Raw genomic sequence first — 105,233 nt, forward strand, 5'->3', positions numbered from 1 at the left:
AATCCCTCTTAGGAATGGGTAGATTTGCCCACTTAGTAGACTCTGAGGAGGGTTTAGAGAGCTTCAAAACTCGATATAGGATTCCTTTAGGAGTATCCATTAGGTATTGCAAGGAAGGGCAGTGGTTTGAGGAAAGGCAAGAAGGAGAGGTAGTAATCCCAATGATTTCCTTCATAGAAGGAGAGATGAGAATCCTTATGGGCACAGTCACTAGGGACTATCTTAGGGCCCATAGGTTAGTTCTATCCAGTGTGTCCAAAATATGTTTAGAATCCTAGGTAGTGTAGATGCCCTCAATGAGAGGATGGGCTTAAACCTCACCCACTATGACATAAACTGGATTTACAACCTCCACCACCTAACCGGGCAGGGGTATCACCTAAAATCTAGGTACGCTGAGGTTAGGCTCATCCAATGCCATCCTGAATCCAACAAAGGCTTAAAAAAGGACTTTTTAATCCTATCAAGGGAGTGGCATGATGACCTCCCTTGTCCGACGAGAGAAGGGACACTAGGTGGGGTTCTATGTTTAGATCTATAATTTCAAAGTTACCCCATTTTTTTTTTTTTTTGTGTGTTTGTACATAAAACTTCCTTGGATTTGCATTATTTTTTGCTAACAATGTTTTTTTGTTTCTCCTAATGGTTTTGCAGATAAGAACGCCGTCATTCCCAACTTCAATCTCGTGAACCAGCTGAGCTTGGATAAAATCTTGAAAGCCGAGGTGTTTGTCCATACAGACAGTCAATTAAGGGCGGCCCACCTGATCTTGGACAACGTCCTAATTCCCAAGAGATTCTAGGCCCCAAAGTGTGTCATTAAAGCCAAGGATTCTCGGTTGCATTGGATCAGTGTTGTTGCTCCGGGCTTCCTCACCACCAGACCAAAACCAGAAGGCACTTTCGCCACCACACTTATCCCAAAGGGCATACCAAAGGCAGCCCTACCCTTCCAACGCGCTGTCGAGGAGGTAACCTCATCTTAACCAAACATTAAGGGAGGAGGAGGAAGAAGACAAAGAAGTGGTTGAGGTGACCGACTCCGAAGATGAATTCCCTATCTTCTACCAGCCACTATCTCTAGAGCTTCAGGTCGACAATTCTAGCCACACTCCTTCGATTCAAGCAAACAACTCCCAAGAAGACACCTCCATTCCTGAAGAGATGAGGATTCAACGGAAGCAGAGATCGACTCTCTAAGAGCTTCTGGAGTCCTAACTTGGGGGAAAGGCAGCCCAGATAAAGCTTCCCACCCCACCACCCCCTCAACCCACTTGAGCTGATCCTGCCAACTATAAAAGGAAAAGAGATCAGAAGGGTAAAAAGGTGATGGAGGCGGGAAGAGCTTATCCCTCTTAGGAGGACGAGCCCCAAAGGGGGGCTCAGCAACCCAGAGGCATGTAGACAAGGCCAGCCAATGAGGGATAGAGGGGGGGGGGGGGTGAGCATCGAGTGGCAGCCCCAGACTAGGCCCCATCCTTGGAGCTAGATGAAGCTCCTCTTTCTAGTGATACCTCCATCCGAGACTTCTAGGAGGGCACGACTGGGATGTAGCTAATGCTGTGAAGTAACCCTTGCTGCTACCCAAGGACATAGCTAACCTCAGATCCATGAGGAAGCATGAGGTCTTCCTTGGCTTGAAATGGGATCTGGCCATGGTAAGCTCTTCTTTTTTTTACCCTTCCTCTTTTCTTCTCTTCTTCTTCTTATTTATTTATTTATTTTTACTTTTTCACTATGCTTCTCCTCCTTTCCAGGTCATTCAAGCTGGTTTTAGGGCCGAGGAGATGGTGAATAGTTCCTATCGTATGATGAAGAAAGAGGAGGGAAGGTGAATTCCAACTATGGATGCCTTCCATGTGGCTGAGAAGAGCAATCAGAAGGTAAAGACTAGGCTGACTGAGGCAGAGAAGGTCAAAAGGAGTGCAGAAGTTGCCTTGGATAACATTGAGAGGCAGGTTAAAGGTTAGTGAGTGCTCCTTTACCAAGCTGAGGACCAACTGGCCGCCTCCAAAGAACAAGTGACAGCCTTAAAGAAAAAACTGGAGGAAGTGAAAAGGCAAAGGAGCAAGCAGAGAGGGCCAGGGATCAAGCCGAGTAGGACGGGTACGATGTAGGCGTGGCAGAGACCAAGGAAGCCCTCAGGGCTAAGGTCTCGAGGGTATGCAAAACCTACTACCTCCAAGTATAGAATGAAACACTCAACCAAGTTGGGGTTAAGGCTTCTTTCATACTTAGGAATGCAGAGAGTGTATACTACCCCCTGCCATCCGAGCATTTGCTCCGGCCAGCTCTAGGATTGAGACCACCCCCGAGGTGGCAGAAGAGGGCGAGGCCAGCCCAGCTAATATTTTACCTTCCTTTGACGACACTTCCAAGGGGGCCGAGGATCCTAGGGCTGCTGAAAAGGAAGTGAATGCAACTAAAGGAGTGGCCCTCGATGCCACGATGCCCCCAATTGCCACTCACGACCCTCCTATCGAGAAAGAAGCTCCTAAAAGAATGGATATAGTCCTGGCCGCCCTTCCTTTGCTTGCCAAGGGTGACCCTGGAAGCAAAGGCCCTGAGGCTCCAAAAGCTGCATCTACTCAGCCCATCAAGGCCTCTCCTAAAGAGAAAATTGTAATAAAAAAGAAATAGCTTTTAGCACAGCTCTCCTTTTCTTTTTCTTTTTCCTTTTCTTTTTTTTTTTGTTTTGTTTGCAACTTCTATTTTGGTTTTCAAAGTTTGTAACCAATTTGCCTTTTTGTACTCAATCTGTCTTGCTTTAAGGCTTTAATTAATGAAAGTTATGCATATTTTCTTTCTCCCTATGATTCTCATACTGATGTTGATATAATTTCTATCTTATCTAACACTTAATGGATGTAGTAATGAGGTAAAAATCTTCTCATTAATTTGCATAAGTAGCAGAATAGCTATCTTATCTCATATGGTCAGCAACAAAACAAGTTAAATCTACCAAGTCCATCATCTCGGCAAAGCATGATTTTAACATCAAGAACATACATAGTAATGTAGCATACATACAGATTTAAACTTACTCCGTCCCCTACTCATTAGTAAGTTTAAAGGACCATAAGGATAATTAATCCTCAAACAAATAAAGGTATGCCTGCAGATACTTTAAGTGATGCTCATGAGCATCCACTTGAGCTTGTTATCACAGCGAAAAGCTTTGCTGTTTAGAATGGCTGATTATACTCGTCATTTAAGTAATCAACAAAAAGTGCTAATTTACCTCAAGTATGTAGTTTGAGGAGTCTGAAACAACTAAGGCTTTGCCTTGATACTTAGCAAAATGATAGGAAGTATTAATTTACCTAAAGTATGCGGTTCGAGAAGTCATGCAAGACTAAGGTTCTGTTCAATACTTAGATAGATGTTAGGGAGAATTAATTTACCTAAAGCATGTGGTCCGAGGAGTCAGGCATGATTGAGGTTCTGTTTAATACTTAAATAGATGTCAAGGAGTATTAATTTACCCAAAGCATGTGGTTTGAGGAACCAGGCATGACTGAAATTCTGTTCAATACTTAAATAGATGTTAGGGAGTATTAATTTACCCAAAACATGTGGTCCGAGGAGCCAGTTATAGTTAAGGTTCTGTTTAATACTTAAATAGATGTTAGGGAGTATTAATACTTAAATAGGCCAATTGGACCATAGCATTTTCTCTTCGTTCTTCAATTAAGTCTAAGCTCTTCCCTAACAGCCCATCATTGTTGCTCAAAGTGAAAGAACTTGTTCTCAGCATTGGGAACCTAGTCTCCATAGGACTAACAATCTTGGCACCATACATCATTGAAAAGGGCATATCCCCTGTTGACCTATGAGGTGTAATCTGATATGTCTAAAGGACGTGTGATAACTCTTCCACCCATTTTCCCTTCGCATCATCCAACCTCTTCTTGAGTCCATTCACTATAACCTTATTCACAGCCTCGCCTTGTCCATTCCTTTGTGGGTAAGCCAGGGTGAAATATCTATTCGTAATTTCTAGGTCACAATAGTACATCCTGAAGGTCTTGCTATCAAACTGAAGGCCATTATTTGAGATGAGGGTATGAGGGATCCCGAATCGAGTGACAATATTCTTCCAAACAAACCTTTTGGCATTCATGTCTCTGATATTGGCCATTGGTTCAGTTTTAACCCACTTGGTGAAGTAATTTGTGCCAATTAGCAGATATCTTTTATTCCCTACTACCTTAGAGAAAGGACCCACAATGTCTAGGCCTCATTGAGCAAATGGTTAAGGGCTGGATAGAGGATTAAGGATTCTTCCCAGTTGATGAATGTTTGGTGCAAATTTTTGACATTGGTCGTACTTCTTCACATATTCTTGTGCTTCATTCTGCATGCCCGGCCACTAGTATCCCTGAGTGAGGGCTCTGTGAGACAAAGATTTGCCTCCTGTGTAGCTCCCACAAATCCCTTCATGTAACTCCTCAAGAAGTAGTTTGATGCTTCAGGGTGTATACACAGCAAGTATGGCCCAGAGAAAGAGCACTTGTACAACTTTTGGTCCTCGGATAGCCAAAACTAAGGAGCATTTTTTCGCACTTTTTTAGCTTCTGACTTCTCCTTAGGAAAGATATCATCCTTAAGGAATAGCACTATAGGATCCATCCAGCTAGGCCCTACCCTGATTTGATGGATTTGGACCATGTCCCTCTTCACCTCAGTAGGCTTGCACAAGCCTTTAACAAGTAAGACCCAAGGTAAACTATCATGACCCAAACCTGTACTTCAGAGTTTAGAGCATGACCGGCATGTTAATATCAAGTTTACCTCAATACTAACACAAACCAACCTAAACTGAAGGTACTTATCAAGAATTGTTTCTTGACTTTTTGCTTATTTTCTTGCATAAAAGCCATAATATACAAAAATGATGGAAACCTTGAAATTTGATTTCCTTTGAACTTGGAAAATTACCACCTGGCTGAAACTTAAGGTATACGTGTAAATATTACATAGCTAAATGTTTAGCAAAACTCTTATTACAAACTTAACCCCAAAGACATACAACTGCAGTTCAAAACAAACAAAGGTATCGAATTACATCTGTGCTTAAAGAATCAAGTACATCTTGATTCCTTCTATACAACAAAAGAGTTAACAAAACTCTACATTCTAACAAACGAGAAAACACAGAATCCTTGTCACTTCTAATACTCTTGCTGCTTCCAGAAAGAACCTGTGCACTGAAATATAATATGGTGAGCTGCGAAGCCTAGGAAGGTTTTAAAGCTCCATGGGCCTTTAATAAGAATGCATGTAAATCAAATATTTTATAGATATGCCTGTTTCGATAAAATAGCCTTCATACTGTTCATATGATCCTTAGGATAACTTACGAGCCTTTAGATGAAAATACTTCATTTTCCTTCCATATAATAATAAAAGGACATAATAAGGAACATAAACATAATTCAGTAACTTTATCTTAAAAAAAAAAAGATTATAAAGTGCTTCATCATACTTCTTCTTTTCATGAAAGCTTTTAACTTTTCATAATGCACTTAAACAAAATCATTCTCTCATGATCAATAACATAATATAGCTGTTCATAACATATTGATTAATCCATATCTGATAAGTCTGTGCAGAGAAGACCTCATCACATTTGGGTGACCTTGTGTGCATAATATTGTCCTCTTTGAAAGGCCTAAGGGCACATCTCCTCAAGCTTTCTGATAACTATGCTTTTACATAATTATTTCATAATAATAGCATATCCACTTCATTCTAAAATATTATGTTCGTGATATAGGTACTAGCATTAATATGCTAAAATTATCATATATATAAGATTGACTCACGAACATATATTTTACTTAAATCATGCTTACATGTAATATCTCTAATAAAATTTTTTTAATGCATAATAATTTTCGAAATAATCTTTATACTTATCAAAAGCTGAAAACAGAAGGCGCGAGAGATTGTACAAGAGGAGCTCAAGTGTTTGTGTTCTTGTTCTTGCCACCTAAATGAAAAACCAAAACTTATTATGGACAAACTTTTCCTAATATATAAACTTATACTTCAATCACAACCTAACTCTTAAACTCAAGAAAATCTTAATTCCTATCACATAAAATTCCCCAAAGCACATGATACAATCATCAGACACATTATGCACCCAAACCATATAGAAACCAATCCATAAAATTTATATATGCTCCAAACATACCAAAGGATGAGCGTATTAAATTATAGCTCAAAACAACAACCTAACTTGAGAATTAAATCCACAAAGTCAGGTGTAATATATGTTGTTCACTGCTCATTTCAGCAGCATATGCTCCATTTGTAAAATACAAATGAGCTTTCCACATATATCTAATTATCATGAAATTTTACATAACTACTCCTCTGTATGTCCAGTATATATCATAAAAATTTCGGAGTCAAACAATAAACCCATGATTTACTAAAAATCACGCAAGACAACATACTTAAATCTGTCCTGACAGAATTTCTTGCAAATTACAAATTAAACCATTATTTTTATGTTCATCCAAATGCTGTGAGAACACTTCCATAACAACCATGTATGTCTTAGAATTTATAAAAACTACTCCTAGCATCCTAATTCACAAAATATGATTTAATACATATTTTTCTTGTTGTAAACATCAAATCTGTCACAGAGACAGCTTCAGTACATATTCTTACAAAATCATCAACAAATAGCAATAGGCCTTAATTTCAATTGGGTATTTTTATACTCATACTATACATATTGAAATATGTTAATAAGCATTCAATTGATCACAATATCATCAAACTTTCAAATCACTAAAACAGAATCATAGTTCAACCTCTAAAATCAAGATAGAGGATAAAGAAATAGAAATAAATAAATGAAGTTTTGATTACTTACCCACAACTTTGAAGTTGAAATTTTAGTGTTAACCCTTTAATTTACCCACAACTTTGAAGCTGAAATTTTAGTGTTAACCTTTTAATTTCTTATTAAAAGGTTAACACTAAAATTTCAGCTTCAAAGTTGTAGGTGCTGCTGTGTAAGAGCAAAGAGAGAAGAAAAACAAAAACAAAGAAAAAGGAGTAGAGAAAGAGGGCTGGACTTTCTGTCTAGTGTAGCCAAGAAGATGAGATAAGGAAAAGACGTTTGGGGCACAAAAGAAGATAAGAGATGTGGACTATTGGGGTGGGATACGTGGAAGGCTAGAGAAGAAAAATCGCACCCCCTTTTTTCCAACTTTCTTGCATTTACACTCACACTTTTCTACCAAAAATAATATCACTTTACACACACACACACATATATCCTTACCCTTATAAAGTTATATCCATAACATTAAAAAAGCATATATGTTTTATAATATCAAAAAAATCAAAACTTCATGTACTTAAAAATAATTAAGATAATAACATGCATATAAACCCATAAATTAATTATGAAATTAGGTTGGGGTGTTACATAAACCCTATGCCGAGAAGGTTGCAAGAGTAGCAAGAGAATCTGCATGTGTGTTTCCACTCAAAGGGATATGTCTAAAGTTGAAAGAGTCAAACCCTGATTGTAAGCGCCGACCTGATTCAAATATTCCTGCATTCTGACATCCCTGGCTTCTAATTCCCCCTTCACCTGGCCCACGACCAATCTTGAATTTGAGAATATCTCTACTGCCTTTCCGCCCATTTTTTTAACCATGGTCATTCCCACTAATAGGGCCTCATACTCAACCTCATTGTTTGCGGCTGAAGAGTCTAGTCTTAATGATTTCTCAATAGTGATCTTCTTAGGAGATATTTGAACTAGCCCCACTCCAGATCTTCTCTGAATTGCTGCATCATCAACATATACTCTCCAGGATAAAGGTTCTTGTAGGGAGATCAAGCCAACTGATTATCCATCCATGCCCTGCTTCTCTACCTCTTCTTCCAACGGGGATTCAGCTAACTCCGCCACCAAATCTGTGAGGACTTGACCCTTGACAGAGATACGAGGCATATATTAGATGTCAGAAGCTCCAAGGATTGTACCCCATTTGGCAGTTCTCCCTGTGTAATTCGCACTCCGAAGTAGAGATCTTAGCGAAAGTTGGGTTAGGACAACAATTGTGTGTGATTGGAAGTAGTGGGGGAGTTTACGTGTAGCGTGTACCACTGCCAAAATGGCATTCTCCAGTGGTAGGTAACGGACCTTGGCCTCATGTAGTACTTGCTCGCATAATAAACTGGCATTTGTACACTACCATCAACCCGCACCAATATCAAGCTTACAGTGTGAGAGGCCACAACAATATAGGCAAAATAAGACCTCGTCTAACTCAGGCTGGGATATAATAGGTGGCCGAGAAAGGTATTCCTTTAGCTGTTGAAAGGTCAAGGCACAATCCTCGGTCCACTCGAATCCTTTCCATTTGTTCAACAACAGGAAGAAAGGTTTGCACCTGTCCTCTGATCGAGAGATAAACCGATTCAAAGTAACAGTCATTCCTGATAGCTTTTGGACCTCTTTGGGATTCTGAGGTGGTTGTAGACTGTTAATCGCCTTAATCTGATCAGGGTTGACCTCAATTCCACGATGACTGACCATATAGCCCAGAAACTTGCCTAATCCCATGCTAAAAGAGCACATAGAAGCATTAAGGCGTAGCTTGTGTTTCCTTAATACTTCGAAAATATCCCTTAGATCACCCACATGCTTGGACACCACTTTACTCTTCACCATCATATCATCTATGTAGAGCTCAATATTCTTACCCAACTGTGGCTTAAACATCCTAGTCATCATCCTTTGATAGGTAGATCCTGCATTTTTCAAACCAAAAGGCATAACCTTGTAGTGGTAATTCCTAGTAGGAGTGACAAAAACTGTTTTTTCTTGATCACCCAAGGCTAATAGTATTTGGTGATATCCTTTAAAGGCATCTAAAAAGCTCATCCGAGGATGGCCCACAGTTACATCTACTAGTTGGTCTATCTGAGGCATAGGAAAGGGATCTTTTGGACAAGCCTTATTTAGATCTGTGAAGTCCATACACACTCGTCACTTCCCATTCTTCTTCTTCACCACCACAATATTAGCCAGCCACTCAGTGTAGAACACCTTCTTAATAGCTCCAGCCTACTTAAGCTTCATTACCTTGTCTCTGATAGCATCAGAATGATCCTTAGATAAGCATTGAGGTGGTTGCTTTTTAGGGGTGATAAAGGGATTGACATTCAAATGAAGACATATGAAGCTCAGATCTACCCCCGAAGCTCCGTAAGCGTTTCATACGAATAGATCAACATTCGTCCTAAGAAACTCTATTAGCTCTTCCTTCTCCTAAGGAGGCAGCTGAGCTCTGATCTGAAAAAACTTTTCCTGATCATCACCAACAACAACCTTCTCTAAATCCTCACATTTCGCCTCCTTGGCTGGCCCATTGACAGGTAACATCGGAGTCTTTGATTACTACAAGCCTTTCTCAGTACAGGCTAAGGAGCCTTTCTCAGTCAGTGTAGAACACCTCCTTAATAGCCCTAGCCTTCTTAAGTTTCATCACCTCGTCTCTGACAATATTAGAATGATCCTTAGATGAGCGTCGAGGTGGTTACTTTTTGGGAGTGACAGAGGGATTGACATTCAAATGATGACAGATGAAGCTCAGATCCACCCCCGGAGCTTCGTAAGCATCCCATGTGAATACATCAACATTCCTCCTGAGAAACTCTATCAGCTCTTCCTTCTCCTAAGGAGGCAGCTAAGCTCTGACCTGAAAAAATTTCTCCTGATCATCACCAACAACAACCTTCTCTAAATCCTCACACTTTGCCTCTTCAGCTAGCCCATTGACAGGTAACACTGGAGTCTTTGATGGCTACAAGCCTTTCTAAACAGAGGCCGAGGACTCGGCTTTAGGTTGATGTAAAATTGTAGCCACTAGACACTACCTAGCCATGGGTTGACTCCTAACTAGCTCTTCAATCTAGTCCCCTGACGAATATTTCACCTTTTAATGCAGAATTGAAGAAATAGCCCCGAGGGCATGGAGCCAAGGTTTGGCCACAATGGCTGTGTAAGGGGGAATAAGCATCCACCACAATGAAATCTACTTCAACCATCTCTAAGCTTGCTTGCGCAGGCAGCCTAATCTGATCCCTCGGAATGACAATTTTCCCATCAAAACTCACCAACTGTGAATCATAGGTCGTTAAATTCTCGGGATTCAAGTTCAGCCCCTTGTACAAGTCAGGGTACATAATCTCTACACCATTGCCCTGGTCTACTAACATCCTCTTCACATCGTACCTTCCTATCTTAAGGGTGACCACTAAGACATCATCATGTGGCTGTATAGTTTCGATTTTGTCCTTGTCTGAAAAGCTCAATGTCAGTCGGATCTCTACTCTAGCTCTCTTCGACTCAGAATTAGAGTTCTCGGCTAGTAGTTGAGCTATAGACATCATCTTGGAGGGATGAGAATCGGTTCTCCCAAGAGCAGCAAAGATGTCATTAATTATGCCCAAAGGGGGTCTTGAAGAAGCATCTCTTTGGGAGTTTGACCCTCCCTGGCCATTGAGATGATATAAAAATTGCTTTAACCTTCCTTCTTGGACCAGCTGGTCCAGATGATCCCACAAAGTCTTACAATCCTTTGTGATGTGTCCCCGGTCTTATTGGTATTAGAAATGAAGGCTCTAATTACAACTCATGGGGTCTCCTCCCATCTTATTTGGCCATTTAAAGAATGACTCACTCTTAATCTTCTCCAGAACCTAGTGTACTAGTTTTCGGAACACCACGTTAACCGCTTGAGTATTGGTGGGTCTTGACTGCCCAGCATAATTTCTCTGAGGCCAATTATTGTTGTATCGGTCCGACCTGAAATCCCTCTTTTCCTGAGAGACAACTTTAGCCTTCCCTTTCCCCTTCCCCTGTTGCTGGTCTTCCTCGACCCTCTTATACTTATAAATTCAATCGATGAGTTAGCGTACACTGGTGGCAGGTTTTCTAGTCAAAGATTTCCTTAAACTGTGCTCAGTAGGTAGGCCAACCTTGAAAGTCCTAATGGCTACATTGTCAAACTCACCATTTATCTCATTGAACATCTCCCAGTATCTGTCCGAGTATGTTTTTAGGGTCTCCCCTTCTTGCATGGTTAAGGACAGTAAGGAATCCAAGGACCAAGGAACCCTACTACAAGTAATAAAACGAGAGTCAAATGCCAGAGTAAGCTCCTTAAAGAAATCTATGGAACTTGCCCCCAGGCCATCAAACCATCTCATCGCCACGGGCCCCAGGCTGGATAGGAAAACCTTACACATCAAGGTCTCGTTCTTAGAATGGACAACCATTCTCTGGTTGAAATGGCTCACATGCTCCACATGGTCCATTCGACTATTGTAAATGGTGAACGTTGGCTGATTGAATCGCCGAGGAAGTTTTACCCCTTCAATCTTGTGCATGAAAGACGACCTGGAAATTTGATTCAATGCCCTGCTTATAGCGTCGTTTCCCAGGCCTTTACGAGGCGGGCTCCTATACCTACGTTCATGATGGTGCTCCTTATCATAGGAGAAAGACTCACTAGGTGGGGTTTTTGACCTTGGTCTATAGCTAACATCCCCCTCATCATTAGAGGAAACATCAGAGTTGGAGGGAGTTCACTTTTGCCGTGCATGGCATAGCTTCCTCTTCAAGTGGTCAATCTCTTGCTACATGGCCCTAGCATTCTGCTCTTGGGAGACATGACTCCCACCCCGAGAGTGGCTTCCACTAATATGCGTGGTATACACACTAACCTCCTGGTCTCTTCTAAGCTAAAGATTAAGGAAATGTTCTTGATGTCAGGGCCCCGTGGATTCTTCCTGGTGTGGACCTGATCCTACCATGATCAACCATTACACTCACTATCACACAAGTTTTTTTCACAGACGACGCCAATTGTAAGGACATGATTTGGAGCCTAAGCCTAAAGTGTAAATGGATCTTAGACCAATAAGCCCAATACAATGAATTTGTAGAGAGTGGGTTGGAAAACTAGACTCTAATGAGTTGGATAACAGTTAGAATGAATTTAGAAGACAATCAAGCAAAAGCAGACTGGATTTATCTAAGTAAAATTGTCTTTGGCACAATCCAAGGAGGTCAATTCTTGTATATATCAATTGAAAATTGTTACAGATACAATTTTGATTGTTACAATGCTTTCTCCCTCAATTATCCAATCTTAGGGTATCTCTTCTATTTTATATTATCTTCCCCTTTCATTCCTACCTTTCATATGCAATCAAATTTTTGGTGTTGGTTCCTGTCCCATCAGCACCTTCCTGAAGTCCTTGGGTAGCAGTTGAAAGGCTGAAAATTACTGTTTAGGTATTACTTCCTTAATGGGGCCAGAGAGTTTGCTACAGAGCATTCAATGTGGTGGTAGCAGCTTTTCCTTAAATGTTTGTAGCTTTCCTCTATTTTGTTCCTTCTTAATTCTTATCCTTATCTATGGAACGGTCCGGAATGTTGGCTTTGATGGCAGACTACATCTTCCAACCTTGGATGTGCTTAGCCGAGGTGACTTTCCTCCTCGAACCCCTTCCTAGGCGAACATGACCAGATCTTACCTTTTACCTACTAACACGGATTCTTATGATAGTGCTTGCTCGTCCTCGGACTACTTAACGTCCTCGAATTGGGCCCCTGGCCCAATACATATGTAGACATGTACTCCTGGGCCTTTCACCCCCACATCCAATATCAAATGTTCTATTTTTTTTTATCACTTAATTTAAAATAATATAAACAACTCATTAAAATAATAAATGAAATAAGAGAACTTGAGTTTTTTAATTAAGAGATATAATCTTAATAAAATATTGTATTCTATTTTTTACAACTAACTACAGTCAAATGGTATTTATACTAGTTTACTGTAGTTGCAAAAAATTTAGTTTTAACTTCTCCAATAACACATGATTTTTTAGTTCTTTAGTGGTAAAATAGTTTTTTCTTTTTTTTTTTGGCCAAAATACAATCACCATCATAAATATTTTTATTGTTTTTATTAAGTTTTCAGGTTGGATAGTTGCTATTTGGGTGATGCTAGCTAGAATTATTGAGGAGAAAGGAGACCTAAAATTTTGGAAGAAGGGCCCAACTAAAAAATAAAATGTCTAATAACCAAAAAAATAATAATTTGGACCCAGGTGGCCTGGGCCCCCTTGGGCCCCACCTGGGTCCATCCTTGCTCAACAGTGATAGGTCGTCCCACCAATGCCGGTCAATATAGCCAACTCCATTAGCAACCCCTTCCACTCGTTTCAAAACCCCAAACCAAATCAACTTGCTGAGTTGCTTATGGTTTAATTTCACAACTTGCTAACTTATGTGGCTTATAACTTTTCTTCGATCATTCACAAGTCACATTCACACAAGTCGAGTAAGTTTTGCGTGCTCACACAGTGTATAAATCCATCTTTGTGCGCCATTTACTTTCTAAGCTCATTTCAATTTCTATCTCTTTCAGATCAGAGTTGTGCGGGGTGCATGGTATATAAATCCATCTTTGTACATCATTGACTTAATAGGCTCATTTCATTCTCAGATCAGATTGTAAAAATCACTCTGGTTACTAAAGCCAATTTAGATAACAACCATATGGAACTTATCTTTGATTTTTGACGCCACGTACGTATAACAACAACAACGCCTTCCACCACTCATAGCTCATCCCCAAACCAACAGATCAAAAGCAATATTATGTTAAATTTTGTATGCTCTATAATCCAGGCTAGATTAATGCAATGTTAAGTCATAAAATGATATAATGATTAAAAAAGTCTACAAAGTCTTTCAAAGTAAAGCAACAAATATTTCGTCACATCCTATCCTGATGTGATGAATATCAGAAGATATTTATATATTGTCTTCAAAGTTATGTTCAAATTTAGAGGAAAAAAAAAAAAGGCCTTAGAAATTCTACTTTTCTATCGTAACTTCATCAACTTGCGACAAGGTTATGACTAATAATTAGTGGCGGCTCTAGAATTTTTTTTTTTTTTAGAATGTTCCTTAAGAAGCATAAATTACGCAATATAATAAAAAGAAAATTTTATATATTGACAACAATAACAATAAAAAAATACACAAATACATAAGGTTTTACAACATAGACCTTGTGGAGTTCAATTGTGGTTGTTGTTAGTGTTGCTGAATAGGGATGGGCGGCGATGTCTGGAGAGAGTAAGTGAGTAAGTGAGTTTCTTATTTCCTTTTAGCCTTTAGGTTTTGTTGGTGCAAACACAATAATAATGGAAATAACACACAAAGAGAAACTGAATAATACTTTTGAATATTATTGATGTAAAGAAAGAAACTACACAACACTATTTGAACTGAGGCGCGACACTCGCTCTCTTTAAGGAGATTCAAGCCCTTGGTTGGCTAATTCTTGTAACCGGTGCAGACCTTCTTTGACTTGTCTCCCCTAGGATGCAACAGCCCAACAAGTGTCATATGGCTAGAATAACCTCTGCACAGAGTGTTCAAGCCCAAAACTCCACCAAAAAGAACACCATTCCTTGCCAATAATCTCTCTATTTTTTTTTTTTTTTAGTGTGTATTGTAAATTACAGTAACTTGGATTGGGTCTAAATGAGTCTATTTACAGGCTCAATGGGTCTTACGAAATTACTACCCAATTTATTCTGATTAATTAGATCCAATTATTCTGATATAGTGGGTGTTACAAGATTAATTGTTGGATATTAATCTGATGGGCTGGAGTTACACAATTAATGGTGAGATAAGGAGTTTCTGAAGAATGAATAGGCCCAAACGGATAGTCCATTAAGTGGGTTAATGGCTCTTCATTGTCCATAATAAAAATGGAGTATTAATTAGGGTCATTTACTCACCAACGGATATGGTAATTATTCTGAATGGGCTGTCAAGTGGGAGGATCCAAGAGGCTGATTCATTTCCATTTTTGATACCTCCACTCTTCATCTCCCCCCTTGCGCACGTATCTAGCTCAATATCTGAGACAATTAATGTTAGCCCATTAATCACCACAATTAAAAAGAATAAAATAGTCTCTCTCCTTTTCAATGTGGGATTAAACATTTTCACAACTCTTCATCTTCCATATTCACTCCTACATCTTTACATTTATGTTATAACATTTACTCATTTTAATCATTTAATATTAAAATGTTCCAACAATCCCCCACTCATTTTAATATTAAATTTTAGTTAAAGAGAGATTACCAGGCAAAGATGGGTCACTATGCATCATGAAGGTGTGCTCTGCATTGAACCTTCACTTAGTAAAACAGCGATCTCAACTCCAGAGTCGTAGTGGTCTCCGACTTGAACTAAGACTGCTTTAGGGAAATTAAGCATCACTGTTTACACATAACAACCCAGGTGTTGACATGAGCTTTTATAGCTAGCACTTTATGGCCATGTGCTAATCCCAGTTTCATGAGTGTATTTGAGATTAAGTCCAAATCTCATAGGGAGCGGCCCCACCCCCACACTCACATAGGTGAAATTTGTCAAGAGTGCTCTTGTAATTCTGACACCCCACTCATACGAGCTACAAATTTCATTAAGAGTGTTTTACTCAACCTCTCCACATTACAGGATAAATGCACTTACATCATAGGGATGAACAATTAAAAAATTATTTACAGAATAAATAATTTAAAAAATAAATAAATAGTGCATTTCTTACGACCATCATATGATTCGTTTTTTCCATTGAACCCAATTCTCAGGATCTCTAGTCCTTGGGTTGGGTATCCTCATACATGGCTCATAATTCTATGGACTTTAGTCCCATCCCCCTCGATGTATTTTAGACTCTATCTTTTGCCAAGGCCTTGGTAAATGGATCTGCAAGATTATCATTAGATTTAATATAATCCACAGTTATGATGCCACTACTAAAATAAGATCGCACGGTACTGTGCTTTCTTCTTATAGGTTTGGATTTACCGTTGTAGTAACGGTTTTTAACTCTACCAATTGCGGCAGTGCTATCACAATGAATTAATATAGGTGGAATTGGCTTTTCCCAAAGTGGAATTTCATATAACAAATCTCTAAGCCAATTTGCCTCTTCACTAGCTGAAGCTAATGCTATTAATTCAGCTTCCATTGTTGAATTAGTAATTATTGTTTGCTTTTTAGATTTCCAACAAATAGCACCACTACCTAAAGTAAAAATATAACCAGTGGTAGAGAGAGAATCACCTGACAAAGTATTCCAATCGGCATCACTTAAAGCTTCAATCACAGCAGGGTACTTTTTATAAAATAAGCCATAGTTTTTGGTACCAATTAAATATCTCATAACTCGCTCAATAGCTAGCCAATGATCTTTACTAGGCTTGCTAGTAAATCTCCTAAGCACTCCTACTGCATATGCAATGTCAGGTCTAGTACAATCAGTAGCATAACGCAAACTACCAATGATACTAGCATAATCCTTTTGATTAAAAATCTCATCATCATTATTCACAGGAAATAAATGAACACTAGAATCAAAAGGAGTAGCTACACTTTTGTGATCATGAAAATTATATTTTCTCAATATTTTCTCAACGTAATGTGATTGATCAAGATATATTCCATCACATGTTTTTGTAATTTTCATGCCCAAAATAAAATTAGCCTCACCAAGATCTTTCATATCAAAATGACTTTTAAGCATATTTTTTGTTTCATTTATAACATGCATATTTGAGCCAAAAATCAACATATCATCCACATAGAGGCTAATAATAACATGTAAATTATTCCATGATTTAGAATAAATACATTTATCACATTCATTTGATTTATAACCATTCTCAATCAGGCAGGAATCAAACTTTTCATGTCACTGCTTAGGTGCTTGTTTTAAGCCATATAGGGATTTAGTTAGCTTACATACCTTGCTTTCTTGTCCAGGCTCTACAAAGCCTTCGGGTTGGTCCATATAAATCTCTTCCTCTAGGTCCCCATTTAGAAAAGCAGTTTTTACATCCATTTGATGAATTTTCAAATAAAAAATTGCAGCAATGACAATTAACAATCTAATAGATGTAATTCTTGTTACCGGAGAAAATGTATCAAAGAAATCAAGATCAGCTTTTTGTTTAAAGCTTTTTGCAACAAGTCTAGCTTTAAACTTATCTATTGACCCATTTGGTTTCAACTTTTTTCTAAGGACCCATTTACAACCTATGGTCTTACAACCCGGTGGAAGATCTACTAATTTCCAAGTTCTATTAGAAATTAGAGATTCCATCTCATCATTTACAGTCTCTTTCCAAAATATAGCATCAGGTGATGTTAAAGCCTCTTTTAAATTTTGGGGATTTTCCTTAATGTTAAAAACATAATAATCAGGACCAAAATCCTTTTCAACTCTAGCTCTTTTACTCCTAGGTTCCATTTCAAAATTTTCTTGATTTTGTAAATGTGAAGTAGAAGAACTAGGTTGTGACAAAATATTTTCTTCACCCCCACTATTTTTCAATTTAAAAGGAAATTTTTCTTCATGAAAAATTGCATCACTAGATTCAAAAATTATTTTGTTTTCAAGATCAAAAAATCTATAGGCTGCACTATTAATAGCATAACCAAGAAAAGCACAGGTAGTAGCTCTTATACGTAATTTAGGCATTTTAGGGTCAGTAAGCCTTACATAAGTAAGACAACCCCATACTCTCAAATATCCCAAATTTGGCTTATGTCCTTTCCGCATCTCAAAAGGTGTGATGTGTGACTTTTTATGTGGCACCTTATTCAAAACATGACATACAGTTAAAATAGCTTCACCCTAAAAATGTAAAGGTGTATCAGATTCAATTAACATGGCATTTGTTAACTCAATTAAAGTTCTATTTTTTCTTTCAGCCACACCATTAGAAGCAAGTGAACATGGTGCAGTAGTTTTATGGATAATTCCCAAAGACTGAGCAAATGAGTTGAATGCACTTGATTCATACTCACGGCCTCTATCACTTCTTATTCTTTTTATTTTTCTACCGAATTGATTTTCAACTTCTTTTAAAAAATCTTGAAATTTTTCAAAAGCATCACTTTTATTTTTCAACAAATAAATAGTTGTATATTTTGAGAAATCATCAATAAAAGTGATAATATATCTATTTCCTCCACGAGTTAAAATTCCCTCAAATTCACATAAATCGGAATGAATTAACTCAAGCAATTCAGTATTTCTTACAACATTTTTATGAGGTCTTTTTGTAATCTTAGCTTGACTACAAGTTTCACATTTTTCAAAATCTTTTGACAGTCTTAGAATTAATCCTAAACTACTCATGATTCCCACATATCTATTATTTATATGACACAAACGAGCATGCCAAAAATTAATAGAAGAAAGTATATAAACTGAACTGGTAGATGCTTTATTATTCTCAACATTCAATTTAAACATTCCATCACAAGCATAACCCTTGCCCACAAATAATCCCTTTTTTGTGATTACATAATTATCAGATTCCATAGTTTGCTTGAAGCCAGCCTTGTTAAGCAAAAAACTTGACATCAAATTCTTCCTCATGGATGGAGTGTAAAGTACATCTTTCAATGTTAGCACACGTCCAGAAGTAAATTTCAATTCAACCTTACCACTCCCAAGAACCTTGGTTTTACTAGAGTCACCAAGCATAACAGTTTTTTCTTCTTCAAAAGGAGTGTACAATTTGAACCAATTCTTGTCATAGTAGACATGCCTATTAGCACCGAAATCTGCCCACCAACCTTCAACATATTGCACCATATTGATGTCTGTAATCATAGCCACTAAAGGCTCTTCGGTTACGTTAGCCTGCGGGACAGATTCACGTTTCCGAAATTTGCAAAATCGAGCAATATGCCCACTCTTGCCACAGACAAAACAGGATCTATTAAATTGATCTTGTGAAGGGGGTCCTTGGTTCTTATTGTAATTTTTATTTGGGTTTCCCCTTCCTTGAGGTCTATTATTATTTTTAAAGGCTCTTTTTTTAGGCTTCAATTGAACATTTCTAGGAAAATGATTTTTGGGCATATTATTATTGGATGAAATGAGGTTTACCTTTGTGGTGGAATTACCATTGCTCTCTTGTGTCATGAGTGCATCTTGTCCTCTAGCCTCCTCCTCCACACGGATGCATGTGATCGAAATCTCCAAGGATGTCTCCTTTTGTTTGTGCCGCAAAATCTTTTGGAACTCCCTCCAAGATTGTGGTAGTTTATCAATTATGCCAGCTACCACCAAATTGTCCCCAATCTTTATGCCTTCGGATCTCAATTTTGCCACAATCATTTGGCAGTCTTGTGCTTGATCCACCACCGATTTTCCATCCACCATTTGGTAACGGAAAAATCTGCTAGCAGCATACTTCTTTGCACCTGTCTCCTCAGTATCATACTTGCTTTGTAAAGCTTTCCAAATTTTCTTAGCAGAATTGTAAGTTGTATCATAATAATCATAGAAATGATCGGCAAGACAATTCAATAGATAAGAGCGACAATTATATTCATCTTTTGTATACTTATCTATTTTTTCTTGATGGAGAATATATTCTTCCTCACTCATCTCATCGGTAGGAACTTTTGACGGATTCTTGTCTGTGAGGATGTAGGAGACTTTGAGAAGACTCAAGTAGAAGAGGATCTTTCCTTTCCACCTCTTGAAATAGGCTCCCTTAAAGCGAAAGGGCTTGTTGAGATCTCCAACAGGCTCATTTGGTTTCTCTTGTGTAGGCTCCATGTGTATGAATCTCCTTAAAATTGTTGGTGCAAACACAATTATAATGGAAATAACACACAAAGAGAAACTGAATAATACTTTTGAATATTATTGATGTAAAGAAAGAAAATACACAACATTATTTGGACTGAGGCGCGGCACTCGCTCTCTTTAAGGAGATTCAAGCCCTTGGTTGGCTAATTCCTACCTCCACTCTTCACCTCCCCCTTGCGCACGTATCTAGCCTAATATTTGAGACAATTCATGTTAGCCCATTAATCACCACAATTAAAAAGAATAAAATAGTCTCTCTCCTTTTCAATGTGGGATTAAACATTTTCACAACTTTTCATTTTTCATATTCACTCCTACATCTTTACATTTATGTTATAACATTTACTGATTTTAATTATTTAATATTAAAATGTTCCAACAGGTTTGATTTAGTTTTAGTTTAAATTGTTTAATGACCGTGAGGCATTGAGGATTTTTTATTTATTTTAATATTTGTTGAATTAAAAACGTAATCGAGTTAATGTTGGAGTAGTGATAGTCTTAGTTTGAGGTGAGATTGATCTTGTACCGGGCTTTTCTATTGGCATTTGGTTTAGGCCTTGTTAGTGGTTTTATTATAATTTTTTTTTTCTAGATTTTCGTTCAAGGTTTTTTTTTTTGGATTTTTTCCATGGTTTTATAAACTAGTATGGTGAAAGAACTGAAAAAGGAACTGGTTACTGATTTTTTGATCGAACTGAGATCCTACCGATAGTCGAACCGGTGACGTCATAAATAATATAATTAATAAAATTTTAAATTATATAGATAAAAATATAATAAGTTTATCACTTATAATATGATAGCAACATGTAAAAATATAATATTTAGTGACACTTTTCATGTAAATTTAATCAAATTTTCTTAGAATGGACAATCACATGTTTAATTATTATCATAAAAATAAAAAAGTTTATTTTATATATATAATGAATTAATTGATGTTATATAAAAATTAAGTAACTTTTTAAGTTTATTCATTCAATTAACTAAAATTACTAATTTTTTCTAATCAAAAGTATCGGAAAAAGAAAAAAGAAAAGTAGTTGTACAATGAAAAAAGCTAAATTTATGTGATTTTGACTAATTAATTGTATAATATATATTATAATTTTTTTCAAGAGAAGTAGTCGTAGGTAAAGCAAAAACTAAAAGTAAAGTTGTAGTATAGAGTTAAAAGAATATAAAAGCGTGTGGTTTTTTTTTTTTTTGCTTGATAGACCGTAATATATTGTTAAGTTGCTTAAATTATGGACCAAAATTTAATTTTATTGACATAAAAAAAATTCGGGATGTTCTCAAATTTTTTTTTAAAGGTAGATAAATATAAAGTTTTAAATTATTATATATAATTTCTTTTTTTAATTTTTAGGTCAGGGTGGTCCTCGGCCATCTGGCTGTGCCACCACTGCTAATAATGTAGTTGTAGAAGAACCGCAAGGGATAATACTTTAAGATATTATATAGTTGGGTCATACCTAACTTTCAAAAATTAAGTGGTCCATCTGAGTAATTGTTTCTCCCCAAGATAATAACAACAACAACGCCTTCCATTCATATCTAAACCACATTCTCAAAAAAAAAACAAATCCGTCTTTGTACATCATTCATTTACTAGGCTCATTTCATTTTTCTATCATTTTTAGATCAGGTTATAAAAATCTCTCCGATTACTAAAGCCAATTCAGATAGCAACCACATGAAATTTCTCTTTGATTTTTGACGCCACACAAACACCATATAACAACAACAACGCCTTCCACCACTCATATCTTATACCCAATCCAATAGATCAAACTCTCTGTCTCTCTCTCTCTCTCACATGGAGCAAGAGGTCCCTAACACTAACACACCAGTAGCACTGGTTGTGGGAGTGACAGGCATGGCAGGGTTGAGCTTGGCTGAAGCTTTAAAGAGTCCAACAGCCCTTGGTGGTCCCTGGAAAGTCTACGGCTCAGCTCGCCGCGCCAAACCAACATGGTTCCCTTCCTCCACCCTTGACCATTACATAGCTTTTGACGCCTTAAACTTTGATGACACACTCAAACATCTCTCCCCAATAGCCCATGAAATCACCCATGTCTTTTGGATAGCAATCCAAGTACGTGAAAACGAAGAATCTAACATAGTTGCCAACTCTACCATGCTTGAAAATGTTATCAAAGCTCTCAAATCAGCCACACCTTCAAGGCTATGTCATATAACGTTGCAAACTGGCACCAAACATTACATGGGTCAGATTTTTGATCCAGTTCTTGGAGCCCAACTTGTGCATCATGAACCTCCATTTCATGAGGACATGCCTCGACTACCCTACCCTAACTTCTATTATGCTCTAGAAGACCTTTTGGCTTCATACTCACCATCACTCTCATATTCTGTGCACCGTTCTTCTATAATAGTTGGTGCATCCTCAAGGAGCTTCTACAATGCATTGCTGACTCTATGCTATTATCTGTAAATACCAAGGCTTGCCCTTTCGGTATCCAGGTATTTAATTATAATTCTAAATGTTATTAAATTCATTCCGTTCAGGCTTCTTCTTCTTCTTCTTCCCCATCTGTGCTTCGTCTCAGACTCTCTAGTCTCTGCCTCTTCTGTTGTTTTTGGTTTTTAACTTTAGGGTTCGTTTAGTTAAGTTGAAGGAGCGAAAATTTGAGACATAGAAAATTGGTGAAAGAATGAAAAAGTGGAAGGGTAAAAGTAATTTAGGTTTCTATCCTACGTGTTTGGTTGGAGGAGTAGAAAAATAGGATGGTGAAAAATTCTTTTTTTTTTTCTTTTTTTTTTTAAGAAAAGTGAAAGAATAGAAAATTTAGTTTATATAAATTTACTCTTTTACCATTATTACATAATACGTAAGAAATAATGTATCTACTAATCAAATAATATAAAAATTAACACAATAAATATAAATTCATATTATTTTTCTTTGTTATTATATATAATATAATATAATATATACTATATTAATATATATATATATATATATAAACAAAATTTAGTTACAAAATTGATTGTAACCTAAAACTACAAACTTACTCAATAAAATAAATATTACTATAAATTTTGAAAATATAACCGTTGAATTATATATTCTTTACACTCTTAATATACGTGTCAAATTTTATATCAATCAGATATTATTTACTATATGATCTATAAGCTTATATGTTATGCATAATTTTAAATTATAAAAACTTGCATTAAAACAGTTTATTGATGATATAATTATTAATCTTTAATTTTTTAGAAATTTTGTAAATATGGAAGATATAAGAATAAGATATAATTCAATGGTGAATTTATCAAAATTCATCTTCAATAAAAAGATATTGAACAAGCTGTAGTTTAAAACTAAAAAATAAATTATATATTTATATATTTTGCTGGGAGTAAAAAAAAAAAAAAAAAACGCTACAACAACGTTGATATCTATAATTTGAGAGGACATAAGACGTAGAGCCACAATGATGAAGAGGCACAGTGAAGATGGCTAGAAGAAGAAAAAAACAAAGATCAATAGAAAAGAGAGAGAGAGAGAGTTACGACAAGAATGGGGAATGGATTAAAAAAATTAAAAAAATATATTTAAAAAAGAAGAAGAAGGAAATTGTCAAAGACTACAAGACGTAGAGCTGTGAAGAGGCACAGTAAAGAGAATATAAAAACAAAGTGCAGGAGAAAGACAGGTATCAGATCAGCTGCGTGGGACTGGGAAGGGGCTAAATTTGGAGGTGGTATACCATACTTTATATACATGCTTCCTTCCTTTTGTATAGAGATGGACCCACACAGAGAATATAAAATGTAATTTACTATTTGACTCATAAATTCATTTTTATATCTTATTTTAAATTATAAAAATTTGAGTTTAAATAATTGATTAATAACATATTTATTGATCTTTAATCATTTTTAAATTTTGTAATTATGAAAAATATACAAAAATAATGTAATCTAATAGTGAATTTATCAAAATTCACATCTAATTAAAAAATATTGAGATGAAACTTACACTCAACCCATATATATATATATATATATAAAAGTACATATTTATATTTGGTTATTTTTTTTCTTTATCTAAGTGCATATTTATATTTTATAAAAAAAAGTTCATATTTATCCCTAAAAAAATTCATATTTATGTTTTTATATTCTAAAAAAGTGTTTATTGTTATTATTATAATTATTGGGTATATATTTAGGCTTAAGATTTATATGTTAATTGTAATATATAGACTTGTTATTTTAAGATTTTTAATAAATTATGAGTTTTGACCAATAGTATATAAGGAAATATATATATATATATATAAATAAAATAAAATAAAATACCAGTAACCCACAAAATATTGCACCGAAATGGGCCAGTACCGAAATATTTCGTTTCAATAGAAAATCCGAAATGGATTCCAAAATAATATTCATAACTTTCTATTACTCCCCTTAATAAATGGAGCCTAACACGTGATATTTTTAACAACTTAAATGAGATGTAGAGTATAAACAAAGATCAAAATCATGACTTTTTGCTTTAATACCGTGATAAATTTGTGGTATTAGGAGATGGTAAGTTTAATAAATTAATATAATTCTAATAGGTACAAAATACACGTGGGAGAATTTCTGTGACATGTCAGATGCACGCGTGTTAGCGGAGCAACAGATTTGGGCTGTGGTAATGGATAGAGCTAAGAACCAAGCCTTTAATTGCACCAATGGTGATGTTTTTACGTGGAAGTGCTTCTGGAAGGTGTGTTGTGAGATCTTTGATTTAGAGTTTGTGCCATTTGATGAGAATGAAAAGTTTGATTGGGTTGGGATGATGAAGAAGAAGGGAAGGGTGTGGGATGAGATCGTTGAAAAGTATGGGCTCTACAAGACCAACATGGAGGAAATTGTTTGTCTAGAGGCAGTCGATGCGGTTCTGCATTTTGATTTTCCACATGTTTGTAGCATGAACAAGAGTCGCGAGTTTGGTTTTTTTGGGTTTGCCAATACATTGAAGAGTATTGGCATGTGGGTAGGGCGATTAAGAGACATGAAAATAATACCCTAGTTACGAAATCATGATTCCTTTGATGTGTATTGCTTGAGGAATGTAGCAAAGAATGTAAATAAAATAATTTCTTAGATTGATGTTTCACTTAATTTGGTGTAAGATTCTACTATATATTGGTGTATGATCCAGAGGTGAAATGAAATAAATATAGTTATTAGCCTCTTTTATTTTTTTTTAAATTTTTTTTAATTTTTTTTTTCTTCATATAGTCACTACCAAATCAGGATATTTTGTTGCTTCTAGCGTGGTTGAAGAACTTTCTTCATTATTTATATTAGTGTGTAGCTCCGTGCATATATATGACTACAATTATATACAATTATAATTATACTTTTCAAATGATACATGGTATTAACTTACACTTTTTTTAAACCATACATTTCTAATATATGTAATGCATAGTTTCCCATATTATATATATATATATATATATATATATATGATTTAGAATTTAATTAGTTTTAAACTCTTAGGTTTTTACACTCAATAATTCATTTGTCACAAAAGTTAAAAATCTATATGGACACGTGGCAGAAAATTGGACTCTAATTGAAATTCAATTTAGAATCTAATTGGATTTGAACTCTTTGATTTTAACACTCAATAATTCACTTGGCTCAAAATTAAAAATTAAATGAGATATATGGCGCAAAATTGATAATCCAATTAAAATCTAATTGGATTTTCTCTAAGTTTTGACTATATATATATGTTATTATTTTTTTCTTTTTTTCTTTTTTTCTTTTGCTAAATGAACTTTCTTCATCATTAGTTCTTCATTATATTTGAAAAATATGTATGTTGTATAGATTTTTTTGCTTATATGAGCTGCACTTTTTATGATATTGGTTCAGTTGAAAATATATTTTTATGGACAAAGGGAACCTAAGGAATAGCACCTAAGTACTGTACCTAAATCTTGTTTTATTTTTATACTTGTTTACCTTTTCTATTTTACACAAATATTCACAATTAATGTGAAAATTTTCATATTTTAAAGGCGAAAATGCAAAAACTCACATTCTAAATTTCATCACTTTTCATTTCAGTCTTCTTTAGTCTTCTAAATTTCAAACTTCTTCAATTCAATCCTCTGTTAACTCACCACTTATATTTGCCATTAAACTGCTCAAAACGACATTATTTTGACCATAATTTAATAATTTAATTTTATTATTTATTTCTTAATTAAACAATTTTAATAAAATAAAAGAACCAGAAATTAAAATAACCCCCCTCATCCAATTGCAAATTCTATCTCACATGACATCACAGTCAAAAATAACAAAACCGTGAAGGGCATGAGTCCTAAAACGGACAATATCTACACAGTTGGAACGGAATCGTTACATACAATCTCACATGATATCACAGCCGAAGATTAAAGGAATACAATACTACACCATTTTTTCAGAAGCTTCCGGTTACTAGGATCTGCTGAATCCTCTCTCTCTCTATGACTGTCTATTAGTCTTTCCTTCCTTTTTCGTCTTCCTAATCTTTGTGCTTTTCTTTATTTCTCATATTGGACTGGTTCTTGATCTGACCTGCCCCTTTTACTTTTCTCAATCATATCTTTCTTTCAGTTTTACTTTTCTCAATCGTATCTTTCTTTCATTCTTTAATTAAATTCATCATGTTACGAACCTAATGGATAACGATGTTGATTTGAAATTTATAGACTACTCTGGTATGGCCTCAATTATTTTATTATTTGCATTCCATCATTCTTTAATTAAATTCATCATGTTACGAACCTAATGGATAACGATGTTGATTTGAAATTTATAGACTACTCTGATATGGCCTCAATTATTTTATTATTTGCATTCCATAGATAACCTTCACCTTTCATATCATTTATAGACTATTCTGATATAATGGTCTCCTACGTAACACTACCGTTACTTAGTACAACTTTTAGCCAAAGTGACAAAACTACGTTCAGGGTTGGAGGCAGACGTATAAATACTAGATCCCCAACACATTACCTGACCAAATTCAAACGTAAAAAATAAAATATAAATAGTAGTTATTACACTCTATTTTTGTCTAAAAAGTTTTTGCCAGTATTTGATTTTGAGTAACCCATTCATAAAGTCTTTATTATAAAATTTTAACTTATTTTTAATGTATGTTTGTATACTTAGTTATATTAAACTTGTGTGTGTTTGTTTCTATAATAAAATTTTTTTAAAAATGATAATTGTCTCACATTGCATAAAATAGTGCGTTGTGTGTAGTATAATTTGTCCATCCTCCCTTAAAAATTATCATAACTTTTAAATGGAGTTGTTGTGTGCCTTTATATTAAAACATCTTTCCCTCTTCCTTGTGTGTGTATTTGTTTCTTAAAAAAAAAAAAAAATATATATATATATATATATATATGTGGGGCCCAATAATCTATGGGCCCGGCCCGCTTGCTCATGGAGAGTCCACAGGCCCAAGCCGAAGAAGGCCATGGCCCAAGCTCAAAGTAAGAGGCACAAAATGGTCCGGAGATACAGCCGAGGACAGCTTAGTCCTCGGCAGACCCAAAGTCTCATTGATGAAAGTGGTATACGAGCAAACTTTAAAGATCATAAAATATCTCAGGGAAGTTGTCCTTAATACCCTTCACTGATAAGACTCTACACCTAACAGAACCTGATTCTCAGGCTTTATTAACCATCCCCAATAATTCCGGGATTAGATTGACGGGACAAATATCAGTCCTGGAAAAAGTTGACCCTACACGTGGACGAGGGACAGCAAACGTAAGCTAGTATAAAAGAAAAGGTAAACTAATCAGAAGGGGAGCCCCATCTCACTTCCTGGGAAAAACTCCAGGGATGAGAATGCCCGGACAATCTATGTACACCACCATGAAAATCCCACCGCCGGGTAACCGGGGAAAGGCATTAGTGCTCCTCGGACAGGATCCGAGGAGTCCAATCCTTCAGGTTATGAAGTTGTTGGGCTTGGATATCCAGACTGAAGCCCTCTCTCACCTGAGTTCCCCTAAGATCCGGCCTGGACCAACGCCCCGTGACCAAAACGATAGCCTTTTAAGCCCACTCTCTACAAATCGTATTGTGGGGGGATCTTTCATGTACGAGCCCAACACCATTATTGGCCCGTCTAAAAATCGTGTCCCTACAATTGGTGCCGTCTGTGGGAAGGCTTGCGCGTTGGCGCAGGTGGCGTTTGAGTCAACTCTCTAGCAAACAGAGATTCGCGGGGTTTCCTCCATCTCCGGCGACTTGCAGTTTGTTGCTCCGACATAAACTTCTGCTAGGGGCTACGTCCTGCAGTGCCAACGGCGCGGGCAGCTCTAAGGGCTTCCGGCCTCAAGCCAACTCTCCCCGCCAGGGTCTAGGGGCTGACCTTCGAAAAAAAAAAAAAAAAAAACAAATAAACTCAAAAGAAAAAATTATAAGTTTTGGACAGAACCAAGGTCTTGCATGGTCCTTGGACTCAAGCCTATGGGGAAACCAAGTACTCAAGAGAAAAAATTATAAGTTTTGGACAGAACCAAGGTCTTGCATGGTCCTCGGACTCAAGCCTATGGGGAAACCAAGTACTCAAGAGAAAAAATCACAAGTTTTGGACAGAACCAAGGTCTTGCATGGTCCTCGGACTCAAGCCTATGGGGAAACCAAGTACTCAAGAGAAAAAATCACAAGTTTTGGACAGAACCAAGGCCTTGCATGGTCCTCGGACTCAAGCCTATGGGGAAACCAAGTACTCAAAAGAAAAAATTACAAGTGTTGGACAGAACCAAGGCCTTGCATGGTCCTCGGACTCAAGCCTATGGGGAAACCAAGTACTCAAGAGAAAAAATTACAAGTGTTGGACAGAACCAAGGCCTTGCATGGTCCTCGGACTCAAGCCTATGGGGAAACCAAATACACAAAAGAAAAAACATAAGTTTTGGACAGAACCAAGGCCTTGCATGGTCCTCGGACTCAAGTCTATGGGGAAACCAAATACACAAAAGAAAAAACATAAGTTTTGGACAGAACCAAGGCCTTGCATAGTCCTCGGACTCAAGCCTATGGGGAAACCAAATACACAAAAGAAAAAACATAAGTTTTGGACAGAACCAAGGCCTTGCATGGTCCTCGGACTCAAGCCTATGGGGACACCAAGTACACAAGCACAATCAGAGTTCCCTACTTCCCAGTCGATTGCTCGGATGAATTATTTAAATATTATCAGTCTTGGACGGTATTCACGCGCTTATCACAGAATATTCAACTGTTACCCCGGTTAGTTTCCTAAGTTTGATTTACTATGAATTGTCGATATAATGCCTGGTAGTATTGGTAAATTAGTGTTAGATAGATTATGTTTCAAGGTATCTTGCTCTAAATCTTCTTGAAGAAACACACACATGGAGCACACCCATTCACAAAGTAGTGTTGCCAAAAGATCAGTACTCAAAACATGTAAATAAATTTCTATTTTTACTAAAACAAAGAAATAGTACAGCGTACAATGAAAAGCTGGAATCAGCTTATGCCAGAGCTCATTACATAATCGAGTAGGAAGATACAAAAAAAATATATATAAAATAAAGCCGAGGAGCAGTACAGACGAGAGGTTGGCTACTAAAACTAACCACATAATCAAAAGGAAAGATACAAGAAAATAAAACAAAGCCGAGGAGGTGGCACAGAAGAGAGGTTGGCTACTGCTTCAAAACCTCGTTCTTCCTCAGTGCTTTTACATGCCCATAACTCAGGCAGCAAAAGAACCCAGCCTGGGGCCTGTAACCTCGAAGAAAAAGTGCAGAGAGAACCCAACTTGAGCCTGACACCGCTGAAGGAAAGGTGCAGGGAGCTGGAAGTTGAGGGGCTTTCTCTAAATATCTGCCTGCCACAAGGCAGAGGCGCTGATGGCGGAGAATTTTTCTTCTGACACACCAAAATTCTGGCATGAACAGAACCTGCTTCGGATTTTGACTAAAAGAGGGAGAGACACCCTTTCCCCCCGATCGAAATGGAGTATTCTCTTGAACTTATACTTCCTGTGCCCATACCTCACTATTTTGAGTCTTAGAAGGGCACGGCGCTTCCGTGGCGGAGAGAGTTCCTTCTTCCCAACCCTCGCCTCAAACATGTTATGCTAAGGGAGGGCAGCACTGAGTATAGGAGCTGTGATTTGGGAGGGAGCTGAAGGAGTTGTGTGTAAGGAAAGCAACTATCTCTCCCATTTATTTAAGGGAATAAGGTGGTGGCAGTTGATTCACGCAGCATCCCAAGGGACGCTACAGACAAAATGGTTCTGGCTCAACTTCCAACGTCAACTGCAACCACAAGATTAAAGAAGCCTCGTAAAGGCGCACCTCGAACATTGGGTCGTCAGAGAGTACCGCGTGGCCAAAGGCTGTAGAGATACCTCTTAATTCGTGGGCTTAGTGACTTCGCGGCCCAGGCCCGCTCTGCATGAGGGTCCAGGGACTGTGGCCCACGCCAAGAAATAGCCGTTGCCGAGGACAACCCCTGCTCGGCGCCTCGTGAAATACCTGAAGAAAGGGAGAATCTGAACTCAAAAAGTTTTGGACAGAACCTAGGACTTGCATGGTCCTCGGACTCAAGCCTATGGGGAAACCAAGTACACAAAAAAAATAATAAATAATATTAATAAGTTTTGGACAGAACCTAGGACTTGCATGGTCCTCGGACTCAAGCCTATGGGGAAACCAAGTACACAAAAAAAATAATAAATAATAATAATAAGTTTTGGACAGAACCAAGGACTTGCATGGTCCTCGGACTCGAGCCTATGGGGAAACCAAATACTGAGAAAAACATAAATTTTGGACAGAACCTAGGACTTGCATGGTCCTCGGACTCAAGCCTATGGGGAAACCAAGTACACAAAAAAATAATAATAATAAGTTTTGGACAGAACCTAGAACTTGCCTGGTCCTCGGACTCAAGCCTATGGGGAAACCAACTACTCGGATGGGGAAGGTTCTCGGCTCAAATACTGTAAAATGTTAAGGCCAGTGTGTTAAGAAGATGGCGAAATGACCCAATATTCATTAGCTTAAGGAAACTGTTCATTTGGCGGGTGACATGTCCTCGGATAGTTACTTCCTATACCGTATCGAGCACTTAGTCCTCATCTCGGCTAATTTTAAGGTGAGTTTCGTCCCTCACTGGTCGGCATTGCTATGTCGAATAATTTTATTAAAGTTATGATGACATCTTTTTATTAGCAAATATTTTAGCCTTAGTTGTCATTGATTCCAATGCTATATTATTGTGCCGAACAGCGCTTGTAAACTTGTAAAAACATAGAAACAGAATATGCAAAGTAGAATAATAACAATTTTTATTAATATGAAAAATTATTACAACGTACAAAGAAGGGCTTAAACAAGCCTATACAAAAGGAGAACTGCCGAAGTAACAATAATATCCGCAATACAGATAAGTGAACAGTCAGGTGTTTTCTTTCTTTTAACTCGTCTTCAAAGTCTCTCCAATCTCTGCCTCAGTACTGCTCATATCAGGAGAAGAACCTTCTTTAGAAAAAGATGAAGGAGAAGGAAGAAGAATTGGAACACATGGAAGCACTTCAGCAAGCTCTTGTCATCGAAGAGCGCAAAGGAAGAAGAAGATGGAGGAGATGAATGAAGAAGATGGAGGACATGAGTAGGAAGGAGGAGAAGAAGAGAGAAGAGATGAAAAGAAAGAGAAAGGAGCAAAAGAGGGAGAAGGAAAAGCACCAGAATGGATCTGGTGGTGGATAGAAGAAGAAAGAGAGGCAAAGGGGGGCGCCAGTGAACGAAGAGAGGAAGAAGCAGGGGCACTTAGTCCCTGCCCCAGTCCTGACTCCTAACACGCTGGCGCCATGTTAGATATGCTCATGACAGAGCGGATGGTGGTGATGATGGATGTCTTTGACTCGGTCACGCCGAAAGTGAGATGTGACGAGTCCCTGCTTCGGATTTTGGCTAAAAGGAAGGGGAGACAAATCTTGAGTCTCCGCCATCCTTGCCCTGACCGAGCCATCTCGAGCTTTATTAGGACATGGTGTTTTTGGGAATGAAAGGGTTTATTCATGGCTGACTACTGTGGTGAACCTTTTATCGGATAAGGTACAACCAGAGGGAAGGAGTGGACTCTGGGAGGAATATGAAGGATTCAAGTATGATAAAATCAGTTTTTGTCTTCTCTCTTTATATAGGGGAAGAAGACAAGGGTACATAACACGTTCGGATCCCCAGGGAAATCTACAATTAAGAATACGCCGTTTCGTTCTCCCACACCATCAATAGCCGTTAGATCTGGGAGGTTTCGTAAAGGGAAGACATTAAAGATGCGCCTTGGATACCCAAACGGCATAAGGGCAACATGCGCAAATTCAGGGGAACGGCTCGTAGACCGGTACATTCTCTAGGTTGTTGAAGGGTCGCCAACGTCATTCAAGGGCTGAAATAAATGAACCATAAAAAAGGCTCGGTGTTACCAAAACCCACCTTTTCAACCAAGATGTTGGACAGCAGGGTTTTGAGGGGCTATTGTGGGGCCCAATAATCTGTGGGGCCCAATAATCTATGGACCCGACCCGCTTGCTCATGGAGAGTCCACAGGCCCAAGCCGAAGAAGGTCATAGCCCAAGCTCAAAGTAAGAGGCACAAAATGGTCCGGAGATACAGCCGAGGACAGCTTAGTCCTCGGCAGACCCAAAGTCTCATTGATGAAAGCGGTATACGAGCAAACTTTAAAGATCAGAAAATATCTCAGGGAAGTTGTCCTTAATACCTTTCACTGATAAGACTCTACACCTAACAGAACCTGATTCTCAGGCTTTATTAACCATCCCCAATAATTCCGGGATTAGATTGACTGGACAAATATCAGTCCTGGAAAAAGTTGACCCTACACGTGGACGAGGGACAGCAAACGTAAGTTAGTATAAAAGAAAAGGTAAACTAATCAGAAGGGGAGCCCCATCTCACTTCCTGGGAAAAACTCCAGGGATGAGAATGCCCGGACAATCTATGTACACCACCATGAAAATCCCACCGCCGGGTAACCGGGGAAAGGCATTAGTGCTCCTCGGACAGGATCCGAGGAGTCCAATCCTTCAGGTTATGAAGTTATTGAGCTTGGATATCCAGACTGAAGCCCTTTCTCAGCTGAGTTCCCCTAAGATCCGGCCTGGACCAACGCCCCGTGACCAAAACGATAGCCTTTTAAGCCCACTCTCTACAAATCGTATTGTGGGGGGATCTTTCATGTACGAGCCCAACACCATTATTGGCCCGTCCAGAAATCGTGTCCCTACAATATATATATTAAACTTTGTATATTATAGATTAAAATACTAATAGTATTTTATTAAAAAATATTAATGCATTACTCACCAACTTGACAACCAATTTTCAAATATAAATGTTTTCAATGTCAGATCTAATATTAAATAATTTTTTTTTGTAATTTCATTATAGATTTTCTTCATAATTAATTACTTTTTACTTTACCTAACCTGTTATATTTTATTTCTAAAGTTGTATCATGAGTTTGATTTAATTTTTCTCTTTTGACTTTTTAACTTATTTGCTTATGTATAGGTTTTTAGAAGCCTTAATTTTTTTTTTTTTTTTTATAAGTGCAAATATAATTTTGCCAACTTTCAATAAACAAAAAATTAATCCAAAAGCACAATAAGTTATAGGTGTTCAAGTTTATTTCATGTTTCATATATAACATGTATACACTTTTATGGAATTATTAAACTTATAAACTATTATAATTTATCAGACCGTAAAATTAATAATTTATATAAAATTCAGTTCTTTTTTCATTTTTTTTTCCTTTTATTTGTATTGAAAGAAATACAGAAAAAAGGGTTAATCAGTGTATTAAAGATTTTTTTGTGAAAACAATATGGCTCATTCTAGGCTAATTAACCTAATGTGTCAAAGACTGGGTAAGGTCCTATAGGAATAATAACACGTTATGGTCCAAGAAGTTTATGGCCCAAACTCAATATTAATCGAACGCAATTGGGTCAAACTGGAACCCGACTAATCCAAATTGAGGTCTAGATTTTTTTTTTTTTTTTTTTTTGGAGGTCTAGTTGGGGGGCAAGTAGTTCCCAAAAAGTTTGAATATTATATATATATAAATATATATATATATATATATATATATATATATATATAAAATAAAAAAACCTAATTTAAGAGAAAATCAAATCTCCTTTTAATTACAGCCCTGAAATATCAATTAATCAAAAACCGTTGATCTCCCCCACACAATTAAATGTTCAGAGCCTAAAATTGGGTACTTTTTTTTTTAGTACAACTAGTTTTGATTTTGAGCATTTTGGCACTTTTTTTTGTTCAACAAATCATATAAAAACATACGAATAAAAAAATGCTCTATAACGAGGGTTTTATATTAATTTTACATAGAATGAACGAATAAAAAAATACTCTATAACGAGGGTTTTATATTCATTTTACATAGAATGAGTGAATGACTTTCTATTTTAGATAAATTTATGTAAATTTCGATTACTTTTAGTCAGTTAATAGTGAATATTACAGCGCATCCTATTCTTACATGAATATTGGAATGTAATCATATATTATTTCCTAAAATTACACGTTCAAATTTAGAGATAAAACTAAAGTCTATGAAAATGATATAAGGGTCTACCTAACATTGCTCTTCCTTAGCAGTGAGAGAGGTCCCACCAATGCCGGTCAATATATAGCAACTCCTTCGTCCTTCCACTTGTTCAAATCTCCAAACCAAACCAACTTGCCGACTTACTATGCTCATTTCATTTTTCTATCATTTTTAGATCAGGTTATAAAAATCTCTCTGATTACTAAAGGCAATTCAGATAGCAACCATATGAAATTTCTCTTTGATTTTTGACGCCACCAAACACCATATAACAACAACAACGCCTTCCACCACTCATATCTTATACCCAATCCAATAGATCAAACTCTCTCTCTCCCTCTCTCTCTCTCTCTCATGGAGCAAGAGGTCCCTAACACTAACACACCAGTAGCACTGGTTGTGGGAGTGACAGGCATGGTAGGGTTGAGCTTGGCTGAAGCTCTAAAGAGTCCAACAGCCCTTGGTGGTCCATGGAAAGTCTACGGCTCAGCTCGCCGCCCCAAGCCGACATGGTTCCCTTCCTCCACCCTTGACCATTACATAACTTTTGACGCCTTAAACTTTGATGACACACTCAAACATCTCGCCCCAATAGCCCATGAAATTACCCATGTCTTTTGGGTAGCAATCCAAGTACGTGAAAATGAAGAATCTAACGTAGCTGCCAACTCTACCATGCTTGAAAATGTTATTAAAGTTCTCAAATCAGCCACAACTTCACGGCTATGTCATATAACATTGCAAACCGGAACCAAACATTACATGGGTCCGATCTTTGATCCAGTTCTTGGAACCCAACTTGTGCATCATGAACCTCCATTTCATGAGGACATGCCTCGACTACCCTACCCTAACTTCTATTATGCCTTAGAAGACCTTTTGGCTTCATACTCACCATCACTCTCATATTCTGTGCACCGTTCTTCTAGAATAGTTGGTGCATCCTCAAGGAGCTTCTACAATGTATTGCTGACTCTATGCGTGTATGCTACTATCTGTAAATACCAAGGCTTGCCCTTTCGGTATCCAGGTATTTAATTATAATTCTAATACTCTCCCTTAATAAATAGAGCACAGCACATGAGATTTTTAACAATTTAAATGAGATGCAAAATATAAATAGAGATCAAACTCATGACTTTTTGATTTAATATCATGATAAATTTGTGGTATTAGGAAATGATGAATTTAATCACTTAATAAAAATTCTAACAGGTACAAAATACACATGGGAGAATTTCTGCGACATGTCAGATGCACGTGTGTTAGCGGAGCAACAAATTTGGGCTGCGGTAACGGAAAGAGCCAAGAACCAAGCCTTTAATTGCACCAATGGTGATGTTTATACGTGGAAGAGCTTATGGAAGGTGTGTTGTGAGGTCTTTGATGTTGAGTTTGTGCCATTTGATGAGAATGAAAAGTTTGATTGGGTTGGGATGATGAAGAAGAAGGGAAGGGTGTGGGATGAGATCGTTGAAAAGTATGGGCTCTATAAGACCAACATGGAGGAAATTGTTTGTCCAGAGGCATGCAATTTAGCTTTGCATTTTGATTTTCAACATGTTTGTAGCATGAACAAGAGTCGTGAGTTTGGATTTTTTGGGTATGCCAATACATTGAAGAGTATTGGCATGTGGGTGGGACGATTAAGAGACATGAAAATAATACCCTAGTTACGAAATCATGATTGCAAAGAATGTAATAAAATAATTTCTTAGATTGAAGTTTCACTTGGTGTAAGATTCTACTATTGTTGTATTATTTAGAGGTGCAATGAAATACATAGTTATCTGTTTTTTATTTTTTGCTGAATAAAATAAAGCTAGCTTTTTTTTTCATATAGTTACAACGGGATCAGGATACTTTGTTGCACTTTGTTGCTTCCGGTGTCTGTGAAGAACTTTCTTCATTATATATACTAACATTTAACCCGCACAATGTGCGGGAACATTTAACATATTTAAAATACCATCAATTTAACATAACAATACAATAAAATTCATTGAAATTCATTTGGGTAATGCAGTGCGTCCATCATTTGTTCTACTTGTAAGTATACTTTTTACACTCTTGACCGTATATTGGGTGAAAATATTAAAGCCTATAAACATGTTCCCATCTTTTTCTGAAGTTCCAAAAGCTTCTAACAATATTTAAGGCACTCAGCATGATGTACAACAGTTAATATTTTTAATAAAGGCTTGCTAATGTCAATCACTTCAAAAAACAAAAATGACAATTGTGTAATATAGAGTCAGGTTCAATAGCAATGCCAAAAGTTCAAAATTCCCCAATAGCAGAAAATTAAGTCTAAGATCTCTTTAACCAAAAAACAATTTAGTTAGATTAGCCATATTCTGTCCATGATGCACTGAAGTGCCAGCTCTATTTCACTCGGATGAATTGAAACATCACCATTCACCTGCAAAAACTATAGCACATATGAACCCCCACAAATGTAGTCCATCTTGAACGTGCCAACTCCAAAGGTATACACAATAGGAACAAACTGGATTCTTTGGTGTGGTAAAAGGTCATTGTTGTCCTACTCGAGGAAATAGCATAATGAAGACCTAATACAACCTTTGAAAAGATAGAAACTAATACAACCTTTTGAGCCCCACGTTCCAAAAAATTCTTTCAATAGTAGAAGTGCACCTATATTCATAATCCATTCAAACTATTTCTATTGATCTATAACAATCACGAAAACTAAGGAGAGCATATTCAATAATATTAAAAGGTAAAATTCCAACATATAGATACAAAGAAACAATATTTTAATTTCTATTAGTAGAAACACTTTAAGAAGAAAAATTTAAATGTGGAAAAACCAAAATCAAACCTTTATGAAAAAAAATAAAAAACCACCTTAAATTCTCTAAATTTGATGGTTTGAATCTAAATGACTTTGATAGAGTAACTAATTGATAAGAGAAAGCATAGCTGATAGTTCAAAGGAATTCGGATGTACCTAAAAGTATTATAAGATCTTTTATAGCTAACACTTAGCACTAAGCAACAGAATCACTTACACCTCTGCTAGGGAAATCCAAATTGGAATGTAGATGCCTAAGATTGATGTTCTATTCTTAAATAGATAAAAATGCATCGAGCATAGTTAATAATTGCAACTTTTAATACACAAACAGCATCTAAATTAAATCCCTAAAAGCCATAAAAGAACAAAAGAACCTAAACAAAATTGGAAAAAATAAATAAATACATATTTTTTCCCTTCCAAGTTACACTTTGCATCTTTTGTAGTCCTAAATTCTAAGAATGCATCTTACAATCCCAGCCACCAAATTTCCACCATGGAAGTTTCAAGTGTGTAATGTTCATAAGCACCATAGTGTCAATCAAATTTTTATTAATAATTAAAAGCACATAATTCTTGTAATTCAAGCAGTTTTATTTTTTGATAAGTTGTAATTCAAATAGTTCTTTAGAAATTTTTACAAAATCTGTCCAAAGTTGAAGCACATACATGCTGGAGGAATTGCATCTAAAATCTCATTTTGAACAAATTTAAACACATCAATTAGTTAGACTTATACATTAGAGAACATGATTGGTGCTAAAATTCCTTCTTTTCACTAACTATAGACATTTCCTTCACTTCAGATAGACTATTATTTCTACATCAATTTCATAGTTTTTTTTTTTTTTTTTTTTTAAATAAAATTTTAGGCAGGAAGAAACTTCTTAGTGTATGAATGATTCAACATAGTTCTCCAAATTCACCTGAGACACTCTACACATACCATGTCCTCCCTATTCCTAAATTTTTCTTTCTTTCTTTTTGACCCTTTCCCACATAAGTATAAAATTTAAAATGCATAGTAGAAAGAAAAACACATACACATTATTGAACAAACAGTATAAAAAAAAAAATCGCAGGTGATACACGACAGCTTATTTTATAGCATGAAGAGATTATGTATCAGGCTTCAATCCGAGATTGGAGGGATCAATTTGTATTTATTAAAATCTGTAACTGGATTAACAAATTATCACCAAATTCTAGGCACATAATTTGTAAGATGGGTTAGTAGTATTGTTAAGTTTTTGTAAATACATTTGTTTTGGAGGCTTTTGTTGCTATTCTTTCTTGAAGGTGCAAGAGCTTATGTGTTTTTTTCAATAAAAGTTTCTTACGGAATTCTTAAAAAAAAAAAAAAAAAAAAATTAACTATAGCATTAAAAAACCCAAACAAAGGTTCTTTTTTACCTTGACAGGTTCACTGTTCGACTTGAGGTTAATCTTCTGCGTTAGTGCTATATTCCTGAAATCATTCACGACGTTGAAAGACAAATAGAGAATATAAACTAAAAAGACAAAGCTTTGATATAGAAACCCAAAAACCCAAAACACAAATCTATCCCAAAAACCTAAAACCGAACCAAAATACCCAAAACTAAGTCATAAATCTTAGTTATATTCAAATCGAAGGAAAGGAAAAAATTCTAGCTTTGATATAGAAACCCAAACCAAAATACAAATCTAACCCAAATAACTAAAACCCAACCAAAATACCCAAAACTAAGTCATGAAACCCAATTTAAGATTTTAGCATTTGGTTCATTTTCAAATATTCTAAAAAGATTAGACATACTAAAACAAAATATACTGACCATATTGGAACTCTTAACTCTTCCAATTAGAAAGTAACAATTTGTCAGTGCCACCATCCCTTGAAATCAACATAGGTAAATAAGCATATCCATAAAAGAAAGAATTTGTGCAAAAAGTATAGCAAGCTAATAAGAAAATTGTAACTAATCATAAAATTCAGCAAATTTAGACCACATTTGGTAACATAAAAATTCATGACAGCAATAATATGCAAGTCCATAAGACATTTATTAGTTCATAAGACGGGAATTGATTCTAAAACCATACTGCTAGTCGATCATTGTGGTTCTTTGTTGCTATGTTGTAGCACTATTCACAGATTGCTGTTCTACACCTAGTCTAGTGCTAGTGTTAGTGATTTGGCCATTTGGTCAACTGACTGGCTAATATACTTATTGTGGGTCCAAATGTGAACACCCAATACTAAGAGAATTTTTTTGAATAAATAGCTTTCTCTTTTTGTTTTCCTGAGCTCTGTGTTTTTTCAGATTTGATAAACTCAATAACTTATAAAGAATAAAATAAAATAAAAAATCTTCATTAACACATACCTAAACAATTATACAAATAAAACCAAACAGGCAATTAAGCTAAAGCTAAACCAAATCTACTAAAAAAACCTAGATAGCAAAAAAAGCAGAACTTGAAACTTACACATGAAAGCAAAGAGCATAAAAGCAAGAGCTGTAGGCTTGTTGACTCCAAGTTGCTTAAGATTTTGCTGATCTCTCAATGGTGTAGACCAAGAATGAAACTGTTTCTGTGGCTTCTACATTTGCTTCTCATCAAGAAGGAACCAATAAAATAAGACTAATAGCATTCTTTTACTCTGATTTTGTGCTAAAGTTTAAATTTCAATAATTCCATTCACTCAAATTCTTTTCTTTGTCATCCAAATTTTACATGGGTCATTATCAAAGTTAGGGCCCATGGATTCCAGGATATAGATGTGTATTTGGTAGTGGGGCTGTGGGGTAGTATTTAAGAGCCTCCCAATCAATTGCATAGCCATGAAAAAAAATATGTACATGCTATGTAATACTACCAATTGCCTCACATTTGTTTCATAATTCATTTTTTCCACCATGTTGATATCTTCTAGACTTCATCCTCGAAATTTTTAGTTCAAATTCATTGTTCATAAATGAATAAATCATTTAGATTTATCATGGTATGAGGGCGGGAAAAATTGAATCCAATCATCACTAATTAAGTCTAAAAGGGATTTCATTGAACATGTGGAATGCAATAAAAACAAATATATAGAATATCAAAATAACATATATAGAACAATGCAAATTTTCATCTGCATTCAAAGAAACCCAAAAATTCATATCAGGTCCCATTTAGTAACACCATAGACACAGCAGCAAGCAACGAAACATATATCGTAGGAATCCAAGATTATATTAGCTTACCAATAAAAGCTATTGTGGCCCATTTCATTGTTGAATAACCCCCATCATTGAAATTTTTTAGTCTTATGGTGCAGGAGGCTGGCCTGACAGTGGCAGTGTCCTTCAGATTTCTCTCTCTCTATATGCTGGACCAAAAAAACTCGCTGACCCTGAGATTTCTCTCTCTTTAGCGGCTATTCTAGAATGCATAATAACCTCTCTCTCTTTTTTTCTATTCTAAGCTAAGATGGGTTAGATTGTAAGAGATGCTATTGGTTGTTGATTAAAGAGAAGAGGTCTGTTCAATTTCTGAAGAGGCAAAATTGGTTTGCGCTTTTGGATTTTCTTTTTTCCTCTATCGTTGGTTAGGAACGGAACATGCATACAGTAATAAAGTGGGCCGAATTGAAGATGGCAGAAAATGGTAAATTACACAACAGAGAGAGAATCTGAAAGAGGAAAATTAACAACGCTATTCTGAAATCTACAAACCGTAACAGAAAATCCCAAAACATCAAAGCAAATATCTAAATCTATACCTACCCAACCAAAATACCCAAAACCTCAGTCATATTTCATACCCAGAAATAAGAAAGGGGAAAAAAATTACCGGTGGTAGTTTCGGCGATCTGATGATGGCAGGTAAATGAACTTTCTTCAATATTAGAAAAGTATGTGTACTATATAGAATTTTGCTTATATGAGCTTCTCTTTATACGATATTGGTTTAGTTGAAAATATCTTTTTATACTGTGCTTGTTTACATTTACTATTTTTACACTTGAACAAAAAATATGCCAAAATGCTCTAAATCAAAACTGGTTATAGTTATACTCTAAATTTTGTCAAATTATAGCCACGTTAAGGTGTTCTCGAAGAAAAAAAAGTCCATATTTATGAGATTTATTATATTAAATTTGTACTTTTGATTATCTGAGCACGTTTTCATACCAAATAGAAGGCTATTATAGGTACCCAATTTTAGGTTCTGAACATTTAATTGCTTGGGGAGATCATAGGTTTTTGATTAATAGTAATTTTAGGATTGTAATTAAAAGGAGATTTGATTTTCTTTTAAATTAGGGTTTTTCGTATATTAAAAAGATATATTCAAACTTTTGGAGGACTACTTGCCCCGCAACTAGACCTCAAGTTGGGTTAATTGAGTTCAAGTTAGACCTAATTTGATTCAAGTGAGATTGGGTATGGGCCATAAACTTATGGATTGTTATTTCTATATGAAACCTTACCTAGTCTTTGACAAAATAGGTTAACCTAGAATCTGCCATGTTGTTTTCACATAAATTTTTTTTTAATATTTTGAATAACTACTTTTTTCGTATTTCTTTCAATACAAAAAAAAAAAAAAAAAAAGAACTGAAAAAAAGAATTGAATAGTATATAAATTATTAAGGGCATAGTCAGAAAATTAATACTAGTTCATAAGTATAATAATTTCATAAAAATTTATACATGTTATATATGAAATATGAAATAAACTTAAACACTTATAACCAGTGGCGGAGCCAGGAATTTAGGTCAGGAGGGGCAAAATTAAAAGACAAGATTGAAAGTAAAAAATTAATCTAAAAAAATTAATCAATATTAATAACAAAATAAATGAACTACTATATGATAATGTAATTGTCATACAAAATTTAACATAAAATGTAAACTTTAATTTATTTTTTTACACCTAGCTTATTTTACTCAATCGCCTTCGACGATTTTTCATATTCTGAAACCGCTACATGATTTCTTCACACTCAATAGTCTTGAATATATCTTTCTCAATATATGTGACTAAATAATCATTCATCCACTGATCTCCTATTCAATTGCGTAATCGATTTTTAATTATGTTCATTGCCGAAAAAGCTCTTTCAACAATAGCTATTGTAACTAGTAAGATCATTGTCAAAGTCACTAATGGATATGAAACATCTTATTTTTTTTTTTAATCACTACCAAGTAAGACCCATGGTTTTATATTATAGTTGTATGTTTTTTTTTTTTTTGAAGTCTATCAAGCTACTGTGTAATGTGTTTAAACTCCTATCCTATTCAATGTTGAGATATTTTTTTTTTAATCATTACTAAGTGGGACCCATTGGTTTTATTATATATTAGAATGGTAGTAGGAGGAGAAGTCCCCTGAGCAAAGGTACGGTGAATTGATAATTTTTTTTTTTTTTTTTTGTCTTTTGTGTCAAGGGGACAAATAAGGCATTTTAGGTCCTTATAATATTATTAGTAAAAAAAATTCAAAGTTCAGAGGGGGCACCTGCCCCCCCTCGCCCCCCCTTCCCTCCGCCCCTGCTTATAACTTATTGCGCTTTTGGATTTTTTTTTTTTTTTTTTGAAAGTTGGCAAAATTATATTTGTACTTAATAAAAATATTAAGGCTTTTAAAACCCTATACATAAGCAAACACGTTAAAAAGTCAAAGGAAAAAAAAATCAAACCAAATTCATGCAATATATACAACTTTAGGAATAGAATATAACATGTTAGATAAAGTAAAAAGTAATTAATTATGAAGAAAATCAATAATGAAATTACAACAACAACAAAAATTTAATGTTAGATTTGACATTAAAAACAGTTATATTTGAAAATTGTTTGTCAAAGTTGATGAATAATGCATCCAACAGAAAAATATTGGAAGGTAAAAATACTTAAAATAAAATACTATTAGCATTTTAATCTATAATATACAAAGTTTAATATAACTTAAGCATACATACATACATTAAAAATAAGTTAAAATTTTTATAATAAAGACTTATGAATGGGTTGGGTTAGATCAACTTGGACGGATTGACTCAATAAGTCAGATACTGGAAAAAACTCTTTAGTCTAAAATAGAGTGCTATAACTATTGACACGTCTACCTCCAGCCCTGAACATAGTTTTGTCACTTTGGCTAAAAGTCATACTAAGTAACAGAGTAGTTAGTGGCTGCTCCATGAATTTTGTTTAAGGGATTATTAAGAAACTTAAATTAAATTTTTTTTTAATAAAAAGAGAACTTGAATATATCAAGTTATCGACAAAAACAAAATAAATAAAGTTTTACAATTTCCTTCTACAAATTTTCAAATTTTGAATTGTTACATGATAGTTTATTATGAGTATTTATTTCCAATGTGGGTAGTTATGACCATTTTATTTTGTTAAGTTTGGCAAACATTTTTATTTTTATGCAGTTTTTATTATCTATTAATTTGTCATTATTTTTATAAAAATATTTTAAACTAAATGAATAAACTTAACTTATTGGCTCTGTATTAATTACTAACGCATATAACCATATTCATTTATACATAAAATAGGAGTAATACACTACGCGTCTACTTTAATTTACCAATTAAATGCTTAAGCAATCACTAACTTTACCATTTTTCTTCTTGAATATTTCTGACTTTATAACAAAAAGTTATTATAACATGATAACAATACACACACAAGTAATAAACCCTTTCTATTTCCTAATTATTAAATTATATAAAATTATATTAGATTTATACTATAGACACACAATTATCCACACACATCATTATTCACACAAATAATATTATAATAAAAAGTAATGTACACAATTAATATTAGACACACTTGCACACATATAATATAAATTTATAATAAAGAGTGACACTTACAGTTTACAAGCACTTACTCATACTCTTAGAGATGAAAATACTTATAGTAAGGGTGTGTAAAAATACTTTTAAGAATAAATTAAAGTATTAAACTAACAAAAAAATATTATAAATATATACAATATATATATTTTTTTAAGTCAGGGGGTTCATTTGAACCCCTTGAACAAAGGGTAGAGCCATCCCTGACAGTAGTGTTACGTAGGTAGGAGGCTATATCAAAATAGTCTATATTACATATTCAAGAAGTTTAGGGATGAAAACCACATAGGGTATGGCTTGATGGTAGGAGTCTTTGTCCTAGCACTCAGAGAAGAGTGGTTCAAACGATAGTCCTAGCAAACCCCGCATGATACATTTCAAATCCCCAAACTAAACCAACTTATTGGCTTGCTTACGGTCTAATTTCACAACTGGCTAACTTGTGTGCCTTATTACTTTTCGTCAATTACTAACAAGTCACAATCAAATAGGTCGAATAAGTTGTGCGTGCTCACTTGGTGTATAAATCCGTCTTTGTACGGCATTTACTTACTATCATTTTCTATCATTTTCAGATCAGAATGTAAAGCCAATTCAGATAACAACCATATGAAATTTCTCTTTGACATTTCCGTAGCCTTTATTGACTTTTGAAAATTTACTAGCAGCCCTGTGAAATTTGACTCACTAGGAATATCGAGCACCACTGTTCGTAAACTTTATAATTAAGCTGAGCTTCAAGTTTAGATTGACTATTAAAGAAGGAAAATGTTAGTGCTACTGCTGATTTTATTAACCAAAAAAAAAACTTTATAAATGATGCAATAAGTAATGTAATTAGTGTATCATTTCAAAGATATGATAATTTTTTTTTAATGGTCATTGGTGACATATCAGCTTATAAAGGTTTATGTAGCAAAATTAAAAATTCATAGTATCCCTCATTTTACTCATTAAAAAAATATCATAGTTTTTAAATCCAACCATTCAATGAATTGAAAAAAGGAAATGTTTAAGATTTTTGAAGTCAAACCGAGGTTTGACCAAGGTCAAATTGTTATAATGTTATTGTGAGGGCCAGTTAATCAGGAAGTACTGTTAAAGCAGTACTAACTGGGCCTATGGCCCAATCCGAGGACGTTAGACCATCCGAGGAGGTCCAGATAAGATTATAAGGAGAATGGAGTGAAGAGAGGAGTAGAGATAATATGAGATAAGTCCAATGAGCGTCCGAGGATAAAAGCCATCTCAGCAACATGCGTCCGAGGTCAGTATGAGTGCCATATCATCATGGACTTACTTTGAAGTTACATCATCACTAAGAGTTAGACGTCGAACAAGGGATAAGAAAGGAGAAGGGCAACAAATATCTTCAAAAAGCTGCTACTTCCACATTAAATGACTCCCAACCAACTCTCTGGCCACATTAATATGGAAGTGACGCCTGAACAGTGATTAAGCAGCCTTACAGCTACTAGTTGATGGTTCTAAGAAGTGCTGGATGGGACAAGAAGGAGTTCCCCGAAATATTTCGTTTCAATAGAAAATCCGAAATGGATTCCGAAATAATATTCATAATTTTCTATTACTCCCCTTAATAAATGGAGCCTAACACATGATATTTTTAACAACTTAAATGAGATGTAGAGTATAAACAAAGATCAAAATCATTGCCTTAATACCATGATAAATTTGTGGTATTAGGAGATGGTGAGTTTAATAACTTAACTATAATTCTAATAGGTACAAAATACACGTGGGAGAATTTCTGCAACATGTCAGATGCACGCGTGTTAACGAAGCAACAGATTTGGGCTGTGATAACGGATAGAGCTAATAACCAAGCCTTTAATTGCACCAATGGTGATATTTTTACGTGGAAGTGCTTCTGGAAGGTGTGTTGTGAGATCTTTGATGTAGAGTTTGTGCCATTTGATGAGAATGAAAAGTTTGATTGGGTTGGGATGATGAAGAAGAAGGGAAGGGTGTGGGATGAGATCGTTGAAAAGTATGGGCTTTACAAGACCAACATGGAGGAAATTGTTTGTCTAGAGGCAGTCGATGCGGTTCTGCATTTTGATTTTCCACATGTTTGTAGCATGAACAAGAGTCGCGAGTTTGGTTTTTTTGGGTTTGCCAATACATTGAAGAGTATTGGCATGTGGGTAGGGCGATTAAGAGACATGAAAATAATACCCTAGTTACGAAATCATGATTCCTTTGATGTGTATTGCTTGAGGAATGTAGCAAAGAATGTAAATAAAATAATTTCTTAGATTGATGTTTCACTTTGGTGTAAGATTCTACTATTGGTGTATGATCCAAAGGTGAAATGAAATAAATATAGTTATTAGCCTTTTTTTTTTTTTTTTTTTCACTACCAAATCAGGATATTTTGTTGCTTCTAGCTTCGTTGAAGAACTTTCTTCATTATTTATATTAGTGTGTAGCTCCGTGCATGTGTATGAGTACAATTAAATACAATTATAATTATACTTTTCAAATGATACATGATATTAACTTAAACTTTTTTTAAACCATACATTTCTAATATATGTAATGCATAGTTTCTCATATATATATATATATATATATATATGATTTAGAATTTAATTAGTTTTAAACTCTTAGGTTTTTACACCCAATAATTCATTTGTCACAAAAATTAAAAACCTATATGGACATGTGGCAGAAAATTGGACTCTAATTGAAATTCAATTTAGAATCTAATTGGATTTAGACTCTTTTGATTTTAACACTCAATAATTCACTTGGCTCAAAATTAAAAATTAAATAAGACATATGGCACAAAATTGAGAATCCAATTAAAATCTAATTGGATTTTCTCTAAGTTTTGACTATATATATATATATATATATATATTATTTTCTTTTCTTTTCTTCTTTTGGTAAATGAACTTTCTTCATCATTAGTTCTTCATTATATTAGAAAAATATGTATGCTGTATAAATTTTTTTGCTTATATGAGCTGCACTTTTTACAATATTGGTTCAGTTGAAAATATATTTTTGTGGATAAAATTTAGGTACAATACCTTAGGTGTTGTTTCTTAAGTTTCCATCTTAAGATTCAGCCATATGACTACTTACCTTAAAAATACATTTTCATCCCACGAGAAAAAATCCACATGGCAGAATTTTAAAAAGGGAATCTAAGGAACAACACTTAAGTACTGTACCTAAGTTTTGTTTTATTTTTATACTTGTTTACCTTTTCTATTTTACACAAATATTCACAATTAATGTGAAATTTTTCATATTTTAAAGGCCAAAATGCAAAAACTCACCTTCTAAATTTCATCACTTTTCATTTCAGTCTTCTTTGTTTGCATTCTGTCATTTTAGTCCTCTAAATTTCAAACTTCTTCAATTCAATCCTCTGTTAACTCACCACTCATATTTGCCATTAACTTGCTCAAAACGACATTATTTTGACCATAATTTAATAATTTAATTTAATAATTTATTTCTTAATTAAACAATTTTAATAAAATAAAAAACCAGAAATTAAAATAACCCCCCTCATCCAATTGCTCGTCCTATCTCACATGACATCACAATAAAAAAGAACAAAATCATGAGAGGCATGAGCTCCAAAGCAGACAATATCTACACAGTTGGAACGGAATCGTTACATTCTATCTCACATGACATCACAGCCAAAGATTAAAGGAATACAATACTACACCATTTTTTCAGAATCTTCCGGTTACTAGGATCTGCTGAATCCTCTCTCTCTCTGAGCCTTTCCTTCCTTTTTCGTCTTCCTAATCTTTGTGCTTTTCTTTATTTCTCATATTGGACTGGTTCTTCATCTGACCTGCCCCTTTTACTTTTCTCAATCATATCTTTCTTTCAATTTTACTTTTCTCAATCGTATCTTCCTTTCATTCTTTAATTAAATTCATCCTGTTACGAACCTAATGGATAACGATGTTGATTTGAAATTTATAGACTATAATATGGCCTCAATTATTTTATTATTTGCATTCCATAGATAACCTTCACCTTTCTTATCATTTATAGACTATTTGTTGGGTTCATTGCACCATGAGTTCAGCCCACTTGTAATAGACATGCTCATTTAATGAGCTTGTCTTTAATGTTTCTTATCTTTTCTTCATCATGTACAAAAGTCAGCATAAGTTATTGGGTTGGTTGGCTTAGGCGTGTTGGACACGCTAAGAAAAAAGAAAAGAAAGATACAAAGGCCTAAGAGCACCAGCATCAGAGAATTCTATTCTATTCTATTTTATTATCTCAAAAAGCCACTTTATTACTTATACCATACCATTTTACAATTCTTTCAGCATCCCAAAATTCTATTTTACCATACTACACATTAAAATAATATAAAGTAAAATAAAAACAATATAAAAATATTCACTCTACAACCACAACTCAGTAAGCCCAAATATCCGCCGGCGATTCGTACTCATTGTGATTAACTGATTCCGGCAACATGTACAAAGGAGTTCCTCTAAAATCCCATCGGAACAAAAATCCCATATTAAAAAAAAAAAAAAAAAAAACCAGCGTCACAACAGAAACCCAGCAACACAGGACTCGCCAACAGAAACCCAGCCTGACAATAGAAACCCAGAAACATTGACCTCGCCGTGACCCACTTCAGCCATACCACAACCCACTCCGATCTCTGATCTCCGTGACCTATGCCGTGACCCATTTCAGCCATACCCACAACCCACTTCAGCCCACTCTGATCTCCAATCTCCGATCTCCGTGACCCACACCGTGACCCACTTTAGCCATACCCACAACCCACTTCAGCCCACTCCGATCTCCGATCTCCGCGACCCATGTCGTAACCCACTCCGTGACCCACTTCAGCCATACCCACAACCCACTTCAGCTCACTCCGATCTCTGATCTCCGTGACCCACAACTCACCTTAGCCATACCCACCACTTCCTTTAAGCACCAGTCACAGCCAAAAAAAAAAAAAAAAAAAAAAAAACAACCACAAAACCCGCCGTATTGCAACCCACCAGAAAAAATGAACCACTGTGAGATGTTGGGAGGTGGATGATGTTTGGGTTTGAAAAGAGGAGAGAGTAGATGAGAAAGAGAGAAGGAAGAGAGAGAAGAGAACATAAATTATGAGAGAGGAGAGAGAAATGTCGGGGAAAGTTGATTAAAATATATATATATATATATATTTTTTTTTTTTTATATTGCAAAAAAATTTGCAATACCTGCGTTTAACATTCCCTGATGCAGAACCCTTTAAGGCTTAAAATGCCAAATTCTCCTAATATTTGGCATTAGCATTGTCCAATGTTGATGCTCTAAGGAGCGGAAGAAAAAGATTTTGTTTGAAGTAAAGTCAAAGTAAGTGGTTTGCATTTATTGTGATTTGATGGGAAGAGTGTGGAAGGAAGAAAAGAAGAAAAGGTGAAAGAAATAAAAGGGAAAGGCCATTCGGCCATTTGGGGCAGAGAGAAGAAGTGAAGTCCCAGAGAAAAATGAAGTCCCAGCAAGTGAGACCGAGGATTAAGTGCAGTCTGGCAGAACTGTGTGAGTGAGTGAGCAAGCAAAAGAGAAGAGAAAAATAGAGAGAATAAGAGAAAATTGTGAGAAATATACGGTGAGAAAGGGAAATGAGTGAAAAGAAAAAGAGAGTTTTTTTTTTTTTTTTTTTTGGAAAGGCCATTTGGCCATTTGGGGCAGAGAGAAGAAGTGAAGTCCCAGAGAAAAGAGAAGTCCCAGCAAGTGAGACCGAGGATTAAATGCATTTTGGTAGAACTGTGTGAGTGAGTGAGTAAGCAAAAGAGAAGAGATAAATAGAGAGAATAAGAGAAAATTGTGAGAAATATACGGTGAAATTATTCAAGTTGTAATCTCTAAGTGTTGTAATCTCTATTTAATATAGTGAAATTATTCGGAATTTGTCCCGTGGTTTTTCCATTCAAGAAGAAAGGGTTTCCACGTAAATCTTTGTGTTCTTATGTGGTTATATTTCCTCTGTGCTTGCTAAAATTTATTCAATGTTATAGAAAATTTTTCTCAACACTATTCTGATATAATGGTCTACTACGTAACACTATTGTTACTTAGTATAACTTTTAGCCAAAGTGACAAAACTATGTTCAGGGTTGGAGGCAGACGTATAAATACTAGATCCCCAACACATTACCTGACCAAATTCGAACGTAAAAAATAAAATATAAATAACAGTTATTGCACTCTATTTTTGTCTAAAAAGTTTTTGCCAGTATTTGGTTTTGAGTAACCCATTCATAAAGTCTTTATTATAAAATTTTAACTTATTTTTAATGTATGTTTGTATACTTAAAGTTATATTAAACTTGTGTGTGTTTGTTTCTATAATAAAAAATTTTAAAAAATGATAATTGTCTCACATTGCATAAAATAGTGCGTTGTGTGTAGTATAACTTGCCAACCCTCCCTTAAAAATTATCATAGTTTTTAAATGGAGTTGTTGTGTGCCTTTGTATTAAAACCTATTTTCCTCTTCCTTGTGTGTATTTGTTTCTTAAAAAAAAATTATATTCAACTTTGTATATTATAGATTAAAATACTAATAGTATTTTATTAAAAAATATTAATGCATTACTCACCAACTTGACAACCAATTTTCAAATATAAATGTTTTCAATGTCAAATCTAATATTAAATATATATATATATATATATATATATTTTTTTTTTGTAATTTCATTATAGATTTTCTTCATAATTAATTACTTTTTACTTTACTTAACCTGTTATATTTTATTCCTAAAGTTGTGTGGGGCCAAAGAACTTGACAACCCCGGTCCACTTTGTACTGGGCCCAAAGCCCGTGCCGAGGAGGGAGAAATGGCCGAGGACAGACAAAGAAAGCCCAAATAGCCTAGAAACGTTGCCGAAGACGATCCTACTCTCGGCATCCCAAATCCCAAGAGGAGAGAACAGCACACCGGCAAAGGCAGTCTCCCAGAGCGCCCCTAGGGGAAGGATAAGTACATTAGGATACCCATAGGCATATGGTGCAGGAGCAATCCAAGGAGAAACTGTCACCTTCGCATTAAATGCACCAAACTAACATTCTGGCCGCATTAATGAGGAAATAACCCCTGAATAGTGCGGCCTTGGTTGCCGCAACTCACAGAGGATTTGGGAAGGTGGCTGATGGGATGAGCACTCGAGTAGTGACCTGCATGATCAATAGGTGGAGGGCCAAGATCGACTGGAAAGAAGTATATAATGTGGGAGACCCTCCAAGAATGGGGGATCGCGAAAAAAGAGTAGGAGGAGAGAAAAAGGAGAAAGTTGTGGCAGTTTGCATGATCTTGAAAACCCCTGTAACCTAATATTGAAAGAAGAAGAAGAAGAATACTAAGTTCCTCGGACGAAACACCCGAGGACAAAATTCCATACTTTAACCCATTTCCTTGTTACTCAGCCCACACCTAACCGTGTCTAGTGATTGTGGTTCGAACTAAGACCTAGTTCTTAAACTCATTTTCTAAAAATTTATTGTATTGGGCTAGTTGGGATTGAGGCCTTTCGTCCAATAGAAGGAGCGCTCGAACCCAGTCCCTACAAGTTGTATCATGAGTTTGATTTAATTTTTCTCTTTTGACTTTTTTAACGTATTTGCTTATGTATAGGTTTTTAGAAGCCTTAATTTTTTTTATAAGTGCAAATATAATTTTGCCAACTTTTAATAAACAAAAAATTAATCCAAAAGCACAATGAGTTATAGGTGTTCAAGTTTATTTCATGTTTCATATATAACATGTATACACTTTTATGGAATTATTAAACTTATAAACTATTATAATTTATCAGACCGTAAACTTAAGAATTTATATAAAATTCAGTTCTTTTTTCATTTTTATTTTATTTTATTTGTATTGAAAGAAATACGGAAAAAAGGGTTAATCAGTGTATTAAAATTTTTTTTTGTGAAAACAATATGGCTCATTCTAGGCTATTAACCTAATGTGTCAAAGACTGGGTAAGGTTCATATAGGAATAATAACACGTTATGGTCCAAGAAGTTTATGGCCCAAACTCAATATTAATCGAATGCAATTGGGTCGAACTGGAACCCGACTAATCCAAATTGAAGTCTAGTTGGGGGGCAAGTAGTTCCCAAAAAGTTTGAATATTATATATATATATTATAATAAAAAAACCTAATTTAAGAGAAAATCAAATCACCTTTTAATTACAACCCTGAAATATCAATTAATCAAAAACCGTTGATCTCCCCCACACAATTAAATGTTCAGAACCTAAAATTGGGTACTTCTTTTTTTTTTTAGTACAACTAGTTTTGATTTAGAGCTTTTTGGCACTTATTTTTGTTCAATAGATCATATAAAAACATACGAATAAAAAAATACTCTATAACGAGGGTTTTATATTAATTTTACATAGAATGAGTGAATGACTTTCTATTTTAGATAAATTTTAGTAAAAATTTATGTAAATTTTGATTACTTTTAGTCAGCTAATAGTGAATGTGGGGACTGATAGTTTGTGGGCTCGGCCCGCTCGCTTATAGGGAATCCGCAGGCCCCAAACTGAAGGAGGCCAGGGCCCAGGCTCAAAAATAGTAGGCCCAAAGTGGCCCGAAGATATAGCCGAGGACAGCTTAGTCCTCGGCAGACCCAAAGTCTTATTGATGAAAAGGGGCATACAAGCAAACCTAAAAGATCAGAAAATATCTCGGGGGAATAGTCCTTAATACCCTTCATTGATATGACATTGCACCTAACAGAACCTGATTTTTAGGCTTTATTAACAATCCCCAACAATTCGGGGATTAGATTGACGGGACAAATATCAGTCCTGGAAAAATTGACCCTACACGTGGACGAGGGACAACAAACGTAGGCTAGTATAAAAGGAAAGGTAAACTAATTAGTGGAGGCACCCATCTGGCTTCCTGGGGAAAAACTCCAGGAATGAGAATGCCCGGATAATATATGCGCTCCACCATGGAAAACCCATCGACGGGTAACCGGAGAAAAACACTAATGCTCCTCGGACATGATCCGAGGAGTCCAATCCCTCAATTTATAAAGTTACTGGGTTTGGATATCCGGACTAACGCCTTTTCTAGTCTAGGTTTATCTAAGGTCCGGCCTATACTAACGCCCCGTGACCCAACGCTAGCCTTTCAAGCCCACTCTCTACAAATTTTATTGTGAGGGATCCATCACGCGCGAGCCCAACGTCATTGTTGGGCCGTTTGAGAATCGTGTCCCTACAATTGGCGCCGTCTGTGGGAAGGCTTGCGTGTTGGCACGGGTGGCGCATGAGTCAGCTCTCTAGCAAGCAGAGATTCACGAGTTTTTCCAATCTCCGGCGACGCGCAGCTGTTGCTCCGCCATAAGCTTCTGCTAGGGGCTACGCCTTGCACTGCTAACGGCGCGGTAGGCTCTAGGGGCTTCCAGCCCCAAGCCAACTCTCCCCTCCCTGTCCTAGGGGCTAACCTTCGAAAAATAAATAAGTATAGAGAAAAAACCACTAAAAAAGAAATCTTACAAGTTTTGGACAGAACCAAGGCCTTGTATGGTCCTCAGACCCAAGCCTATGGGGAAACCAAGTACAAACAAGAAATCTTACAAGTTTTGGACAGAACCAAGGCCTTGTATGGTCCTCGGACCCAAGCCTATGGGGAAACCAAGTACAAACAAGAAATCTTACAAGTTTTGGACAGAACCAAGGCCTTGCATGGTCCTCGGACCCAAGCCTATGGGGAAACCAAGTACAAAAAAGAAATCTTACAAGTTTTGGACAGAACCAAGGCCTTGTATGGTCCTCGGACCCAAGCCTATGGGGAAACCAAGTACAAACAAGAAATCTTACAAGTTTTGGACAGAACCAAGGCCTTGTATGGTCCTCGGACCCAAGCCTATGGGGAAACCAAGTACAAACAAGAAATCTTACAAGTTTTGGACAGAACCAAGGCCTTGTATGGTCCTCGGACCCAAGCCTATGGGGAAACCAAGTACAAACAAGAAATCTTATAACTTTTGGACAGAACCAAGGCCTTGCATGGTCCTCGGACCCAAGCCTATGGGGAAACCAAGTACAAAAAAGAAATCTTACAAGTTTTGGACAGAACCAAGGCCTTGCATGGTCCTCGGACCCAAGCCTATGGGGAAACCAAGTACAAAAAAAAAATCTTACAAGTTTTGGACAGAACCAAGGCCTTATATGGTCCTCGGACCCAAGCCTATGGGGAAACCAAGTACAAACAAGAAATCTTACAAGTTTTGGACAGAACCAAGGCCTTGTATGGTCCTCGGACCCAAGCCTATGGGGAAACCAAGTACAAACAAGAAATCTTACAAGTTTTGGACAGAACCAAGGCCTTGTATGGTCCTCGGACCCAAGCCTATGGGGAAACCAAGTACAAACAAGAAATCTTACAAGTTTTGGACAGAACCAAGGCCTTGCATGGTCCTCGGACCCAAGCCTATGGGGAAACCAAGTACAAAAAAGAACTCTTACAAGTTTTGGACAGAACCAAGGCCTTGCATGGTCCTCGGACCCAAGCCTATGGGGAAACCAAGTACACAGAAGCACAATCGGAGTTCCCTGCTTCCTAGTCGACTGCTCGGATGGATTATTTGGAGATTATCAGCCTCGGATAGTATTCACGCGCTTATCACAGAGTATTCAAATGTTATCCTGGTTAGTTTCCTAAGTTTGATTTACTATGAATTATCGATATAATGCCTGGTAGTATTGGTAAATTGGAGTTAGTTAGATTATGTTTCAAGCTATTTTGCCTTAAATATTCTTGAAGAAACACACACATAAGGCACACCCATTCACGAAGTAGCGTTGTCAAAGGAACAGTATTCAAAACAAGTAAAGAAGGTTCCATTTTTATTAAAACAAAGAAATAGTACAGTGTACAATGAAAAAACTGGAATCAGTTTGTGCCAAAGCTCACTACATAACCAAAAAGAAAGGAAGATACAAGAGAATAAAATAAAGCTGAGGAAGTAGATTAGAGGAGAGGTTGGCTACAGCTCCAAGATCTTGTTCTTCCTCAATGCTTTCGCATGCCCACAACTCAAACAGCAAAAGAGACCCAACTTGGGCCTGACACCGCTGAAGGAAAGGTGCAGGGAGTGGGAAGTTGAGGGGCTTTCTCTAAATATTCGCTTGCTGCAAAGCAGAGGCGCTGATGGCGGAAAATCTTTCTTCTGACATACCAAAATTCTGGCATGAACAGAACCTGCTTCGGATTTTGACTAAAAGAGGGAGAGACACCCTTCCCCCTCGGTCGAAATGGAGTATCCTCCTGAACTTATGCTTCCTGTGCCCATACCTTACCATTTGGAGTCTCATGAGGACACGGTACTTCTGCGGCGGAGAGGGTTCTTTCTTCCCAACCCTCGCCTTAAACATGCTGTGCTAAGGGAGGATAGCACCAGATATGGGATTTATGATATGGGAGAAAACTGAAGGACTGGTGCGTATATAAAGCAACTCTCTCTCCCTCCTATTTATTTGAAAAGACAAGGTGGTGGCAGTCAACTCACGCAGCGTCCCAAGGAACGCTACAGACAAAATGGTTCTGGCTCAACTTCCAACGCCAACTGCAACCACAAGATTAAAGAAGTCTCGTAAAGGCGCACCTCGATCATTGGGACGTCAGAGAGTACTGCGTGGCCAGAGGATGCAGAAATATCTCTTAATTTGTGGGGAAATTGAATTCGCGGCCCAGGCCCGCTTTGCGTGAAGGCCCAGGTGCTGTGGCCCACGCCGAGAAATGGCCGTTGCCGAGGACAACCCCTGCTCGGCGCCTTGGGAAATGCCTGATGAAAGGGAGAATCTGAACTCAAAGAGTCTTGGACAGAACCTAGGACTTGCATCGTCCTCGGACCCAAGCCTATGGGGAAACCAAGTACAAAAAAGATATCTTATAGGTCTTGGACAGAACCTAGGACTTGCATGGTCCTCGGACCCAAGCCTATGGGGAAACCAAGTACAAAAAAGATATCTTATAAGTCTTGGACAGAACCTAGGACTTGCATGGTCCTCGGACTTAAGCCTAGAGGGAAACCAGGAACATAAAAAAAAAAAAGGATATCTTATAAGTCTTGGACAGAACCTAGGACTTGCATGGTCCTCGGACTCAGGCCTAGAGGGAAACCAGGAACATAAAAAAAAAAAAAAAGGATATCTTATAAGTCTTGGACAGAAACTAGGACTTGCATGGTTCTCGGACTCAAGCCTAGAGGGAAACCAGGAACATAAAAAAAAAAGGATATCTTATAAGTCTTGGACAGAAACTAGGACTTGCATGGTCCTCGGACTCAAGCCTATGGGGAAACCCAGCACCTAAAAGAAAAAGTATAAGCCCTAAACAAAACCCAGGCTGTGCGAAGTCCTCGGACTCAGGACTCTTGGGAAACCAACTACTCGGATGGAGAAGTTTCTCGGCTCAAATATTGTGAAATGTTAAGGCCAGTATGTTAAGATGGCAAAATGACCCCCTATTCAATAGCCTACGGAAACTGTTCGTTTTACGGATGATATGTTCTCGGATAACTACTTCTTACACCTTATCGAACCCTTAGTCCCCATCTCGACTAATTTTAAGGTAAGTCTCGTTCCTCACTGGTCGGATTGTTATGTCGAATAATAATTTTGTTAAAGTTATTATGGCGTCTTTTTATTAACGAGTATTTTGGCCTTAGTTGTCATTGGTTCAAATGCTATACTACTGTGCCGAGCAGAGCTTGCAAATTTATTAAAACATATAAACAGAACATGCGAAATAGAATAACAGTAACTTTTATTAATATAAAAAATTATTACAACGTACAAGGAATGGCTTAAACAAGCCTATACAAAAAATGAACTGCCGAAACAGTAATAACATCCGTAATACAGATAAGTAAACCGTCAAGTGTCCTTTAAACTCGCCTTCAAAGTCTCTCTGAAATCTCTGCCTCAGTACTGCTCATATCAGAAGAAGGGCCTTATATAGAAAAGGAGAAGGAGAAGGAAGAAGAATTGGAACACATGGAAGCACTTCAGCAAGCTCTTGTCGCTGAGGAGAGCAAAGGGAAAAGAAGATGGAGGACATGAGCAAGAAGGAGGAGAAGAAGGGGGAAGAGATGAAGAAAATAAAAAGGAGCAAAAGAGGGAGAAGGGGAATCAAAGGATGGCGCCAGTGAACAAAGAGAGGAAGAAGCCAGGGCATTTAGTCCCTGCCTCAATCCTAACTCTTAGCACACTGGAGCCATATTAGGTATGCTCATGAGAGAGCGGATGGAGATGACAAGGGAGGTTTTCGACTCAGTCACACCGGAAGTGAGATGTGACGAGTCCCTGCTTCGGATTTTGGCTAAAAGAATGGGGAGGCAAATCTTGAGTCTCCGCCATCCCTGCCCCGATCGAGCCATCTCAAGTTTTGTTAGGACATGGCGTTTCTGGGAGAGGAAGGGTTTATTCATGGCCGACTACTATGGTGGATGTATTATGGGATAGGGAATAACCGGATGGAGGAAGTGAATTCTGAGAAGGGCCTGAGGGATTCAGATATGAGAGAATCGTCTTTTGTCTTCTCTCTTTATATAGGGAACGAAGAAAAGGATATATACCACGATCAGATCCCCAAGGAAATCTATAAAGAAGAACGCGCCGTTTCGTTCTCCCACGCCATCGGTAACCGTTAGATCGGGGAGGTTTCGTAAATGGGAAAATATTAAAGGCACGCTTCAGATAACCAAACGGCATAATGGCAATGTGCGCAAATTGAGGGAAACGTCTTGTAGACCGGCGCATTCCTCGGGGAAGTGAAGAGTCGCAAACGTTGATCAAGGGCTGAATTGAATGAACCGCAATAAAGGCTTGATATTACCAAAACCCATCTTTCCAACCAAGACGTTGGACAGCAGGGTTTTGAGGGGCTAATGTGGGGACTGATAGTTTGTGGGCTCGGCCCGCTCGCTTATAGGGAATCCGCAGGCCCCAAACTGAAGGAGGCCAGGGCCCAGGCTCAAAAATAGTAGGCCCAAAGTGGCCCGAAGATATAGCCGAGGACAGCTTAGTCCTCAGCAGACCCAAAGTCTCATTGATGAAAAGGGGCATACAAGCAAACCTAAAAGATCAGAAAATATCTCGGGGGAATAGTCCTTAATACCCTTCATTGATATGACATTGCACCTAACAGAACCTGATTTTTAGGCTTTATTAACAATCCCCAGCAATTCGGGGATTAGATTGACGGGACAAATATCAGTCCTGGAAAAATTGACCCTACACGTGGACGAGGGACAACAAACGTAGGCTAGTATAAAAGGAAAGGTAAACTAATTAGTGGAGGCACCCATCTGGCTTCCTGGGGAAAAACTCCAGGAATGAGAATGCCCGGATAATATATGCGCTCCACCATGGAAAACCCATCGACGGGTAACCGGAGAAAAACACTAATGCTTCTCGGACATGATCCGAGGAGTCCAATCCCTCAATTTATAAAGTTACTGGGTTTGGATATCCGGACTAAAGCCTTTTCTAGTCTAGGTTTATCTAAGGTCCGGCCTATACTAACGCCCCGTGACCCAACGCTAGCCTTTCAAGTCCACTCTCTACAAATTTTATTGTGAGGGATCCATCACGCGCGAGCCCAACGTCATTGTTGGGCCGTTTGAGAATCGTGTCCCTACAGTGAATATTACAGCGCATCCTATTCTTACATGAATATTGGAATGTAATCATATATTATTTCTAAAATTACACGTTCAAATTTAGAGATAAAACTAAAGTCTATGAAAATGATATAAGGGTCTACCTAACATTGCTCTTACTTAGCAGTGAGAGGTCCCACCAATGCCGGTCAATATATAGCAACTCCTTTCACTCGTTCAAATCTCCAAACCAAACCAACTTGCCGACTTGGTTATGCAAGTTCAATTTCACACCTTGCTAATTTGTGTGGCTTATTACTTTTTGTCGATCTCTCATAAGTCACATTGAGATCATAAGTCACATTCACATTGGTCAAGTAAGTTTTGTGCGCTCTCATGGTATATAAATCCATCTTTGTACGTCATTACTTTCTAAGCTCATTTCATTTGTTATCACATTTATCAGAATTGTGCATGGTCACATGATATATAAATCCGTCTTTGTACATCATTCACTTACTAGGCTCATTTCATTTTTCTATCATTTTTAGATCAGGTTATAAAAATCTCTCTGATTACTAAAGCCAATTCAGATAGCAACCATATGAAATTTCTCTTTGACTTTTGACACCACCAAACACCATATAACAACAACAACGCCTTCCACCACTCATATCTTATACTCAATCCAATAGATCAAACTCTCTCTCTCTCATGGAGCAAGAGGTCCCTAACACTAACACACCAGTAGCACTGGTTGTGGGAGTGACAGGCATGGCAGGGTTGAGCTTGGCTGAAGCTTTAAAGAGTCCAACGGCCCTTGGTGGTCCATGGAAAGTCTACGGCTCAGCTCGCCGCCCCAACCCGACATGGTTCCCTTCCTCCACCCTTGACCATTACATAACTTTTGATGCCTTAAACTTTGATGACACACTCAAACATCTCGCCCCAATAGCCCATGAAATTACCCATGTCTTTTGGGTAGCAATCCAAGTACGTGAAAATGAAGAATCTAACGTAGCTGCCAACTCTACCATGCTTGAAAATGTTATTAAAGCTCTCAAATCAGCCACACCTTCACGGCTATGCCATATAACATTGCAAACCGGAACCAAACATTACATGGGTCCGATCTTTGATCCAGTTCTTGGAACCCAACTTGTGCATCATGAACCTCCATTTCATGAGGACATGCCTCGACTACCCTACCCTAACTTCTATTATGCCTTAGAAGACCTTTTGGCTTCATACTCACCATCATTCTCATATTCTGTGCACCGTTCTTCTATAATAGTTGGTGCATCCTCAAGGAGCTTCTACAATGCATTGCTGACTCTATGCGTGTATGCTACTATCTGTAAATACCAAGGCCTGCCCTTTCGGTATCCAGGTATTTAATTATAATTCTAATACTCCCCCTTAATAAATAGAGTACAGCACATAAGCATATAAGATTGTTAACAATTTAAATGAGATGCAGAGTATAAATAGAGATCAAACTCATGACTTTTTGCTTTAATAACATGATAAATTTGTGGTAATAAGAAATGATGAGTTTAATCACTTAACAATAATTCTAACAGGTACAAAATACACATGGGAGAATTTCTGCGACATGTCAGATGCACGTGTGTTAGCGGAGCAACAAATTTGGGCTGCGGTAACGGAAAGAGCCAAGAACCAAGCCTTTAATTGCACCAATGGTGATGTTTATACGTGGAAGAGCTTATGGACGGTGTGTTGTGAGGTCTTTGATGTTGAGTTTGTGCCATTTGATGAGAATGAAAAGTTTGATTGGGTTGGGATGATGAAGAAGAAGGGAAGGGTGTGGGATGAGATCGTTGAAAAGTATGGGCTCTATAAGACCAACATGGAGGAAATTGTTTGTCCAGAGGCATTCGATGCAGCTTTGCACTTTGATTTTCCACATGTTTGTAGCATGAACAAGAGTCGTGAGTTTGGGTTTTTTGGGTATGCCAATACATTGAAGAGTATTGGCCTGTGGGTGGGGCGATTAAGAGACATGAAAATAATACCCTAGTTACGAAATCATGATTGCAAAGAATTTAATAAAATAATTTCTTAGATTGAAGTTTCACTTGGTGTAAGATTCTACTATTGTTGTATTATTCAGAGGTGAAATGAAATACATAGTTATCTGTTTTTTATTTTTTGCTGAATAAAATAAAGCTAGCTTTTTTCTTTTTTTTTTTTCATATAGTTACAACGGGATCAGGATACTTTGTTGCTTCCAGTGTCTGTGAAGAACTTTCTTCATTATATATATTTACTTTTTTGGTAAATGAACTTTCTTCATTATATTAGAAAAGTATGTCTAGTATATAGAATTTTGCTTATATAAGCTTCTCTTTATACGATACTGGTTTAGTTGAAAATATCTTTTTATACTACGGTTGTTTACATTTACTATTTTACACTTGAACAAAAAATATGCCAAAATGCTCTAAATCAAAACTGGTTATAGTTATACTCTAAATTTTGTCAAATTATAGCCACGTTAAGGTGTTCTTGAAGAAAAAAAAGTCCATATTTATGAGATTTATTATATTAAATTTGTACTTTTGATTATCTGAGCACGTTTTCATACCAAATAGAAGGCTATTATATGAAATTAAGGTACCCAATTTTAAGTTCTGAACATTTAATTGCTTGGGGAGATCATAGGTTTTTGATTAATCGTAATTTTAGGATTGTAATTAAAAGGAGATTTAATTTTCTTTTAAATTAGAGTTTTTCGTATATTAAAAAGATATATTAAAACTTTTGGAGGACTACTTGCCCCGCAACTAGACCTTAAGTTGGGTTAATTGGGTTCAAGTTAAACCTAATTGGATTCAAGTGAGATTGGGTATGGGCCATAAACTAACGGATTGTTATTTCCATATGAACCTTACCTAGTCTTTGACAAGTTAGGTTAACCTAGAATCTGCCATGTTGTTTTCACATAAAAAAACTTTAATATTCTGAATAATACTTTTTTCGTATTTCTTTCGATACAAATAAAAGAAAAAGAACTGAAAAAAAGAATTGAATAGTATATAAATTATTAAGGGCATAGTCAGAAAATTAATACTAGTTCATAAGTATAATATACATGTTATATATGAAATATGAAATAAACTTAAACACTTATAACTTATTGCGCATTTGGATTAATTTTTTTTTTTTTTTGTTGAAAGTTGGCAAAATTATATTTGTACTTAATAAAAATATTAAGGCTTTTAAAAACCTATACATAAGCAAATACGTTAAAAAGTCAAAGGAAAAAAAAAAAAATCAAACCAAACTCATGCAATATATACAACTTTAGGAATAAAATATAACATGTTAGATAAAGTAAAAAGTAATTAATTATGAAGAAAACCAATAATGAAATTACAACAACAACAACAAAAATTTAATGTTAGATTTGAAATTAAAAACATTTATATTTGAAATTTGTTTGTCAAAGTTGATGAATAATGCATCCAACAGAAAAATATTGGAAGGTAAAAATACTTAAAATAAAATACTATTAGCATTTTAATCTATAATATACAAAGTTTAATATAACTTAAGCATACATACATACATTAAAAATAAGTTAAAAATTTTATAATAAAGACTTATGAATAGGTTGGGTTTAGATCAACTTTGTCGGATTGACTCAATAAGTCAGATACTGGAAAAAACTCTTTAGTCTAAAATAGTGTGCTATAACTATTGACACGTCTACCTCCAGCCCTGAACGTAGTTCTGTCAATTTGGCTAAAAGTCATACTAAGTAACAGTAGTTTTGTTTAAAGGATTGTTAAGAAACTTAAATTAAAATTTTTTAACAAAAAGAAAACTTGAATATATCAAGTTATTGACAAAAATAAAAAATAAAATTTTACAATTTGCTTCTATAAATTTTCAAATTTTGAATTGTTACATGATAGTTTATTATGAATATTTATTTCCAATGTGAATAACTATGACCATTTTATTTTGTTAAGTTTGGCTAACATTTTTATTTTTATGCAGTTTTTATTATCTATTAATTTGTCATTGTTTTTGTAAAAATATTTTAAACTAAATGAATAAACTTAACTTATTGACTCTGTATTAATTATTGACACATACAACCACACTCATTTATACATAAAATAATACACTACATGTCTACTTTACCAATTAAATGCTTAAGCAATCACTAACTTTACAATTTTTCTTCTTGAATTTTTTTGACTTTATAACAAAAAGTTATTATAACATGATAACAATACACACACATGTAATAAACCCTTTCTATTTCCTAATTATTAAATTATATAAAGTTATATTGTATTTATACTGTAGACACACAATTATCCACACACATAGTTGTCAAAACGTGAATTATATCGTGGATCATTATTCACACAAATAACATTATAACAAAAAGTAATGTACACAATTAATATTAAACACACTCACACACATATAATATAAATTTATAATAAAGAGTGATACTTACAGTTTACAAACACTTATTCATACTCTTTGAGTTGGAAATACTTATAGTAAGGGTGTATAAGATTTAAGTTAGGATGTGCAAAAATATTTTTAAGAATAAATTAAAGTATTAAACTAACAAAAAAAAATTATAAATATATACAAAATTTTTTTTTTTGAAGTCAAGGGGTTCGTTTAAACCCTCTGATCAAATGGTAGAGCTGCCCTGACAATAGTGTTACGTAGGTAGGAGGCCATATCAAAATAGTCTATATTACATGTTCAAGAAGTTTAGGGATGAAAACCACACAGGGTATGGCTTGATGATAGGAGTCTTTGTCCTAGCACTCAGAGAGAAGTGGTTTAAGCGATAGTCCCAGCAAACCCCGTATGATAAAACTAAACCAACTTATTGGCTTGCTTATGGTCTAATTTCACAACTTGCTAATTTGTGTGCCTTATTACTTTTCGTCAATTACTCACAAGTCACAATCACATAGGTCGAATAAGTTGTGCGTGCTCACTTGGTGTATAAATTCGTCTTTGCACGGCATTTACTTACTATCATTTTCTATCATTTTCAGATCAGAATGTAAAGCCAATTCAGATAACAACCATATGAAATTTCTCTTTGATTTTTCCGTAGCCTTTATTGACTTTTGAAAATTTACTAGCAGCCCTGTGAAATTTGACTCACTAGGCATATCGAGCACCACTGTTCGTAAACTTTATAATTATGCTGAGCTTCAAGATTAGATTGACTATTAAAGAAGGAAAATGTTAGTGCTACTGCTGATTTTATTAACCAAAAAAAAACTGTATAAATGATGCGATAAGTAATGTAATTAGTGTATCATTTCAAAGATATGATAATTTTTTTTTTTAATGGTCATGGGTGACATATCAGCTTATAAAGGTTTATGTAACAAAATTAAAAATTCATAGTATCCCTCATTTTACTCATTAAAAAAATATCATAGTTTTTAAATCCAAACCATTCAATGAATTGAAAAACGGAAATGTTTAAAATTTTTGAAGTCAAACCGAGGTTTGACCAAGGTCAAATTGTTATAATGTTATAATTAATTTTAAATTAAATTAAAATCCAAATAAATGTATGTAAAAATAGCAAAATTTACTAAAAAAATTATCTAAAGCAATTTAAATAATTTTCAAATGAATTTCTATCATTTTTATAAAGTGAATAGATAATAATGAAGTATAAACAAGCAAAAAAAATTTATTTAATAATCTTTAAAAATAAAAAGCATTTTAATCTAAAATAAAATCATTTTTAACATGAATTCATAAATTGCACATTCACATGTAATGATGTAAAAAGCATAATTCTTGAACACAAATAAATTTATCAAATAATAATTAAATACAAATTTTTTAATCGTACAAAAGTAAAATAAATATAATACAAATTCAATAAATGACACAAGGAAACTAGTCAGCCTGGTGGTCAAAGTGCCTAATATTAATTTAAATGGCTAAGAGATTTAGAACAAGGGGTTTATTAATGTGTGCCCTTAGAGCATACATTAATAAATCATTTTAGGAAATTTTTTTATAGATAAATAAAAAAGTGATTAACTGTTTTGACAGTTTTTTCAATTTCCCATAAAAACTTTCCCAAAATAGATGATACGCCCTAAGGGCATACATTAATCGAGCCTTTAGAACAATGGCTCAACTAATTGGCATTTACTATATTTTCAAATGAGATATTTAAATTCAAACCTCTCTTTCTAACTATAAAATTATTATTAAAATAAATAAAATTAAAAATAAAAAATAAAAACAAAATTGAAGATGTATCAGAAGGGGGAAACAAAACAAGCTGAAATAATATTGACATGGCTAGTTTACCACATGTTTCTCAAATAATGCTAATAATACATAAAAAGACATAATTTTGGCCAAACTTTGTCATGTACTAAGTTGTGAGTAGTAGAGGTGTGTCCCTACATGAACTCATCACAAGACAAGTTGTGTCAAAAATGTCATTTTATGTGTCATAGCATTATGTCACTCTAATCAACAACAAACAAAACATGACATGACATGATACCCATTTATTGTCACTTTTATCTCTTGTTTTTTAATAATGAGAAGCCACGACTAAGCATTAATTTATCAGAGGCAAAAAATACACTTTTGGTTCCTACATTTTGGGTCAATTCACATTTTAGTCCCTAAATTGATTTTGCATCTAATTTAGTCCCTGAAATCAGAAAATCATTCTTGTTTTGGTCTCTGCTATCAACCCATTAATAGAAAAATCTTACGTGGCAAACAGAGGTCCTACGTATCAAGGCCACCCATTTAAATAATATTAGACTAATCCTACGTGTACCACACTTACACCCACATAACCCCCACATGACCCAGCCATGTCATCTTCTCTCCACTCAACCCCCCACCTGACGCCCCACGTGATCTCACTCCTCAACTACCTTCATTGATGTCAGACCTAAAACCCCCAAATTTCACCTGAACCCTAAAATCCCCAAATCAACTCATCTTCCTCGTCCTCATCCCTGAGAAAACTCAATCCCATTTCCTTGAAAACCTAATTGGTGAAGTGAGATACTGATTCCCTAAAAAATCACAGTGAATCAAAATAAAGAGGGAATGATAATGTGATTTGAAGAGGGGAGAACGTTGCAATTTCAAGTTCAAATTTGATAATCTAACATTTGAAGTTTCGAATCTGACATCTAAGAATCTGAGAGTCTAAGTTTCAAGTTTGAAAAGGTTTCTCTGTTTCAATCTCTCTCTCTTTCTCTAACCTTTAACACTTTTTCTCTGTCTCTATGTATGTATATCTGTCTCTCTCATTGATTAGGGACCACACTTTTAATGATTTATTATGCTTTTATTTGTATAATGTTGTTTGTTTGGTTGGTTATTTTTATTTTTATTTTTTTTGGGATCAAGTTGGTCCATGTGTATTCCTTGTTATCAATAAATTATATATATATATATATTTATTTATTTATTTATATATATTGTTTTATGTTCCATGTTGAAGGATATTGTTTTGAATGTATAGTGTCAGTGCATGTTTAACCGTTGGTTGAGTTTTGTCTTTATTAGATTAAAATATGTTGACTATATATTTCATGCATACATAATGGACGAGTTCTTTACTTTGTATGTGCATCATGGTGGGTATTTCAGTGAAAATCCTCAGGAGTATGTGGGGGTGATGTAGGGGTAGTAGATGATTGTGATCCTAATAAGTGGTCTAAGGTAGAAATTGAGTCTATTTGTAAAGATTTTTGGTATACATCTGTTAGTAGGTTGTGGTACAAAATGCCTGGAGATAATGAGGAGGGTAGGAAGTTCCACTTGATTAATGATGATCATGATGCAATGTTAATGACTGATTTGGTGAGGGGTCATGGACAGATTCACGTATATGTAGAGTGTCCAGTACATGAGCCTATCCTTATTAATGGTGGTAATGGTGTGACTCTAGATCTTATTATAGAGCCTAAAGGATGTAGAGCCTTTGGATGTTAGTGAACTTGATGGGTACACTTCTAGTGAACCTAAACCTGCTTATGATGGTTATTACAATGGTTAGGTCTATTTTTGTAGTAGTGGTTCTAATGATGATGATGAGTTCTATGATGGTGGTGATGATTTTGATGGTCATCAGTACTTCTATGAGGGATATAGAGATGGTGGTTCTAATGATGATGATGAGTTATATGATGGTGATGATGATTTTTATGGCCATCAGTACTTCTATGAGGGTGATAGGGATGTTAGGGATGGTGGTGTTGATGATGAGGGTGGTTGGGATGGTGGTCATGATGAGGGTGGTATGGGTGCTGGTGATGGCAATCTTGATGGTGAAGGTCATGCTCCCACTAATGTAGATGGTAACCAAAGTGATTCAAATGTTAAAGTATTTGGATGCAAGAGACCAGGTAAGGAACTAGTTGTTAAGGAACCACAAGAGGATGGAGCTATCACCACTGACAATAATGACAGTGATGAGGATAGTGATGTGGAAGAGGCTAGACAAATGAACCCCAGCCAGAGGTATGGGTGAAGATAGTAGTGACAGCTGGGACAATAAGGTTGTGGTGCAATTGCTAGATCAGATGGATGCTGGTGTGAGTTATATATTCTATATCATGCACTAATATGAGAGTTGTTTATGTTTGCAGCTTGAAGACATCAAGTTGTATTTAATAAATAGATCCCAAAAAAAATAGACTCAGTATTTTGAAGGTAGAGTATGAGTTATGCCCAAAAGTCTATAAAAAATTACATAGAGAAAAGATGGGCGGTAGTAGATGGTTGGCTTGTTGGGCTTCTGACACAAAATTTGAGATTAAGAATGGGCTACAAAGCTTCATTGTGGACCTAGCTAAGAGAACATGTAGTTGTAGGAAATGGGACATCAATGGTATCCCATACTGCCATGCAATTTCATGCATATTCTTCAATAGAAAGGCAGCTGAGAAGTATATTAATGACTGTTACAAAGTCAGCATATACAAGACATGCTATGAACCCATCATTGATCCAATAAATTGTCATAATATGTGGACCCCAATTGGTCTCTCACCTGTGCAACCTCCCATAAAGAGAATGCCACCTAGCAGGCCCAAGAAAAAGAGAGCAAAGTTACCCAATGAACCAAGTTAGGGTCATAGCAAGGGTTTAGTATTGCCAAGAGATGCAAGTCATGTGGGAAACTAGGCCACAACAAAAGAAGTTGCAAAGGTGGGGTTGGAGGGAATTCTTCATTACCTACAGTTGCTGGTGGTGGTCCAAACCAAAGGAGACCTAGGCCAAAAAAGGTAAAAAATATAGACATTTGTGCATGTTTATAGTTTTCAATTTTTTTATGTTAACTTAATTGTATATGTTGCTTGTAGACAACTAACAAGGTCCATGCTGGTGGACCAAGTGAAGGAGTGACCATCAATGAGCCAAATACTACAAGGGTACCACCTACCAACAAACAACCCAACTAGCAGCCAGCAATCCAACAACCAACAATGCACCCCCCCCCCCCCCCCCCAACACTACAACATCTAATCCAAGCAAGAACATCCATGGAAACGTAAATAAGAGAATGAAGGGGATTGTCACAAGTAAGACTCTAAATGCATTAAAAAATGCATCAAGGTACAGAGAAGCATTGAGGTTTGCTAAGAGCCAGTCATCTACGCATGGTCCAAGGTTATAAGCTGATGGAGTTTGAGCAATGTCCGCTTTTTCTTCTTCTTTCTTTTTTTTTTTTTTTTCTTTTCTTTTGGGGTAGTTAATGTGAAAATTTGTAATTGGTAGAAATGGCCTTTTTGTTGGTTATAATTATGGCTGAATTATGTACATTTTGGTAAAGCTGAACAGTGGTAGCTAAGTACTATAATTTGTGGTGCAATCACCTTTTGTTTTTATTGCCTGAACTATGGCTGAATTATGTAACTTTCTTGTATGCTTGATATCAGTACATGGTGCTTTTTTCTTTTTTTTTTTCTTTTTTTTTGCAAGGAATGTTGTTATCATTTACTTTGAAAAGTATTTAGTTGGAATTTGTCAATGCCTTAATGCTTTGTGTGTTGGACAGATTCATGTATTCTCCCAAATGTGTAGTTGGATTTGTCTGTCATGTATATATTGTAGCCTTTTTACTTGGTATCACATAGTTTGGCAGAATTGGTAGCTTAAGTTCAATCCATTACACACAATGACCAACTTAAGTTCATCCATTACAAACCAGTTGACAATGAACAATTTAACTGAAACATATTAATACTTTAATTTCAATCCATGATAACTTCTTTTCATTCATACTGAAATTACAAGGTAATTGGGATACATAAGTCCACAAAATGCTCCACAATGCAATATGGAAACACACTGACAAAAAGCATGCCAAACCTTCAAACAAGACATGCTATCATACTTCATTTCTCTACCTTAACCCTGCCTACACCATAACCCACCCATCTAATCCACCAAAGCTAGAATCACACAAAGGCAAATCCCATATATCACTAATGCCAATATCAAAGATACTATCAAACACTTCTCCCTCTTCTTGCAGGTTGATACCTCAGCCTCGAGTTTGAGAATGGTCTACCTCTGTTTTACGATAAGCACCTTACCACGCAAACAAATCTCATCATCAACCCATTGAAAAAATTTGCACATCAGGACCAACCTGAAATTGAACCCAAATCAACCCAACCCATTATAAAAACAAACTAAAGAAGAAAATTAGGAGATATTGAAAGAACTCGGACTTTACCCAGTAATTGGGACACCCATAGAACCTTCTGCCAGGATTGTTCTCTATCTAAGACACCACTAGAACTAGTTTAACAGGGTTAGGGCAGTAGCACATGTGTAGTGCCACTCCTCAGGCTTACCGAGGATGATGCCGAGCTTGATTCAATCTTTTTATCGCGGTTTGGAGCAAGCTTTGATGAGTGGGTGAAGCAGAGGCAACCCTGTGAGTGATTTAGGGTTCTTCGAGTGTGTCTGGGTAAGGGGTGGCTGAAGGTAATTAATGAGTGGGGTCACTTGAGGGTCACGTGAGGCGTTGAGTGGTGGGCAGATGATGTGACTGGGTCACGTGGGTGTAAGTGGTACATGTAAGATTAGTCTAATATTATGTAAATGGGTGGCCTTGACATATAGGACCTCCGTTTGTCATATATGACTTTTCTATTAATAGGTTGACGGCAAGAACCAAAACAAAAATGATTTTCTGATTTCAAGGACTGAACTAGGCACAAAATCAATTTAGAGACCATAATTCGAATTAGCCCAAAATATAGGGACCAAAAGTGTATTTTCGTCTTTATTAAATTTAATTAATTGTTGGACTTTGCAACTAGACGATTGGCTAAAATCAATTTTTCTTTCTTTTTGAATTGCCTAGAAACAAACTTGGCTCAATGAAACAAGTATAATACTTAAAAAGATTGGTCCAGATTGGGTAGAATCAAACTCTTTTTTCTTCTTCTTTTGAATTGCCTAGTAGCAAACTTGGGCTAATTGAACAAGTATATAGTACTTAATAAGATCGGTCCAAATTGACTAGAATCAAACCACTTTTTTTTTCTTTTTGAATTTCCTAGAAACAAACTTGGGCTAATTAAACAAGTATAGTACTTAATAAGATTGGTCCAAATTGCTATGAGATTGGTCTAGATTGGCTAAAATCTTTTTTGTTGTTGTTGTTTGAATTGCCTAGAAACCAACTTGGGCCAAGTAAACAAGTATAGTACTTAATAAGATTGGTCTAGAATCCAAATTGCTATAAAACAAAGGGAAAAGTTAAGCAATGCGCTAATAACACTAGTTTAGTAGTTATTTTTAGAAACTTCTTATGAGGAAAAAAAAATAGTTTTTGTAATAGCTTTTTATATTTTTCATGAAAATGGTATTGAAATTTTCTTAAAATTGTCCATTAACAAATGCTTTAAAGACACTCATTAACTAGACCCTAAAATGAAATATTTTCCAAAGTTAATGTTTTGTTCCTATTATAATGCTTTGTAGTGCAATGGTGGCTTCGGATTTTTTTTTTAGGGAGTCATTAAGAAACTTAAATTAGAAAAATAGTAATATAAAAAGAACTTGAATATATCAAGTTATCGACACAAAAAAAAAAAAAAAAAATACATACGCAAATAATGAATACAAAATATTTTATAATTTCCTTCTATGAGTTTTCATATTTTAAAATCATTTCATGATAGTTTATTATTAGTCGTCATTATCTATTTTCAATGTAATTAGTAGGTGTGATAATTTTATTTTGTTAAGTTTGTATAACATTTTTATTTTTGTGCAATTGTCATTATCTATTTGTCATTGTTTTTATAAAATATTTTAAACTAAATGACAAAACTCAACCCATTTGCATTGTAATAATTATTGACCTACATAGCCACATTCATCCGTACATAAATGATACATTAAGTGTCTACTTAATCAATCAAATGTTTGAACAATCACCAACTTTACTTTTTTTTCCTTCTTGAATTACTAACTTTATTACAAAAAAATATTATAACATGATAATAATACACATACATTTAACATACTCTCTATATTTCCTAATTATTAAATTATATAAAGTTATATTATATTTATACTACACACACAAAAGTTAACACAAATAGTATTATAACAAAAGAAAAATAATGTACACAATTAGTATAAACAGGCATAAAAATTGTCTTTAATAATCTTTAAAAATAAAAAGCATTTTAATCTAGAATAAAATCATTTTTAACATGAACTCATAAATTGCACATTCACATGTAATGATGTAAAAAGCATAATTCTTGAACACAAATAAATTTATCAAGTAATAATTAAATACAAATTTATTAATCATATAAAAGTAAGATAAATATAATACAAATTCAATAAAAGAAACAATAAAACTAGTCAACCTAGTGGTCAAAGTGCTTAATATTGATTTAAAAGGCTAAGAGATTTAGAACAAGGGTTTTATTAACGTGTGCCTTTAGGGCAAACATTAGTAAACCATTTTAAAAAATTTTTTATGGAAAAATGAAAAAGTGATTAACTATTTTTATAGCTTTTTTAATTCCTCATAAAAATTTTCCCAAAATAAATTATTAATATATGCCCTAGGGGTATATTTTAACTGGAACCTTAGAAGAATGGCTCAATTAACTGGCATTTACTATACTATTGTTAGAAATATAAAATAATTTTTGTAATCCCTTTAATTAAGTAATTAGCTAGTTGGTTGAGATTAGGATAAGGTAGTTAGAATTTAAGCACATATAGCTCATTTAACACACGGCTTAATTCATAGAGCACATGTTAAATTAACTGGCAATTATCTTGAGCCGTATAGGCCAATGACATTAGAGATAGTCTCCTATAAATACATGATTGTAATTCAACATTGGATATGAATTGAAGAATAAACCAACTCATTGCTTAGTGCATCTCTCTCTCTCTCTTTCTTAATTACTCTCTCAATAATTCTCTATGGAAAGTGACTATCTCGAATTAAGTCAATTCTCTTCTCATTAAGAACCACCTTGTTCTTAACAATTTTCAAATGAGATATTTAAATTTAAACCTTTCTTTCTAACTATAAAATTATTATTAAAAACAAAAACAAAATTGAAGATGTATCAGAAGGGGGACAAAACAAGCTAAGATAATACTGACATGGCTAGTTTACTGCATGTTTCTCCGGTTAATGCTAGAAATACATAAAATGACACAATTTTTGCTATAACTTGACATGTGATAAGTTATGAGTGATAGAAGTGTGTTCCTACGTGAACCATCATCATATCTCAATTATTCATAACTCGTCATGTGACAAGTTGCCTAAAAAATTATGTGCTTTTGTGCGTGCATTATGTCACTCCAATCATCAACAAACAAAACATCAGATCAAAAAACAAACAAAATATGACATGACATGACACCCACACTTTTTTTTTTCTTTTTATAATGAGCTGCCACAACTAAGCATTGATTTATCAAATTTAATTAATTGATGGACATTTACAACGAGACAATTGGCTAGAATCTTTTTTTTTTTTTTTTTTTGAATTGCCTAGAAACAAACTTGGCTCAATGAAATAAGTATAGTACTCAAAAAGATTGGACCAGATTAGGTAGAATCAAACTTTTTTTTTCTTCTTTTGAATTGCCTAAAAGCAAACTTGGGCTAATTGAATAAGTATAGTAATTAATAAGATTGGTCCAGATTGGTTAGAATCAAACCTCATTTTTTTTCTTTCTTTTTGAATTGCCTAGAAACCAACTTGGGCTAATTAAACAAGTATAGTACTTAATAAGATTGGTTCAGATTGCTATAAAACGAAGGGAAAAGTTAAGAAATGCGCTAATAACACTAGTTTAGCAATTATCTATTAACTATATAAAAAGCGGCTATGCCACTACAGTGTTTAGCCACTGTTCACATAACGTATTGCACTGTTCATCTATAGTGCAGTTTTGGTGAGCCACTTTTTTTTAGTTTTGAATAGTTACAGATTTTTTTTTCGGTCTTCTGTTTGCTTTTTTTCTTTTATATATATTGTTATACTGACATAATAAATTTCACAATATTTTCACAATTATTGAGGTGTCAATTTCTTATAAGTCAAAATAAAATAATAAAATATGAAACTGTGACCAACCACAACTGAAAATAAATATTTTGTGAAAATGTTGTAATACTTGTTAGATAAAGCGGCTATGCCGCTACAATGTTTAGCCACTGTTCACATAATGTATTGCACTGTTCATCTACAGTGCAGTTTTGGTGAGCCACTTTTTTTTTTCTTTTTTTTAGTTTTGAATAGTTACAGTTTTTTTTTTCGGTCTTCTGTTTGTTTTTTTTTTTCTTTTATATATATTGTTATACTAACACAACAAATTTCACAATATTTTCACAATTATTGAAGTGTCAATTTCTTATAAGTCAAAATAAAATAATAAAATATGAAATTGTGACCAACCACAACTGAAAATAAATGTTTTATGAAAATGTTGTGACACTTGTTAGATAAATGTGTAAAAGCTACAGTAATCAATGTGTGTGTGTGTGTGTGTTTTTTTTTTCTTTTAAATATTTATGTAAGTTGGTATATATATTGTTATACTGACACAATAAATTTCACAATATTTTCACAATTATTGACATGTCAATTTTTTACAAGTCGAAATAAAATAATAAAATATGAGACTGTGACCAACCACAACTAAAAATAAATGTTTTGAGAAAATGTTACAACACTTATTGTGCAATACTTTTATTTTATCACCAATGTGTGTATGCACTGTATCTATAGCGCTTTTGGTTTAGTTAACTGGCATTGTAGCTACAGTGCCTTTTTTTTTTTTTTCCTTTCAGTAATCGGTTTGTGTTTTTTTTTTCTTTTAAATATTTATGTAACCTGGTATATATATTGTTATACTGACACAACAAATTTCACAATATTTTTACAATTATTGACGTATCAATTTCTTACAAGTCAAAATAAAATAATAAAATTTAAGACAGTAACCAACCACAACTAAAAATAAATGTTTTGAAAAAATGTTACAACACTTATTGTGCAGTGCTTTTACTTTATTCAACTAGCACTGTAGCTACAGTGCCAAATTTTTTTTTTTTCTTTTAGATATTTATGTAAGCTGGTATATATATTGTTATACTAACATAACAAATTTCACAATATTTTCACAATTATTGATGTGTCAATTTCTTACAAGTTGAAATAAAATAATAAAATATGAGACTGTGACCAACCACAAATAAAAATAAATGTTTTGAAAAAATGTTACAACATTTATTGTGCGGTGCTTTTGGTTTATCCAACTGGCACGGTAGATACAGTGCCTAAAGTGTTTTTTTTTTCTTTTTTTCTTTTCTTTTAAATATTTATGTAAGCAAGTATATATATATATTGTGGGGCCCAATAATTTATGGGCCAGGCCCACTTGCTCATGGAGAGTCCACAGGCCCAAGCCGAAGAAGGCCATGGCCCAAGCTCAAAAATAAGAAGCACAAAAGGGCCCGGAGATATGGCCGAGGACAGCTTAGTCCTCGGCAGACCCAAAGTCTCATTGATGAAAGTGGTATACGAGCAAACTTTAAAGATCAAAAAATATCTCAGGGAAGTTGTCCTTAATACCCTTCACTGATAAGACTCTGCACCTAACAAAACCGGATTCTTAGGCTTTATTAACCATCCCCAACAATTCCGGGATTAGACTGACGGGACAAATATCAGTCCTGGAAAAGTTGACCCTACACGTGGACGAGGGATAGCGAACGTAGGCTAGTATAAAAGAAAAGGTAAACTAATCAGGAAAAGGAGCCCCATCTCACTTCCTGGGAAAAACTCCAGGGATGAGAATGCCCGGACAATATATGTACACCACCACGAAAAACCCACCGCCGGATAACCGGAGAAAGACATCAGTGCTCCTCGGACATGATCCGAGGAGTCCAATCCCTCCAGTTACAAAGCTGTAGGGCTTGGATTTCCAGGCTGAAGCCTTTTCTTATTTGAGTTTCCCTAAAGTCCGGTTTGGACCAACACCCTGTGACCAAACGCTAGCCTTTCAAGCCCACTCTCTACAAATCTTATTGTGAGGGATCCTTCACGTGCGAGCCCAACGTCATTGTTGGGCCGTTTGAGAATCGTGTCCCTACAATTGGCGCCGTCTGTGGGAAGGCTTGCGCGTTGGCACGGGTGGCGCATGAGTTAACTCTCTAGCAAGCAGAGATTCGCGAGTTTTTCCCATCTCCGGTGACCTGCAGTTGTCGTTCCGATATAAACTGGTGCCAGGGCTTACATCCTGTAGTGCCAACGGCACGGGCAGCTCTAGGGGCTTCCAACCTCAAGTCAGCTCTCCCAGTCATGGCCAAGGGGCTGACCTGCGAAAAAAGCAAATAAGTACCCATAAGTTTTGGACAGAACCAAGGCCTTGCATGGTCCTCGGACTCAAGCCTATGGGGAAACCAAGTACACAAAAGAAAAATCATAAGTTTTGGACAGAACCAAGGCCTTGCATGGTCCTCGGACTCAAGCCTATGGGGAAACCAAGTACACAAAAGAAAAACCATAAGTTTTGGACAGAACCAAGGCCTTGCATGGTCCTCGGACTCAAGCCTATGGGGAAACCAAGTACACAAAAGCACGATCAGAGTTCCCTACTTCCCAGTCAACTGCTCGGAAGGATTATTTAGAGATTATCAGTCTCGAACGGCATTCACGCGCTTATCACAGAATATTCAACTGTTACCCCGGTTAGTTTCCTAAGTTTGATTTACTATGAATTATCGATATAATGCCTGGTAGTATTGGTAAATTAGAGTTAGTTAGATTATGTTTCAAGGTATCTTGCTCTAAATATTCTTGAAGAAACACACACATGGAGCATACCCGTTCACAAAGTAGTGTTGCCAAAAGATCAGTACTCAAAACATGTAAATAAATTTCTATTTTTACTAAAACAAAGAAATAGTACAGCGTACAATGAAAAGCTGGAATCAGCTTATGTCAGAGCTCACTACATAATTGAGTAGGAAGATACAATAAAAAATATATAAAATAAAGCCGAGGAGCAGTACAGACGAGAGGTTGGTTACTAAAGCTAACCACATAATCAAAAGGAAAGATACAAGAAAATAAAACAAAGCCTAGGAGGTGGCACAGAAGAGAGGTTGGCTACTGCTTCAAGACCTCGTTCTTCCTCAGTGCTTTTACATGCCCATAACTCAGGCAGCAAAAGAACCCAGCCTGGGGCCCACAACCTCGAAGAAAAAGTGCAGAGAGAACCCAACTTGAGCCTGACACCGCTGAAGGAAAGGTGCAGGGAGCTGGAAGTTGAAGGGCTTTCTCTAAATATTTACCTGCCACAAGGCAGAGGCGCTGATGGCGGAAAATCTTTCTTCTGACGCACCAAAATTTTGGCATGAACAGAACCTGCTTCGGATTTTGACTAAAAGAGGGAGAGACACCCTTTCCCCTCGATCGAAATGGAGTATTCTCTTGAACTTGTGCTTCCTATGCCCATACCTCACTATTTTGAGTCTCATGAGGACACGGCGCTTCTGCGGCGGAAAGAGTTCCATCTTCCCAACCCTCGCCTCAAACATGTTTTGCTAAGGGAGGACAGCACTGAATACAGGAGCTGTGAGTTGGGAGGAAGCTGAAGGAGTTGTGTGTAGGTAAAGCAACTGCCTCTCCCATTTATTTAAGGGAATAAGGTGGTGGCAGTTAATTCACGCAGCATCCCAAGGGACGCTACAGACAAAATGGTTCTGGCTCAACTTCCAACGTCAACTGCAACCACAAGATTAAAGAAGTCTCGTAAAGGCGCACCTCGAACATTGGGACGTCAGAGAGTACCGCGTGGCCAAAGGCTGTAGAGATACCTCTTAATTCGTGGGCTTAGTGACTTCGCGGCCCAGGCCCGCTCTGCATGAGGGCCCAGGGACTGTGGCCCACGCCGAGAAATAGCCGTTGCCGAGGACAACTCCTGCTCGGCGCCACGTGAAATACCTGAAGAAAGGGAGAATCTGAACTCAAAAAGTTTTGGACAGAACCTAGGACTTGCATGGTCCTCGGACTCAAGCCTATGGGGAAACCAAGTACACAAAAGAAAAAACATAAGTTTTGGACAGAACCAAGGACTTGCATGGTCCTCGGACTCAAGCCTATGGGGAAACCAAGTACTGAGAAAAACATAAGTTTTGGACAGAACCAAGGACTTGCATGGTCCTCGGACTCAAGCCTATGGGGAAACCAAGTACTGAGAAAAACATAAGTTTTGGACAGAATCAAAGACTTGCATGGTCCTCGGACTCAAGCCTATGGGGAAACCAAGTACTGAGAAAAACATAAGTTTTGGACAGAACCTAGGACTTGCATGGTCCTCGGACTCAAGCCTATGGGGAAACCAAGTACACAAAAGAAAAAACATAAGTTTTGGACAGAACCAAGGACTTGCATGGTCCTCGGACTCAAGCCTATGGGGAAACCAAGTACTGAGAAAAACATAAGTTTTGGACAGAACCAAGGACTTGCATGGTCCTCGGACTCAAGCCTATGGGGAAACCAAGTACTGAGAAAAACATAAGTTTTGGACAGAACCTAGGACTTGCATGGTCCTCGGACTCAAGCCTATGGGGAAACCAACTACTCGGATGGGGAAGGTCCTCGGCTCAAATACTGTAAAAGGTTAAGGCCAGTGTGTTAAGAAGATGGCGAAATGACCCAATGTTCATTAGCTTAAGGAAACTGTTCATTTGGCGGGTGACATGTTCTCGGATAGTTACTTCCTATACCGTATCGAGTACTTAGTCCTCATCTCGGCTAATTTTAAGGTGAGTTTCGTCCCTCACTGGTCGGCATTGCTATGTCGAATAATTTTATTAAAGTTATGATGACATCTTTTTATTAGCAAATACTTTAGCCTTAGTTGTCATTGATTCAAATGCTATATTATTGTGCTGAGCAGCGCTTGTAAACTTGTAAAAACATAAAAACAGAACATGCGAAGTAAAGTAACAACAATTTTTATTAATATGAAAAATTATTACAACGTACAAATAGGGGCTTAAACAAGCCTATACAAAAGGTAAACTGCCGAAGCAACAATAAAATTCGCGATACAGATAAGTAAACAGCCAGGTGCTTTTTAAACTCGTCTTCAAAGTCTCTCCAATCTCTGCCTCAGTATTGCTCATATTGAGAGAAGGACTTCTTTTAGAAAAAGTTGAAGGAGAAGGAAGAAGAAAATGAAGGACAAGGAAGAAGAAGAAGATGGAGGAGATGAATGAGGAAGATGGAGGAGATGAATGAAGAAGATGGAGGACATGAGGAAGATGGAGGAGATGAATGAGGAAGATGGAGGACATGAGTAAAAGAAGGAGGAGAAGAAGAGGGAAAAGGTGAGAAGGAGGAAAGAGAGGCAAAGGGGGGCGCCAGTGAACGAAGAGAGGAAGAAGCAGGGGCACTTGGTCCCTGCCCCAGTCCTGACTCCTAACACGCTGGCGCCATGTTAGATATGCTCGTGAAAGAGCGGGTGGTACTGATGATGTGCTTCCTCGGCTCAGTCACGCCGAAAGTGTGACGTGACGAGTCCCTGCTTCGGATTTTGGCTAAAAGGAAGGCGAGACAAATCTTGAGTCTCCGCCATCCTTGCCCTGACCGAGCCATCTCGAGCTTTATTAAGACATGGTGTTTTTGGGAATGGAATGGTTTATTCATGGCTGACAACTGTGCTAAACGTATTATCGGATAAAGTATAACCAGAGGGAAGAAGTGAACTCTGGGAGGAATATGAGGGATTCAAGTATGATAAAATCAACTTTTGTCTTCTCTCTTTATATAGGGGACGAGGAAAAGGGGTCATAATACATTCAGATCTCCAGGGAAATCTGCAAATAAATATACATCCGTTTCGTTTCCCCACGCTATCAATAACCGTTAGATCTGGGAGGTCTCGTAAAGGGAAGATATTAAAGACGCGCTTCGAATAACCAAACGACATAAGGGCATCGTGTGCAAATTAAGGGGAACATCTCGTAGACCGGTACATTCCCTGAGCAGGTGAAGAGTCACTCGCGTCAGTCAAGGGCTGAAATAAATGAGCCATAATAAAAGCTCGGTATTACCAAAACCCACCTTTCCAACCAAGATGTTGGACAGCAGGGTTTTGAGGGGCTATTGTGGGGCCCAATAATTTATGGGCCAGGCCCACTTGCTCATGGAGAGTCCACAGGCCCAAGCCGAAGAAGGCCATGGCCCAAGCTCAAAAATAAGAAGCACAAAAGGGCCCGGAGATATGGCCGAGGACAGCTTAGTCCTCGGCAGACCCAAAGTCTCATTGATGAAAGTGGTATACAAGCAAACTTTAAAGATCAAAAAATATCTCAGGGAAGTTGTCCTTAATACCCTTCACTGATAAGACTCTGCACCTAACAAAACCGGATTCTTAGGCTTTATTAACCATCCCTAACAATTCCGAAATTAGACTGACGGGACAAATATCAGTCCTGGAAAAGTTGACCCTACACGTGGACGAGGGATAGCGAACGTAGGCTAGTATAAAAGAAAAGGTAAACTAATCAGGAAAAGGAGCCCCATCTCACTTCCTGGGAAAAACTCCAGGGATGAGAATGCCCGGACAATATATGTACACCACCACGAAAAACCCACCGCCGGGTAACCGGAGAAAGACATCAGTGCTCCTCGGACATGATCCGAGGAGTCCAATCCCTCCAGTTACAAAGCTGTAGGGCTTCGATTTCCAGGCTGAAGCCTTTTCTTATCTGAGTTTCCCTAAAGTCCGGTTTGGACCAACACCCTGTGACTAAACGCTAGCCTTTTAAGCCCACTCTCTACAAATCTTATTGTGAGGGATCCTTCACGTGCGAGCCCAACGTCATTGTTGGGCCGTTTGAGAATCGTGTCCCTACATATATATATATTGTTATACTGACACAACAAATTTCACAATATTTTTACAATTATTGACATGTCAATTTCTTACAAGTCGAAATAAAATAATAAAATATGAGATTGTGACCAACCACAACTAAAAATAAATGTTTTGAGAAAATGTTACAACACTTATTGTTATCACAATATTTTCACAATTGTTGAGATCTCAATTTTTTATAGATCAAATAAAAAAAATGCTAAATCTACAACATTTTAACATTAATTTTTACCGTGCCTAAAGTTTTTTTTTTTTTTTTCCCAATTATCGGTTTGTGTTTTTTTTCCCCTTTTAAATATTTATGTAAGTTGGCAAATCTATTTCTATTAAATATATAAAAAGAGCCAAAGGTTCATGAATAGTCTTTTTTTGGTTTATTCAATTAGTGAGGTGCACTTTTTTGTTTTGTTTTGTTTTTTTATTTTAAGATCTTTATATGTTTACTTTGTACTTACAATGCAAGTTCACATTGTAAATACACAAAAGTGGTTAATATTATACACATTCGCACAAAAAAATGCTAAATATTGTACAAATTTTGTAAATGTGTACAAAATTTGCCAATTTTTTTATGTCTACAATATAAATTTACATTGTAATTAAGTACAATGTATACATAGAGATATTGTGAAAGTGAAAATGTTGTGACGCATGTGTCAAGTCCTTATGAGTCAAAATACAATAAAATAAAATAATAAAATATCATACCGAGATCTAGCACAACTAAAAATGTCGTGACATATTATTGTTATTATAATATATTCACAACAATTGAGATGTAAGTTATAGGTCAAAATAAAATAATAAAATATTGGACTAGGATCCGTCATGCTCTTATACGAATGAGATTAACTTTTTATGACATAATTATCAAAATTCTTAAAATTAATGTCTCTTTTGATTAATGTAAATCTCTATGTATTTTAAAAATCTAATGATTTATATTTTTATTTTGTGATACAAATAAAATTTAGAATTGATCTTAATCATTACTTTTTTTTTCATGGCCAGCACGTGCCTTACACGTGCTGCCCTAAGTAGTATTTAGAAACTTCTTAAGAGATAAAAAAAAAAAAAAACTAGTTTTTTTAATAGCTTTTTATATTTTTAATGAAAATGATATTGAAATTTTCCTAAAATTGTCATAAAATTGTCCATTAACAAATGCTTTAAAGACAAATGCTCCAGGAAAAAATATAAGTATCATATTTGTATCTTTGTAATTTAGTATGCATTTTGGCTCTCTTTTTTTTATTTTATTTTTTTATTTTTTTTATAGAATAGATTATATTAGAAATATGTGAATGTAAAAATTTTATATAATTGGAGTTTTATAATTTCACATAAAATGATTTTTTTCATTTTGAGATACAGATTTTGTAAAAACTGCTATGTGAATTATTGTTACGTTTAGTTAATAGTGACATCTTGAGGTTGTGACTTGAAACTGTTTAAAAAGTTCATGGTTTTAATTAAAATATTTTAGAATATAAGAATTAATATGAAACTACCGCCCAAAATTATAAGAGAATTATGTTAGCTACCCAAGTCCTTAAATAAAGGGTACGTAGCTACTTAATTAATGCAAAAAGAAGATCATTATTCGGCGAAACCACAATCTTTAAAACCTGATTTTTATTATATAATATATGATTTGGTGTCCGTCTTTCTTATTTGAAGTTGCAACTCATTTAACTACTTTCTCCAAAATTACTTAAATGCAGAGCCAGTGGAGGTAAAACTAAAAATATTATCTAGTTGGGGGCCATCTCCAATTTTGAAAAATTATTATTTCCATCTCCTCCTCTCATGAAAATGAAATGCTACTCAAATCTATAATATCCAAACCAACCACATGTCCTCATAGAGATTAGGATAGTGTTTCTAGAAGGATATATTAGTGTGTGAGAGATCTTCTTGTATTTAATTTAGTAATCATCAACAATTTTATTCAAAGTGATCTTAATTTTATATAGGTTCCAATTAGCTGAGCTAGTAAAGTTTCTAATAGTTGTATAAGAGATCTGAGGTTCAATCTCTGCCTACATAAAAAACTGATTAGTGTCTTAGTTTGATGATAAAAAACTATCATCAGAAGTAGTGGCGGAGCCAGGATTTGACTTGAGGGGAGGCAAAATTTATATACACTATGCATGCATATTGAAACACACACATATTACATATATGTTGGATAGTTGTAAAGGATTTTTTTTTTTTTTTTTTTTTTTTTTTTTGCATAAATAAGCCATCTTCTTTTATATATATATATATATATATATAGAGAGAGAGAGAGAGAGAGAGAGAGAGTAAAAATTCCATTTATAAATGAAAATATTTTTAGTAATTAAGTATGAACACCAAATACAACTAACGTTAGTTTGTGTTATTATATAATTATCTCAAAATTTTGGTTTATTATACAAAATTTTATGAAGTAGGATAATTATTACGCAAATAATTTTTTTTATAAGGATCCACATGGTGAAGTGGAGAATTGACACCAAGTCCCAGCCAAAGCTAGAGAAAGAGATGCAACTTTGAGATGAATATATTGTCAAACCAAATACAAACCTTCTTCTTACTAATATTTAAAAGCCACCCAACTATTTTTTTTCTGAGCCAGGGGGGGTAACTGCCCCCTCGGCTCCGCCCCTAATCAGAAGATGACATCATAGGTTGAACTCTCTAAAAAAAAAGTAATCTTAATTTCAAGTAAGCTTTCATCAAAATTTATTCAAGTTCTTAATTGTTAATCAATTCCTTAGTTTTCAATCTAATTTTCTTTATGTTTGTAATTGCTTTTATGTGTGTGTTTTATCCTCTCTTTTTTTCCTCAACAAGACTTCTTTTTTTAAATATCTTTCCATTTCCACTTTTCTATACCAAACACACAACATGAAAAAATAAAGATTGGCAAATGAAGCGCATTTAAAAGGACCCAATGAGAGACTTACGAATGTCATTGGACCGCACATGAGCCTATATGAACCCATGTAACAAATTGAGCCATTTTCAAATTGTTACCATGCCACATACCATACCACATATTTCACATACTCTACCACATATTCGAGCAAAATTCAAGTGAAGCGCATCAAATGGACCTAATGAGAGTTACGAATGTCATCATTGGACCACACATGAGCCTATATGAACCCATGTAACAAATTGAGCCATTTTTGAATTCTATACATCACATCATGAATTTATTGGCTCACAAAGAATTAAGCCAACATAGTGATTGGCAATTTCAAACGGCATGGATTGTCGTATAATGCAATTTTGCCAACCAATTACATGTATTCCTGACATTTTCTGTGTGATGGCTGTGTCACAACTAAGCACAAGCCAAATAGCCAATTAATGCCCTAATAATTATTAGGGTACTTATCTACTTGTATTTATATTCCCCCTCTGGTAAGGTATCAAAATAATTTATATTCCCTCTCTTGTAAGGTATCAAAATAACAAAAGGAATGGATCCTTTCCTTCCCATCCTTTGCTTCACTAAGACAGCTTCCCCTTCCATTATTATATCAAATCCCCAAACCAAAATAAACAACTTTGATCAACTCTCAGTCATGGAGCAAGAGATTCCTAACACACTAGTAGCACTAGTTGTGGGAGTGACAGGCATGGCAGGCCTAAGCTTGGCTGAAGCTCTAAAGTCTACGGAAAGTCTACGGCTCAGCTCGCCGCCCCAAGCCAACTTGGTTCCCCTCCTCCATCCTTGACCACTACATAACCTTTGATGCCTCAAACTTTGATGACACACTCAAACAGCTCTCCCCAATAGCCCATGAAGTTACCCATGTCTTTTGGCTGGCAATCCAAGTCCGTGAAAACGAAGAACCCAACATTGCCGCCAACTCCTCCATGCTTGAAAACGTTATCAAAGTCCTCAAATCAGCTACACCTTCAAGACTATGTCATGTAGCATTGCAAACAAATATGGGCTGTGGTTACAGATAATGCTAAGAACCACGCGTTCAATTGCACCAACGGTGATGTTTTTACGTGGAAGAGCTTATGGAAGGTGCTTTGTGAGGTCTTTGATGTTGAGCTTGTGCCGTTTGAAGAGAATGAAGAGTCTAATTGGGTTGGGATGATGAAGGAGAAGGGAAGGGTGTGGGATGAGATTGTTGAAAAGTATGGTCTCTATAAGACCAACATGGAGGAGATTGTTTGTGTTGAGGCGGTAAATGCTATTTTGCATTTTGAATTTCAGGATGTTTGTAGCATGAACAAGAGTCGTGAGTTTGGGTTTTGGGGAGATGCCAATACATTGAAGAGTATTGGTATGTGGGTGGGGCGATATAGAGACATGAAAATAATACCTTAAACTATCAAATCATGAATGGTTCTGTTATTTTATCTCTTAAGGAATGGAACCAATAATTAAATAGAATAATGTGTTAGGTTCAAGTTTAGCTTGGTGTAAGATTCTAGTAATGCTAAGGCCATTGTATATATGAAAGGGCTGCTAGCATGCTAAGTCTTGTATACAAGCTGCTTAGAGTTTGTGTTTATTAGATTAACTTGAAATGTAGTCATCGACGTTGTTTGCGAAGTTGAAAGTGAACATTTTAGAATTTTGGTAAATATTTTCACAAACATAGAATCAACTACAGCTTCTGCCTTGCTTCCTGCCAATGTAAAAGGAGAGTATAGGAAGGAAGAGGCCTCTATTGGTCCCAACTTCACTTCTCAAGAGTCCAAACCGACCATTTAATTAACCATTCTTTCATTCTCATGAGTTAAAGTTAATATGTAATGGGATTTCTCCTATAAAGTTTTGGTTTAAAATTTACCATATTCTTTCACTAAAATGTGATTTGATTTAATCCCTTAAAATTTCAGTGACTTCTTCGGCCTTGCATCTACTGATATGATTATAAAAGGCTTGAAACAATTTAAGGACTTTGTTATGAGAAATAAACAACATTTTGGGTTATTGTTTTAACTATCAATTTTAAATTTAAATATATATATATATATATAGTAAATAGAATTCAATGGCAACATAAACTACAAGAATGAGATTTTATGAACTCTGTGCACGCATTATTATTATTATTATACAAACAAAATTTTTGTCTAACTCAAACCGTTTGCAACTTAAAAAAAAATTAATAATAATAACTAACTGAAAATTCTAATTCATAAAGAAAAGAGAAACAACCCAATCCATGTACACACAGGAAGTGTACGAGGGTTCATAAAGACTTAAAATTGATACTTCTTTTCTTCAAATCCATCTTGATTTGGACGCTGATTCTGTTTACCGACCCGACCCAATGGCCCTGATTCCAACCCGACCCGACTCAATACGCCTCTATAGACTCATTTTTCCAACAGTCCAAACCCAAACCCAAACCCCTCCACCAGATCCACTTGGTTACAACCCGAAATAACAGACTTGAGACTGAGACACCCGTAACCAACCGATCCGATCACCCTTAACTCGACCCGGCAGCAGCATTGACCCGACTCAAACCCCTCCACCGGATCCTTACAACCAGAAATAGCAGACTGGGACTCCCTTAAGCAACCGACCCGGCAGCAGCATTGACCCGGTCCAACGCCCCCAAAAAAAAAACAAATCTTAGGGTTTGGCTGAGAGAGAGATTGAGAAGAAACTGACCCGTTAACCCGACTTGACATGATGCACCCGTTTCAACAGATTTCTCAGGGGTTTTGGAGTTTGGAGTTCTTGATCATCAACGCTAAGATCCTCTGGCGAATGGACTCAACTTGGCGCTTGAGATTCAACACCACAATGGGGTCGGTAGCAGAGACATCGATTGCGTCCAGTTCATCTTGAAGTGCAGTGAAAGACGCACTTGTTCCCACGTCTGAATCATTCACACCCTTGCGTCTTTTTCTGCACACAGCAATTTCCTCCATTGAAAACTCGGAGAGATCAGAGAGAGCGTGTACCCAATTGAACGTATCAGAGAGAGAGAGCTTGTAGAGAAAGCTAAGAATTCAAAAATTATAAGCCGTTACTTACGAGTTACGAGGGGCCTGGCGGTGGATATTTATAGATAACATTACACACCAAAACTACGCCGTTTAGAAGTGCCACTAATTTAAGACCAGGGGCAGGGGTCGGTGTTTACTTGCCGTTTTATGAAAAAATTATCCTTTTTCGTAAGTGAAAAAAATATTACTGTATATAATTATCCATTTATATATATTTAAATAATTTTTTATAGTTTCTCAAAAAAAAAATTATAAAAATATATTTAAATTATTAAAAATAATAATAACTGATATCTGAAAGGTGAGCATCACATGAAGACTCTCATTTTGAGTCCATATGCATAATAAAATTTTTATAGGTGCCATCACATAAAGATCAAAAGCTATATTGAGCATGTCAAAATGAACCTTATTGTTTTGTTGAATTTGTCTAGGCATTTCAATCATTCCATGTGGAAAGAAGTTTAATTAAATTTGAAAATGATTAAGGTCGGTAATTAGTTTATGTTTTGCTAAATTGTACACACGCATTGCTTAGTTTGGCAATTGCTTTGATTAATGTTTTTTATTTTTTATATATAATAAAAAAAAAAAGTGGTTTTTGATGTATTTGTTTTTGGTGTTTTATGAAGGTACATGAATGCAATGATTCTTAAGTCAGTGAGTATGTGCCTCTTTTCAAGAAATTGGAGAGTTCATTTCTTGGTTGTTTTTGTTATTGTAATGTATTTTCACTATTTTGAATAGAACTAATGATTCTTGTTGATGTTAAATTTGCATTTGTTAGGTTGCATTTGGGTTTGAGGATTTAAAACAAGGGTTTTAAGAATAGTTGTTAGTATAATTGTTAGATAGGGGTGTCCACGGGTCGGGTCGGGTCGGTTTTGGACCCAACCCGGACCCGACCCGCCGGCGTCGGGTGGAAGGCGGAGGGACCCGAAACCGACCGCCGGCGTCACTCGGTCGGGTCGGTTTTGGGTTCGGGTAGTGTTCGGGTGGGTCGGTCGGTGTTGAGAGTCGCCGGATCCTGCAAATGTCGCCGGAATCTCCTCGAATGTCGCCGGAATCTCTTCGAATGACGTCGGAATCTGCAAAAATCCAGTAGATCTGCACCAAAAATCGCCGAAATCAGCCTGGATCTCCTCGAATCTCGCCGGATCTCACCAAATATGGTCCAAATCTCGCTTGGATCTCCTCAAATGTCGCCGGATCTCACCAAATCTCGCTCGAATTCGCCGGATCTCAACCAATCTCGCTTGAATGTCGCCGGATATTGCCAGATTTATATATAACGTCGGTCGGGTCGGGTGGCTCGGGTTTTGGAGAAGAAAACCCGCCACTCGACCCGCCGGCGTCGGGTCTTGAGGTCAGAAACCCGTCACCGACCGTCGGAGTGGTCGGTTCGGACGGTTGCCGGTTCGGGTTCGGGCGGGTTGGTCGGGTTGGTCGGGTTTCGGGTTGGGTTGGACACCCCTATTGTTAGATGATTTTGTCCAGCCAAAAACACTTGCAATATTATGAATTTGAAATGATATTTAAAATCTAATAATTTTATGTAAGGCGACTTAGCCCAAAAGGGGGAAGAAAGCATCACGTTTGAGTATTAGATTTCTTTTGTTCTCAAAAATGTTTGAAATTGAAAAAAATTTCAATCCAAACATGAGATAAAATTCAGTTTGGCAACGATAATTATTAAAGGATATAATTTTAATGGATATAGTTTTGCATTTTTCTTTCCACCTTTATGAATAGTAAACGAACTCAAAAAATTAACCCATCCTTGGATGTCATCCATGACCAAACCACGTCCAAAGAAAACAATCTAATGAATGAACAACACTCGTCCTTTAACAACGAAATAATCCAGTTTGGAATTCCTTCATGGTCGATTAGATATATGGACGAGTATATGTATATGCATAGACGATTGAATTACACTTGATAAATCCTACGAAGAATTCTCCAAAAGTTCCACATAATCATACCACGACACATTGCTCTTATTACGTGGAAGGGACTCCTAAGACTTTGCTCCATATACCCCATTTTCTCCGTTAACCACCCATATCATCTATGATGTTAGTGGATCCAAACAAGTAGACCTACTACTAACTCTTTATAAAAGGAATAAATCTCATTCATCTAAGGTAAGTTCTGACCATTCACTATTTTCTATCCTTGTGTCCTAGAGAGAAAACTAACTTAACCATTGGAGGGTCCTTGGTCGGGTCACACCAGTTACCTTTGATAGTTCTTTCTTTCTTTTCAAGACTCACAGCCATCACCATAGCCCGAAGTGTTCCAGCCTACTGATTTTCATGCTTTATCAGTAATGGATATAGTTTTGCATTTTTCTTTCCACCTTTCTAAATAGTAAACGAACTCAAACAATTAGTTATTTATTTTTCTCCATGCAAAAATACTGTGTTGTTAACTCATTCTTTCATCTACATGTGGTGAAAATGAAAGTCACCATTCATTGAGATTTTTATTTTGTTTTGTTAAATGTGAAATATATTTTTAAAATTTTGTGCATGTACCTTTGCAACATGATTTTATTCTTATAACATGGCCTTTTTTTCTTTTTGTTAAATTGAAATATATTTTTAAAATTTTGTGTATGTACCTTTGCAACATGATAATTTACTATCTATGGGGAATTCCAATTTCAAGTGAATAAGTGATGGAATTTTTTGTGGTGTTCAATGTTGTGTTGTTTCAAGCCCTTCAAAAGAACTAATTTTTTGTAATTATTAAACTATGTAAAGTTGTATTATATTTATACTATACATGCACACATTCACCAAATAATATTATAACAAAAAAAAAAAAACGCACACAATTAGTATCAAACACACACTCACAAACATAATATATGGGCAAAGCAAAACTTAGGTATAGTTTTTAGGTAATGTTCCTTAGATTTCCCTCTTAAACATCAGCCAGGTGAGTAAGAAAATATTCTCTTATACTCGTTTTACATTTATTATTCTTCTCAAAAAAAATATATATATGAACATTATGTTTTTGCCTTTTATATCAACGCATTAATTATATATTGTGTAAAATAGTAGATGTAAAATGAGTATAAGAGAATATTTTCACTTTTATTGTATCTTGTAATGATTTTCTCATTATTATTATTATTATTGGTGAGGGATCAAATTAGAACCTAACCCATCTATGATGTATTTAGTCCTTAACCACTAAGTAAGGTGTTGATGTTAAAGGGCATAAGCATAATAGAGGAGAGGACCTTGGATTATTTGTGAGATAGATGCTGAAAATATTAATCAGACTTGGTCAAAGCAAGATTTCAAATGACTTTATATGAAAGACTTCTAGACTTCTATAATAATATATTTCTGACTTATTCGTGTGTTGGGCGAGTTAGTCCAACGATGGGATCCTAAAGTTGTGTTTTTGATGGAAACAAAAATAAAGAAGATGGCGATGGAGAAGGTTATGGAGAAAATTAAGTTTGTGAATGGGCTTGTTGTGCCTAGTGAAGGTAAGGGCGGAGGCTTAGCAATGTTATGGAAAAGAGAGGTACATCTGGAAATTATGGGATATTCAAGGAACTATATAGATGCAATTGTCACAGAGCAAGTTTCTGGCATCAGGTGGAGGATCACGGGGTTTTATGGGCACCCGAATGCATAAAAGAAAGGAATCGTGGGAGGAGTTGGCAGCTTTGAACAGAAAATTCAAACTTCCTTGGTTGTGTTTTGGTGATTTTAATGAAATCCTATCTATGAGGGAAAAGATGGGGGGTGCTATGAGGTCTTAGAGACAAATGGAGGGCTTTAGGGAGGTGATTAATATATATGGATTTAAGGATTTAGGGTACAGTGGCCTTGACTTCACTTGGTGTAATATGCAAGAGGGAGAAAACTGGGTCTATTTGAGGTTAGACCGAGCTTTTGCCATGGGTGAGTGGATACACCAATTTAAAGGGATAAGAGTTCTTCATTTGGTAGACTCGACGTCTTACCATTATGCCTTACTAATTACTGATAAAATTACTCCAAGTCAACCACGAAAGAGAAGATTTCATTTTGAAGCCATGTGGACAAAAAAGAAGGAATGTAGGGAGATCATAAAATCGGCTTGGAAGGGTTACCCGAACCAAAACACTCCTGAAGGAATTGAGGCTGGTCTACAGAATTGTGCAGCAGACTTATTGAGATGGAATGCTTCAGTTTTTGGCCACATCCCAAAACAGATTCAGAATAAGAGGAAAGCACTCAACACCATGGTGTTGCAAGATAGAAATGGAATGATGGGGAAGGAGATAAACAAGTTGAGCAGTGAGATCAATGATCTTCTGGATAGGGAGGAGATATTATGGCATCAAAGGTCAAGAGTTCAATGGTATGGGCAAGGGGATCGCAATACTAAGTTTTTTCATTCAAAAGCCTCTCGGAGGAAAAAGAAGAACACGATTATAGGCCTATGGGATGAGAATCGGAATTGGTGTGTGACAAGTGAAAGTATTGCAATAGTAGCCATTAGCTATTTTGAGAAGCTATACACAACATCTCATCCAAGCCAAATTTCAGAAGTTACTGACACCATTCCAACCAGGGTCACTGATGAGATGAACCAAAGCTTAACTCAAACTTTTACAAGGAGTGAAGTGGAAGCCGCACCGAAATAGATGCATCCTACAAAGGCTCCCAACCCCGACAATATGTTTGCTATTTTTTTCAAAAAATATTGGGATGCTGTTGGAAATGATATAACATGCATGGTTCTAAATGTTTTAAATGTACGCTACAATTTGTCACCATAAAGGCTTGCCCTTTAGATACATGTGCTAGCAGAGGTAACAAATATGGGTTATGGTTACAGATAAAAAGCTAAGAACCATGAGTTCAATTGCACCAACTGTGATGTTTTTACGTGAAAGAACTTATGGAAGGTGCTTTGTGAGGTGTTTGATGTTTGTGGCATTTGACGAGAACGAAAAGTTTGATTGGATTGAGATGATGAAGGAGAAGGGAAGGGTGTGGGATCGATAAGGTTGTTGAAAAGAATGGGCTCTATATATAAGACCAACACGGAGATGGAGGAGATTGTTTGTGTTGAGGCGGTCGATGCTATTTTGCATTTTGATTTTTAACATGTTTGTAGCATAAACAACAGTTGCGAGTTTGGAATTTTGTGATATGCCATTGCCAATACATTGAAGAGTATTGGTATGTGGGTGGGGGTGATACAGAGACTTGAAAACAATATTACCTGAATTACAAAATCATCTATGTTACAATACATTTAAGATTCTAGTAATGTTACATCATCCAGGAGTGAAGCCATTGACGTTGTTTGTGAAGTTGAAAGTGCACATTTTAGAATTTTGGAAAATAATTTCACAAACATAGAATCAATTACATCTTCTGCCTTGCTTCCTGGCAATGTAAAAGGAGCATCAAAAGGAAGAGGCCTCTATTGATCCCAACTTCACTTCTCAATAGTCCAGATCGACCATATATAATATATTAAGCACTCTTTCATTCCGAGTTAAAGTTAACGTGTAATGGGATGTCTCAATAAAGTTTGGGTTCAGAAATGGCATGTTCTTTCACTAAAATGTTATTTCAGTGACTTCTTCCGGCTTGCATCTATTGATATATGAATATAAAAGGCCTGAAACAATTTAAGGACTTCGTAATGAGAAATAAACAACATTTTGGATTATTGTTTTAAATATCAATTTTAAATCTAAAAAATATATAGCAATAGAATTCGGGCCAAAATGAGCATTTGCCCCTTTCGTCCAAAAAATGTAGCAAAATACCCCTGTTTCGAAACTATTTAGCAAAATGCCCATGTTTTGAAACTCGATTTTTAGAAAATTAAGTTTCAATGAAAAACTCGATTTGATGAAAATCGAGTAATGTGAGAAATTTATTTACATGGAACTCAAGTTCCATGTATTTTTTTTTTTTTTTTTTTAAGTTTGATTTCACATAACTCGATTTTAGAAAATCGAGTTTAAAACAGGGGCATTTTACTAGATAATTTCAAAATATGGGCATTTTGTTGGAAAGTTTTGACGAAATGAGCAAATACCCATTTTGGCCATAAAATTTGATCGCAACATAAACTACAAGAACGAGATTTCATGAATTCCATTAAAAAAATGCATGCATTATTATTATAAGTTGTAACTAAATAATAACAAATTATTGTCTAACTCAAATCATTTGGGATGAGCTAGTCCCTGCAATAAATCTAATTTAAAATGTATCTTTAAAAAAAAATTAATAACTAAAAATTTTAATCCAAATGAAAAGAGAAACAACTCAATCCATGTACATAGGAAGCGTACGAAGGTTTCCTAAGATTTAAAATTTATCCTTTTTTCTTCAAACCTACCTTGATTTGGACACTAATTTTGTTTACCAGACTCGACCCAACAGCCCTAAATCCAACCCAACCCAACTCAAGATATTGAGACTTGTTTATTCAACTCCAAACCCAAAGCCAAACTCCTCTACCAGATCCACTTAATTACAATTAGAAATAATAGATTAAGTGTCTGTTTGGCTAGAGCTTTTAAGCTCTAGCTTTTAGAGGTTTTGAAAACCTCACTTTCTCACACTCTTTCAAAGTATAATTGTAGCACACTTTAGCAAAAAGTTAAATAAATAGTTCCCAAATGGACAATAAGACTCATTTAACCAACCAACCAGATCACCCTTAACTAAATGACCTAAAAGCAGCATTGACCAGGTCCAACTACATTGCTTCCAATGCCCAAAAAAATCTAGGGTTTCGTTGATCAACAAGATCTAAGAGAGGAATGAGAGAAATAGCGAAGTAGCTAATCCGTTAACCCAACTTGACAAATTGACCCATTTCAAATTCAAGTGTTTTGGAGTCTGGACTTCATAATCATTAATGCTAAGACCCTCAAGCAAATGGACTCAACTTTACACTAGAGATTCAACTACACAATGGGGTTGGTAGCAATGGTAGCTCAATCATTAGGCCATTTAGGAAGTCGCCTAAGACCCCAAATGAAAGAAGGCCTTTTAAAATAGAATATATTATATTTATTTGTCTCAGAGTATTGCACAAAAATAATAATAAAAAATTAGGGCCTTTCTTTTAAGGGGAAAAATATATCTTCTGCCAATAGAATGTCTTGTATATCTATCTTACAATGTAAAAATTTTTTAAGGTCCTCTCTCTCTCTCTCTCTCTCAAAATTAAAATTAAAACTAATAGTTTTCGAGACAAATTCATTACTAAAATCCATTATTCAATAACTGAAGTCCAACATTTTTTATTCATGTATCACTTATAAAATAGTCCAACTAATGTATTTAAATTATATAAAAATGTTGGATTCTTTTTTCTAATTCATGTATCACTTATAAAATATTAAGTAGCAATATATTTTACATTTACGTCTAGCCCTTTGTATTGAGGTATTCAATAGAAATGGAACTATTTAAAATTTACAAGTTTTTAAAACTTTTTATTTTATATTTAAAATACTCTGCACGTGAAACCCTTCATAGAAATGTGGTCATATTTGCATGAAATACATTTAACAAGCCAATAACACGATTAATATATCATGATTTTGGCATGATAATGGTATTATTAGTACAAAGAAACCAATCAATTGAGGAAAAAAGTTGATAAAATATATATATATATATATATATCATATTGATGATTTTGTGCAAAGAAGTGTTCAACAAATACCATCATTTGGGTTATTAGAAGAAACTAATAACTCTTCACAAATAGCTTCACTTTAAAGTTTAAATTATGCCTTAGACCACAAAATGAGTTGAACCGGCCCTGGTTGGTAGTAGACACAGTGATCAAATCGATTACGTCCAATTCATCTTAGAGTGTGGTGTAAGAGGCGCTTGTTCCTCATCGAAATCGTAAAAAATAATGTACAGGGCATAAATAAGGTAACTCCAAAAAAAATGGTTATAAAAAAAATTAAAAATTAAAAAGTAACTCAAAATATTATCATCTCCACACTAGCAGATTTATTTACAAATAGCTATCATTCACATGTTATTGAAGTTACCTAGCTTTGCACAAATAGGGTACTTGTAGGCCATCTTAAACTGGGTAACTTAATTATGATTTTGCTTATAAATTCTAATTCATGTAGCAAGAGAAAGAACCTAATATGGATATTTTTGGACTTTTTAAAAGCAAGAAATTTTGCACAATGATACATTCTCTTGAGCTAACTCAGCATTGTTTCAAAAACAAAATGTATTTTTTTCTCTACAAAAGTGCTATGTCCACGACATTTAAAAAATAAAAATAAAAAACAAAAAAAAAACCGGAGAATGCATTAAAGATTATAAAGTACAGAGTCTAGGGTATAAAACACCCCAAGCGTCAGCTAAAAGCTGGTACAAATTATAAGAAGGAGGACTAGAATCTAAAACAAAGGAATTGGGATTATGCAATCCTTCTTAGGCCAAAATGTCTGCACAATGGTTCCCCTAGCGGTGTATGTAATTGACGTGAGCTTCCTCAAAATACTGGAAGAGGGACCTGCAGTCAACAATAAGAGCATTATAAGGATGGAAATGATCACAGTGAGTGCTAACAATGTCCACTACAGCCTGAGCATCTATCTCTATCAGCAATTTTCGAATATTTAAGTTTTTGGCAAGGACAAGTCCATCTCTAAGGACCCATAATTCTACTGCCATAGAGTGAGTAAAGCCGATAGCTCTATTGAAGCTTTCGATCCAGTTGCTGTTGTGGTCCCTGATAATACTACCAGCAGAGGCTTTACCCGGGTTGCCACGTGCCGAGCCATCTATATTGAGCTTGAAGATGGTAAAATATAGAGCCTGATGGGCCTATCTTAATGGGCCTGACGGATCGGAACTGGTGGGCCTGCATAAAGATGATCTCCTGCACTTTGAAGGCCCATTGCTTACAGACGTAGTAAGGGCCCATGATCCAAGGTCCATATCGCCTAGAAAAGCCTTAAGAGCCGAAAGTGGAAATCCTCGCTCACCACGCTCAGAGGAATTTGTATTAGAGTCCCACATGGAAAAGATTTGGAAACCAAGAAGAAAAGTCAACCCTTTGCCACTATAAAAGGCCTGCCACCCTCAGAAATCGAGGTACGCTTTAATTGACCCTCTCTAACGCTCTAAGTAAAACAGAAGAAAACTAACTTGACCGTCGGAGAGCCTTTGGCCGGCACCACACCGGTGCTCTCTGAAGGATTCTTTCGATTGCTTCGTCGTGCAGGTTCGATTCGAGTCGCGAGTACGGTGTGACCCATTGGTGACAATTTTGAACGTCATCAGTTGGCGCCGTCTGTGGGAACTCGAAGTAACATAGCGCACTATCGCTTCCTAGACAAAGGAGTTACATGGTACTCACACGCTCGATGACAACCACTAACGACGTTCAAGAAGGGGAAGCCCCTACGACTGCCCTTGAGAGACAGGTCAGGACGCTCGCCGCAGCCGTGGAGCGCCTCACAAAACAAAACCACGACCTAGAAGAGCAGCTGAACCAAAAGAGAGCGGCCGTCAATAACCAAGGAGCGGATCAAGAAGGAACCAGCGCTGAAAGGAGAAACCATGACGGACCACAGGAGAGTAACGCCCCAAGCAAGCAAGTGCGACGGGACGCTAGCATCCCTTCAGTGACGGATACAGCTCCACAACCCATCATCGCGGAGATGCAGGCGATGAAGGAACAGATGGAAGTACTGATGAACGCTCTCAAGGGGCGAGTGTCCAATGATTTTGACGACCTTGTCAACCGGACTGACTCGCCATTTACGGCATCCGTCAATTCCTTCCTCCTGCCAAGTAAGTTCCGCATGCCAAGTATGGATAGTTATGACGGAATCAAGGACCCTCTCGATCACCTAGAGACCTTCAAGACCCTGATGCACCTTCAGGGAGTGGCAGACGCAATTATGTGCAGGGCGTTCCCTACAACCCTAAAGGGCGCAGCAAGGATTTGGTTCAGCCGGCTAACACCAAACTCCATCGGCACCTTCAAAGAGCTGAGCGCTCAATTCACTACACACTTCATCGGAGGACATCGGTATAAGAAATCCACGGCCTGTTTAATGAACATCAAGCAGAGAGAGGAGGAGACGTTACGGGCCTACATATCACGCTTCAATAAAGAAGCGCTCTCGATCGACGAAGCCGATGACAAGATACTAGTGGCAGCGTTCACGAACGGGCTGAAGGGGGGTAAGTTTTTGTTTTCCTTATACAAAAACGACCCAAAGACCATGTCGGAGGTGCTTTACAGGGCCACCAAGTATATGAACGCTGAAGACGCACTATTAGCCCGAGAAGACAGACCCAAGAAAAGAGACAGACAAGAGGATCCCCGACAGGACCAGGGGCGGAAGAAAGGAAGGATGGGAGACCGAAGGGAGGAGAGATGTCCAAAACCCATGGGCGCAAGGTTCACGAGTTTCACCCCGTTGACTGCTCCGATAGACCAAGTCCTAATGCAGATTAAGGACGAAGGATCCCTGACGTTTCCGGGAAAGCTGAAGAGTGATCCCAACAAAAGGTCCAGAGACAAATATTGCCGCTTCCATCGTGACCATGGTCACGACACGGCCGATTGCTACGACTTGAAGCAACAAATCGAAGCCCTTATCCGACAAGGGAAGCTGAAGAAGTTCGTCAGCAAGGAGAGAACGGAGCAACACCCACAAGAACAACACCCCCGCCGAGAAAACGAGCGACCAAGGCCCCCATTAGGGGAAATAAGGATGATAATTGGAGGAACAGCCGCGGCCGGATCGTCGAAAAAGGCCCGCAAAACATACCTTCGGATGGTACAGAATGTCCAGTTGGCGGGTACAGTGCCAAAGATGGCAAGAAGGGAAGGCCCCATTATCGGGTTCTCGGAAGAGGATGCAAGACGCCTACACCATCCACACGACGATGCCCTCGTCGTCACCTTGCGGGCAGGCGACTATAATATCCACCGAATGTTGGTCGACAACGATAGTTCGGCCGACATCTTGTATTATCCGGCGTTCCAACAAATGAGGATTGACAGGGAGCAGCTAATACCGACAAACGCCCCGCTCATTGGTTTCGGAGGGAGTAGAATATTCCCTTTGGGCGCAGTCACGTTATCGGTGACAGTAGGAGATTACCCCCAACAAATCACCAAGGACGTAACATTCTTGGTGGTCGATTGCTCGTCAGCCTACAATGCTATTATTGGACGACCCACGCTCAACTCGTGGAAGGCGGCAACATCAACTTACCACCTGATGATCAAATTCCCAACGGAATATGGGGTAGGAGAGCTACGCGGAAGTCAAATTGCCGCACGAGAATGCTACGTAGCTATGATGGAGGTGGAAGACCAGATCTAGGCCTTGAACATAGAAGAACACCGAACGACGGCAGAACCTACAGAGAAGCTAGAGGAGATAACTCTCGACAGTTCCAATCCAGACCGAACCACCAAGATCGGAACGCTTGCCAAACCCGCAATCCGTCAAGAGCTCGTAGCTTTCTTGAGAAGCAATAAGGATGTGTTCGCCTGGAGCCATGACGATATGCCAGGAATCGATCCCTCGGTCATGGTACATAAGTTGAGTGTGTTGCCCTCGTTTCCACCCGTCCGACAAAAGAAGAGAGTATTCACCCCGGAACGAGACCAAGCAATTGCGGAAGAGGTCCGCAAACTCCAAGAGGCAAGCTTCATCAGGGAAGTCTACTACCCCGATTGGCTGGCGAATGTGGTAATGGTGAAGAAAACGAGCGGCAAATGGCGGATGTGCGTGGACTTCACCGATCTTAACAAAGCATGCCCCAAAGATAGCTATCCTCTTCCAAGGGTTGACCTTCTAGTAGACTCGACGGCTCAACACCAATTGCTAAGCTTCATGGATGCTTTCTCGGGTTATAACCAGATCCGCATGCACGAGGACGATCAGGAGAAGACTTCGTTTGTAACCAGTCAAGGACTCTTCTGTTACAAAGTAATGCCATTCGGCCTGAAGAATGCAGGGGCAACATACCAGAGACTAATGAACAAGATGTTCGCACAGCAAATCGGGAGAAATGTCCAAGTCTATGTCGACGACATGCTGGTGAAGAGCCGGAAGGAGGAAGACCACTTGGAAGATCTCAAGGAAACATTCGGCACACTTCGATCCTACAACATGAAACTCAACCCGGGAAAGTGCGCATTCGGTGTAACGGCAGGCAAATTCCTAGGATTCATGGTATCTCAAAGGGGGATTGAAGCTAACCCGGACAAAATCCGAGCCATAATGGAGATGGCCCCCCCGAGAAACGTGAAGGAAGTACAGAGCCTTAACGGCAAGGTAGCGGCATTGAATAGATTCGTGTCGAGAGCGACGGACAAGTGTTTACCCTTCTTTCGAACATTGAAAAAGTCATTCGAGTGGACGGACGAGTGCCAGCGAGCCTTCGAGGAGTTAAAAACCTATCTATCTTCACCACCTCTACTGAGCCCCTCGCAACCAGGTGAAGAACTCTTCCTCTATTTGGCTGTCTCCACGGTGGCCGTCAGCGCGGCCTTAATCAGAGAGGAGGACAGGGCACAGAAGCCCGTGTACTACGCCAGCCGGGCGCTCCGCGGTGCCGAGGAAAGATACCAACCTATGGAGAAACTCGCTTTTGCGTTGGTCACGGCAGCTCGCAAACTCAAGCCCTACTTTCAAGCCCATACCGTGAACGTAATGACCGACAAGCCCTTACGAAGGGCACTGAGTAATCCTGAAGCCGCGGGTCGACTGACGCTGTGGGCAATAGAATTGAGTGAGTTTGACATCAAGTACCGTCCACGTGTGGCCATTAAAGGACAAGCTGTAGCCGACTTCATAGCAGAGTTTACGCGTGACGCGGACAAGGGGGCAGAAGAACCCCCCAGTGGAACATCTACACCGACGGATCATCCAATAAGCGAGTTGGAGGAGCCGGCATAGTATTGCTGTCACCTGAAGGAGACAAGATTGAATGTATGGTCCGTCTCGACTTCCCCATTACCAACAATGAAGCAGAATACGAAGCGGTGGCAGCAGGACTTGACCTAGCCAAAGCCGCCGGAGCTGAAAGTGTGGTCGTGCATTGCGACTCTCAAGTCGTGACCAATCAAGTAAACGGAGATTATGAATGCAAAGGGGAAAGGTTGAAGAGATATCTTGATCAAGTAAGGGCGAGAGTCGACGGGCTAAAAGCAATGTTCGTCCAGATCCCCAGGGGAGACAATGAGCTCGCCGATCGGCTGGCCAAAGCCGCTTCAGCAGAACATATGATGACACCGGGTAATGTACTTCCCTTTGTTCAAATCTTTCTGCTAATAGACCCCGACAACATGCAGGAGATACGCTCCGAAAGAAACTGGACTACGCAGATAACTTTATACTTAAAGGACGGGATATTGCCAGATGAGAAAGAGGCAACGAGAAAGCTAAAAGTCCAAGCGGCAAGGTTCGTCTTGATAAAAGACATTCTTTACAAGAGAGGTTTCTCCCGTCCTTACCTAAGATGTCTCGGGGTTGAAGAGGCAGACTACGTGATGAGGGAAGTACACGAAGGAATATGCGGGAACCATTCCGGATCGCGCTCGTTAGTGCACAAACTGGTACGGGCTGGGTATTACTGGCCAACCATGCAGAAGGATGCCGAGTCTTACGTTAAAAGCTGCGACAAATGCCAAAGGTTCAGCAATTTCATCGGACAACCAGCTGAGGAGCTAACCCCTATAACGGCTCCATGGCCGTTCGCTCAGTGGGGACTAGATATCATGGGACCTTTCCCAACGGCGGTAAGGCAGCTGAAGTTCTTGGTAGTGGGAATTGACTACTTCACAAAATGGGTAGAGGCGGAAGCCTTGGCCACCATTACAGAAAAAAACATTAGAAGTTTTGTCTGGCGGTGCATCGTATGCAGGTTCGGCATTCCAAGAGTTCTTGTCTCAGATAACGGGAGGCAGTTCGACAACGGCCACTTCAGGGATTTCTGCACTCAGCTAGGAATAAAAAACCACTACTCATCACCCGCCCATCCTCAGGCTAATGGCCAGGTCGAAGTTACGAACCGATCCCTGTTAAAGATTATCAAGACTCGGCTCGAGGGGGCAAAGGGCATATGGCCCGAAGAATTGCCGAGCATACTATGGGCATACAGGACAACGGCGAGGACTCCGACAGGAGAGCCGCCATTTCGACTGACATACGGGAGCGAGGCTGTCATCCCAGCAGAAGTTGGACTCACAAGCTACAGGGTTCACAACCATGACGAATGCAGGAATGACGAATCCCTAAGGCTACAGCTGGACCTGATAGATGAGGTCAGGTCGGAGGCGGAACAAAGGATCGCTAGGTACAAGGATCGCATTTCCAGACATTACAACACACGGGTCCGACATAGAAACTTCCAAGTCGGAGACCTCGTACTCAGGAAGGTCATGGGTGCAACTAAAGACCCTGCACAGGGAAAACTCGGCCCCAATTGGGAAGGACCTTATAGAGTTACGTCATGGAAAAGGAAAGGAACGTACCACCTGGAGACAACAGATGGAGAGAAGCTGCCACATCCTTGGAATGCCGAGCATTTGAGGAAATACTACCAGTAGTAGTGACACGGCAACCAGTTTTTGTTTGAGCTTTTTATAAGTTTTTCTTTTAACTGTCTTTTTACTACAATTTTGTTGTGCCCTTTTTAAGCCCAAAGGGGGCAGGCACTTTTTTTTTCCTTTACGCATTTCTATAGTCAGATATTACTTTGATCTTCTACTTGGATGTCATTATAATTGTCTACAAAACTAACGGAAACTAAATAAAGTCCACAAGATGGACGGATACAAATGCCGTCCACAAGATGGACGGATCATCCTACGGGGATGATAAGATACTACAGGAATAATTATTCAAGTCCATAAGATGGACGGATATAAATGCGGTCCACAAGATGGACGGATCGCCCTACAAGGACGATAGCACTCAATCCGCAAAATTGACAGACAAAATGTCCACAAGATGGACGGATCATCCTACAAGGATGATAAGATACTGCAGGAATAGTCATTCAAGTCCACAATATGGACGGATATAAATGCAGTCCACAAGATGGACGGATCGTCCTACATGGACGATCGCCCTCAATCCGCAAAATTGACGGACACAAAATGTCCACAAGGTGGACGGGTCACCCCACAAGGACGATCACTGTCAGTCCATAAAATGGACAGATCCAAAATCAAGTCCACAAGATGGACGGATCAACCTACAATGGTAGTAGCCAAAGTCCACAAGATGGACGGACCATCCCACAGGGATGATGACTCAAGTCCACAAGGTGGACGGATACATTCGAAAGTCCACAAGATGGATGGATCGTCCTACATGGACGATCACTGAGAGTCCTTAAATAGACGGACATAAAATAAAGTCCCCAAGGCCGACGGGCCATCCCACAGGGATGATGACATCCTACAAGGATGATAACTCAAGTCCACAAGGTGGACGGAAGTAATGGAAGAACATGCAAGCGAAGTGGGCGGACCACGTTAAAATTTTTTACAAGTCCATTAAATAGGCATTACATTTAAAAAGTGATGTACAACGTCACAAAATGGACGGTTCCTCATAATGAACCTCTAAAAATAGACGGAGAAGGAAAACCCTCACGGATGTAAATGCTCAATCAACACAAGATAAACAAATATTCTCACAAAAATCCTTCCTCAAGAAGGAGGACGGACCTTTAAACAGAGTACCAAACAATGATAAAAAGCATATATGAATATTAAGCCAAAAGCCCCAAAGGCAAGTGTTTAATACAATTAAAGAAGACGGATTGTCTTGAAATGTAAATAAAAAATAAAATAAAAAAATAAAAAAAAAAAAAAGAGAATGGACGGATTGTCCTCAAAATGAAATTACATAGACATTAATCTTTCTTTTGTTCAGCGTCTTGGACATCCTTCGACGGGATGGACTCTCCGTCTCCTTGAGCAGCGACTTCGCCAAAGAGGTCCTCCGTATTTTCGGAGGCGACGGGGAGGGCAGAAGTCTGGGCTTGGTCCTCAAGTTTGACCATTGACAAATCCAGCTCTGGATAGGCATTCTTGACTTGATGGAGAGAATCATCGAAGCCCTGAAGGAAAGAATCTGACAGCTCGCCCAAGCAGGACTCTGAGCATCGGTACTCCTCGACGGCTACCTCTTTCGCATGAAGGATCTCTTCCTTCAGTTCCTTGATCTCCGCCTCCCTTTGCTCGATGACCGTCAGCGCAGAGGCCGTCTTCTCCTCCAGCTCCTTCCTTGCCTTCTCAGAAAGCTCCAGCTTCTTCTCCATCTTGGACCTCCATTTATGGAGTTGTCCGAGCTCTTCCTCCGTCTGCTCCGCCTTCGCGCGCACCCGGTCCAAGGTACTCTCACGGTGGAGACACCGATCCAGCAGTCCCTTCATCATGACCAAGGACTGCGAATAGAAAAGAAACCGTCACATAATGTAAATAACAACGAAAAAGAAAAAAAAAATAAACTTATTTGACGGACATAACCAACCTGAGCGACGGCGAAGAGGCCCGTCTCCCCCATGGCCTCCGTCGAATGGTTTCCAAGATCTTCATAGTCCTCCGCCGTGATGATGGACGACAGCTTCTCCAATGCATACTTGGAGTCGTCACGGAGAAGGGAAGGAGGTCTCTCTTGCTTACCGTCCGGGGCCGTCATCAATCCTTTGCCCGTCCCCTGCTTAGCTGGGGTGACGGTCTTGTTACCCTCAGCCATTAAACCGACCACAGGTTCAAGAGAGACCTTCGGTTGCTTAAATGGACGGTCGGATTTTGATGTCGGTTTCCTCTTAGGGGCTGAAGCCGACGCCTTAGGAACCACCTCGCCGGATTCCCTCTTCTTGACGGCTTGGGATTTGATCAAAGCTCTCCTTTTTGCGTCTTCCATCTCTGCAAATAATGACGGATGAAATTAAAACTAAGTAAGATCAGTTAAATGGCAAAGTAAAGTTGACGGGCTTACGTCTATGAACACGATCGTCGTATCTAATTGCCTCTTGGGTGGGCTCAGGACCGTCGCAGTACCAATGTATGGTCCTCGGGTTCACCAACTTAGCCCAAGTCCTTTCCTCCGGCGTGGTTTTCCTGCAAATCTTTTCAAGGAAACTAAACTCCTCGAGGCTGACTTGTGGGCGCCGTCTACCTGCAGAGAGAGACGATCAAGATATACATATAAAAATGGACGGATATGAAAAGCTTTACAAAATTAAGACGGATGCATACGCGATTGATTTATCACTGCCCAAGTTGTGTCGACGGGCATGTACTCCGTCTCCCCTGGATGGCTCATCCATCGGTCACCCTCCAGGAAGAAGTAGCGACTCTTCCAGTCTCTATTTGAGTCTGGGGTCTCAAAAATCACCTTCAACAAGGGGCTCCGACTAGCAAAACTATACATTCCCCTTGATCCAGAAATCTCGTCTGGACGGTAACAGTGAAGAAATTCACGGACCGTCAGTTTCCTTTCCCCATCTGACATTGCACCGTAAAGAATCTCCATGGCTATGAAGACCCTCCAGGCGTTAGGGGATATCTGGGTGACGGACAATCCCAGATACTGTAAAAGTTCCCTATGAAGTGTAGAAAGCGGGAATCGAAGTCCAGCCTTCAACGCCTGCTCGTACACTCCGACACCGTCTACCCCTTCATAGTAACATTTCTCCGACGCGTATGGTAGACGGATGGAAACGTAGTCAGGGATTTGGAAGTTGGTTCTGAAGGTACTGAAATGTTTCTCCCTGATGACGAATGTAAACCTATGCACCGTCCACTCTGGCAACATGATGAACTGCCTTAGTCCATCAGCACCTACAACGGACTCCAATGCTTGATCCCCGTCGTCATCAGAACCCTCTATTTCAACTATCTCCACATCCTCATTTGTTGAGGACGAAGAGGAGGCAGACGGACTCCTATCTTCGCCGGGGCTCTCTTGGTCTTTATGACCGGACGGGTATACATCCTCGTATTCCGTCCCATCACGAACCACCGACTGGTTACTTGACGCACTAGACATTTCCTACAATTGACAATGAAACCTAAGACCGACGGGTTTGAAAGTATTGACGGGTTTGGAAAGCCTAACAACAATGCATGGACGGAAATGTAACTTGACTATAGTATGTTAGAAGCACTTACCAAACTTAGCAGAGGAGAGGTGACGGGTGGTGTAATCAGTAGATGCTCGTCCTCGACGGATTACTCTGACAAGGTTGACGGTTTCGCTCTGACAACTGATTTCTGAGTGAAAAGTGAAAAATGAGAGAGTGAGGCGCCTTTTATATATAGGAGGTGCACGGAAGACGAAGCGACGCTTCGATCCTATACAACGACCATTCAGAATGTAACACGTGGCAAGCTTAATAAATGCTGACAACCTGTCAGTACGTACCAACAGATTTGTACCCGTCATGTAACCGTCAACTGGATCAATCTTCCTCTGACGGGTTGATCCATCTGGAACCGTCGTCCTATCTTGCATGAATCCGTCATAAAATGACCGTCATACCCATACGTAAGGATCGTCACCCCATTGATCCTTTGACCTAAAAGGTGACGGACCATTGGGGTGAAGGGGGCAACTGAAGATGGTAAAATATAGAGCCTGATGGGCCTATCTTAATGGGCCTGACGGATCGAAACTGGTGGGCCTGCATAAAGATGATCTCCTGCACTTTGAAGGCCCATTACTTACAGACGTAGTAAGGGCCCATGATCCAAGGTCCATATCGCCTAGAAAAGCCTTAAGAGCCGAAAGTGGAAATCCTCGCTCACCACGCTCAGAGGAATTTGTATTAGAGTCCCACATGGAAAAGATTTGGAAACCAAGAAGAAAAGTCAACCCTTTGCCACTATAAAAGGCCTGCCACCCTCAGAAATCG

At 37.0% G+C, this 105,233-nt stretch overlaps 2 protein-coding genes, 2 long non-coding RNA genes and 1 pseudogene across 8 annotated transcripts; 3 read left to right on the forward strand and 2 right to left on the reverse strand.

Annotated features, from left to right (window-relative positions):
* Positions 1 to 4,895: 4,895 nt before the first annotated feature.
* On the reverse strand, positions 4,896 to 7,229 carry LOC126703259 (uncharacterized). Its single transcript, XR_007647983.1, has 2 exons — positions 6,896 to 7,229; positions 4,896 to 5,995 (listed from the first exon to the last, which is right to left on the reverse strand). It is a non-coding gene; the product is annotated as an uncharacterized LOC126703259 (long non-coding RNA).
* A 14,157-nt stretch (positions 7,230 to 21,386) lies between these two features.
* On the forward strand, positions 21,387 to 25,007 carry LOC126703029 (3-oxo-Delta(4,5)-steroid 5-beta-reductase-like; annotated as a pseudogene).
* On the reverse strand, positions 22,025 to 41,243 carry LOC126703030 (uncharacterized). 4 transcript variants are annotated; one of them, XR_007647919.1, is made up of 6 exons: positions 41,128 to 41,243; positions 39,775 to 39,898; positions 39,120 to 39,178; positions 38,716 to 38,770; positions 35,358 to 36,903; positions 22,025 to 22,116 (listed from the first exon to the last, which is right to left on the reverse strand). It is a non-coding gene; the product is annotated as an uncharacterized LOC126703030 (long non-coding RNA). The 4 variants fall into 4 exon arrangements; XR_007647920.1 differs by lacking the exon at positions 41,128 to 41,243 and adding an exon at positions 40,539 to 41,119 and having other exon boundaries at positions 39,775 to 40,426; XR_007647917.1 differs by lacking the exon at positions 41,128 to 41,243 and having other exon boundaries at positions 39,775 to 41,119.
* LOC126703027 (3-oxo-Delta(4,5)-steroid 5-beta-reductase-like) lies at positions 34,572 to 60,986 on the forward strand. 2 transcript variants are annotated; one of them, XM_050401926.1, is made up of 3 exons: positions 34,586 to 35,511; positions 35,697 to 36,249; positions 60,955 to 60,986. In XM_050401926.1, the coding sequence occupies exons 1-2, from the start codon at positions 34,836 to 34,838 to the stop codon at positions 36,152 to 36,154; spliced, it is 1,134 nt and encodes a 377-aa protein (XP_050257883.1). In that variant the 5' UTR covers positions 34,586 to 34,835; the 3' UTR covers positions 36,155 to 36,249; positions 60,955 to 60,986. The 2 variants fall into 2 exon arrangements, with proteins under 2 accessions (XP_050257884.1, XP_050257883.1); XM_050401927.1 differs by lacking the exons at positions 35,697 to 36,249; positions 60,955 to 60,986 and adding an exon at positions 45,905 to 46,449 and having other exon boundaries at positions 34,572 to 35,511.
* Positions 59,140 to 60,986, forward strand: LOC126703028 (3-oxo-Delta(4,5)-steroid 5-beta-reductase-like). The gene is made up of 2 exons (XM_050401928.1): positions 59,140 to 60,208; positions 60,402 to 60,986. Exons 1-2 carry the CDS (start codon positions 59,533 to 59,535, stop codon positions 60,857 to 60,859), a joined length of 1,134 nt encoding a protein of 377 aa, XP_050257885.1. The 5' UTR covers positions 59,140 to 59,532; the 3' UTR covers positions 60,860 to 60,986.
* Positions 60,987 to 105,233: the final 44,247 nt, after the last annotated feature.

This window comes from Quercus robur, chromosome 10 (assembly GCF_932294415.1).
Source record: "Quercus robur chromosome 10, dhQueRobu3.1, whole genome shotgun sequence".
In the NCBI taxonomy this organism is placed as follows: domain Eukaryota; kingdom Viridiplantae; phylum Streptophyta; class Magnoliopsida; order Fagales; family Fagaceae; genus Quercus; species Quercus robur.

Bases quoted from the DNA above. Each gene is read 5' to 3' on its own strand.
- LOC126703027 (XM_050401927.1), top strand. From the start codon at position 34,836: ATGGAGCAAGAGGTCCCTAACACTAACACACCAGTAGCACTGGTTGTG. The intron at 35,512-45,904 runs GTATTTAATTAT...TAATTCTAATAG, and splicing joins CTTGCCCTTTCGGTATCCAG to GTACAAAATACACGTGGGAG.
- LOC126703028 (XM_050401928.1), top strand. From the start codon at position 59,533: ATGGAGCAAGAGGTCCCTAACACTAACACACCAGTAGCACTGGTTGTG. The intron at 60,209-60,401 runs GTATTTAATTAT...TAATTCTAACAG, and splicing joins CCTGCCCTTTCGGTATCCAG to GTACAAAATACACATGGGAG.